Consider the following 144,179-nt stretch of genomic DNA (forward strand, 5'->3'; position numbering starts at 1 on the left):
AAAAAAGAAATAAAACAAAAGATTAAGAAAAATGTTTCAGGGGTAGCATGCAGCTCAGTAGGTGACGCATGGTGGGCTTAGTAATGTAGCAATTTAGGCAATTTTGCCTCGTTTTTTCTGGCTCACTGTGCTAGGTGATCTGGGGCAAACATTTAATTCACTCTCAACTCTCCAACATTATGTGAAAAGTGGAGGACAAAGTGTTTTATATGTTGGGGACTTGTCATATGCTGATAAATATAAAGACAATGATGGCGGTCGGTGGGATTCTTGAGGTCGACTTGTTGAACGTAGCACTGCATATCAACCATGGATATGGAACTCTGGGAATCATGAAATAGAATACATGCATGATCTGGTATGTTATCTCCTCAACTCCGCAATTTTCTTCCAATAACCTCACAACTGATATAACTATATGTTGAAATGGATTGCCAAAGATGTTGACAATGTTTCAATACTCTCATGTTCCATGCATATACGCATAACTTTTTTATTTATTATCTTCATTTGTACAATATACTTCTCTTGAGTCTTGAACTAGAAATAGCAATGTGGCCATTTTGTAAATCAGAATGCAATTGCCAGATCATGTGTGTGTGTTGGGTTTGAGCTTTATTTTGCTCTATTCCTGTTTTCAAAAGGATCATGTTGCCTTATCAATTCTTGACTATGGTTTAATTATGTTTGGTATTCCAGGGAGAAACTTCTACATTCAAGCCATATCTATACAGATATGCAACACCATACCGGGCATCGAAGAGCAGCTCCCCAATGTGGTATGCAGTCAGGCATGCATCTGCTCATATTATTGTTCTCTCTAGCTATTCCCCATTCAGTAAGTTCCCTTTATTACTTGCATGCATGATTGGACATCTCGATGTTCTTCTCTAGTGTAGAGGATTTTATTGATTGTGCCGATTCTGATGCAAGTTTTTTTTTGGTTTTGTTTTGTAAACTTGCATGTGGTATCATCAGTAAAATTCACTCCTCAATACAAGTGGCTGAAGAAGGAACTGAAGCGCGTGGACAGGGGGAGACACCTTGGCTTATTGTTCTCATGCACGTCTCCATGTGCAGTAGCAATCATGCACATTACATGGAGGGTGAGAGCATGAGGATTGCTTTCGAGGAATGGTTTGTCAAATATGATGTGGACTTGGTATTCGCGGGTCATGTCCATGCTTATGAGAGATCGGTAAATTCTTCACTTCATTCTCGAGCATTATATGAATAAATCGATGAATTTGATCTGATTTTTGTATACTTGATCTTTCATGGCCTACCCTGACCTGATGACATGTCAGCACCGAGTGTTGATTTGCAGCACCATGTATCCAATGTGGACTACAAGGTAACATTGGGGACTCGATACCCGGTGAGAGACGAATTGGCTTCCGTGTACATAACAGCGGGTGACGGGGGCGACACAGAAGGACTTGCTTTGAGGTAAGAAGAGGGACATATTGACTAGATAGGTGCTTGTGGAACTCGTGCAAGGCTTGCTCGTCTGGCCAACCTCGAAAAGTTGCTTGCAGGTTCAACGACCCGCAACCGGACTACTCCGCGTTCAGGGAGGCCAGCTATGGCCACTCGACCTTGCAACTGAAGAACAGGACACACGCCGTCTACCAATGGCATAGGAACGATGACGACAAGCATGTGCTAGCAGACAAAGTGGTATTCCACAACCAATACTGGTGAGCACGGTAGCACCCGGTGGTTTTACAGATAGTCCCACCCAAAGGAAGATGGATGATTCGTGTTTCTAACCTTGAAGATAGTCCCACGCAAACCAAATTCGAACGTCTATCCGTGTTTCTAACCGGACCGTGTCTCGCAGGGAGAGTGGCACTCGCCGCGGGAGGCTAGAGAAGAGGAGGCACCTGCGCTACGAGAGCCTATGAGTGCCTCGTCTGTCCATGCTCTAGGAGGAGCTCTTCTTGCTCAATCTCATGTCATGGAGGTATATAGAATAAGTATGTGGCATTTCACTCCTGCTCGCCTGATCCTAGTCATCTAGGCTAGATGCATGGGCAACTGTACAACAACAACAACAACAACAACAAAGCCTTTAGTCCCAAACAAGTTGGGGTAGGCTAGAGGTGAAACCCATAAGATCTCACAACCAACTCATGGCTCTGGCACATGGATAGCAAGCTTCCATGCACCCTATCCATAGCTAACTCATGGCTCTGTGGTCCATGCATGGGCAACTGTATTGTCCTAAATTGGTGCATTTAAATGAATTAAATAAATAAAAAAGTATGAAATGGGATAAGTAAATATTAAATGTCAACGACGCTTTTATATTATGGCATGGAGGGAGTCACTAGTAGAAAAATGACCTAATGTGAGACACATTAGTCCCGGTTTGATTTTGATTCGATACTAATGGTACCATTAATGCCGGTTCGAACGGCTATGCATTAATGCCGGTTCGTGTTGAACCTTTAGTACCGGTTCGTGCCACAAACCGGTACTAAAGGGGTGGTGGCAGGCTGGCATCAGGCCTGGGCCCCACGATCACCTTTAGTACCGGTTCGTGGCACAAACCGGTACTAAAGGTTAGCCCTTTAGTACCGGTTCGTGTCATGAACCGGGACTAAAGGGGTCTGACCTATAGTCCCGGTTGGAGACACAAACCGGGACTATAAGGCAATTTTCAAACTCTACCCCCCTCCCCGTGTATCGCCATTTCAGTTTTGAAAAAATCAAAAGAAAATGATAAAAACTTCAAAAAATAAAATCCTTCGAGAGGTAGTTATATTACCACATCTACTAGTTAGGAAAATTTGAAAACTTAAATTTGGACATGTTTTGCAAAAAGTGTAGGGAAAATGTAAAAACGGCTATAACTTTTGCATACGATGTCGGAAAAAAACGTATAATATATCAAAAAATTCAGCACGAAAATCCGCATCCGATTTTGACAGCCTATGGCCTGTTTGCAATTTTGTAGAATCCTCAAATTCCAAAAGGAAAAAAATGCCCAAATTTCAATTTTTTTAATTTTGGTTAAATCTGATCAAACTATGGTCAAACTACTTATTCAAGAAGTATTAATATTACTACATAATTAGTCAAGAATATTAGTGTTACTAAATAATTATTTCGATTTTTTGAATTTTGGTCAAATCTGGTCAAACTTATTCAAGAAATATTAGTGTTACTAAATAATTACTGTTTTTTAGAATAATAGTTTCAAACTCAAACGGTGAAACGTGTGACCTAATGCTCAAGCTAAACTGCTGAGGATTAATAGGATTGACATCTTACATTTGTCAGGAAAACAACAAGTGCAGACTTGAAAATAGGGGGAGTAAAACTCCAAAGTTAAGCGTGCTCAGGCTGGGGGAGTGAGAGGATGGGTGACCGGCCGGGAAGTTAGACGATTTGGAATGAGTGATCCACACTTTAAGCAGTTAAGAGGGGTGATTAGAGACTAAATCATTAAATAATTCAGAAAATCAAAAATTGAAAAAATCAATTTTTTTCAAAATTCTAAAAAAAACAAAAAAAAAAAACTTTAGTACCGGGTAACACCAACCGGTACTAAAGGTCCCCCATGCCACGACGCGAGCTCACGCCACGTGGTGGGCCTTTAGTAGCGGTTCGTGCCGAACCGGTACTAAGGGGGGGGGGGCTTTAGTGCCGGTTGCAGAACCGGCACTAAAGGGCCTTACGAACCGGTGCTATTGCCCGGTTATGCACTAGTGAGTATAATCTAGTAATTCCATGCATGTCCAATGGTGTGTGCTAGGACTGTGTTTTTCGGCAACGAATCCACTTTGAACTTGATAAATGTATATTGTTTGTGAAGTATGTGTTGCGGTGGCGATGATGGCTGGTGGATCCACACACCAGCGATAAGGCCAATCGATGGAGTACTTCGAACAAGGAAGTAGGGGTAGTTCAGAGTCACTACTCGCATGGACCTGTTGCTATGCATAGTGGTACGCTGCAAAGAGATCGCTATAATGGACAATCTTGGCTAACAGACATGAAAACCTTGAAGATAATCCCACCCATAGGTGGAGCTGAAACTAAAGTCACCCCAATGCACCACTTTAACATGACATATTTTTTTGAGCAACAATGTACTAAATAAAAATGTGATTCGTAATGTCTAGTTAAGAGAGGCATCCCACGAGGAACTTCAAAAGTTATGGAAGTGATGAATGTACTTCACAACACTACAGACCAAACAATTAGCCCTAAAATCCAGAAAAGGCTGGAGAGAGAATTATTCCAACTTATTCAAGATTTAAAAAAACTCAAGAAGATAAGATAGTTGGATGGAAAATATCACACTCATAATGTACAGACTGTCGAACATATAAAAGTTTATGCATGAATATAAAAAACATATATATATATATATGAAAATGTAGCAATAAAATACACTTGCTATATACTCCCTCCGTTCCTAAATACTTGTCTTTCTAGGCATTTCAACAAGTGACTACATACGGAGCAAAATGAGTGAATCTACACTCTAAAATATGTCTACATACATCCGTATGTAGTAGTCATTTGAAATGTCTAGAAAGACAAGTATTTAGGAACGGAGGGAGTACAAACAGACTTCAATACAAATTATGCACAAAAATAATTTTTTTAAGTTAGGAAGCCTAGAAAAATAATTTTTACACTAATTATAGAATTGCGAATCAGGGTATGCAAATTTGTGGTACCTACACACCAAAGTTTGGATTGTGGATCATGGTGGCTAATCACGTCGTCGGTCCGCGGAAGGTCTACTAAGGGTCTAGGGTAGAACGTCGCCGTGTCGGCTGGCTGCCCACCATGGTTGGCGATCGCGAGGGGGTATGGGAGGGGTGTCATATGACTAAGAGTTACATTAATATCTGCTGGAGACATGGTATCATGAAGCTCTACAAGACGAAATGCTCTCAGTAAAGATGTTGCAATTGGCTAAAAGGGCGATACAACTGCTATTTCATCCGCATGGACTTGATTACTAATAAAGGTATTCGAAAGGCCCTTGAGTCGCTCATCCAAAAAGACGGTAAGCCCTGAGCGGTGAATGTACTTGTGCCGAGGGGTGTTCCCTAGAAGCGCAAGGCCATCGGACCACCAGGTCTTCGCCATGGCTTCGAGGTAAAATTCCAACTCCGCAAAAAACCAAACCAATAAAAACAACATAAACTCACCGGATTCGAATAATCGGATCTGCAACAAGGGCACAAACCTACCTCCTACGACGCTGGCAAAATAAAACACAAAACTTTGGTGAACAGTTTCTTTTTTGCGAGACACTTTGGAAAACAGCTATGTTTGGGCCAGCCCGCTTTCTCCCGAGCAGCCGGGTAGCCCAACAGCGGAACCAACGCGGGCCGGGCAGGATGGACACGCGCAGGAGCCAGCCCGGACGTCATCCGACGGGGCCCGCGCAACAACCCTGACGCAGGAGTCCGTCCTTCGTCGGTCTGTCAGTGTCACAGCCGTCGCCTTCTCTCCTCCACCGGACTTGCTTGCCTCGCCCGGCCTCTCTCCCCTGCCACACGCTCCGACGAGGCGACGCCGCCGCCACGCCACCACCTCGTCCTCTACAACCCCCGCCGCCACCCTCTCCCCGCTCCCGCTCCAGCGCCTCCCTGCCCGCTCCCCTCCCTCCGCGACGGTAAGCGAACCCCCTGCCCCCGTCCCCTCCTCTCGCGCCGCCCGTCTCCGGTAGGTCCCGCTCGCTCGCTCGCGGCGGGGCGGGGCGGGTTGCCCGGATCACGCGTGGCGGGGCTCCGGGTTCCCCCTCTCCGTAAGTTCCGTGTCTCCGCGCGGCGTGCTGGCGTTCGATGGCTTGATTGGTAGGGTAGGCCCGCCCGCTCGATTTGATGGCTTTGGGAGAGGGTGAAGGACGGGGGCGGTTACCCGGATCAGCCGATCCGCGGAATTAGCATTAATCGATGGCGCGGCGGGGGACACGCGACATCTTGGTTTTAGCATCTCGCAGGTTGTTGACTTTGACTTGGTACTTGGCAAGCAGACAAGTGAAGTGAGCTCATTATTATGCTAGTAATTTATATTATTGGAGACGAGTGATTGTTTGTAGTGGTTTGGCAAGTGAGGAGCTGGTGTTGGTTTCGGTTTATATCGACCCGCGGGTTTGCTCTAGATCCACAAGCGCAGCTGTGATGTCAAATTGACTGAGATCTTGCAAGATGTCGTGACTGTTTTGTTATTCTTTTATGCATCTCAGCTCTCTGTCGGTCTGTCATTGTTCAGATCACGGGAATCTCATACGTGCTCTGTTTGCAGGTGAGTTTCCACGCTGAGGGCGGCATCCGCGTTGCTCTGAACAGATGAGGGGATTGGGCTTTGCGGCGTTATCGTTACATGTTCTGTTGTGCCTGGTTAATGGCGTTTCCTCTCGCCGCACGAGCTCCTATGTGCGCTCGGAGTTCCCGTCTACCGATATGCCTCTAGACAGCGAGTGGTTTGCGACTCCCAAGGGCTACAATGCTCCACAGCAGGTACGCAACTACGCTAATAGATATACCAGTTCATCATCACTAGTGCTCGGGTAATGTACTCACCGCTTGTTCTGCTTTCAGGTTCATATCACGCAAGGTGACTATGATGGAAAGGCTGTTATAATATCATGGGTCACTCCATCGGAGCCTGCGCCAAGTCAAGTGTTTTACAGTAAAGAAGAGAACCGCTATGATCAGAAGGCCGAAGGGACAATGACAAATTATACATTTTACGACTATAAATCTGGATACATACACCATTGCCTTGTTGATGGCCTTGAGGTATTTTGATGTCCTTTTTGGTTTGCTTTGTATTCTTATATGAAATTTATTTCCCTTACTGTTATGATATATGTTCTGCCAAATATGGGAGCTCAAGTTGCAACAGTTTTCTCCGCTGTACACCATTTATCTTGTTCATCAAGAGTGCACATATCCAAATTAGCCACCTTTAAGAAAAAAAAGTTTCATAAGAGATGTACTTTACCGACAACCATTAAGCAAAACAGGAGTGGCCAAAGAATGGACACCATATTTCAACAGTATTGGGTTCTTCTATTTGAACATGATGTCCTCTATAGAAATTTATTCACCACATCTTCTTGTACCTGTGGACTGTAGGCGTGCCAGCCCAGTTGAGTTATGTTTGTACCTAATCTTGTACTATTTTGGTTTGGGCAAACAATCTTGTATTAATTGTCTGATGCAAAATTCTAATTACGTTTTTGGTTTGCAGTACAACACTAAATATTATTACAAGATAGGTACCGGAGATTCAGCTCGAGAATTTTGGTTTCAAACACCTCCAGCAATTGACATAGATGCATCATACACATTTGGCATCATAGGTTTGTCTTCTGTTCTTTAATTTTTTGTCTCATAGCTGTCTTGCATTACTTTGGACCTCCACAGCATTTTCTGTAGCCAGGGTTCTAGGGCGCTTGAGCAGGGAATTCAGCTAGTTAGCTCTAAATTCATGCTTTTCACTTTACACATATGCACTACTAACATTTTAATTCAAGTAAGCATAGTCTGTGCTCACCATATATCTCTTAATGTCCAAATTCTAGAGAACTGTTGTGTCACTGTCAGGATAAAAGAAAAAAGCCACAGTAGATCAAATGATTATTAGGGATGCCAACCAATAGGTTAGATATATACCTAGTAGTTAGTGACTCAGGCAATTTTATCCTATTTTTTCTGGCTCTATTTTGCTAGGTGATCTGGGGCAAACATTCAATTCTCTATCAACTCTTCAACATTATTTGAAAAGCGGAGGAGAAAGTGTTCTATTTGTTGGGGATTTGTCATATGCTGATAGATATCAACATAATGATGGTATTCGTTGGGATTCTTGGGGTCGATTTGTTGAACGTAGCACTGCATATCAACCATGGATCTGGAATTCTGGAAATCATGAAATAGAATACAGGCCTGATCTGGTATGTTATGATGTTATCTCCTCATGTTGGCAAAATTTTGCTAGTGAAAGCTCAAAATGTATCTACAAGACAGAACTGATTGACAAAGCCGTTGGCATGTTTCATGCATCTACATTTTTTTCTTTGCAATATACCTCTATTGAATTGGGAACAGGAAACACTGTCCATTTCGTGAACCATATTGCATATTCCCAATATTTATGGAATTACCTTTTGCGAATATATGATTAGATTCAGCTGGCACACAATGTTGGTTGTAGCTGTCTTGCTACATAATTATGGCTGTGTGGGTCCACAGTATCAAGGCTATATGCTTAGAACCTTAGCCTTTTTGTTCAGAACAACATTGTGTTTCCCTTTGAACTTTTAATTAGCTGAGCTTAACAAGTCTTGAGCTTTTGCTTTATTGACGTCTCTGAAAGGACCGAGTCACACTTCTCACTTCATAACTCTGGCCCTATTCATATTTCAGGGAGAAACTTCTACATTTAAGCCATATCTGCATAGATATTCAACACCATATTTGGCATCGAAGAGCAGCTCCCCAATGTGGTATGCAGTCAGGCGTGCATCTGCTCATATTATCGTGCTCTCCAGCTATTCTCCTTTTGGTAAGTTCCTTCCTACTTGCTCTGTTTCATTTCTGCATGAAGTTTCTGATAAAGAACGAGGATGTGATGTTGGCAGTAGCGATTGGGATTTCCAAGTGCTTGGCCTTTGTCCAAAGCATGGGTCAAGCAGGGGTAAAGTCAATAATATGGTCTTGTCATGTTCTAATTTTTTTGACGGGTTATCGTGTGCTTAATGATACAACTGGTAATGTAAATACCAGTGAAGTAGTCATTTGCCTTTCGATACACTTGAAACTTTTACTGTAGCTCAATACACAGCGATAGAAGGTAGAAATCTAAAAAGCGTCTCTACTTTCAAAGTCTGAAACTGCCATTGACCATTTTATTCTCTTCATGATACAGTTCTTGTAGCAAATAAGACGTTCGTTGAAACTTGTAGTACAGTTACCAGAGTCGTGGTTCGAATGAGTCGTAGTACAGGGAATGGGGTCACACCATTACCACCTTTTCAAAACTCTGATGTAAATGTCAATCGTATATCCTAATCGGTCCGGGTTTGGCAACTTTGATTTGAGATGCTATGCTTAATGGTTAGACGCACAAGTTCTACACTGACAGCATGTTCTGACCATTATATATTATATTTTAGAAGCGTACTTTATTCGACAACTGAATGTTCCTTTCAGAGTGTATACCGTTGATGGTTTTGTCGGATATGCTATTCTGACACAAGTATGTTTTGTAAACTTGCATGTGGTGTTTATAGTAAAATACACTCCCCAATGGATGTGGCTGAAGGGCGAACTCAAGCGCGTGGACAGGGAGAAGACACCTTGGCTTATTGTTCTCATGCATGCTCCCATGTACAACAGCAATGATGCGCATTTTATGGAGGGCGAGAGTATGAGGGCTGCTTTCGAGAAGTGGTTTGTCAAGTACAAGGTGGACTTGGTATTTGCAGGTCATGTCCATGCCTATGAGAGATCGGTAAACTCTTCAGTCTGTTCTCGAGCGCACCCTCCTTTTTGAACAAATTGCCGACTTTGATCTGAATAATTTTACATTTTCATCTTTCATAGTCGAATCAGATGAAATTACGCAAGTCTATTTGTTCTATTCAAAGAGATCTGAGCTTTGATTTCTCATGATACTTCTATATGTACCACTTGCAGTACCGGATATCTAATATCAACTACAACGTAACATCGGGGAACCGATACCCCGTGCCTGACAAATCCGCTCCTGTGTACATCACGGTCGGCGATGGAGGCAACCAGGAAGGACTCGCCTGGAGGTAAGAGGACCGAACACATCACCCCAAAGCTGACGCACCTTGGTAGTATTAGACTCTGCTTACCGCACTCTTACAATGCTTTCTCATTGAATGTTCGTAGGTTCAGTGATCCGCAGCCGGACTACTCCGCGTTCAGGGAGGCGAGCTACGGCCACTCGACCCTGCAGTTGATAAACCGGACGCACGCCGTGTATCAGTGGAACCGGAACGACGACGGGAAGCACGTGCCCACGGACAACGTGGTGTTCCACAACCAGTACTGGTGAGCGCGGCAGCACTCCGACAGTTGCATAAACACGTCCACACTAGTGATGCACCCATCCTGATACACAGAGCATCGCTCTCCTGCATCCATCCACCTTGGTGTTTCTAAGCAGCTGGGCTGTGGTTTTGGCAGGGCGAGCAACACGCGGCGCAGGCGGCTGAAGAAGAAGCACCTCCGGTACGAGAGCCTCGAGGGCCTCATGTCCATGCTCTAGGAGCTCCTTGTTACCAGCACTACTACAGAACATTGGCAGCAGCACGAGAGTTTCAGAGGCCCCGGCGGAGCAGCAGCTTTGCTTCTGCTTTGCTTTGTGGCCGCTGGCAGCCCTGGCCGGCCGGCAGCTCTGCTTCTGCTTTGCTTTGTGGCCGCTGGCAGCCCTGGTCGGCCGGCAAGGCGGCACCGGCGGATCTCGTCGTGCCGCGGCCGCCGACACGGAGGCATATGGTAGAAACCTGGGCATTCATCCATTCCACACACTCTTGCAGACTCTGTGCTAGTACTGCTTTATGATGAACACGGTCCGACGCTTGTAAAATCCCGGTCAGCTAGATGGCCACCAGCTGCGTTGTTGAAGTCGATAGACGCTCAGAATAAATAAATTAAGCAAAACACTCGTAGTACAATCTAGTATAGTGATACGCCAATCCTGTGCCCAACGGCCCGACGCGACGGCGGCCAAGGCAACTTTTGTCTCTTTGCCTGGACGTCGCCGTCCGCCGACGGCAAGCAGCCGACGGCCGCGTCGGGCCATCGTCGCCCGGTTCGGTATGGAGCTGCCCTCCCGTCCTCGTGCCACCGCGTACGGCGCGTGGTTGGTAGGTAGTAGGTGGTACCACGAGTGCTTTGGGTTTTGGGTTTTCAGTGTAACGTTCTTCAGCTTCCCTGCCATGTTTAGAGCATCTAAAGCCGACCAGTCAAAAAAAAAACCCTGACCCACCTGCACGTCTCAAACCGGCCTGGGCAGACCGACACCCTTTATATTCAGCCCAAATATGGAATAGATATAGGGCGGCTCGGACGTGTCTGTCATGTCGTGCTTGCAGTCAGGCTCCACACGCAAATGCTTGGAAACTCAACGGTCCGGTGGGCGTCTTCTCTAGCGGGGGGTGTGAATGCCGCGCCGCGTCGCTACTGCTCGCTACCTGAGGGCCAGGGGCTCGGCTATTTAAGTCGGACGACATCCCCAGCCCTAGCCACATCCGCCCCCCTCCTATTTGCGCCGCCAGCCCAATCCCATCCATCCACTTCTCGCCGCTGTCCACACTCACTTCCGCTCTCCCTTTCACAGTTCGGCTCCGCCATGCCCTAGCAGAAGAATACGACCTACGCTATGCTTAAGCCCAAGCATTCAGTTGCTAAAGGAGATCTGAGCTAGGCGCGCCGCTCGGTTGGTAGTGGGCCTGCCTCCGGATTCGTCGAAGCCAGGGGAGAAGGAGGAGCCGGGGCAGGAGACGAAGCAGAGGAGGAGTAGCAGGAGCCGGTGCCAGTTACTGGCTTCGCCATGGCGGATGCCTTGGCGGAGTACGAGGTCGCCCAAGTGGAGGAAATGACGGAGCAGACTGCCATCCTGGAGTCCATCTAGGATGAAGCCTATGCCGAGGCCAACCGACAGTTCATTCGGCAAGAACGGGCGGCGATCGACGCGCTTTTCGCCGAACTGGAAGCGGAGGAGGAGCTGAAGCCGGAGCAGGAGGGGGAGTAGCGGCTGCCACCCATGTACTCGGAGCCCGGCACAGAGACCGCGGACATCTTCGACGAGGACAACGAGTAGGACAGTGTAGGGTAGTTGATCTACATCGTATGTAGATCAATCCTTTGCATGTTTTATATGATTTTAAGATCCAAACTATAAGATATGTGGATGCAGAGAACAAAATTTGAGGGCTGCCCAATCAATACCCGCTTTTGCGGGGACGCGGAGTTTCTGCACCCGAGCTTAAATGAGCCCGGGTGAACAGTAAAATCAAAACTAAATCAAAAAAATTTCAAAAAAACCAAATTTTTTGGGAGAAACATTGACAAAAATTTTAAATGCTTGCAAAAATTCATCATAAAATCACATTTCTAGAAGGCGTGGCAAAAAAAACAAAATCAGTACTCTGAAAAAGCTACTTTTAACAGCATTTTGGAGCACTGAATTTGTTTTTTTGCCACGCCTTACAGGAATGTAATTTCATGATGAATTTTTGCAAGAACTTAGAACTTTTGTCAATGTTTCTTCAAAAAAAAATTGAAATTTTTTGAATTTTTTTTGATTTTTTTTCGATTTTACTGTTCACCGAGCTCAAATGAGCTCGGGAGCAGAAAGGCACTTTCGCTTTTGCGGCCCTATTTGCTGTGTCTTGCTATAGAGGCTCTCAAGAGAAGCTCTTCTTCTAGAGCAGAATCTGTCTCACGTCATGCAAAAACTCCTCCTGCTCACTCTGTACGTATGAAAAAGGAAATGCAGGGTTTGTAGATGCTCACTCTGGCTGCTCTCGAACACGAGGAGAAAAAGGACATGCAGACATCATGAGCCACTTCAATCAAACGTGAAAAAAAATACATGATTTGTATCACCAGCAAGCCATTTCCATGGGCACGACTTACCGTTTTGAACAGGCCAAGATAAATATGAACCGCGAAGCCTCTGTACGCGTACCTCTATCGTGTGGCGGCTCTAGCGAATAAGAGCATCTCCACCTGCGCCCTCAACAAGTCCCTCAGGCAACTTTTTCGGTGCTGGCGTCAAAAAAACGTCCCAGTCGCGTTCCCAGGACGCCGAAATCCGTCGGCTCAGCCCGTTCTTGGGCTCGGCGATCGCAGGCCGAATCCGGCACACTGGGGGGCGCTCGGGGGATCCGGCGCAAGGGAAAAGCACGTCTGGCCCACACCGTCAGGCGAAAAGTCAAATCTTTTTTCCAGATTCGCCTCCCACCCCCGCGCGCTCGGCCGCCAACTGGCTGATCCTGGCACTACCCATCGCCCGCCACCGCTAGATAGCCCATCCCCGCCGGAAAAAGAGCAGAGGTTTCACCGAGGCAGCCTCTCCACCACCGGCTGGGCGATTTTTCCGGCGTTTCCGGCCGCGGAGGGGCGGTGTAGCGACGGGTACGTGCCCACGTGTCTGCAAGGTGTTCGGCGATTTGCCTGCCTGGGCAATGGACTCGGACGACGAGAAAGCGCTCGCCGCGCTGCTGGAGGAGGAAGCCGAGGCCGACGTCCAGGAAGAGGAACATCGCATGGTTCTCGCCGCCCTTGGCGACCTGCTGGCGAGCAATGAAAAGCCGCGGCGAGGTGGCTCGGCGTCGGGGCGGATGAAAGCAAAGAACCGGCATCTTCTCGAGGGCTACTGCATGCTCTACTCCGACTACTTCGCCGATGCTCCACTGCACGGCGGCAAAACATTTCGGCGCCATTATCGGATGAGCTGAAAGCTTTTCCTAGGGATTGTGAATTTCATCCGGGAGTTCGACAACTACTTCAAGTGCAAGAAGGATTGCACTGGCAAACTTGGACTCACCTCAATCCAGAAGTGCACGACAGCAATGAGGATGCTTGCACACAGAGCTCCCGATGATTTACTCGACGACTATGGGCGCATGGCCGAGTCCACCACCATTGAGTGTTTCTACAAGTTATGTCGGGTAGTGGTGGCAGTGTTTGGACCGCAATACTTGCGAACACCCAATGCGGAAGACACTGCTCGGATCCTAGCATAGAATGTAGCAAGAGAATTTCCTGGGATGCTTGGAAGCATCGACTGCATGCATTGGAAATGGAAGAACTGCCCATTTGCTTGGCAGGGGATGTATAAAGGCGCCAAAAGCGGTTGCAGTGTGATCCTTCAGGCGGTGGCAACACAGGACCTCTGGATTTGGCACTCCTTCTTTGGTATGCCGGGAACTCACAATGACATCAACGTGCTGCAGTGCTCCCCTGTCTTTGCCAAGCTTGTTGAAGGTCATTCTCCTCCAGTGAACTTCGAGGTCAATGGACGGCACTACAACAAGCGGTACTACCTAGCTGATGGCATCTATTCGAGATGGTCTACATTTGTGAAGATTATCTCAAAACGCCGTGCCAGGAGGCAAGAAGTCCCACTTTGCCAAGGTGCGGGAGGCTTGCAGGAGGATGTCGAGCGGGCATTTGGTGTGCTCCAATCTCGATTTGCTGTTGTCCGATACCCTGCTCAGACCTGGTCGAAAGATCAAATGTGGGAGATAATGACTTGTTGTGTCATCTTGCACAACATGATCATCGAGAGCGAGTAGGAAGAGCTAGTGTTTGACACTGAACCATACTACAGGCAGGGTCCTCTAGCCGAAGTTGATCACCAGCTACCGGCAATCTAGACTGCCTACCTCAGTATGCGTCAGGAGATCCGAGACCCACAAGTGCATCATCAACTGCAGCAGGATCTGGTGAAGCACCTATGGAGGATCAAGGGCGACGCCGGGCTCGAAGTGTGATGAAATATGAGTTTTTATTTGTTGAACTATATAATTTGTATTGAACTATTTGTTGTTGCACTATTTTGTTGAATTATTTGATTTTTTTATGATGAACTATGTGATAAAAAAATTATTTATGCTGAGAATTCAATGCCGAACTACGCCGAATATGGGTCGTTTCTCGCAGATATCGGGCCATTTTTCTATTTATCTGGGCCGTAAAGCGGTCGCGAATGGGCCGATATCGGCGGCTAGGGGTGACCTGGGGGCAACGGCTGGATGCCCAACCGCCCCCAGCGCCGATTCTACCGCCGGATCGTCCCCAGGCGGCGATTTTTATGTCTCCTGAGGGGGAAGGGGGAGGGAGGGGGGGGGGGCAACGGCTGGAGATGCTTTAAGACGATTAGGGTAGCTGACACCCGTCGACGTTGCCGCCGGTGTGCCTCATCCCGGGTGGCCTTAAGGCATCTCTATCTGATCTTCTAAATTTGAGAGTAAGTGGTGGATTAATCGTTAGTGAACTATTTTTATTTTTTTAAAATTTTGAACATTTTTAGCCGTTTCATAAACTTAGTGAAGTACAAAACCAATTCGAAGCAAAGAAACACAAATTCAATTCAAAGAAGTACTTATTCAGAAAAACTTAGTGTAAAACTTACTAATTTAACCAAAACTACGTGTAGAACTTACTAATTTTAATGGCTACCTTTGGCGATCTCTTTCCACTCGACTCTGTACAACCCACCAATCATGGGGTCTAGGCCTTGGCCGTCGTCTGGGTCGTCAAAGATGTTGTTGCCGCCGAAGATGCTGGTGACTTCGTTCCTGCCGCCACCGAAGATGCTGGTGACTTCATTCCTGCCACATATGTTGCCTCTGTTGCCACCTTCGTTGCCTCCGTTGCCGCCTCTGTTGCCACTTGCCGTCTTCGTCATTGTTGGACATGACGATGACCTTCGCCCCCTGCCGCTAGCTGCTTGTACAGGCGGCGCTCTGCCTCCACTTGCTCTAGGTAGAGGCGGCGAAGCTCCACCATGTACGCCTCGTCGGAGACCTTCGCCGCCAAGTGATGCCTCACCTCCCGGTACTCCCTCACCTCCCGCGCGGAGACCATCATCGGGTTGACGGGATCCAGCCGCGGCATCTCTCTGAAGTCGAAGTTTCGCTGGCTGTAAGCGCCGTGCAGACGCACATATCAGATGTCGTACTCGTGGGCGGCCTGCTCGGCGGAGTGGAAGCTCCCAAGCCACAACTTATTGTGGGTGTGCCAGTTCATAATCTCGGCCACCGACGTCCCCAAGGCATGCTGCCGCTCACCGACCGTACGACCTTTGTGGCAGTGATGGAGGGAGCTTAGGGAAGTCGGGCAGGCGGTTGTGGGAGGCAAATGGGGCAACACGACTGGAGGAAGCGTCGCAGCGGGGGGAGGTAGATGGGTCAATGCCGCGCTCGTGGTGGCGCGAATCCGCACTGCAAATGGGCGACGGGGAACGAGGGCCGCGAGATCCAGCCATATCAGCGTGGGCGGAGGTGCGTGGATCGCCGGCGAGGTGTGGGCGCCAGAGGATTGGGTTGGGGGAGGCGGAGAGGTGTGCACGTCTTTTACTCAGTGGAGGAGTACCTTTAGTAGCTCGGGGCGGCGTGGAGTAATTTTTTTTACTTCACTAACCGCTTTACGTGTTCGATAGGTCTCGGTTAGACTAATAAAATTGGAATTTTACTCCTCTAACCGTTTTTAGGGATCAGCTAGAGATGCATTAGGGCCATGGAGAGGCGCGGTGGACCCAGGTACTTGCTGGTGGGAGGGATGTTGCTCTGTTTTTAGTTATAATTTTGAGTTTGGGTAGGGTCTGTGTCCCACTCAGCAAGCCTAGGTGAAGCGGGGGCGTATCTTTGAAGATGAAATAAGATGTTTCTGACTAGCTTTCGTCCCGTTGATGCATCTAGTATCGTGGGAGGGCGCATGAATGTGTGTTTTTGATGTAATATGTCCGCGGATAAATAGGGTATGGCGTTGGACGATAAAATGCGCCCGGACAACTTTTTTTTTTGACAGAACATCTCCTCCTCTATTCAGAAGCAAGTACAGTGGTATCGTTTACAAGAAAAGAGAGCACCGCAGGAGGCGCTGAATCCATTCAGCAACTAGAAGGAGAAAACTTAACTAGTCTAGCAAGCTCATGGGCTACTTTATTACTCTCTCTATTACAATGATCATAAGTAACATGGTTGAAATCAGAGGACATGAAAAAACAATCGTCAATAATAGCAGAAGCAACCGAAGAAGAGTTGTCGTTTTTTAGGGCTTCCACTAATTCCAAGCTGTCCGAGCTTACCACAATCCTGCTACATCCGACTGTTCTCGCAAGGTTCAGCCCAAACCTGACAGCCAGAGCCTTTGCAGTGAAGGAATCAAAACAAATGCCTATTTTTTCATTCGCCGCAGCAATGAATTGTTCACTTTGATCACGAATGATTGCCCCCACGGATCCTTCAAGTAGATCTTGATCAAACCCCGCATCAACATTTAATTTCATGTATCCCTTTGGTGGCTTTTCCCAAATGCCCGGCCGGAGTTTGGCTTTTGGTGAATATGCGATGCTGAAATTTGCCGCCAGTCCTCGAACAGCTAGGGCGATCCGAGTGGGTGTTTGAATTTCTTCTCCATGGTAAACTTTACGGTGTTCAAACCATAAATACCAAGCTGCAGTGGCTACCATCTCTCTCGGTTTTAGAAATCTCAAGATATAGAATTCCGTATCTTCCATATGCAACAGCTCGTGCATCACTTCCTCTCCGGACTTGTATTTTGTGCACTTCTTCTTTACTATCTAACACAGCCCCAATTGTCTCTAAACCTGTACTGATCTTGGACAATCAAACAGTAAGTGTTGTATACTGTCAGGTCCCAGCCTGCATTCTGGGCACTGAATTTTAACCTTCATGTGCTTAGAAGCAAGGACTGCTCGACATGGGAGAGCAGCATGTAGGAGCCGCCATGTAAATATTTTAATTTTTGCTGGGCATTCTAAGCTCCAAATCAAATTCCACTTCTTATCAGGTGATGATGGACCCGCATTATTATGATTCAGAGCACCAAACTGGAAATTCCATTCAATTTGATAAGCTGATCGCACTGAGAAGATACTGTTCTTGGTAGGGCTCCATGCAATAAAATCTGACATTTCATATAAAGGTAAGGGTATAGCCAGGATCCTGTGAACGTCCACATTCCAGAATGTTTGGTTCACCAACTGTATATCCCAATCTCTAGTCACCGGATCAATGAGGTCGCAAACTCGGGATATTAAGTTACTACCCCTGATAGTTAGCACTTTTTTCGTTGGGCGATTGAGGAATCCACGAATCCTCCCATATATTCACCTTTTGACCACCTCCAATCCTCCAAATATACCCACGCCTCAATGTGTCTACCCCGGCCATAATGCTTTGCCATGTGAAAGATGATTTTGGCTTTAAAGTTGCCTCCGGTAGGTTTCCTTCTGGGTAGTACTTAGCTTTCAGAATAGTTGCACATAATGAATATGGGCTATCAATAAGACGCTAGGCTTGTTTTGCAAGAAGTGCAAGGTTGAAACAGTGGATGTCCTTAAATCCCATACCTTCATATTTCTTTGGTATGCACATCTTTCGCCACGCGAACCAATGCATCTTTCTATTCGTTGCATCATCACCCCACCAAAACCGAGACATCGCATCTGTAATTCCTTTACAATTTTTTTTAGGAATTTTGAAGACAGACATCGCGTAAGTCGGTATGGCTTGAGCTATGGATTTCAAGAGCACTTCTTTTCCTCCAGAGGAAAGGCATCTCTCCTTCCACCCCATTAATCTCTGAACCAATCTATCAATCAGGTATTGGAAATTATCACTTTTATCAACACCCAGAGTAGATGGAAGACCCAAGTATCTATCATTCAATGCCTCGGTCATAATATCTAGAATTGAGCAAACTTCGGCCTTAACCAGTGGCGGAGCTTAGTGAAGATCAAGCTAGGCCATCGCCCCCCCCCCCCCCCCCCCCCACAGGAGATTTGTTCATATTATCATGAGTAAATTGCCCATAGATTCATAGAAATCTAGCCTAAACCTGATGTTGGAGCTTAGTGAAGATCAAGCTAGGCCATCGCCCCCCTCACAGGAGATTTGTTCATATTATCATGAGTAAATTGCCCATGGATTCATAGAAATCTAGCCTAAACCTGATGTTGGTTGCCCCCCCTCCCTCCCCAACCCATTTGCCCCTCCTAAGATGTGTCCCAAGCTCCGCCACTGGCCTTAGCATTAGTCTCCGTACTTGGGTTGAAGAAAGTACTCGATTTTTGCACACTGACAAGTTGGCCTGAAGCAGAACAATAAAGATCTAGAATTGATTTTTGCGCCCGGACAAACTTGATCCAGACCTTTGCGAAAGAGTAGAGTGTGCGTGTTCGAGACGCCTAACTTTCAGCCATCCATCAGGTGGTTCGGTCCGTCTAGACATTCCTACCTGGCCTGGTCCGGTCGACACCTCAGAGGAACAGTAGCAGCAACCAACCGGCTTCTTTCCCTTATCATCAATAATATTCAATAATTTTCCTCTAAAAATCAATAATCAACAAAGACAAACTCGCCTGAAAAAGCTACAGTATAGTTCTGTAGGAAATCTAGCAGAAATCCAATACGGAGCGCTCTTGTCGGCCGGCCATTTCGTCGGACAGTGAAAGTGTGGCCTTCACAAGCGGTAAAGGGAGACAATGGAGACTGCTGAAGCGAGACAATGGAAAGTGAGACCAGCATATGCATGGCTAACCTTTCTAATCTCTTCCCACCACGGGCGGGCGGCGCGTGCGCGTGCTTGTTTGGTGCGTCGCGTGGCGTGGGTTTGCAGCGGCCAGCGACCCACCGCCGGCCGAACGGGCCATAAATGGCCGACCGATAGGCGCTACATTTGGCAGCAGGCGCACGACACGGATCACACGACCGCGGACGAGGTAGTGCAGTGGGCGCCATGGCGTCAGTGGGAGTGGGAGTGGTCGCCGACAGCGCAGCGCCACTGCTCGTCGCCGCCGTCGTCGCCGTCTTCCTGGTCGGCACGCTGGTCAGGAGGCATGGCGGGAATGCCAAGCACGGCCGCCTTCCCCCGAGCCCCGTGGAGCTGCCGCTCATCGGCCACCTCCACCTGATCCGCGAGCCCCCGCACCGCGCGTTCCACCGCATCCTCGCCCGCCACGGCCCGCTCGTCTACCTCCGCCTCGGCCCCTCCACGCACTGCGTCGTCGTCGGCTCCGCCGACGCCGCCCGTGACGTGCTCAAGTTCGAGGGCAGCATCCCGGAGCGGCCGCAGACGGCCGTCACGCGGCAGCTCGCCTACGGCTCCTCCGGCTTCGCCTTCGCGCCCTACGGCCCGCACTGGCGCTTCATGAAGCGCCTCTGCATGTCCGAGCTGCTCGGCCCGCGCACCATCGACCTGCTCCGCCCCGTCCGCGCCGCCGAGCTCGCCGGCGTCATGGGCGCGGCCGCCGCGGCGGCCGCGAGCGGCGAGGCGCTGGACGTGAGCGCGCAGCTCATCCGGCTGTCGAACAACTCCATGATGCGGATGGTCGCCAGCGCGCTGCCTGGCGACATGGCCGACCTGGCCCGCGACTGCGCCAAGCAGGTGGCCGAGCTGGTCGGCGCCTTCAACCTCGAGGACTACGTCGCGCTGTTCCGCGGCTGGGACCTGCAGGGGCTGTCCCGGCGGACCCGCGGCGTGCACGCCCGGTTCGACGCGCTGCTCGAGTCCATCATCCGGGCCAAGGAGAAGGAGTGGCGCGACGGTGCCGACGGGGGCAAGACCAAGGACCTGCTCGACATCCTCATGGACGCCGCCGCGGACCCGGCCGCCGAGGTCAAGCTCACCCGGGACAACATCAAGGCCTTCGTCCTCGTGAGTACTCCCTTGTCCTCTCCTCCCTGTTGTGCATCCATCCGAGTGAGGTGAGCTTGAACCCATTGTGTTGAATGAAACGAACAGGACATCTTCACGGCCGGGTCGGACACGACGGCGACGACCGTGGAGTGGATGCTGGCGGAGCTGCTGACGCACCCGGACTGCATGCAGAAGCTGCGGGCGGAGCTGGACGCCGTGGTGGGGAGGTCCCGGGTGGTGGGCGAGCCGGACGTGGCGCAGATGCCGTACCTGCAGGCGGTGCTCAAGGAGACGCTGCGGCTGCGCCCGCCGGCGGTGATCGCGCACCGGGAGGCGGTGGAGCCGATCCGGGTGCGCGGCTACACCATCCCGGCCGGGACGTCCGTCTTCTTCAACATCTACTCCATCGGGCGCGACGCGGCGTGGTGGGAGCACCCGCTGGAGTTCCGGCCGGAGCGGTTCATGCCGGGCGGGGCCGGCGAGGGCGTGGACCCCAAGGGGCAGCACCCGCAGCTGATGCCGTTCGGGAGCGGGCGGCGCGCGTGCCCCGGCATGGGCATGGCCCTGCTGGCCGTGCCGGCGTTCCTGGCGGCCCTGGTGCAGTGCTTCGACTGGGAGGTGCCCGCCCCGCCGCTGGACATGGAGGAGGGGGAGGGGCTCGTCATCCCGAGGAAGCAGCCGCTCCTGCTCCGGCCCACGCTGCGCCTCGGCCATCTGCCCCTGCCCTAGATGACTCCATTGATGCACCATGCATCCACCCAGCTCCTAGGGCTAGGATCTGATCAACTCGTATCGAGCATTTCATCTCGTGATCCAGTGTGTGTGCATGCTGTGCTCGCCATGGTGGAAAAACAACCGAGTTTTCTGTGCGTACTGTTTTGTATTGTACCCTGAGTTATGTGTTCTACTTGTTTCTGTTGTGCGTGCAATATGCTAGATTTTCAAAAATTTCAATCATCTCATTACGTTGCAACATTCACTAGCTAACTGGCTAGTGCCTGCAACATAACACAACGCTAAAACCTGCAAGTAACCCGTAGATCCACATTAAACCTGGAGAGGTTATCTTATCACAGACTCCCATGTTGAAATATATTGGCCACATCTCTCCATCCGGACTTTTGAAGCTACTGGCTGGCTGGAGTATGAATTCATTATGATATCCGAGTCAACAGGTCTTTAATTGAAGAACCTGCCAACACATTATTAAAATAACGGAAATGTTAACGCCATGTATATGATGTAGTTGGTTCTGGTAAGTTTCCCGGATACTTGGGAGTTGAGGCTGAAGGTGGTTACGGTTGAATAGAAACATAAGACTAGATAGAAGATTAAACAGAGAGAACTCCTAACTAATCTATGGAAAACGCTATCCCTCAGCCGGCCGACTGATGCACGCGGAGCGTCCGCCGCCTGCGTAGCCGTCAGATCGATTTTGATTAAGCGCTCACGCTGGCCACCAGTCCCATGCAGGCAGTTTTTTTTGCAACAGGCGTATTGTTTCACAAGGTTTCTGCAACAGAGGTCTTGTTTCAAAAAAAAAACGGTACGATGGTGAAGTTTTTTCAGCAACGGGATCTAGTTTTTGAGTAGAAGGAACCAGTCCACCATAAACAAGTGGTGGTTCTACATGAGCAAAGATGCCGGTGCCATTTTTACCACTATAAGATGGAGCCTTTTCACTACTAGCTTCCCCCTTGTCGGGGATAACATTCGTCACCTTGTTGGTGGGATCACCCACTTTCAACGGTGCGGTGGAAAGTTTAAGCCCCTCAAGAAATTTAGTAAACATGCGTTCAACCTCAGTCGTCATGGAGGTCTTCAATGTTTCTAAGGCCACATTGAACTCCTCACGAGAGACCAAGGTTCCCCCATCGCCCGTAGACGAGATCGGATTCACACCGGAGTGTTCCTCCACACCGTCTACGGTATCAACCATATTCTTTGGACGGTAAAGTCCTTAATAAAGAGACGAGGCTCTGATACCAATTGAAAGGATCAATATGGTTGACTAGAGGGGGGTGAATAGGCAACTACCAATTTTTACTTTTCTTTACCAAATTAAACTTTGCATCAAAGTAGGTTGTCTAGATGTGCAACTAGGTGAGCAACCTATATGATGCAATAACAACAAGCATACAAGCAAGCAAGAGAAGTAACACTAAAGAGCTTGCACAAGTAAAGGTAAGAGATAACCAAGAGTGGATCCGGTGAAGACGAGGATGTGTTACCGAAGTTCCTTCCTTTTGAGGGGAAGTACGTCTCCGTTAGAGCGGTATGGAGGCACAATGCTCCCCAAGAAGCCACTAGGGCCACCGTATTCTCCTCACGCCCTCACACAATGCGAGATGCCGTGATTCCACTATTGGTGCCCTTGAAGGCGGCAACCGAACCTTTACAAATAAGGTTGGGGCAATCTCCACAACTTAATCGGAGGCTCCCAACAAAACCACGAAGCTTCACCACAATGGAATATGGCTCCGTGGTGACCTCAACCGTCTAGGGTGCTCAAACACCCAAGAGTAACAAGATCCGCTAGGGATGAATGGGGGAATCGAAAATCCCTTGGTGGAAGTGTAGATCGGGGCCTTCTCAACCACTCCCGAGCAAATCAACAAGTTTGATTAGCTAGAGAGATAGATCAGGCGAAAATGGAGCTTGGAGTATTTAATGGAGCTTGAGCAATAAATGGAGCTTGAGGGGGGAAGAGGTAGGTCAAAGGGAAGAAGGGGACCCCTTTTTATAGTGGGGGCAACAATCCAGCCGTTGCCCCTCACCAACCAGCCCCGCACAGGGCGGTACTACCGCTAAGAGGGGGCGGTACTACCGCTAGGTCAGCGGTACTGCTGCACCAGCCAGCGGCACTACCGCGCAGAGGAGACTAGTAGGGAATAGGACCCAACGCGGTACTACCGCGGTGGTAGGGGCGGTACTAGCGCTCCTGAAACGGTACTACTGCCTCTACAACCGCAACTAGTGCCGCAAAACCCGACACGAGAAAAAGACCCCTCGAGTCGAGGCGGTAGGAGCCAGACAGCCCAGCGGTACTACGGCAGCAGGGTCACGGGCGGTACTACCGCTGTGGAGCGGAACTGCCGCTTGTGACCCTTCGGCCGTACTACCGCTGGTAGTGCGGTACTACCGCTGGGACACTGAAGAGAGAGAGAGAGAAAATCTCTCCAAAGATGCTGAGGATGAGGCGGTGGTGCCAGGCACCCCAGCAGTACTACTATTGTGGAGTCACGGGCGGTACTACCGCTGTGGAGCGGTACTGCCGCTTGTGGCTCCTCAGCGGTACTACGGCTGGGTTGCGCGGTACTACCGCTGGGACCCAGACAGGACAAAGAAAAGCGGAGAGATCTCTTCAATGGAATGGAAAAGCTCGGAGGGTGAGAAGCTGATGTGTACGTGTTGATTCCACCCATGCAATACCCCAGCGGACCCCCTCTTGATAGTACGGTGCCCTCTACGCAACTAGTCCACCGAGAGAGAAACGAAAGAGCTACACCGTCTTGAAGGACACTCCGAAGGGAAGAAAACGTATCGTGCCAGGGGTGAATCTGTGAACTATTCAAAGCACATGATTAGTCCGCAAACATGTTGTCATCAATCACCAAAACTACCTTGAGAGAGATATGCCGTAACAAACACGATGACTGTTTCAGAAACATAGCTCTAGTTGCAGAAATCGCTAGAGGAGTGCCGGTGTGAGAGCTCGTCGCCCTCGTGCTGGAGTAGAGGCAACTGCTTGGGGTGCTAGGTCGGAGGAGGCGCGGCAACTCCGGTGGCCAGCGGCGCTCCATAGCCGAGGCGCTCAGGCCATGGCGGGGCAGTCGTGTTGTCTCGGTGGACCTTTGCAAAAAGGCCCTTGTTGCAAAGCCCCTGAACGCAACAAGCTAGTTGTTGCAAAGGTCCTTGGTTGGCTGGGACGGTAGATCAGACGGCTATCTCTAGCAGCATCCGATGGCTACCAAGGCGGCTGATCTAAGCAGTTTATCACGCGGCAGACGCAGCACTGCCCCTAATTTCTCTAGTCTACAGATATGACTTGGGCTACAAGAAGGAATAAGAGGGAGAGAGAATTACAGTCACGTTACAATATGTTTAACATCCTAATCACAAATCTCGCAAAAAAAGAACATCCCAATCACAAACCATCTATTATGGAAACATAGTTGATATGAGGAAACGGTTATATCCACACCAAGAATAAGATCATCGGTCATTGTTGTGGGTATCTTCCCACAAAAAATTCTTACAAATCGTCAAATCGTTCCAATAATGGGCTAAGGTCTAACTGACCATCCATAAAACACATAGTTTGGGCATTCTGGCTTGGGTGATTGCGAGGTTTAACTTGTCTGCAACACTTGAACCTTTTTTTCGAGGAAGCAACACTTGAACCTTCCCCAAGGCCTTCTCGCCATCACCAACACCGAGCTTCTTACGGACGACTAATAGCACCTCTCCGGCACCACGAATGTAAGCTGTTGTTCGCCTATGGACAGAGTTACTTCCTCCACATCGTCCATATAGTCCCGCAAACACAGTAAGGGAGATCATGGATTTCTCGTCGCATCTAGTAATACTAAATACACATCGTCTAATGTTACGAGTATCTAGTAAACAATCTCTTCTGCCTAAAACCGACTCCATTTTTTTAAAAGATTTTGATAGCAAATTATCTGCATTGGTGGTCAGGACCATATATGTCAAACCTTTTGAAAAGAAGACTATGTATGTTTACTCTTCGGAGCGAGACAAGAAGACATTTTTGAATGATGATGTCTTGTGATTAGGAAGTGATCAGACTATCAGGTCTAAATGGGCCACTTCCAACTTTCCAAGAGTTTGGCGATACACGCTAGACCATGTAGCGTTTAAGCCTCGGGGTGATGGAAACAAAGCTAAGACCTGCAATAGTATTGAGCTACAGAGGAAATGATGCAAAGTGGTTTGGTCTAGGGCTGGACTAACGAGCTACTCGGCTTGTTAAGACTCGGCTCGTTAAGGTTCATGAACGTTAAGGCTCGGATTGTTAAGCTCGTTATTTTAAGGATAACGAGCTAAATATAAAGATTGGCTCAGTTCATTACATGTTCGTGAGATTGTTAAGCTCGTTAGAAAAATGCATTAGTAGATAAGATACATCACATGCATGTAATTACAAACATAGATAGGTCCAGCCAGTATGATTCAATAAATCAAGAATATGGGAAGACGAGAAAGATGTGAATGTGGGAAATAGCCCGTCCATAGACTTATGAGTGATCGAAGTCACCGAAAAATTCTCTTTAATGAACAAAATCATGCTACTACCGAGCTTAACGAGTAGCTCACGAAAATCGCAATCTCGATCGCTTAACTCGTTAGTGTTAACGAGCAAAAATTGCTGCTCGGCTCGGTTCATTAAGAAAACGAGCCGAGCTCAAACGAGTCGAGCAGGTGAGCGCTCATTAGACTCACCGAGCTTCAAGCTTTTTGTCCAGCCCTAGTTTGGTCCCCCAAGCAGCTCAAATCTGCAAGCAATACCTCCAAGTGTTAGCATTGGCATGGTACAGTAAAGTAGTTAGTGGCCTAGTAACGGCTGTGCAGCAGCAAGAGAATCAGATAGTTGGAGTAACGAATACACATGCCATGTAATAAAATATGCCTTGGTGGCTCAGTCCAAATCTATCTATATCCATAACTGTCTATTCTAGTTATATCAATATCTTCTAGGAGTGTATGCTATACCTGTATTGTATATATCTATATCTATATCAATACAATGGTAAGTAATCAAGCATTTTGCAATGTTACAAGTATCCTCCGCCGTCTAGAAGAAGGCCCGACAAATTGCATCTACTGCTTTGGGGACCTTTTTGGGTAACAAAGATTGATATACAATATGTGGCGAAGGAGTCAAGAACAATGGTGAGAAGGACAACGAGAGGGTCCTAGCCCTCCAACCTTTAGGAACTTATGACATTTCGAAATGATGGGTTGAAAAGCACAGGCAGACATGAGGGCAAAGAGGGGTGGGCCAAGGTATATGTCAGGGAAGGAGGAAACGGATCAATTATGATACATAACCATGCAATGACTATGTGTTCAAGATTATAACTTTTGTGTTCTGTACTCATAATCGATTAACTATAAACGAAGTATTTTACAAGAAATCTGTGATTCAAGTTAAACTTAGGAACACGTGGGCAACTTGCATTATCCAAGAGGGAGTACATTAAGAGCTGATTAATATCTGCATTAACATGCACTAACATAACACAGGAATAGATGACAGTTGGCTTTTGCTGCTTATATAATTCTATTGGGCAAACGAGCTATGAGGCACAGCAGGTCTGCAACGCAGCATCACCTGATAACTGCCAAACAAATGTTTTTATTGAAGAGATCATACACAACATGACAACAATGCACTCCATGAATGGTACGCGGGATAAACATCGGCGGCTGATCTAACCAGTTTATCACCAGGCAGACGCGTAGCACTGCCCCTAATCTATCTAGTCTACAGTCTACAGATATGACTTGGGCTACAAGAAGGAATAAGAGGGAGAGAGAATTATATGCGTGACATAGTTTGTCACGTTACAATATGTTTAACATCCCAATCACAAATCTCGCAAAAAAAAACATCCCAATCACAAACCATCTATTATGGGAACGGAGTTGATATGAGGAAACGGCTATATCCACACAAAGAATAAGATCATCGGTCATTGTTGTGGGTAACTTACCACCAAAAAATTCTTACAATCGTCGAATCCTTCCAATAATGGGCTAAGGTCTAACTGACCATCCATAAAACACATAGTTTGGGCATTCTGGCTTGGGTGATTGCGAGGTTTAACTTGTCTGCGACACTTGAACCTTTTTTTCGAGGAAGCAACACTTGAACCTTCCCCAAGGCCTTCTCGCCATCACCAACACCGAGCTTCTTACGAACGGCTAATAGCACCTCTCCGGCACCGCGGATGTAAGGTGTTGTTCGCCTGTGGGCAGAGTTACTTCCTCCATGTCGTCCATATAGTCCTGCAAACACAGTAAAGGGAGATCATGGATTTCTCGTCGCATCTAGTAGTACTAAATACACGTCCTCTAATGTTACGAGTATCTAGTAAACAATCTCTTCTGCCTAAAACCGACTCCATTTTTTTAAAAGATTTTGATAGCAAATTATCTGCATTGGTGGTCAGGACCATATATGTCAAACCTTTTGAAAAGAAGACTATGTATGTTTACTCTTCGGAGCGAGACAAGAAGACATTTTTGAATGATGATGTCTTGTGATTAGGAAGTGATCAGACTATCAGGTCTAAATGGGTCACTTCCAACTTTCCAAGAGTTTGGCGATACACGCTAGACCATGTAGCGTTTAAGCCTCGGGGTGATGGAAACAAAGTTAAGACCTGCAATAGTATTAAGCTACAGAGGAAATGATGCAAAGTGGTTTGGTCCCCCAAACAGCTCAAATCTGCAAGCAACACCTCCAAGTGTTAGCATTGGCATGGTACAGTGAAGTACTAGTTAGAGGCCTAGTAACGGCTGTGCAGCAGCAAGAGAATCAGATAGTTGGAGTAACGAATACACAGGCCATGTAAAATATGCCTTGGTGGCTCAGTCCAAATCTATCTATATCCATAACTGTCTATTCTAGCTATATCAATATCTTCTAATAGGAGTCTATGCTATACCTGTATTGTATATATATCTATATCTATATCTATACAATGGTAAGTAATCAAGCATTTTGCAATGTTACAAGTATCCTCCGTCGTCTAGAAGAAGGCCCGACAAATTGCATCTACTGCTTTGGGGACCTTTTTGGGTAACAAAGATTGACATACAATATGTGGCGAAGGAGTCAAGAACAATGGCAAGAAGGAGAAGGACAACGAGAGGGTCCTAGCCCTCCAACCTTTAGGAACTTATGACATTTCGAAATGATGGGTTGAAAAGCACAGGCAGACATGAGGGCAAAGAGGGGTGGGCCAAGGTATATGTCAGGGAAGGAGGAAACGGGTCAATTATGATACATAACCATGCAATGATTATGTGTCCAAGATTAAAACATTTGTGTTCTGTACTCATAATCGATTAACTATAAACGAAGTATTTTACATGAAATCTGTGATCGAAGTTAAACTTAGGAACACGTGGGCAACTTGCATTATCCAAGAGGGAGTACATTAAGAGGTGATTAATATCTGCATTACTATGCAGTAACATAACACAGGAATAGATGACAGTTGGCTTTTGCTGCTTATATAATTCTATTGGGCAAACGAGCTGTGAGGCACAGCAGGCCTGCAACTCAGCATCACCTGATAACTGCCAAACAAATGTTTTTAGTGAACAAATCATACACAACAATGCACTCCATGAATGGTACACAGGATAACATCAGGTCGAATTATTCAAGATATACCTAACATGATTCAAGTAAACCTAAGTAATGGAACATTAAATATCTAAGGACGTGAAAAAACAGAAATGAATATGTACAGCTGGGCCATTACATGGAGGTGACAATCAGGAGCATCCCATATTAGCCAAACCAATTTAGACCAAGTTGGTTAGAAGTCGGTGGTAGTTTTACTGGTTTCTGCCATGTTTGAGAATTTTTTCACCTTTGTTCGGACGGCCACCAACTTCCTAGTAGCAGAGCAAACAAGGTGGACCTGATCTATCAACACTTACTCTGCCCGTCATGTGATCATGTTAGAACACAGGCTACTCGAATGAACGCGTAACTAAGTGTTGCCTCCTTTCACTGAAGCTGAGATCTGCTGCTGCTTTCAGGCCAATGGAAGCTCGGCCCATTGTTATATTGTGTCAAATCGCAAGATATGGTCTCCACCTAGAAGGCAAACAAAATTTAAGAAAAATAAGCATTAGTTTATCAGAATTTACTAAGACCAGTAAGAACTTACTAAGACCAGTAAGACCAGTAAAAACGGAGGGAGCAGTAGCATAAATGATAAAATCCCGAAGAAGAATACGGTTCAGCCCAGCTTGGACGCCATGTGCGAATTTGCGACTATTTTGGAATGAGAACAAAGTTTCAATGTTCTGAACATCTCTTTAAAACAGAATATATTTTAAAATTCTGCACATTTTATAAAAATTTGAGTTCGATTTTTTATGATATTATATGAACTTTATTGAAAATTTTGAATTTACGAAAAAAGAGGAAGAAAGAAAAGTAAACTTGATAGAAAAAAACAAAAGAAATATGAATGAAAAAGTGAAAGAAACTGAAAAAGAAAAATAGAAACATAACAAAAAAAAGGATTCAGGCCTAGTTGGGCATCATGTGCGAATCTGTGACTATTTTGCGCTCGATGCGATAAATAGGGTTTTCCCACCTGTGTGGGTACAAAAATAACTAGGCTGGCTTTGCTGGGCCACACTGTAGGCGACCCATGTACGAAATTCTGTCTTTTTTTATTTTCTAGTACAGGCATGGACAAATATTTAATACCACCTCAAACAGAAAAAAATCTTTTCGATGGTGAACGGATAAAAAAATCAAAAAAACGCACCTTGATTTATTAATATTAATTAATATTAATAATTATAATTATAATTATATATATTATTATATTATTATTAGTAGTAAGAAAGTAAAAAAAGTATAGAAATGAAGTTTCGCCTTTTGATTGTAAGCAATTTTTTTAGTGGTATTTAACAAGGTTGAGGCGGGTGGACGGGACGAGTGGTATTTTCGGCCCGCTCCTGTAAACAAGGTATACATTGAACGAATCGAGTTGTATATTTCGCCCCGAATGCTTTTGGCTCGGTAAACTGAACAAGCTAAGTTGTATATTTCGGCCTGAAGTTTGACCGGTCCAGCTCGGTTGGCCCAAAAAAATCATGGTCGGCACGGCCATGACTCGTCAGCCCCCATGGCGAACCACCGTGCCCCCGAGCACCGCCGCATCACCATTGTCCTACAAGAGCGAGGAGTTGCTCCGGAATGCCGCAGCGCCGAGACATAGGGCTCAAAGATGACAAGAGGAGCGGTGGGAGAGGAACGCTGATAATGCAGACGCCTCGCTCCATAATCTGCAAAGACTAGAAGAAGACTAGAGACTTTTCTTCTCATGGACATGGACAGAGCCAGGCAACACCATTGGGCACGAACCTTCGCCGGTCGCTGGCTGCCACCGTCCGAGTGGAAGACCCGAGTCTTCGGTAGCAGCAGACTCCACCACACAAATCGGGTCTTCGGCAGCAGACTATATAGGAGTATAGCACCCGGAGATATCAAAGGCAATCGAAACCAAAACCAAAACCATGGCCATGTTCCCCTGTCTAATCCTCAGTCTGCTCCTCACTTTTGCATCGGCGCAGCTGACGACGTTGAGCGCCGGCTCGACTCTCGCCGTGGAGGACTACGAGCGCACGTTCCTCGCCTCACCAAACAGGACCTTCTCCTGCGGCTTCTACCCGGTCGGCTCGAACGCCTTCACCTTCTCCGTCTGGTTCGCCCGACAAGGCCGTGGTCTGGTCCGTGAACCGCCATTCCCCGGTGAACGGGCACGGGTCCAAGGCGCTGCTGCACGGCGATGGCTACCTCGTCCTGGCCGACGCCAACGGCTCGGCGGTGTGGGCGAGCAGCGGGGGCGCGGGCGACGACAGGTCGACGGCCGCGCTGCTGGAGACCGGAAACCTCGTCATCAGAGACTCGGGCGGCGCGGTGCTGTGGCAGAGCTTCGCCTCGCCGACCGACACCTTGCTCCCTTGGCAGCAGCTGACCAAGGACACCAGGTTGGTCTCCGGCTACCACAGCCTCTACTTCGACAACGACAATCGGCTTCGTCTCGTGTACAACGGGCCCGAGTTCTCCAGCATCTACTGGCCAAACGATGACTACACCATGTTTCAAGACGACGATGGCCCGAGCTTCAACAACAATTCCAGGCTTGCAGTCCTCGATGACAAGGGTTGGTTCTCCTCAACCGATGGCCTCACGGTACCAGAAGAAGACTGACGCTCGAGCACGACGGCAACCTCAGAATGCACAGCCTGGACGCGTCGAGTGGAAGATGGGTGGTCACATGGCAAGCCATACTGCAGATGCACTATGTGCATGGCCTATGTGGGAAGAACGGGTTCTTCGAGTACTCGCCGAGACTCCGCTGCTCGTGTCCTCCTGGATTCGAGATGGTTAATCCAAACGTGTGGAGCAAAGGCTGCAGGCCGACGTTCAGCTACAACTGTGGTCAAGACAGGTACAGCTTCATCCAGATCCCTCAAACCGATTTCTACGACTTTGATCTTGGCGTCAACGACTCCATCTCGTTTGAAGAGTGTAGAAACATCTGCTTGGGCATGTGCTCTTGCATCGCTTTCTCTTACCGGCTGATACCCTAAAGGCCTGCTGTTCAATGGCTACAAGTCGCCTGCATTCCCAGGAAGTGTCTATCTTAAAGTGCCCCTCACTGCTGACATTCAGATTCAGGTCTCTGAATCACCACAATCAGCTCTCACATGCTCCCATGTTGGTCCCAAGACTAGGCATGAACCTTCAGATCACATGGACAGATGGCTATATTTCTATTTATGTCCTGGATTGTTAGGAGCCCTGGAGCTCATTCTCATCTTGACGACATGGTGGTTCCTTTCCAGGAAGAATGGCAATGTGCAAGATTCAACACAGGGAGGTTATGCGGTGTTAAGAAATCAGTTCAGGAGATTTACTTACCAAGAGCTACAGCAAGCAACTGGAAGGTTCAGAGAAGAAGTTGGAAGAGGCGGCTCTGGGATTGTGTACAGAGGATTGCTAAAAGATAAGAGGGTCATCGCGGTGAAGAATCTCATGGATGTCACCAAACACGAAGAGGAATTCTGGGCAGAGAAGAATGTGATCGGGAGGATCAATCACATGAACCTGGTTCGCACATGGGGATTCTGCTCACAAGGCAAACACAGGCTGCTGGTATATGAATTTGTGGAGAATGAGTCACTGGACAGGCACCTGTTCAGCGCGGAAAGATTGCTCACGTGGAGCGAGCGTTTCCGTATCGCCTTGGGATCGGCGAGGGCCCTGGCTTATCTTCACCACGAGTGCCTTGAGTGGGTTCTACACTGTGACGTGAAGCCTGAGAACATACTCTTGACCCGAGATTTTGAAGCCAAGATAGCAGACTTTGGGTTAGCAAAGCTGTATAAAAGAGATGGATCCAGTTTCAACTTCTCACATATGCGAGGAACAGCCGGTTATATGGCCCCGGAATGGGCGATGAATCTGCCAATCAATGCCAAGGTCGACGTCTATAGCTTCGGAGTGGTGCTCCTAGAACTGGTGGCTGGGAGGAGGATTTCCAGCTGCACAAAGGATGACAAAGTTATCAAACTGAAACAATTTGTCCGGGGTGTGAAGGAAGCTTTAGTTACCGGGGATGCTGCGAGTATAGTGGATGCGAAGCTTCATAGGCAGTTCCACACCGATCAGGCGATAATTATGATGACGGCTGCTGTATCGTGCCTCGCAGAAGAAAGAAGCAAGAGACCAACCATGAATGAAGTTGTAAAATCTCTCTTGCATTGCGAGGGGTGAAGGCATTCGATCCGCGTAATTAACACAGTTGCAAACAGTGGGGGACCAAAAGATAGTGAGAAACTGAGAACATCGACCTGAATATATAAATGTGTTTTTGCTTCTGTGTGATCTTTCTCACATTGCTACCAGATTTCCTGACTTAAATGGCGAAACAGGATATCTTGTATATGATTGAGTCAAGAGCTGTTTGTTTATTGGCTCTGTCCACTCATTTGATACTTTGTTGTCATTCAACTACTTTGAATTTTGCTTGTTATTCTCTGGACGTACAACGCTTGATGGTAAAATTTCCCTACTAATGGGACTCGTTTAAACGGTAAACATCGATCATAATTCAGAAAATAAACACAAGATGGAGTGGCATATATACTCTCTCCGTCCCAAAACACAAGATGAACTGAGTTTCAAATTTGAACTAAAGCGTCGACATTATCTTGGGAGGCAGGGGATACCTACTAACATGTACTACTCTCTGATGGATGGCCTGGACATACAATCAGTTCGTCCTGTTGTATGATGAACTTGCTGGTGATGGTCACACATGCTAAGGGGTCACCTATGCATCAGTTGCTTCGACAGAAAAAGAAACCCAGTTCCATTCCACTGGGTCTGATGTATGGAGAGGGCCGGTGGCGAGCAAACCTGGCCAGCATGGGCCATTCCACCCAACGTGGTCAAACCTCCTTGGCACATAGCTAAAACACGAGAGATAATTGCACACTAGAAGCAATCATACACAACAATGCACTCCATGAATAGTACACAGGATAACATCAGGTCGAATTATTCAAGATATACCTAACATGATTCAAGTAAACCTAAGTAATGGAACATCAAATATCTAAGGACGCGAAAAAAACAGAAATGAATACGTACAGCTGGGCCATCACATGGAGGTGACAATCAGGGGCATCCCATATTAGCCAAACCAATTTAGACCAAGTTGGTTAGAAGTCGGTGGTAGTTTTACTGGTTTCTGCCATGTTTGAGAATTTTTTCACCGTTGTTCGGGCGGCCACCAACTTCCTAGTGGCAGAGCAAACAAGGTCGGACCTGAACTATCAACACTTACTCTGCCCGTCATGTGATCATGTTAGAACACAGGCTACTCGAATGAACGCATAACTAAGTGTTGCCTCCTTTCACTGAAGCTGAGATCTGCTGCTGCTTTCAGGCCAATGGAAGCTTGGCGCATTGTTGTATTGTGTCAAATCGAAAGATATGGTCTCCACCTAGAAGGCAAACAAATTTTAAGAAAAATAAGCATTAGTTTATCTGAATTTACTGAGACCAGTAAGAACAGACAGGGGAACTCAAAAGGGTATATTTGAGCTTACTCCGTATGGGAAGGTATCTGGTGCACCACTAGATGTTAATGGCCATCCCTCATTTACTTGATCTTCCTGAACCTAATGGGGAAAAACTTCAATGTTAATCATCAAGAACTATATGAAGAAAAAAAATACTAGTCAAATGTGTGGACCTAGTAACAATATATACATTTGCGCTTTCTGTTATGCTGTCAGTTGCGGTGACCGTTGTGCATAGGTTGTTCGCAGTGGCATTCCTCCTCTTGTTATAGGCCCTTTTAGTTTTCTTCTTCAGGGTATCAAGAACTGTTGGTGTCGTCAGTTTCTTCTTGCGAGAACGTTTTGACTGACCTTGCATGAGATCCCAGCCCTTCGTACTAAGAGAAATGGGTAATGCATCATCAGTAAAATCCTCATTCACTGGATTATATGCAAAGTTGGCAGTTGAAACTTGGCTGTCAACCCTTTGATCTCTCAGTGACTTCTCATAAGAAATCACTTTATCCCTGATCTCCCTCATGACTGACAAAGCATAATCTTTTGATTCTGAGTTCACAGAACCCAGTTCCACAACTTCTGCAAAGTATTGGTGGCCTAGTTTGTAGAGATCATCATAACCTCCCAATTCCTGACTACTTAATGAGACGTCCCGGGACATGGAAGAACAAGTTAGTTTACAATCCTTGCACCAGCGATGAATGATGTATTTTGATGGAATCATCGGTACAAGCTCCTGCCTCAGTACAGTGAGAGCATGTCTGCACAATATACCTTTAAATTGAAACAAGCGGCAGAAGCACCATATGTCATCTTCAGCATTGTCATAAGCAACTTTGTAGTCCACCTTTGTTTGATTTACATGCTCTGATACTATGTATGTAACTACTGAATCACTCCGATCAAGTATACTATAGTTGCAGTGAAATGAACGCCCTAATTCATTCAAGAAAGTTTGAAATATCTCCATTGTGTACATCTTTGCTGCTTGCTCCTCCACAGGCAATCCAGTCATCAACTGTGGCCTCATCTGAGACGAGTGCAAATCCTCATAGGTTTCCTTTTCTAACTTAGTTCTAACAGCTGCCTCATACTGCTCAACAAACATTTTCACAGATGTACCAGACGTCAACCACCCATCAAAATAGTCAGTTGCACTGTCAGTTCTGTCTGTGACGGACATTCCCGCCCAAAAAAAATCCTTCACATAAGCAGGAGCCCACTGTGCCCTGACCTCGTATAATTTGGACAGCCATTCATTTCCCTCCAACTGAAATTGATGCGTCATTTCTTGCCACTCTTTATCAAAATCAAGAGTAGTAACTGAGTCATAGGCCAATGTGCTGAAAGTAGAAATCACTTCATCCTTCTTTTCCATTCCGGCCAACTTCTCAGGAAGCTCATTTAAAATGTGCCGAAGGCAAAAGCGGTGCCGTGAATTGGGGAAAACCTTTTTAACAGCTATTGCAACATCATGACAATAGTTGGTAATTATTGAAGGTGGTGACGTGGCATTCATGCATCTTAACCATGTATCAAAAAGCCACACGTAAGCTCCAAGAGATCTACCAGCAAGCAAACCACACCCTAGTAACAGTGGTTGAGCGTGGTGGTTAGTGCCCACAAATGACACAAACTGTATCTCATACTGATCGCTGAAGTTTGTGACATTAATAGCAACCACATCACCAAAGTAATTGTAAGAACTACGTGATTTGGCATCAGCCCAGAAGACATTCCTTAGCTGTCCTTGCTCATTCATGTCTAAACTGTGAAAGAAACACGGGTTTCGGTCTTGCATGTCGTTGAAAAAACTCACTAATGCCTCTAAATCTCCTTCAGCAAGCTTCAGTTTCCTATTTCTGTCTATCTTGGTCTTGATTTCAATCTGGGCAGATGAAGGTATGCCACTATCTCCAAAACTACTAGAATGTCCAACAACTGAGCTACTCTGTGGCGCCTCAGACAAACGAGGTGGATTTAGAGAGAAAGGGATGTTCTCTAGATGCTTCTTATATTTAACCGAACCGGGATCCAGTGGATGGTTATGCTCCAACTCGAGAACAATAACTTCCCAGCGATTCTGAAAATGGGCGTCCTTGACAATGATCTTAGCCTTGCAGCCAGTCTTTGTGCCCCGCTTTCTTGCAGGCCTTGTCACACCAGATCTCAGCCTAGATTGCCCTCCTTTAGAGCATATGAAGGTAGAGCGATAGCGGAAACCATCAAAGGTGTTGTTAGACCTCCTTGTGATACCAAAACCAGAGCGGCATCCATATGCGACATAGAACTGAAAGGCGTCTTCCTCTGAGTCGAATACCATCCCCACTTTAGGTATCCATTCTGGATCCATATCAACCGGCTTAAAGACATCGCCCTCAGCAAGGCTTTTCTCCTTGTCACCGTCTTCTTGCACGTCTCCTTCATTGGATGATTCGGTGCTATAGCCTTCCTCTTCCATTGGCCCCAAATAATCTATTCGGCCTGAAAGAAGATGAGCAGTATCATAAACCGTGTATAAATACAGTTGAAAGAAGCATGCTGAGCATTTCTACAGCAGTTTTGGTTCATAAATAATTTTACAACTTTCTTCAATGATTATTACTTCAGAGTACTACTGCCGGCACTCGGTGGCGGAGCTAGGATTTGAAACGAATGTGACATGTGAACATTTCTAGTAATTACCAATATCATATATAAATAGATCAAAAAATGTAGTCTTGCAACATCGAGAAGGTTATTTGTCGAACCGTAAATAAAACTGAACATGTTATGTGTCGATGTAGTGTTGTACAAATAATAATTCCCTGGCTACCTGACTTCAGTCTCTGGATAAATTGAGATCGGGGCTGCTGCACGCCTCCAGTTTCCAGACTCTGGTGAATCCCAAGGAGGGCGAAGGCTAGAGGAGCTGCCGGGCCTGGACAAATTCAGATCTGTGCCAAAAAATCTTGTCAAATTCGATGTAAATATGTCTAAATCAGAGATCAAGTGAGCAACCATGGGGGATGGGGTACCTCTATAGGAAGGAGACGGGCACCACACCTGAGCGGATTGGGCGGCTCCGGCAGTTCGGTTAACAGGGAGGGAGGCTCCGCGTACTGCTGCGCAGTGGTACGCGCCTGCGCGGGCAGCAGCCGCCGGGCGGTGGGAGGGCAGGCAGGCAGGCAGCGGGCGTCAGGGCGGTCCGGCGGTGGCTCCGGGCGGCCGGGCGGGCTGGCTCGGCCGGCGGCGGATCAGTGCGTCTCAGCAGTCACCGTGGACTGGGTTGGCCGGACAAGCAGACGACACCAGCGTAGGCTGTTTGCTGGGCTTCTTTTCTCCCAGGCCCATCTCCTGGTAATTCTCAAAAAAAAAAAGACCAGCCCAAAATCCCAGGGTGGGCCGCGGCACTCCCTGTTTGTTGGCTTGCTGAAGAAAGAAAGCAACCAACCAACCAAATTCAGAGGAGGGGCTCGCAAGCAAGCAAGGAGGCCAAGAGAGCAAAGGAGGGGCTTATCATCAGCTATGTGGGAGCCGGGCGAGGTAGCGCTTGCTGAGACGGTCGATGGAGATGCCAACGGCGCGTGCTTCGAGCTGGGCGACATGCGCAGGCACAGGAGTCACGCAAGGCCTGATGGTGCAAACATTGATGCACTTCAGCAGTGCATGAGGATAGAGGTGTGCCAAGCTACGGGATACGCTAGGCTCCAGCTATGTCGTGGATGAATAAAGAAGGGAGCATCCAGCATCCCTTGCGCGCTATAAAAGGAGGAGGACTGAGCGGTGTGACACATACACACACACACACACAACACCAGACTCCAGAGCATGGCAGCATCCAAGCACCGAAGCCCTCACACTCCTCTGTAGTCGTAGTAGTAGCTAGCTCTAGTTGTAATAAAGCCTTTGAGGCATTGTATTAATCCGTGGTGAAGGTAGGCAAAAGGTAGTTTTCTTTTCTCTTTGTAGTCCCTTCGGGGTCTCTCGAAAGGGAAATCCGTATGTAAATTATGTTGTCAAAATGAAGTAGTTTCGTGTTTCACTTGGTCTTTCTATTATGAATTTATGAGATAAGTTCTTACGCTAGGGATCCAATAGGAGAAACCTCTGCCGGTAGTTCTCTGTTTAGCCTGTGTGGCGTCTGTTGAGAATCTTGTGGCCGTAGAGAAGTGTTCCCTTCTAGCAAAACTGTCTGGGAAGACGCCCATAAATTCGTAATATAAACATCAACTGAAAGTACTTAGCTGCTTCTGAAGCAACATAGTGGTAATACGGAGGGTACTAGGATTAACACAACCGCTGCATACCCGTAGGCTGTCTTGTTGATTTCGCCAACCCGTAAAAGAACCTGCAGAGCATCTAAATAGATTACGTTAATCTCAGATTCACTAATTAAATAATTTTTGATATTAAATAATTTTGAAATTTTTAATTACCTAAGTTTCATACTAAATATTTTTGTACTTTTGCGTATTAATAAATTTTTAAATTAAAATAAAATACATACGTACGTAAGGTAAAGGGACTACGAAAAAAAGACTATTCTCCATGCAATTAGGACCCAACGTGCAGCTCCATCGTCCCTTTTTTAATCCATCGGGGAGGTGTACGAAAGTTGGGCTGCACCTTGCCACATATGGGTTCCTCCATAATCTCAAGTTTGTTGCCGTGATGAGCATATACTTCTTGGAAAGGATCTGACTTCCTTTTATTTATCAAACCAAATTGATATATTGGCTTAATATATGGACGTGGCTCACATGGCTTCTGCGATTCTCTTATATCTCCTTGTGTATGTGCATGTACAAGATTTGTACAAGCACGTCTACACATCAATTTGTTGTCCAAATTACCATCTTGACGTGCACCCATCTTTGCGGCACGAATACCTGGACCGCATAGCAAACGTTCCTTGCCATCTCTGCCGGTGTGCAATATATCTGGACAACTTATAATTGTATCAGCATCCTCGAATAGACTCTCCTTGCTCACCTTAGTTGGTTCGAGTTTAGTAGCAGCCGCATTTGATAATATTCTAGACGTTGCAATGTCCGTATCAGTAGGCATGCAACGGATTTTGAACAAAGGGAGAGATGGCTCGTGGAGAATAAGTTAGCTGCCTCATGTGTGACCAGCCTGCCAACCAGGGACGAGCGAGCAACATAAATGAATACCGGGGGTAGGATTCAAAGTAATGGAGTTTTTTCCTCTCTTTTTTATGGATTTTTTTCACTGTCTTGCATCAGGTTTCTTCGAGTTTTATATGGTTTTCTTGGGTTCCATTTTCCTTTTGCACTTTCCCTTTTTTTTCTTTGCCTTTTTTTCTTTGTTCTTTGTTTTTTTTCTTTCTTAATTTTATTTGTATTTTTTGCAACACATGTCAAATATATTCATACACATTTTTATATCTTTTTACACATGTCAAATATTTTCATACCATTTTTTATTCTTTTGCGTACATGAGCAACATTTTTTTACACATGTCAAATATTTACATACACATTTTTTTTTATTTTTGTATACATGAGCAACATTTTTTACACATGTTTAACATTTTGCAAATACATGATTAGCATCTTTTCAAATATATGTTTTCATGTCTACATTTTTCCTTACACATTGTATATTTTTGGTATACATCAAACATATTTTTTATATACTTTTAACATTTTAAAATACGTGATCCACATTTTCTCAAATACTTGTTTAAAAAATCAAATATGCGCTAACTTTTTTCAAATATGCATTGATGTTTTTTGGTATGATACATAACCATTATTGTAAACTATGCGGACATTTTTTTACATTGGATAAATACTCTTTTAAATGCCACAAACATTTTTTTGAACCGTGTGAACATTTTTCTTAAGTAATGCTCGGTACAAGACATTTATTACATGGATATATTTTTTACATTGTACTCCTTACGTAAAGAAATATAAGAGTGTTTAGAGCATTTAGTGATCTAAACGCTCTTATATTTCTTTACTGAGGGAGTATATTATTTTCAAAAAGTACCACTTACATTTTTTTGAAAACACGTAAGAATTTTTTTAATGTCACATACATTTTTTAATGGTAAGAGCATTTCATGTTGAGCGAACATTTTTAAATGTGTGGTACACTTCTAAAAAAGTTAACTAAATTATTTTTTCCATAAATATATGTATTTAGTATTTTCAAAATATACATAAAATATAATGTGCGGTACACGTGAACAGACTTCTGAATCCAGTTGATATATTTGTGCTGAATGTGGTGCCTGAGCTGATCTTGGACCGTAAACTGTTGAAACGAGGTAATCGAGCCCATCTCAAGTGTCAATTCAACGGTTAGCACTTTCTGCAAAAGGCGAGTACCCCGGAAGGACTATGACAACCTACGACGGCGCTATCCATCGACGTAAGCATATGGTGACATGCTTTTGCACAAGACGGCGGAAACGTCAGCATGACGTCCCTTAGACCGACGACCGAGGCACCTGGGATGGGAGCAGAGGAGTGGGCGGGAGGTTCAGGCGCGCGCCGAGTGGGCGACTGAACGAATGGGCCGTGGGCGTGGAGCAACCGTTATGGCATGTGATCGAGTGGCTGGATTAAAAAGGGTGGACAGTCGTTTCTCAAAAAAGAAAAGAAAAAGGTGGACATTGAATAATAAGCTTAGTAAAGTCTAGTTGTTTCTCAAAAAAAAAGTAAGATCTTGTTATTCCCTCCGTTCACTTTTGTAAGTCGTTTCAGACAATTCAAAATAGGTTGTTTTACATATTGTCTAAGATGTCTTTAAGGTCTTATAAAAATGAACATAGGGAGTACTAAAAAAAGATGAGTAAAGTCTAATTCTGTACTAAGTGATCTCTTTGGACTCTGATCGGACCCTTCCCCAAGTTATTCTTCTTCTACACTAGTAGAAAACAGGGTTTTGGTCCAGGCGGGTCAGCCCATTAGTCCCGGTTCAGTCCAGAACCGGGACCAATGGGGGCATTGGTCCCGGTTTGTGAGCCCAGAGGGCCGGCCGGGCCACGTGGGCCATTGGTCCCGGTTCATCTGGACCTTTTGGTCCCGGTTGGTGGGATGAACCGGGACCAATGGGCCTCGCTCCTGGCCCACCACCATTGGTCCCGGTTGGTGGCTTGAACCGGGACCAAAGTCTCCCCTTTAGTCCCTGTTCATGTCACCAACCGGGACCAATGAGGTGCCTATATATACCCTCACTCGTGAGCAAAGCACCCCAGTGCTCTGTTTTTCTCTGGCCGAGGGGGAGAGGGCTTGGTGGTGCTCTAGCTCACCTTCTATGCACACAAGGTGTTCGATGGAATGCCCGAGCCACACTACTTAAGCTTTCTCCTCTCCAAGCTCCATTTTCCACAATATTTGTCTAGGTTTAGCGGTCCGTCACGCCCCGTCCCCGTCTTCACCGCCGTCGATCACCCGCGCCGAGCTCATCGCCGGCACCACCGTGGTGAGCCTCTTGTTCTTATCTTCTTTCTGAAAGAAAAAATATTCTTACTTGTATGTTTACATAGATACTTGTATTATTTTCTTACTTTTATTATTGCAACTTATATAGTGCGATGGTTTTGGTATCCGCCCCCGTTGGCCCTCGTCCTGTCTATGATTCGGATGTGGTATATATATTATCTTTATAACTATTGGTTCATTTATTGTTTATGTAAATTATGCCGACCAACGTGACATAGATTTTATTTATGTAGGATGTATGTGAATCGGAAATGCCAACCCACCCTATTGTCGAGAGGTTAAATTTAGTTGAAGAAGAAAACAATTTGTTGAAGGAAAAAATAAAAAAAATTGAGGAGGAGAAGATGATATTGGAGTTGCATGTTGCGGATGTCGTTGATGATCACAAGATCAAGATGGATGCAATGCGCTTGAAGATTAGAAAGATTAGAAAATATGCCATTCATACCGAGGCTTGGTATCATTATGCCGTTGGATCAATTGTTACCTTGGTTGCAATTATGATCGCATTTGTTTTCGCATTGAAATGTTTTACATAGTTTCAATGTATGGTTTAATTAATTAGATGCTCTGGAGAGCTATATGTTGTTAGATGAGAACTATGTATGCACTTTGGTTTTAATGTGATGATGAACTTCTATTAATTTGGACACTTAATTATATATAATGCACGCAGATGAACCGGCAATGGATGTATGGTGACAGACACACCTGCGAGTACATTAAGGGCGTGCATGAGTTTTTCGATGCGGCTGAGGCAAACAAGCAGAATGGTTTTATGTGTTGTCCATGCACTGAATGTGGGAATACGAGGTCTTACTCTAACCGGAAAATTCTTCACTCCCACCTGCTTTACAAGGGTTTCATGCCACACTATAATGTTTGGACGAGGCACGGAGAAATAGGGGTTATGATGGAAGACGGCGAAGAAGAAGAGTATGATGACAACTATGTGCCCCCTGAATACGGTGATGCTGCAACGGGGGGAGCTGGTGAAGATCAAGAGGAACCAGACGATGTGCCCAATGATGCTGCAACGGGTGAAGCTGCTGAAGATCAAGAGGAACCAGACGATGTGCCCGATGATGATGATCTCCGCCGGGTCATTGTCGATGCAAGGACGCAATGCGAAAGTCAAAAGGAGAAGCTAAAGTTCGATCGCATGTTAGAGGATCACAAAAAAGGGTTATACCCCAATTGCGAAGATGGCAACACAAAGCTCGGTACCGTACTGGAATTGCTGCAGTGGAAGGCAGAGAATGCTGTGGCTGACAAAGGATTTGAGAAGCTACTGAAAATATTGAAGAAGAAGCTTCCAAAGGATAACAAATTTCCCGACAGTACATACGCGGCAAAGAAGGTCGTATGCCCTCTAGGATTGGAGGTGGAGAAGATACATGCATGCCCTAATGACTGCATCCTCTACCGCGGTGCATACAAGGATCTGAACGCATGCCCGGTATGCGGTGCATTGCGGTATATAAGATCAGACGAGATGACCCTGGTGATGTTGACGGCGAGCCCCCCAGGAAGAGGGTTCCTGCGAAGGTGATGTGGTATGCTCCTATAATACCACGGTTGAAACGTCTGTTTAGAAACGAAGAACATGCCAAGTTGATGCGATGGCACAGTGAGAACCGAAAGAAAGATGGGAAGTTGAGAGCACCCGTTGACGGGTCGCAGTGGAGAAAAATCGAGAGAAAGTACTGGGATGAGTTTGCAAAGGACCCAAGGAATGTATGGTTTGCTTTAAGCGCGGATGGCATTAATCCTTTCGGGGAGCAGAGTAGCAATCACAGCGCCTGGCCCGTGACTCTATGTATGTATAACCTTCCTCCTTGGATGTGCATGAAGCGGAAGTTCATTATGATGCCAGTTCTCATCCAAGGCCCTAAGCAACCCGGCAACTACATTGATGTGTACCTAAGGCCATTAGTTGAAGAACTTTTACAGCTGTGGAATGGAAACAGTGTACGTACGTGGAATGAGCACAGACAGGAGGAATTTAACCTTAAGGCGTTGCTGTTCGTGACCATCAATGATTGGCCCGCTCTCAGTAACCTTTCAGGATAGACAAACAAAGGATACCACGCATGCATGCACTGTTTAGATGACACTGAAAGTATATACCTGGACAAATGCAGGAAGAATGTGTACCTGGGCCATCGTCGATTTCTTCCGACCAACCATCAATGTCGAAAGAAAGGCAAGCATTTCAAAGGCGAGGCAGATCACCGGAAGAAGCCCGCCATGCGTACCGGTGATCACGTACTTGCTATGGTCAATGATTTACACTACGTAATCTTTGGAAAGGGTCCCGGTGGACTAGCTGTTCAGAATGACGCTGAGGGACACGCACCCATGTGGAAGAAAAAATCTATATTTTGGGACCTACCCTACTGGAAAGACTTAGAGGTCTGCTCTTCAATCGACGTGATGCACGTGACGAAGAACCTTTGCGTGAACCTGCTAGGCTTCTTGGGCGTGTATGGGAAGACAAAAGATACACCTGAGACACGGGAGGACCTGCAACGTTTGCACGAAAGAGACGGCATGCCTCTGAAGCAGTATAAAGGTCCTGCCAGCTACGCTCTTACGAAAGAAGAGAAAGAAATCTTCTTTGAATGCCTGCTCAGTATGAAGGTCACGACTGACTTCTCGTCGAATATAAAGGGAATAATAAATATGCCAGAGAAAAAGTTTCAGAACCTAAAGTCTTGTGACTACCACGTGATTATGACGCAACTGCTTCCGGATGCATTGAGGGGGCTTCTACCAGAAAACATCTGATTAGCCATTGTGAAGCTATGTGCATTCCTCAATGCAATCTCTCAGAAGGTGATCGATCCAGAAATCGTACCAAGGCTAAGGAGTGATGTGGCGCAATGTCTTGTCAGTTTCGAGCTGGTGTTCCCACCATCCTTCTTCAATATCATGACGCACGTCCTAGTTCATCTAGTCGACGAGATTGTCATCCTGGGGCCCGTATTTCTACAAAATATGTTCCCCTTTGAGAGGTTCATGGGAGTCCTAAAGAAATATGTCCGTAACCGCGCGAGGCCAGAAGGAAGCATCTCCATGGGCCATCAAACAGAGGATGTTATCGGGTTTTGTGTTGACTTCATTCCTGGCCTTAAGAAGATAGGTATCCCTAAATCGCGGTATGAGGGGAGACTGACTGGAAAAGGCACTCTTGGAAGAGACTCAATAATATGCAGGGACGGATATTCTTGGTCTCAAGCACACTACACAGTTCTACAGAACTCTACCTTGGCGACCCCGTATGTCGATAAACACAAGAACAGTCTGCGCTCCAAACACCCGGAGCAGTGCGACGACTGGATTACATGTGAACACATCAGGAATTTCAGCAGTTGGTTGGAAACACGTCTCAGAGGTGACAACACTGTTTGTGATGAATTGTACTTGTTGTCCAGGGGACCATCTTTGACTGTATTGACTTACAAAGGATACGAGATAAATGGGAATACATTTTACACGATCACCCAAAATCAAAAGAGCACCAACCGAAACAGCGGTGTCCGCTTTGATGCAGCAACCGAGAGCGGAAAGGACACATATTATGGTTACATAGTGGACATATGAGAACTTGACTACGGACCTGATTTTAAGGTCCCTTTGTTTAAGTGCAAATGGGTCAATCTGTCAGGCGGCGGGGTACAGGTTATCTATGTGAAGGACATGTCTACCAAACCGAGAAAAAGAAAAGATAAGGAAGCGAATACATCATACGATGAGCCAAAGCGCCACATAGTTCTTTCAGGAAAAAGGGACATCCTGGGAGTGGACGGCAAGACAGACATGTCTGAAGATTATGAAAAGTTTCATGAAATTCCTCCCTTCAATGTCAAGGCTGACCCAAGCATCCTGATAAACAATGAAGATTATCCATGGTTACGGCGCAATAAGCAAATGACACAAGCGAAGAAAAAGTGAAGACTTTCTCCCGCAACTATTATGATGATACCATGCCAACTTTGTAACACACAAACATGCTACCATTATCCGTTTTGTACATGCACATGCTATGTGGGTGAAATTATGATACCATGCCAACTTTCAACTTTTTCAGAGTTCATTTGAAATGCTTTCATGTCTTATGGTTCAGTCCTCGTAATACCATTATTCAAATTTTAACTATTCAAATTTAAAAACTAATGGCACTAACATAAAGTTTATAATTTTTTCTAAAACTGATGGCACTAAGAGAAAGTTTATAATTTTTCTGACCTAAAAGCAAAAAAAATTAAAAAATGCAAAAAACAAAAGAAAATAAATAATGCAAAAAACAAAAAAAACTGGAAAAAGTAAAGTTAATCACAAACTTGTGATTCAAAAAAATTTCAAAGAATTCAAATTTTAACTATTCAAATTTGAAAACTAATGGCACTAACAGAAAGTTTATAATTTTTCTAAAACTAATGGCATTAACAGAAAGTTTATAATTTTGCTCCTCGCCCCTGACCCATGACCATTAGTTCCGGTTTATGCCACAAACCGGGACTAAAGGGTTGGTCCTCGTTGCGGGCAGAGTTTAGTCCCACCTCGCCAATCGAAGGAGGGTCACATCGGTTTATAAGCCCTTCCATCTCTGCCTTGTTGAGCTCCTCTCAAAGTGAAAATAGATGCCCTAATAGAGAAAAGTTTAACCTAAATTCATAGTGAATTTCTCTGAAATTCATAGAAATTTAGTATGAATTTAGGTTGAATTTTCTCTATAAGCGCATCTATTCTCATTTTTTTAGTAAGTTAATCACAAACTTGTCATTCACACAATTTTCAAAGAATTCAAATTTTAACTATTCAAATTTAAAAACTAATGGCACTAACAGAAAGTTTATAATTTTTCTAAAACTAATGGCACTAACAGAAAGTTTATAATTTTGCTAACCTAAAAGCAAACAGAATTAAAAATTAAAGCAAAAAACAAAAGAAAATAAATAATGCAAAAAACAAGACAAAAAACTGGAAAAAATAGCAAAAATAAGTATTTTGTTGTAAGTAGAAACAAAATAAAATAAATAAAGCAACAAAGAAAACAAAAAAAACAAAAAAAGTGTTTTCAAATTTGAAAACTAATGGCACTAACATAAAGTTTATAATTTTTCTAAAACTAAAAGCAAAAAGAATAAAAAAAATAAAGCAAAAAACAAAAGAAAATAAATAATGCAGAAAACAAAACAAAAAAACTGGAAAAAATAGCAACAATAAGTATTTTGTTGTAAGTAGAAACAAAATAAAATAAATAAAGCAACACAGAAAACAAAAAAACAAAAAAGTTTTTTCAAATTCGAAAATTAATGGCATTAACAAAAAGTTTATAATTTTTCTAAAACTAAAAGCATAAAGAATTAAAAAATAAAGCAAAAAACAAAAGAAAATAAAATAAATAAAGCAACAAAAAAACAAAAAATGCCACCTACTGGGCCCCCACGGCCTGAATACGACTAGAAACCCATCCAAGGGCCAGGATTCAGGTCCGCATGAGGCCCAGTAGGCCCACAGGCATAGCAGTGACAATTAGGCCCGTAAGCCTGCAATGGAGAGAAGCTCGAGAGGGGTGCGGCAGTGGGGCTTATAAACCACTGCGCACCCCTCTCAACTAGCGAGGTGGGATTAAACTTTCAACGCCGCAGCAGCACAAGGCCTTTGGTCCCGGTTGGTGCCACCAACCGGGACCAAAGGCCGCCACTTCCCGCCCTTTGGGCTGCTGAAAATTGGCATTTGGTCGGGAACGAGGGTCGTCGAGGGTCAGGGTCGCCGAGCAGTAGAGGAAACCCTAAATAGCAAGTATCGTCGGTGTGAGATACATGTGGCCGTCAGTGTCGGACACTACATCCACGTCCCACATGTATCTCACACCCACGATACTTCCTATTTAGGGTTTCCTCTACCGCTCGGTGACCCTCGTTCCCGATAAAAAAAAGAGGAAGAAGAAGAAAAAGAGGAGAAGAAAGAATAGAGGAGTTCTTACTCCTCTATTCTTTCTTCTCCTCTCTTTTTTCTTCTTCCTCTTCTTTTTTTATCCTTGAAGCGTTGTCGAGGCCACCCCAAACCCTAGAGAAGCAGCGTCGAGGCCACCCCAAACCCTAGAGAAGCAGCGTCGAGGCCACCCCAAACCCTAGAGAAGCAGCATCGAGGCCACTAATTAATATTAGTTCTACGTTTGTCACTAATATATCCATCTGTCATGTTTGAATAATAATTGCCATGTTGTCAATATTTGTAGAAACTATGGACACCGCCCGAGACGAAGTACAAGAAGAGTTGTTGGGGGACATAATCGCACGAGGAAGTGATGCCGTCGTCTCGTTGTTTCTCAACGACACCGATGGTCTGGAAGCAGCTGGCTATGATTATGATGGCTCCGGTGACCTAATGCCGGTGCAAGAAGGAGACCGTGAGGACGGCTCCGGTGACCCAATGCCGGTGCAAGAAGGAGACCGTGATGACGTCTCCGGTGACCGAACCGAGTCCGGCCAGGTATATATATTAGTTAAGCCTGTGCTGACTAGCCAATTGATGCATTCATTGTTTTGGTATGCACACATATTAATTAAGTCTTTGTTCTTTTTTCTAGCCCTCCGGATCGAGCACAACTTCGGTAAAGAGACGAGGCCCAAAGAAAAAGTTGAGCTCGGATGAAAAGTTTGAGATCATAGCAACCGCGCCCGACGGCCAACCGATTGAACCCCTCCGGACAAAGAGCGCATTTGTTGCTCAGTGCGGGGTTTTGGTTAGGGACAAGATCCCGATCAGCATCCAGCAATGGTTAAAGCCGGCTACAGAAGACCCTGAGGTGTCTTATGTCAATGATATGCAGAAAAATGATCTTTGGACTGAGCTGAAGTCAAATTTCACCCTACCGCCGGAGGATGATCCAGATAAGCCAGTTAAAGAGCAATTAATCAAGTCTTTTGCTCTTAAGAGGATGGCAGAACTATTCGGGAGGTGGAAGAAAGAGCTGAATAAGTTTGTCGAAAATAAAGAGACACCAGAATTCAAGGGCAGATATGAGAAGATCAAAGATCACTGGCCCGCATTTGTGGCCCACAAGATATCGGAAAAGAGTAAGAAGATGTCGGCGACAAACAAGCAAAATGCTGCGAAGAAGAAGCATCACCATCACACGGGGTCAGGTGGCTACCTCGTAGCCCGGCCTAAGTGGGCCAAGACTGAGAATGATCTGGTTGATAAAGGGATCGAACCAGAGACAATTAACTGGCCAGACCGTTGCCGGACTTGGTTCTTCGGGGCTGGCGAAACCTTGGACCCTATAACAGGGAAGTGCATTTGGACGAACGATCAAATGGACATACCAGTCAGGAAGCTTCAGCAGTATATCGAAGCAGCGCAGCAAGGGACGTTATTTCCAGACAGAGAGAACGACGAGCTCACAATGGCCCTCGGGAATCCTGAGCACCCTGGACGGACACGAGGCACGCCAGGCTCCATTCCGTGGAAGGTTGGGTTTTCGGACGCAGGCGGTTACAAATCCCAGGAGAGGAGGAAAAAATTGCAGCAGACCCAAATGTAGGCGCTGCAAGCAAGGGTACAAGCGATAGAGGAACGAGAAGCAAATCGCAGCAAACGTACTGCCGAAGCTTCCCCAAAACTACCCCGCCATCTCAGCGGAGAAGCAGCGTGGCTTCCACCAAGCTGCTTCAGCCGGAGCATGCCTTGACGGTTCCTGCCAGCTATCCCGTGGATGCTATCACGGAGTCTCAAAATTGCCACCTTATGACGCAATGGATGAATTTGAAGGTCAAGGCGGCTGTTGGCTCTGTTTATCCTACTGAACCCGGCGCAACTTTTCACTGCCGGCCGACTCCAGAAGGATATGCTAGGATAATGGTGGATGAAATAACGGAGGGATTTGAAGACCTCCAGCTTGACCACCCTACTGGTGAAGGGGAGACTAGGCTGGGGTCTGCTCTGAAGACTCCATGCCTATGGCGGAAGTAGCTCATCAACCTTCTGAACTGGACGCCTCCGCCTCCTCCTCCTCCGGCAAGTCAGGGCACTCCGCCTCCTCCACCGCCTCCTCCTCCGGCGAGTCAGGGCACTCCGCCTCCTCCTCCGGTAAGTGACGATCAGGGCACTCGACCGGCTCCTTCTCTGGCGCGTGGCGGCACTCCGCCTCCTTCTCCGCCTACGCCGACGCGCCCGAGCAGCCAGCCTCCTCCTTCTCCGCCTCGTCAGCAAGGGCGGAAGAGACCTGCCGCCGCTCCGGCTGCTCCGGCGCGTCGTAGTCCTTCTCCTCCGCCTCGTAAGCAAGTAAAGAAGACAACCGCTCCGTCTGCTCTGCCAGCGTCTAGCAGTACAGCCAGAGGCGGGAGGAAATACAGATTCGGTCCTTCTCTGAAGACTCCAGAGAAGTTACCATACGAGAGGACCCCGGAGGAGAACGCCGAGATCGCACGAGAAGAAGTGAGGAACTACTTTGAAGGGGTGAAAGCAAAGAAACATCCACCTCCAGAGGAGAAGGTAGATCCGGTGAAAGCGAAGCGCACTCTGGCTGCCCTGACAAAACCACCCAAGTCTCCGCCGAAAGGAAACTATGAGCGCATTATTGGAAAGGAATTTGCCGAAGCGGAGCGGTCAGGAAGTACTGTCAGTGATCAAAGGCTGAAAGAACGATGAGCTGGGAAACAAATTGCCCAGCTCGGCGAACAAGCGAAGCAATCATGCCCCCCCGCTCAAGGTGCCTAGCGACAACATCGCTAATGATCCGAGGATAGTGCCCGGTTATAGCAATCTTGGCGATTACCTGCCCGACGATGTACATTATGATTTCATGGAGGTGCAGATACAAAGATACGAGTACGGGAAGCCTCTAATCAAAGATGAAAGATCTCTATCAACGATGATGCGAAGATTGCATGATTGGTACTTGAAAATCTGCAGAGAGTCTGGGGGGAGGAGTACTTTGTATGTGAAAGTTAAAAAGGAGCATGACCTCGTTGGAATTGAACTGTTGCCTGTTCCATTTGAGGAGTTCTTTCAGTTTTTCAATCAATTGGCCCTCGATAAAACAACGGTCACCTGCTACTGTCTGTAAGTAGTACTACTTCTGTCATTAAGTCTCTCTATATAGCTCAGCTCTTTCATTGCATGTATTTATAATCATCCTCACTATATTATGCAGATTGAAGATTGCCGAATTGAAGAAAAGACAAGTCGGTGATATTGGGTTCATTAACACATATCTCATAGATGCAACTCAAGTTAAATTTCATGCCGCAGCTACCGAGGCCAACTTGCTACGATCGTTGGTAATAAATGAAAACAAAGATATAATACTCTTTCCTTACAACTTCAAGTGAGTGTTACTGTCTTGTGTGTATTCGGTTTCCCTTATATATTAGTCAAGGTTATAGTAATGTAATTGATGAGTTATGCATGCGTGTGCAGTTACCACTATATTCTCCTAGAGATTAAGCTTGAGCAGGGACTAGTAACCGTCTTAGACTCAAGACGAAAAGATCCCCAGGACTATGCGGACATGACTCAAATGCTCGAGAAGTAAGTTAAATTGATCATTATCCACCATATCAGCAACTTTGTTCATTTCCTGATATATCAAGTAATTGTTTTCTTTGTCTGACAGGGTTTGAAAAAAATTCTCCAAAAAAGCTCCAGGACTCCCGAAGAAGCTGCAATTTAGACACCCGAAAATAAGTACTATAGTAGCATGTTCTGCGCATCTCTTATTGATTCAAGCGCTAGTTTCATCAATACCATTTGGCATTCTTGCTTATCAGTTTGATTGACCTCTATTTCTTGTAAAGTGGTTGTGGCAGGAACAAGGGAATGATTTCTGTGGATACTATGTTTGCGAGTCCATCCGCCACACGACCTGTGAGCGGGGCTACACTGACGAACAATATGAAGTACGTAAATAACAACATTCACAATTTTATTTTATTACCATCATTTGTGTTGAGTTTCATTCATTCATATATATATGTATTGACCCCCTTCTTCAAATTAGATGTTTCGGAAGCGGGTGAACTCCTAGCACCAGCTCGCATGCGAGCAATTCAAGAGGAATCGGTGGCATTCTTTCTTGACCACGTGATCGCTGAAGACGGAGAATGCTATGTGAACCATGAGTCCGTATGATTATATTTTTAAGAGATAATTATTGTATATATGTAGCCGGTAGTGTCGGATAGATATACGAGAACTTGTTGTTCGACCAATCTCTCGGAGAAGGAGAGGTGGTCGATATCACTTCTCTCTGTATGCATATATGTTCATGACGATCTTCTGTTTCCTTCGTTTGCTTACTAGCTAGCTAGCGTGTCTAGTCCTCTCTATACGTATGTATAGTACGTAGCGTCGACCAAGCACGGACATAAGAGAGGACACTTCTCTCTATTAATTATAGCTAGATAACACAATATATGAAACACCTAAATTAACCACCCAAAACCCCCAACCCCTCCCCCCCTTTCAAAAAAAAAACAAAAACCCCAGCCACAGAAATGCTGACACATGGATGCCTATTGGTCCCGGTTGGTGCCACCAACCGGGACCAAAGGGTCTCCTGGTGGGCTCCGCGCACAGGCCACGTGGAGGCCCATCAGTCCCGGTTCTGGATTGAACCGGGACTAAAGGGACAGGGCATTAGTACCGACCCTTTAGTCCTGGTTTAAGAACCGGGACAAAAAACCCTTACAAACCGGGACAACAGGCCCTTTTTCTATCAGTGTACCCTGCACTATCTATCGTGATCGGCTCAGGCAGGCGTGCTTGTGTTCCTGTTGTAGTAACCCACACTGCATGGAGATGGTACGAGACAAATTCTACGTGTACGCAGAAGCCGCCCTGCATCCTGCAGCCTTTGCCGTTGGGCTCCTTAATTGCAAGCACCCACGCACGCACCAATCCTCCCCACGAAGAAGAATGTAAAAGCTCTGTACCATGCACGGCACGACAAAACCCGATCGACGACCACCCTCGATGTTCCAAACAGAGCTTGGACTTTGGCTCGTCACAGTCGTCGTCACGCGCAGTGGCGGAGCGTGAGCAAATCTCAAGAGGGGGCCGATTTCATATAAGAACACATCATATGCATAAAAAACTACTAAGTTGTAGAACATATGCAAGAAAAATTAGAGGACCATATATATATATATTGTACTTGTATACACAAATACAGCAGGTTCACAAGTAGGTTCACACATACCTGAGCATTGTTGATAGGTAAATTTTGGTGCTCCAAAAGAACAGACCACACCAAACAGTAGTGACACCAAATGACCAAAAGACAATAAACAGAACCAACTAGCACTACTGCCAACCAACTAGCACTACTGCCAACTAAAGATACGATCTTCTATTCTTCCTACTTTTGAAATCAGCAATTATATCTTCACAAGGAATTTTTGATGCAATTTCTCGTTCAATTTGTAGCAACAAACTGTATGCAAGAAAATCATATTCCATTCGATTACGTAGCCTTGACTTGATAATCTTCAAGCTCGAGAAAGCACGCTCAGCACTTGCAGTGGAAACCGGGAGAGTAACAAGCAATCGAAGCAACCTATGAAGCAAATTGTAAATTCTATCTCGTCCTGTCTCAACAAGGCATCGGCATAAAGAATTTATGGTGATGGGCTTCTTCAAGTCTCCACTGTTTTTAGCATCTGCAGCAAAATGGTTGAGCTAAATCTTCAACCCATATCTCTCTTGTTGTGTAAAATCAGCCGGATAATATTTCTCCACCATTGAACATATTTCCTTAGCGTTGAATGATGTAAATCCATTTCTTGGAATCAATGTAACACTAATGGATAAGAGATCCATCACTTTCTCATTGAACCTAAGATTCAATTCATTTAGTTGGTTGTCAATTGTTGCTCGAAATATCTCCACTCGTAGATACCTTTCTCTAGTAAAGTGATCAGGTTGACGACGAGCACGCCCACCACGCAGAATGTATAGTTCTTCCATGTCTGGAATATCTATATCATGCTCCACACAGAACTCAACAACATTTCCAATGAACAACTCCCATCCTTCATCTGATCTCATCTCTTCTAGAAGTACTTTTGTGGAATGCACTAGACGAACTGCATTTACTATGTCTTGTGCTTTCTTCTGTAAAGCCTTCCCAAGATCTTCGCTAGTTTCCAATATTTCTTTCATCATGCATAGGATAAATACAAGCTCAAAAGAGGTCAGGTAAGTGAAAGAAGTATCACCATCAGCCCGGTTTGCTCCAGCTGATGAATCTGCGGCTAGATTTTCTAGACAACTCTCACTGGATTGAACATATGCATAAGGCTAGAAATCGAACCTAAGTGGGAACCCCATCTAGTCTCTCTTGGTCGCTTCAATGAGCGTATTTGATTGGCTCCTTTGCCTGTTTCAATTTGATCGATAGCAAGCAAGCGTGCAATCTCAACCACCTGGGCGTCATGCAACTCATCATGTCGCTTTGAAGAGGAGTCAACTGTGTTTATAACAAAGTGAAGTTTCTGAAAAAATTGGGTGATTGGAACCACATCTCTTGCTGCACCAACAAGGGAGAGTTGCAACCGATGAGCATAGCAATGAACATAATATGCATAGGGACAATCTTTAATGAATAGAGCTTGCAATCCATTCAACTCTCCCCTCATGTTGCTTGCCCCATCGTACCCCTGGCCTCGAAGATTTTGTACATCAAATCCATGCTTGGATAATACTTTACACAACTCCATCTTTAGTGTCAGTGCTTTTGTGTTGGCTACATGTATGAGATGAAAGAATCTTTCTTGGGAATAACCATCTTTATCAACAAATCTGAAAACTAGTGCCATTTGCTCTCTTTTGGACACATCACATGTTTCATCCACAAGAATAGAGTACTTTGAGTCCCCAATTTCTGCTCGAATATGCTCCCTGACTTTCATAGCATAAATGCTCAAGATCTCATTTTGAATTTCGTGTGATGTGTATTTGCAAACTTGTGGAGCATTGCCAAGAACTACAGCTTGAACATCAGGGCAGAATTCTGCAAGAAGCTTCAACATCTCAAGAAAGTTACCTCTGTTTCTTGACTCCGGCCTCTCATCATGGCCTCTTAAAGCACAAGACTGAAATGTGAGCCACTTTACAACCGCAATCGTAGTTCTCAGCCTTAAACGATCCTTTTCTTTATCCCCCATGGTCTTCACATCAAAGATATTTGCCAAATGGTTTGACTGATCCAATAAAGCATGGCCACCTCTCACTGCATTGTTATGTTGTGAGCAAGGACTTGATCCGATGTGAACTAAAAGTGCACACTTCTGTCCATCATGAACTTTCTTCCAATTATTAAAACCTTGTGTTGTGAAGACATCAAACCCACCTCTTTTCTTTCTATTTTTGCTAAAGAGAAAGCAATACAGACAATATGCACAATGAGAGGTCAATGAATACTCCAGCCATGATGGAAAATCACGAAAATAGCTGTACTGAAAACGTCTTTTGTGTCCTTGTTTTCCAATAGCTTTATATTTCTTTCGTTTAGGTTGATTGGGACCCAGCCTCAAGTAAGCTCTTCGTACTTCATCTCTTTGGTTTGGGGGGTACTGCCAAATTTGTGGACGTAGTGCAGGATCTCGCTCCAACAACTCAATGCCTCGAAAAGTGACATGTTCGTTTGCTCTTTGTTCTACATCCGGCACATCATCATCTTGCATCTGATTTTCCTGCACATTATCATCTTCCATTTGGCCTTCTTGTGCATCTTCAGCATGTCTTCCATCCATATATGGCACCAATGCTAGAGCATCTGGAGCTAATCCCTCATCCCCTTTTCTTTTAAAAAAAGACTGCATCTTCTGTTGTTTCACCATTGCTACCTAAACAAATATTTACACAACATCAAATTTTCTATCAAATAATCAATTGGGTAGATATCAAAGTTACCAAAACATCTCAACTCGTCGGAATTAACAGAAGCAGTGAGTAGCAGCAGTTGATTTGCATCCAATTAATCAACATGAGCCCTAAATCAGTAACTGTACCTAGCAATAGCAAGAAGCGGATGAGCTGGCGCTGTGAACTAGACGAGCAGAGGAGGAGGAGCCACTGTGCACCTAGGCGAACTGAGTGTGGGTCGGTGGGCGTGTGGCCGCTGGCCACTGGGCGCGCCTCTCGCGGATGCGGCCACTTGAGCAGCCGACTAGGAAGGGGAACGCCACCGACTACCGTCGTCAGTTGCCGCCGCCGACAGCCGTCGTCAGTTGCCGCCGCCGACCGCCGTCGTCAAGGAATTAGGTCGCAGACGCGGCGATGCCGAACGCGGAGGCAGGGAGGCAGCAGGGTGGGGATTGGGGATTTGGGGAACAACTCGTTGACTCACAACCAGGTGTTGGTGTCTCGATCTGTGCTGTCGAGCGGTGCTGCAAATGGGCTGCGGCTTGTGGACAGTGGACATATCTCCTGATGGGCTGGCCCAGATCGCAAGCATACCTAGTAAAAAAAATTCACTTCGGAAAGGGGGGGTTGTAGCCCAGTTTCATCTCCACTACGCTCCGCCAGTGGTCACGCGGCCGCATGCACGACGGCGATCGACGCTGCGCGCCGCCGGACCCGAACGTACGTGCTCTGGCGGGCGATGATAAGGAGCTGACGGCGACGCCGCCGAAGACGATGCCGTGGCGTTTGGTCGACATCTCCCTCAGATAATTAGTCGTAACAGGTGGTGCCCTGCCCTGCCTGCCGTGCCGTCGTTTTCCGGCTGCCATCCGAAACAGTTTGGTAGTAGTACGAGTGCAGTGGAATTCGTAGGTGGCGTTGCCTAGGCCTCCACGTCACGTCACGCGTGGCAGGAGCGCGTACGTGGTGGGCCGCATTTTCGTCTGATGATCCACGCCGCTAGGATCCCAGTTCGTCGCCGGACACGGATATGATCCCCCCACGAACGCAGCGGCCACATGCATGCACGTCTAGGCCGGAGCTCGATCGACCGGCATAATCACAAGATGTACATGCATGATTATGCTACCTGACCAGCTGGTGGTGCATAATCAAAGGGTCAAAGCCCTGCAGGTACTACTCCAGCTAGGATAGGATATGATCCGTTCCGTTCCATCCCAGCAAGCCAATGATTGGCTCGCGGGAAAAAAATGAGAGAAAAAGAAGCCGAGGAAAACCGCGGCCGCCGGCGCTTGGCGCGCACGACGGGACGAGACGAGGTGTATAGGCAGTAAGCCTATAGTACTATAGTATAGACGTCATCCTGTGGTGTGGGCGTGTGGGCGCCGTAGACAAACAAACGGCAAGTGGAAGCCGATGGGGATGGGGATATGATATCGGTCTAGCGAGCGAGAAGGACGACCGGCACGGCACGGAAGGGAAGCTAGGGGAGGGAACCTGGTGCTGGTGGTGGTTGGCTTGCATTGGTTGCCCGCCCAGGCCGCTCCGTCCGTTGGCGCCACCGTCTCTCCCCTTTTTTTTCTTGGAAAAAATTTTAGGTCTGTCTAGGATACATCTAGATGTGACATAATTATGTCAAATCTAACCTTGCGTCCATGTGGTTTATTTATTTTTTGTCTCAGGTTATTTTTTTGTTTTTTTGTTGCTGTGTTATTTATGAAAGTTTAGATGTGACATATTTAGAAAACATCTAGATGTGAATTAGATAAAATGAAAAACTTTTAAACCACAGGCCGATCTCCGCCGTTATTTATTTCTTCTAACTCACCGGGGCCCATATATCTGATAACGAATGACACAATATATACAGCTCCGCGCCGATGTCTTCCCTTCTGTTCTGAATTCACTTTTGTCGTCGGTTCAAATGAACGAAAGGAACATCAAGATTGATACTCACATTACATTACAAATTCTTCATTCATTCATAAATTTGGCAAACTACTTGTGTGGATATACTCATATACGTACATGCGTACATACGTTTGTGCGGCGACGGCCGTGCTCCATCGTCGTGCACTCACACTACATGCACACACGCCGTGCTCCTGAGGATGGCACAAAGACTATTAGTTAATAAATAAATAAATAAATGGCCTTTGGAGCCACGAAAGATCGAGCCTAGCCGAACCTCCCAATCAATCGAGGTCTTCCACTTTGCAGTTTTATATACTCCCTCCATCTCTAGTGACACGGAGCTCCTGGAAAAAGCCTAGCTAGTTGACCCCATCGCATCGCTTTGTGTAGAAGAAAAGTATCGATCGGGTCTACCCGTGACCTGGACACATGGTTAGGAGCACGGCAGGGTCTGGCCTGGAATTGGAAATGTTTCCAAATCTGCACACACACCACCTGCATGTAATAGTGTAATAATTAATTCGTTGGTGAAATGGTTTTATGTCAGGTGAGATCGTACGCATATATTCGAGCTTGCCTTCGTGACACAGGGTGCCACACGAGTTGTAGGCAAATAAATGAAACATGGTCAAAACATGGCTATATTTATAACATAACACATCGTCAACAACATATCAAATGATCTCTCTTTTCTCTCTCCGCCTTTTCCTTCACGGTAGGGAACGTCTAATGTGACAAAACCTTCCTTCGCTGGTCGCCGTTGTTGTAGTGAGAAAAGGGAGTCGAGAAAAGCTTAAAATGGGCTAACCCCTCGAACACTCCCCTCCTCCTCTCCTCTGAGTCGCGACGAAACTGATGCATACTTTGGGCTTGAAAATTCCTTTTCTTACAGTTTTCATGAATAATTGCGTGTAACCAGGGAACCAACTTATGTTGTCAACATGGGAGATGCTACTATTTTTGTGGGAAATCCTCAATGTATGAACATCGAAAATAGAGTAGTACGATTCTTTTCCGTCAACAGAAACCTAAGGCAAGAAACAATTAAATTTCCTTGTGAAGAGAGCGCAAATAGTATCAACATCAGCATCATCCACTCACACCGTTGCTGTCCGCGTCCATCCCTCATTGTGGAATCTTTGAATCCATAGCTGATCCCCATCGTTATTTCTTTCTTGCATAGTGCTTTCACGTTCCTTTTGCTTTCAAGTGGGATGCAGGTGGGACAGGCTAGCGGATAATACCCTAGTACAAACACAATACTAATTTTAGGCAAACGGTAAGTTAAATTTAACTAATTAACGAGTTTCACGGAACGAAGCGAGTTGTCGCTTGCACCCTTACCTTCGACCTTACCGAGGACCGTACACTGCTCACCCCGAATGGAGGAGTGCGGCATGAACATGACATTGCCCATGTATGTTGAAGCTCTCTAGTCTACTGAAATACATGAATTTGTACGATGATAGTCGCAATCTGTTATTATGCATCCGCGCTACATATGGTGTCAATTTACGCGTCCTACCTCAATTATTTTAGCCATGGCCTTTGGAGCCATGAAAGATTGAAGTAAGCTGCACCTCCCAATCAAGGTCTTCCACTTTGCACTTTTATACAGTGCCATCTCTCATAATTCATGCCACGGTGGGATGACATGGCAACCTAGAAAAAGCCTACTCCATCGCCTGAAGAATAGTCTCTGGCCTGGTCTACTACGGGCTAATTGCAGAATTTCCATTCGTCCTTTCTTACCCGTGACCTGGACGCATGGTGAGGGGTACGGCAGGTCTTGCCTGGACTGGAAATGTTTCCAAATCTGCCCGCGCACACACCTGTAGGACGGGAGTGGATTCCAAGAACATGCCATGTGATTTATTAGCCGGTGAAATGTCGTGATATCAGGTGAGATCGTACACAAATAATGCAACTTGCCATCTCCGTGACAAGAGAGCACCACGCGAGCTGGTGGTAAATTTAATCATGGTCAAACCGTAATAGTATAATATGCACTACATTACCAAGAACATTGGTAACACCGTATAGAAGAGATCAAACGGGGCCTCCCTCTTTCTCTCTCCCCCGAATGACTTTTCCTGCAAGGCAGGGAACATCTCTGGCTACAAGCCTCCCTTCAGTGGCCGGCGTTGTCGCGGTGTTAAAATGGAGTCGATGAAGCTTTCAATGGGCTAACTGATGCGAATGCTTTTCATCTCTGTTTTTTTTCCGCAAAGAAATTTGATGCAAGCTTCGAATTTGAAAATCCCATTCTTTATTTTTATTTTTCACAAGTAATGCCCGCCTAACAAGCAAACGGGCTGACGCAATCAACAGGGGGAATGCCACTATTTTATAAGAAATCCAAAATGTGTCAACATCGACATCATAGCGGCGCCTTTCCTTCGCGTCGACAGAAACCTACGGCTAGATAACAATTAGTTCTTCTTGTGACGGAAGCACAATGATATCTCTACAATAATACCGTGACATCGGCATTTTTCTGGTCGGTTAAGAACACGAAAGGAACACGGTTTTTTCTTCGAAGAAAAAAAACAAAAATTAATACGCGAGCACAACACCGTTCTAATCCTCCAACATGCACGAGGGAAAGGGGCAGGCAGCCCACACGAGTTCGGGCGACCATGTCCTCGCTGTCAGATCGACAACGGGCGGTCGGGACCGCCCATGATCCCTAGCCCACCTCCCTACCTTTCCTTTCCTGTGTGCATGAGGGGGTGGAGTAGGAGTAAATTGGTTTGGCGACGGGGAAGGGGCAGCCCATAGGATAGGGCTGCCAGATCCCCGACGTCAGATCAGAAACGGACGGCCCGGATCGCCTGCTCACCTCCCTACCTTTCCTGTGTGTAGGAGGCTAGGAGTAAATTGGTTTCAAAGTCACCACCACTCCCTCTCCCGCTCGCGCACAACCCATTCGCCACCTACTTCCGACATGAGCTCTCCTCCTCGCCTTGCAGCCGTCCGCGTCTGAGAGGGTAGGTGCGACGTACAGAGGCTTGGCAGTGGACCACCCTATTTACCTGTATGCCATTAGATAACACACACCATACAAACACTTCGATCTTCTAGGATACATTTCTATTCCAAATGGCATTCCACAATCTTCGATCTCCATTCACCTCACCACTAGACTGACCAATATCCTCCTTCCCATCCTTTAGGTTTAAATCAAGGTTGTAGGCACTTTTTACAGAAAAATACCACTCTTCTCGAAGTGCCATGCCATAAAATGTCCCTTTTCAAAAGAAGGAATGTGAAACTTTAGGATCTCCTCAACATCATGGAGAAAAATAAATGCCTAATTGAAATTCTTGTGCCAACTCCCTTTGAAGAATAAATCTGGCACCCGTTTTAGTCTATATATATTTTTCTTAGGACTGTCTATCCATCCGATACTGGATTTTTTTGGCATCAGTCACTTTTACTCCCAGTCATTGGATCAGGAATGAACGGCTAGATCTCCTTCTTCCTCCTCCAACCGTTCCCTGTTCATTTTCTTCGTCGTGCAGCTGCCCCAAGAACCAACCCTAAATGTCAGCTTCCACCCCCGCGGTAGGAGGGCGGTGCCGCGCGCTGCCCCACCCTTCCCTTGACCCCCATCACTGTGCTGGCTGTCGTCATCGGTCATCCCTCCATGCCCCCTACCCCTAGTTAAGTTTATGACTACCATCTATCGCCGACTCCTGCTTGTACACCGCTTGGCCTCGCCGTGGCCGGCGCTCCTCACGTCGTCCCTGCCTTCGGCTTCGCGCTTCACAGAAAAGTGACGGACGCGACAAAAAAAAAATCAGGTGCATGATGTTTACCGGACATGATTTTTCTTAGCACTAACCCGAAGACCAGAACTCCTACGAAGAGCATAACTTCATTTTTTTTAGCAACTCCAGACCATGCATTAATCAGTGGCCACTAAAGATCGAACCAAACAGCACCTCCCAAAGTCCCAATCAAAGTATTCCACTTTGCACTTTTATACTGCCCCAGGCCACGGTGGTATGACATGGCCGGGATCCTAGAAAAGCCTAGCCCCATAACTTTGAAGATGGTATCTGGTCTACCAATTAGACCGTAGCATTCCCTCTTTGTGTTTTCTAACCCGTGGTTAAGGGTACGGCGGGGACCTGGCCCGGCAGGGATCTTGGCTGGGACTGGAAATGTTCCCAAATCTGCACACACACGCACCAGCTAGACAGGAGTAGATTCCAAGAACATGTAACGTGATTAATTAGTTGGTGAAATGTTTTTATATCAGGTGAGGGCGTACATACATAATCCAACTTGCCACCATCTTAGTGACAAGAGTGTCAGACAAGTCGGAGGTAAATTAATCATGGCAAAAAAATAACAGTTGTATTTATAACAGCAGCAACTGTTATCAAAATGGCCACTCTCTTTCTCTCTGCCTTCTCCTGCAAGGCAGGGAGCATCTGTGGTTACAAACCTCCTCCATTGGCGGCCATTATCGTCCATTATGAGAAAAAAAAGAACTCGAGAAACATGAAATAATGTTCCACTTAATTTTAGGGGTTTCAGAAAAATCTTTTCTAATTTTATTTTTTGCAAATAATGTTCGGCTAACGAAAAATAAAATCAAACGATGCAGCGAGCAAGGAGAATGCTACGTAGCACTATTTGCAAGGCATCCGAAATGTATCAGCCCGTCGACATCGTAGCGGTGCCTTTCCTTCGCCGTCGACAGAAGCCTACGGCCAGAAACCAATTGATTCCACTTGTGACGGAATCACAAGGACACCTCTGCAATAATACCCCGACGGCGACGTTTTCCTGGTCGGTTAAGAACGCGAAAGGAACACGGTTTTTTTCCTCAAAGAATAAAATGAAAAAAAAAATTAAGAAGTGAGAGTAACACCGTTTAAATCCTCGGGTAGGGGCCAGGCAGCCCACGGGTTCGGGCGGCCAGATCCCGGCCGTCGGATGGGGAACGGACGGTGCGGATCGCCCCCGATCCCCAGCCCACCTCCCTACCTTTCCTGTGTGCAGGTGGGGGTGGAGTAGGAGTAAATTGGGTTCGGCGTCGCCACCTCCCACCTCCTCTTCCTCGCCACCACTCCCTCCCCCCCGCCCCCAACCCATTCGCCGCCTCCCGATTCCTCCCCCGCCGGCCGCCGGGCGAGCGAGCGCCTCCGGCGACTGCGACTCCGACGCGGACCCTCGACGCCGCCCTGCAGCCGGCGAGGGCGCGCGGGCGGGCGGGCGCGATGTACGGGAACGACAACTGGATCAACAGCTACCTGGACGCCATCCTCGACGCGGGGAAGGGCGCGGGCTCGGGGAGCGGCGGCGGCGGCGGCGGGGGCGCGGGCGGGGACCGGCCCTCGCTCCTCCTCCGCGAGCGCGGCCACTTCTCCCCGGCGCGCTACTTCGTCGAGGAGGTCATCACCGGCTACGACGAGACCGACCTCTACAAGACGTGGTCCCGCGTACGTGATCGATGCGCCGCCCCGCGGCCCTATTCCAGCGGGCCTCGTTTCGGTGGGTGGGTGGATGGATTCGCGGCCGTTTCCTGATCGATTGTGCGGTGGGTTGATGCAGGCGAACGCGATGCGGAGCCCGCAGGAGAGGAACACGCGGCTGGAGAACATGACCTGGAGGATCTGGAACCTCGCCAGGAAGAAGAAGGAGGTGCGCCTTTTTCGCTCTTGGTGGTTCGTTTCTTCCTTGGTGCCTTGCCTGCTAGCTCTGCACTTTTCTGACGCCTGCCGGGGCGTTGGCAATAATTCACTAATTATGCGTGCGTTCCAACGGGGATACAGTGAAGTGGAGCCGTGGGTTAGAGATTAGCATGTTTTTTCCCCCTCGTATAAGAAGGAAACACTAAAAGCTGGATTGATTGATGATCTTGATTGACACCAGGCTCTGTTCGACTTGGACAGAATGCGAACACGCATCGATCTGTTGCCCTTCTCGATGATCTCAACTATTCAGAAGCACCACTTGAATGTGGTAGCAGTCCTACAATCTTAGGTAGATTCTTGCCTCATCTGATTATGTCATAACGCGCTTGTCGAATTGTGTGCGCTGTGGGGTTAAGTTTTATGTTCCCCTGCCGCTGTCACACTTGGTCTCTGGCTCTTCATCTCTTTCCATGGTTACTTTGTCAGTTTACCAAATGCTGCTCGATAAAGTGGTGCCATCTGAAAGAAGCTAGTGTGGACATCATATATGCTGGGAGCACTACAAATAATCGGTATCTACTGGTTGCACAGACACTGGAGTTGAGCATGTTGCACTGCAGATATTTGTACTGAGCAATCGTTCAAATGCAGTCCATTTTTGTCTCCGGCTGTAACAGATCAAATATATGCCCAATGCAGCAAGAGAGATGGTTGAAGACTAGCATTACTGTATTATAGATTCAGTTGGATAGATCGAACAACATGTGTGTTTGACGGAAAACATAAATGGTGCTGAACTGCTGATGTTGGAAGAATTTACTTTTCCTTTGGCAAAAAATTCAACAATCATGTGTCTTAAGTTGTTAATAGAATGTGGCCTAGGAGGTGTTCTGCAGTGCATCCACGAAGGGATCATTTTCAATAGGTAACGATATGTAGAGAAGTACACTGAACTTCTGGGTTTGGGAGTATTGTCAGATCCATTTAGGTTGTTTCAGCCTTCCAGACACTGAAATATCAGTAGCCTTGCATGCTTGTCAAAGATAATTTCGCCATAGGTCCTCAAAGGATTTCTTTGCTTTGCACAGGAATCCTGCATCTTGAAATTTCTTTTCAAGCCCCATATTCGAATACATCCACATTCAATTCTAGTCCATTAACCATTCACTCTCTGATATAGCTGATGAAATGTTTTGTCTTATGCGTGTGAGAAAAAATAAATCAAAACCATACATACTTAAAGGCATTCATAGACTGGTAGTAGTACCAAACTCACATATCTTGATTGAAACGTCGGCATTCTAGAACCCTTCAGAGTTCAGAATACACCTCCCCTCTTCCTGATAAGGAAGCAGATTCGTGGAGCTCTGCATTGATGCCTGCAAATCAATCATCCAGTCTTTCCTGATTTTCCTCTCAAGCTCTGTTAGCGATTTCCAGTTGCCTCCTCTTAAGCTTGTCAGTGATCAACACACTCAAATGATAGTATTGTTATTAGAGGAACCACTCAAATAAAATGAGGTGGACTAATAAATAAGGATATCTATGCCGAGGCAAGGCAACTGCTGGATACAACTGATTTATGGAAAAACTGGATGTATGCAAACCTGTCTATAAAATCTGCAGGAAAAAGGTGACTGAGGGATCCTCCTGTTGTCAGTCACTCTTTCGTACATAGTTAGTACACTGTCCATACACCAAGCTGTTTAGAATGGGCTTTCTCTTCATTCAAAAGAAACTTAGTCACACCATAAAAGTACGTTCTTTCTTGCATTGAGCATTCTATGTCGTTTTCCTCCTAATCGGTCCACGCCGATCATATTTTTTTTTGACTTTTCACAGTTCAATTTTAGTGTCAGAATTTCACTCTTGTTCAATAATTACATTCTTACACACATTTGTGCTTTATAATTCCATATTCCGCATCCCTTCTTGCCACCTAATTGTTCTGGTACTCAGGTTGAGGATGCCAAACGGTTAAAGCGTCGCTTAGAGACAGAGAAGCCACGGACTGATGCTACTGCAGAAATGTCTGAAGATCTCTTTGAAGGAGAAAAAGGCGAGGATGCTGGTGATGCATCTGTTGCCTATGGTGACAGCTCAGCTGGGAACACACCTAGGATCAGTGCCGTTGACAAGCTATACATAGTATTGATCAGGTACGGAATAGCTCTTTAACGTCATATTGTATTTTGTAGGCAAATTGTGCAATTGTAAGGAAACTACATGTTAATCACCAGTTCATCTCCAAGAGATTAATTAGTTCATTATGCACTGAACTATTATTCACATGAGGTGCAAATAACCTCACAGTTAGTGGGGAAGATCTTTATTCTGCTACCTGTATGCTGTATATGATTGTGCACCAAGGCTTCTGCAACACCATTCTTTAGAAAATAGATGATGAATTATGATCTAAAAACACCACCATTCACGTATTTAGCCTACTTACTGGTAATCAAACCTTTTAGACTCAGAACCGGTGGGATCACCTCTTGCAGTCTTGCTTTTATTCCCTACTTTGTTATATATATGATGCAATTTGCAGGTGCTGGAATTTTGTGTTAAAATGAAGCATCCGTTTAATTCCTTTGTGATGTATTATACTGCAGCCTTCATGGCCTGGTTCGTGGTGAGAACTTGGAGCTTGGCCGGGATTCAGATACTAGTGGGCAGGTATTGTTGCTGAATATACTTGTGTAATTAAGTACAAGTATTCTCCAGCATGAATAACTGTAAATTTATCCTTTAGTTAATTGGGGGTACTATTAATTCTATTTGATCATCTAAATATGCCAGCAACAGAACTGATCATATAATGATATAATTCCACTTGCTACATTGTGTTGGTTAATAGGTCAAATATGTTGTGGAACTTGCTAAAGCATTGAGTTCATGCCCTGGAGTATACCGGGTTGATCTGTTGACGAGGCAAATATTAGCACCTAATTATGATCGTGGATATGGTGAACCGTCAGAGACACTGGTACCAACAAGCTTCAAGAATCTTAAACAGGAAAGAGGAGAGAACAGTGGTGCATATATCACCCGAATACCATTTGGACCGAAAGACAAGTATCTAGCTAAAGAACATCTATGGCCTTATGTGCAAGAATTTGTTGATGGTGCACTCAGTCATATAGTGCACATGTCAAAGATCATAGGTGAAGAAATCGGCTGTGGACATCCAATGTGGCCTGCTGTGATTCATGGTCATTATGCGAGTGCAGGAGTTGCTGCTGCTCTGATATCTGGAGCACTTAACGTTCACATGGTATTTACTGGGCATTTTCTTGGGAAAGACAAGTTGGAAGGGCTTCTCAAGCAAGGGAGACAGACAAGGGAAGAAATAAATATGACATACAAAATAATGCGCCGAATTGAAGCAGAAGAATTATCTCTTGATGCATCTGAAATAGTAATTGCAAGTACTAGACAAGAGATAGAAGAGCAATGGAATTTGTATGATGGTTTTGAGGTCATGCTTGCAAGGAAGCTTCGTGCGAGAGTCAAGCGTGGTGCTAATTGCTATGGACGTTACATGCCTCGTATGGTTGTGAGTATACTGTACACATCCTAACTCTGATTCTTATTTCTGCTACCATAATAATTACTGTTAGTTGTGGTGGAATTATTGTTCGAGAAATTGTGGCGAATTACATTTTATAGTTGGGCAGTTAGCAACTTAGCATCAGCCGTCGTTGCTGTCCATATTTGCTCTAGCATTTTCATATTCTTAATTCTCTATTCCTTGCTCTGCAGATAATTCCTCCAGGTGTTGAATTTGGCCATATGATTCATGAATTTGATATGGAAGGCGAGGAAGATAGCCATTCCCCAGCCTCTGAAGATCCGCCTATTTGGTCTGAGGTGCCTATGTTCTCCTGAGATTTGTCGATGCAATATTCACTTACTAGTTACATACACTTTTTAATTAACACTTGCTAATTCAGTTATTCGTTTATGCCTGTTTATCCTGTGTTTTGTTTATGCACTGATAATTTGTATACGATGACAGATAATGCGGTTCTTCACAAATCCTAGGAAACCTTTGATTCTGGCTGTTGCTCGTCCATACCCTGAAAAGAATATTACAACACTTGTGAAAGCTTTTGGTGAATGCAGACCATTGAGGGAGCTTGCTAACCTAGTAAGCTAAAAAAAACTTGATTATGATGTTCTGTATATATGGTATTTCAATATCATAAGTGTAATTAATTGAGTTCAATAGCTGTTAATTATGTGAAATGCTTTTAGCACTATTTTGTACTAACCTTTGATGTTGTGTTCCAGACACTGATTATGGGTAACCGTGAAGCTATTTCCAAAATGAGTAATATGAGTGCAGCTGTTTTGACATCAGTACTTACATTGATTGATGAATATGATTTGTATGGTCAAGTGGCATACCCAAAGCATCACAAACACTCAGAAGTTCTTGATATTTATCGTTTAGCAGCGAGAACGAAGGTATGGTGTTTCTGAGCTTAGCAAACAGTTGGTGCCATTCTTTCCCTCGTTTTAAATATCCAGCTTCTGAAGTGTTCATGTTTAATTCTCCATCTATTTTGATCTGTTTCTGGTAAGAAAAATCCTCATGGTTAAGTAAATTAAATTATTCAAATGGCTGAAGGTCTTAATATCTGATCCTCTGAAGTTACTTACAGCAATAACTTTTTATGTTAGGTAGATTTATTACCAGTTATGCTTTAGTACTTATATCATTTACTTTTGTGTTGATGTTGATCGTCCATTGAACATATGCAGGGTGCTTTTGTAAATGTAGCTTACTTTGAACAATTCGGTGTTACCTTGATAGAGGTAATAATCAGTGAAATTTAAATTCAGTTTTGTACTCCTTCCGTCTGGAAATACTTGTCATCAAAATGGATAAAAAGGAATGTATCTAGACTTATTTTAGTTCTAGATACATCTCTTTCTATCCATTTTGATGACAAGTATTTCTGGATGGAGGGAGTAGTTGCTACCATTTATGCATTCTAATTATCTCCAATATGTTCTTTTTAAGAGCAGGCTGCCATGCATGGTTTACCTGTAATTGCAACAAAAAATGGAGCTCCTGTTGAAATTCACCAGGTTCTTGCATCACATTAACTTGATTTTACATGGAAAATCATATCAATTCGTGGCTGTAATGAAGATTCACATGCTCATTTCTGGTGATCTTTGATGCAGGTGTTGGACAACGGCCTGCTTGTTGATCCCCACGATCAGCATGCAATTGCAGATGCACTCTATAAGCTTCTTTCTGACAAGCAACTCTGGTCAAGATGTAGAGAAAATGGGCTGAAAAATATACACCGGTTTTCTTGGCCTGAACATTGCAAGAATTACTTGTCGAGGATATTAACTCTTAGCCCAAGATGCCCTGCTTTTCCGGGCAATGAAGACCAGATTAAGGCACCTATCAAGGAAAGGAAGTGTATCATCGTTATTGCCGTAGACTCTGCCAGCAAGAAAGATCTGGTCTGTATCATAAAAAATTCTATTGAGGCTACACGTAAAGAAACGTTGTCAGGTTCAACAGGTTTTGTGTTGTCGACTTCCCTGACAATGTCAGAGATACATTCCCTATTAATATCTGCAGGCATGGCTCCTACAGATTTTGATGCTTTCATATGCAATAGTGGGAGTGATTTATTTTACCCTTCGCGGGCTGGTGATTCACCAAGCACTTCCCGCGTGACATTTGCATTAGACCGTACTTACCAGTCTCATATCGAGTATCGTTGGGGAGGAGAAGGTTTAAGGAAGTACCTAGTGAAGTGGGCTTCCTCGATAGTAGAAAGAAGGGGAAGAACTGAAAAACAGGTTATTTTTGAAGATGCAGAGCACTCCTCAACATGCTGCTTTGCATTTAGAGTGGTCAATCCAAATTATGTAAGTCTTTCATTTCAAAAATCTTCTGGCAGTTGGTTGGCATTTTGCTTGTATATGCATTCCATGGTCTGTTCAAGTCCATTGTTTTATTGGCAGTCCTTTATGCAAGCTTTCTAATTATCATTGACATATTGTTTTGCAGTTACCTCCTTTGAAGGAGCTGCAAAAGTTGATGAGAATCCAGTCACTGCGTTGCCATGCTCTTTATAACCACAGTGCTACCAGGCTATCTGTAATTCCAATTCATGCATCACGGTCCCAGGCTCTAAGGTTCGATTTCCTTACTTCATGCGTTTACCATATCGTGAACTTCTTGTGTACACTATTTGCAGTATTGTTGGGTGGAAAAAGGTTTAAAAAAAATCGTGGCTTAAAATGTGGATCTGGCCTTATCGATTCCTTGTGTGCCGATAATCATCTGTATTTTGATATTTTCCATAGAAGATTAGACATATCTGTCGAGGGAAAACACCACTCCTTTCCTTTGTTTGAGAATTCCTGCTAGAGCAGAGTCACAAACTCCTAAATGATGTGCAAGTGTAACTCCAGTGCAATAGACTCCGATGAATATTTCAGTCGGGTTTACCGTTAGCCTGTATATATTGTGAAGAACAAGGAATGCACATTATATGCTGTTTAGGCCAAATATTTGCTGCTTTCTAAAGGAAATCAGAGGCTAGTCGAATTACCTTTTTCGTGTTTAATTCCCATATGCACCTACCTAGTAAGTAACAAAAATTCCTGTTCTTGTAGGTACTTGTCTGTTCGTTGGGGCATAGAGTTGCGAAACGTCGTGATTCTTGTTGGTGAAAGCGGCGACTCAGATTACGAAGAGCTGTTTGGAGGCCTTCACAAGACGATTGTCCTGAAGGGCGAGTTCAACACACCCGCAAACAGGATCCACACGGTCAGGCGGTACCCGCTACAAGACGTCATCGCGCTCGATTGCTCAAACATCATCGGGGTCGAGGGCTGCAGTGCCGACGACCTGACGCCTACTCTGAAGACGCTCGGCATACCGACAAAGTGACAGATAGACATATAATTTTTGCCTTTTTTCTTTATACGATGAGAGGACCGAACAATATACGAATATAGCAAATATATACTGTCGTTTCCATGCTCGATGGAAATACCGATTTTGCCTGCAAGACGTGTGGTGTTGTGTGCGCTTTGTCACCTGAGCTGTGAATAACAACATTCCGATCATGTTTCCGTCGAGCCCGGCCCTGTCATGCGAGAATTCTGGAATGAACAACAAATCCAGAACAGGAGGAAGAAATCTGTTGAGCGCTTGAAATGTTGTTAACAGAACATTATAAGGAATTCTGTGATGAACAACGACTCCAGACGAGGAAGAAATCTGTTTGAGCGCTTTAACTGTTGTTAACAGGACATTTTAAGGAAGAATTTTTACAGCTCTGAAGTCTTCCCGAATACCACTGCTCAAAAGCGAACCAACCTTGCAGATTCAACCCGCTTGTGCTCACAGACCAAAGGTGGGATACTATGTGTGATTTACTGTCACTGAAAAGTGGGACACACAATCACTCCCTGCTCTGTTTTTCTTGTTCTTTTTACCTGTATACTCCTTTGTGGTTAAGATATTTCATTCTGCATCTAAAACCTGTGTTGTACTCCCTCCGTTCCTAAATGTAGTAACTACCAAAACTTACTGCATTTAGGAACGGAGGGAGTACTGCTGTGTTGGGTTTGCTTCTGATCTGCAAGAAAGCAGTGTTTAATCAGCTCGTCCTTTGCCCAAACACCTTGTCTCGTTGCCACTTATAGCACTGCCGATCGATGCTGGTAAGCTGGTTATGACTACTCCTAGTGAATAATTGTGTTGTGGCTGCTGTATCTTTATGTAACGTAATGCAAGGCGACAGCTCTGGCTTCCCAATCTTACAAGTGCCAGCATGACAATAAATCCCCATTGTCCTGCATGGCTTGCGCTCAAAGCGAAGGATGGATATGTAGATGACACTGAACACCAGTGCACTGCACTGTATCTGTATGTGTAGCTTGCACCCAAAGCATGTGCAACATACTCTGGTTTGGTGCAGTAGCTGCACCAGTCACATACACACACCATGCCGACCCTCTTGCCTCTTTTCATCAGCGAGTTTTTTGTCAAATAAAAAACAGAGCCTGCTCTGGCCGGGGAAATTTGGTCTTGGTCTCTCTCTTTTTTTTTTCTTTTTTTTTGAAATCCTTGGACTTGGTCTTGGTCATGTTGCTTGTTCATCTACGTAGGTGAAAAGAGAGGTAGTACGTTTATACGGTCGATGCCAACTCCACCGCGCGACCCCAAACGGACGTCCGTTTTGTCCGAATTCTGTCTGTTTGGGTAGCGATTTGGGGTCGTGTCCGGGCGTGTCCTGGGATGCGGTGGCCGTACGTCCAGCGCGCGGACGTATCCTTTTGCCCTATCCTGTCCGTCAGGGCCAAAAATACCCAAATTTTCATCAAAAGTTTACAACCCAAATATTTGTCTAAAAATTAAAATAATTTTACAACCCAATTAAAATTGTCTTTAATAAAATATTTTTACAACCAAATCGAAATCGTCTTGACTAAACATAAAATGGACCAATACATCTATTGGCTGTCAATGTGATCGCACACGTGCTCAACCAAGTCATTTTGAAGATTCAAATGAGTGTGCCAATCACGCATCTCACGGTGGAATTGAGCAAACTGTTCAAATGTGGCCGGGTCTTGGTGCAGGGGCTCAATATTTTCACCTTGATAGTCAAATCCTTGATCACACAAGCAGTCATCACCTCCCAAAGCTTCCTTTCATCCCATGACAGTGCAGGGTTTCGAACGATACCTCACCGGGATTGAAGCACACCAAAAGCACATTCCACATCCTTTCTAACACTCTCTTGCATTTGGGCAAATCTCTTTCTCTTCTCACCTTGGGGTTTCGAGATTGTCTTCACAAAAGTTGACCACTGAGGATATATACCATCTGCTAGATAGTATCCCTTGTTGTAATGGTGGCCGTTGATCTCAAAGTTGACAGGTGGGGAGTGGCCTTCTGCAAGCCTCGCGAAAACTGGAGAACGCTGCAGCATGTTGATATCATTGTGAGAACCTGCCATGCCGAAGAAAGAATGCCATATCCAAAGATCCTGTGATGCCACCGCTTCTAATATGACAGTGCACGCCTTGACATACCCTTTGTAGTGGCCCTGCCAAGCAAATGGACAGTTCTTCCACTCCCAGTGCATACAATCTATGCTGCCAAGCATGCCTGGAAAGCCTCTAGCTGCGTTGGTCGCTAACAATCTCTCTGTATCAGCGGTAGTTGGCTGCCTCAAGTACTCTGGGCCAAACACCTCGATCACAGCCTGGCAAAACTTGTACATTGACATCAGACATGTTGTCTCACTCGTACGCACATACTCATCCACCAGATCGCCTGAAATTCCATATGCAAGCATGCGGATGGCCACGATGCATTTCTGGTAAGAGGAGAATCCAAGCTTGCCAAGGGCATCCGTCTTGCACTCGAAGTATGGGTCATGAGCAACCACTCTCTCTCGGATACGATTGAACACATGCCTTGCCATTCGAAAACGGCGACGGAATTTATCCGGCTTGAAGAGCGGGGTGTTGGCAAAGTAATCGTTATAGAGCAGGCGGTGCCCTCTCTCCCTGTTGCGGTTCAGGTTGGGAGTACGGCCAGGGAGTGACCCCCTGTACCGAGGAAGCTGCCGTTGAATGTGGTCGTGAACGACCAGTGCAGCCACCACAATATCTTCATCATCCGACGACGAATTGTCCGATGAACAAAGAAAGTGATGGAAGAAAAACTCGTCTCCACTGTCCATACCTTTGTGGGCAAAATGCCGAACACCTTGCGGGCGTGGTGGCGAAGAGGCCGCGATGATCACCTCGACGCAGCAGGGGTGGTTGCCGGCCGGCTACTGGCCGCTGTGGAGCTCTCGTCGGGAGCTGCCGAGGACGCCGTGCTGTGTCGCTGGCGGTCCTGTCCCCTCTGTGGCCGGCAAAGACGTCGACGGCCAAACCTTCGATCGACGGCCAAAACTACGGCCACAACACGGGCGTGGTGGCGGCCATGTCAAGAAGTGGTTTGGTAGGGACGGCCGGAGGCTGCGCGGTGAGGAGGCGGCCGGAGAATAGCGGCGGCGCCGGCGGCGGGGTGGGGCGAGAGAGAGAGGGTGGAAGCGTTGGGAGCGGAGGGACTGCTAGTGTCCCCGACAGGCGGGCCACGGGGGGACAAGGGCGTGCGTCCAAGCCGTCCGCGCGCGTCCGTTTCACCCCAAACCGAACGCAAGTTTGGGCCGGGGATGGGTCAAAAACGGACGAAATCCGGATATTTATCTGTTTAAGGCCGTGCGTTGGGCTACGCTATTCGTGTGTTTTACCTTAAATGGACGGGAGCGGACATGATAGGGTCGCGCGATGGAGTTGGCCTAACCGCCGGGGGGATTTGCAGTTGGAGTGATTGGTGATCGGTTTGTGGTTGGCCATCTGCATCTGCATCTGTATCCCAGGGATTGCGGCACGCCTGCCCGCGTCTCCTGAAACTCAACGTTGCACACGCCAAGCAAAGGGATATGCGCTGGTCAACGTCGTGCCATCCTCTCCGAGAATTTATGTGTGCGGGTGTGTGTGAAAGGGCGCGTCTGCGTGTGTCCGAGTAATGAGGCCTGCACTGCGTCCCACACGTGTCGTGGCTTCGGTGTCACCTAATTACGCAGACGACGGACACGAGTGAGGTGAGGTGAGCCCTGTCTTGCCCTGGAAAACGGAGAGATGGCGTACGTATCCGTTGCATTCCTGGCCCAGGAAGAAATGATTATTATGGCTTGGAAGCAACCACACACATTGTCGTCGCTCCCTGTCGACAAAATCCATCACAGGCTCCGTTCAAGCAACCGTCGAGGCATGGGGCAAAAGGGGTCGAGAATTGGAGATTGTGTTTTCCATCATGAAGAAAACAACCTGTTTTCATCGCAGAATGTTTCAAATTCGAGGCTTCTTTCCGGCTTAGTCAGTTGGGCAACTCTAACGCTGATCATCCAAACGGACATCGTGTCCATGGACAGCGATAGGAGTGGAGGTCATTCAACCAAATGCACCAATAATTTGCCTTGGCTCGGCCTCCTTCGCTCAATCAAGCCCTTGTTGTGTCGGAACGGTTGAATTAACACCTTTATCTTCATTGACCATGGTGATCTTGATGGAATTGGGAATCAAGGAGAGTGACATGTGATGCACATTGAACTTCATCCAACAATGCGTATCTATAAAGTGCTTCTTCTCTGTCTTTTGGTATTACATGCGTGCAGGCTAGCACATGAAGACAATGAATGGTTAACGAGTTTTAACATTGAGCAAATCAATAAAATGACAACACATAAAGCAACAAGTCACAAAACTTGTGAGCTCGTTGAGTAACGTGTCACTTGGCACCGGTTTTGCACTTGTTTGTAAAAGCCACAATATTTGTTGACAACCTCTTGAATGTTATACCATCGATAGTTGAGCGACTTTGGATTGCGATCATGGAACTTCCATGCAGTAGGGAGCATAACATTTTTACTCATGAAACCAATCATGCACACTTTGCTAAAATGTCCCGCCCTTTTTGCTCCATGCCATGAAATAGACCGATACTAGTTGCCAACCACACCTCACACAACAATTCATCCTTCTTTAGGGAGAAATTTAGTTCTCTATTCTTCTTTGGGCTGGCACCCGACAACCAGTGCTTGTCCAACTACATGTCTGTTGGGTGTTCGACTGCAACTATTCCTTTGACCGGGAGGTCTGCCCTTGTCAGTCTTCGTAGCCGCCTTTTGTCATGGATAATGTTCAGCATCGCCTCGTCGTCTACCGCCGCCCCGCTTGGATGAGGCATTCCGGCAAACAATGACCTGGCACCGACGGACAATAGCTCCACAACCAGCATCTGCGACCGAACCAACGCCGACAACTATGATTCCGTGAAAATGTAGTGGTGTTGAGATCGGCGGTGAACGGGACACGATGGACGGAGATTAAGTAGGATGTGGACTGCTGCTACGATTGCCCGGGCAACACCAGCGTGCAGGCGCGCTTTGTCGAAGGGGGCCCGCCCTGACCAGCCGTCTTTGCATCGCCCGCCTTCTTATTTGCCTTGTAGCGGCGAGCATTGCGTTCCACGGACACGACCTTGCGGGCGGCCACCACCCTTGGGTCCTTCGGCTGCAGACGACCGAACGGCGGGCCGGTCTTCCACGCGGAATAGTGACAGGAATTTCCAAATGCACGGGCTCCCACTTAGTTTTGGGCGGGCTGGGCATGTCAGAGTCTGACGTGACAGGCGTCTGGACTCCCCTAAACCTCCCCGTTGGTGCCAGTTCGTGGGATATCGAACATCTAGACAAGTCTGAAGAATTTTAGTGACCAACATTGAATGACAAAATCAAGACATTTAGACACGATTTGGTGATCTGCTTTGGAGTTGCCCTTGGTACTGAAAAGAAGTGCCCTACATACCTTAAGGGATCCTTAAACTACATGAGTCTGTCCCAACAACATGGTCCTGACTTTTTTTTATCCAACACGGCCCTGTATTCGTTTGTGGACGTCTTTTCCCCCCTCAAACCGGGGGGTGGGGAGGGGGGGGGGGCTTTATGGGTGTCTGCACCGTTGTCAGGCACGCGCCTGACAACCCACCCAAAACCCTCTTCCTAGCCCGCACCCTTTTTTGCCTGAAGCGTTCTGCGTCACATTCATGCTGGCCAATAGTGGCCGCGACCTCTCACTAGGGCTGGCATTTTAGCGGTGCACCAGTCGAGAGCGTTGGCTGCTGCACGCGTCTTTGCTCTGCATTAAAACGCCGTCCGTCCGCCCACCCGCCTTTATTAAACCAACACGTGTGCCAATGAATCTACTCTGGTGCTGACACGTTCATCCGCCTGCCAGTCAGCATTAAACACTATACCCCGCCTCTTGTCTCCTAGCATCTGCCGCTATTTAAACGTGGGTAGGCGTCGGACAGTAGCCGCACTATACCTTCGCTCTCATCTCCTCTTTGTAGCACCCACACCATGTCCTCGAGCTCCAAAGCCCCGTGAAAGGTCTATCCGGCAAGCAGAAGAAGGAACACTCCGGCATTGTAGCCAGCTGGGTGGCTTGACGAGCCAGTCGGATGCAAACAGGCTTGTTGGCAAGCTCTCTGGAGCCGGAACCGGCGGCACCGCCAGGCCGTCCTCACCCGTTCCAGGCTGACCAATGCCATAGCCCGCCAAATCCGCCGCGAGCGATGGCGGCAACGACGACTGTCTTCCCTTGCCAAAAACCAACCGATGATCCGGTCTTCGTGGAGGCGAAGGCTATTCTTTCCCTCCCACCGAAGCATTTAGCTCCGAGGCGCACGGTGGTCTGGTGAGCTTGTTGCTGGACATAGAAAAGACGTGTCGTGGAAAATGGGATCCGCCGTGACTGGCGGTAGACTGGGTTAGAATTGTATAGCCTGGTCTGTTATAATTTATTTGAAATATGTTCAAAATGTAAATATTTTTATTTGGTTTATATGAAAATCATCCGGTTTACACGAATTTTCTCAGGCCTATCGAAATTGGTTTTGAAATGTATACAACTATGGTTGAATGGCGGGCTCCCGCATTAGTACCCGTAACTGTCCCATCGGTCCGTCCGTTTTGGGAATCAGCGTTGGAGATGGCCGAAACAAGTGCTCTCCTAGAGGCGGTCGTTCGTTGGTTGGAGCTTCTCCTAGAGGCGGTGCGTTTCACTCTCATTTGAACACAAAGTGCATGTGTACACACACGGTGAGCACGCACGCACGCACGTACGGCCTAAACATAAACAGAAGGGAGAAGCCAGCGAGCCTGCTTTGACCGGCCGATCACCTGGGTCGGCTCCGGAACGAGACCATCATGGATTTTATTTATCACATCAATCGGACACGCCGCGCCGATCATCAATTCCGTTCGGTCACAGCGACACGAGACGGTCGCCGGTGGAGCGAGTCGTGTTCCTCTTTTTATGTTAGAAACAAATATTTTGATAATGCAACTTGATGTATTGATCGGTGCATAGCGCACGTATATATGGAGTACAAGGTGGACCACAACCTCAACTATACAATGACTAGGAGGTGGGCCGGACTATACAATATACATGCACAAACCATATATTCAACACCCCCCGCAGTCGAAGCGTCGCCGGAGACGCAAAGACTGGACCTGAACTCCTCAAAAACAGAAGTAGGCAGTCCTTTTGTCATAACATCGGCAAACTGTTGCGCCGTCGGGACATGGAGGACCCGGATGCGCCCAAGGGCCACCTGCTCACGAACAAAGTGTATGTCGAGCTCAATGTGCTTCGTTCGTCGATGATGAACCGGGTTGGCGGAGAGGTACATGGCGGAGACGTTGTCGCAGTAGACGAGTGTGGCCTTGTGAACATCACAAAGCAACTCCTGGAGCAGCTGACGAAGCCAAGAGCATTCGGCAACGGCGTTAACCACTGCCCGATACTCTGCCTCGGCACTCGAGCGAGAGACTGTGGGCTGTCGCTTGGAAGACCAAGAGATCAGAGACGGCCCAAGGTAGACACAGTACCCCGAAGTGGACCGTGTGTCCGGGCAGCCAGCCCAGTCCGCATCAGAGTAGACGACGAGGTCGGTAGAGGCGGAGGCCGTCAGTGTAAGTCCCATGGACGTAGTGCCGCGTATGTAACGGAGGATACGCTTCACCAAGGTCCAGTGAGAGTCACGCGGAGCATGCATGTGAAGACAGACCTGCTGAACAGCATACTGCAAGTCGGGGCGCGTCAGAGTGAGGTACTGCAAGGCACCCACAATGGAGCGATAGAAGGCCCCGTCGGATGCGAGAGAGCCCTCCAGAGCTGAAACCTTGGCCTTGGTGTCAACAGGCGTGGGAGCAGGCTTGCAGTTAAGCATGCCGGCACGATCGAGAAGCTCATGGGCGTAACGCTGCTGGTGCAGAAAGAACCCATCTGGCCGTCGAACCACCTCAATGCCGAGGAAGTAGTGGAGGGGCCCCAAGTCCTTCAGGGCAAACTCATCGCGAAGACGAGCAGTAAGCCGCTGGAGAAGCGCGACAGTGGAAGCCGTCAGGATGATGTCGTCGACGTAGAGCAACAAGTAGGCCGTGTCAACCCCGTGATGGTACACGAAAAAGGACGCGTCGGAGCGGGTCGATGTAAATCCGAGCGTCTGCAGGAAGGCAGCGATGCGCTGGTACCAGGCCCGAGGTGCCTGCTTCAACCCGTAAAGAGAACGGGAGAGCAAGCACACATGATCCGGATGTGTGGCGTCGACGAAGCCGGTGGGCTGCTCACAGAACACCTGCTTGGCGAGGTGGCCGTGCAAGAAGGCGTTGGAGACGTCCAACTGATGCACGGGCCAAGCTCGGGAGACGGCCAGCTGAAGCACGGTGCGGATCATGCCCGATTTAACAACCGGAGCAAAAGTGTCGGTGAAGTCCACGCCCGCACGTTGCCGAAAGCCTCGAACCACCCAGCGAGCTTTGTAGCGCTCGAGAGTCCCATCGGGACGAGTCTTATGCCGAAAGACCCACTTGCCCGTGATGATGTTGGCACGAGGTGGCCGAGGGACAAGCTGCCAGGTGCGGTTCCGTTGGAGCGCATCGAACTCTTCCTGCATCGCAACGAGCCAATGAGGGTCCCGAAGGGTGGCTCGAGCTGACGATGGGAGAGGGGACGGCTCGGAGACGGAAGCGGCGAGAATATACTCATCGCGGGTGTACCGCATACTCGGGCGGAAGGTATCGGCCCGAGAGCGAGTCATCGGGCGGGGCAGCGAGTCCGGGGCGACGGGCGAGGACGAAGAAGAGCCCGCCGCCACTGAGGCCGCGGGTGAGGCCGCCGCGGGCGAGGCCGCCGGCGAGGGCGCGGGGAAGGCCGCCGGCGAGAGCACGGGGGGCGCCGAGGAGGCCCAAGCCGATGGTGGCGCAAGGGGCGTCGCAGGCGCCGAGAGGGGTGCAGCCCCTAAGGAAGCCGGCCGGGGAGGAACTCGACCCGGGGCACGGGGGGCACCCTCAAAGCCAGGGGGCGGCCCGAGAGAGGCGCCCGAGCAGCCGTCACCAGGAGCGGGCAAGGCCGCAACATCCGAAGGTACCTGCTGAAACGGAAAAACCATCTCATTAAAGTAAACGTGTCGGGAAGTGATGACCCGATGTGAGATATGATCATAACAGTGGTAGCCTTTGGTGCTGGGGGGATAGCCAAGAAAAATACAGGCCATGGACCGTGGTGCGAGCTTATGAGAAGTAGTGGAAGCGATGCTAGGGTAGCACAAGCAACCGAAAATGCGAAGCTCGGTGTAGGAAGGTGGCGTGCCGAATAAAAGATGATGAGGAGCAAAATTCCCGCGAGTGCGACAGGGACGGATGTTGAGGAGTAGTGATGCGGTGGCGAGCGCGTCAGGCCAGAAACGTGGTGGCACGTTGGCGTGAAAGAGGAGGGTGCGAACACAGTCATTAAGAGCAAAGCACGCGCTCAGCGCGGCCATTTTGTTGCTAAGTGTACGGGCAAGTGAGACGAAAAATCGTGCCGTGTGTGGCGAGAAGGTTGCGGATTGCAAGATTATCGAACTCCTTCTCGTTGTCTGTTTGCAACGCATGAATGGGGCGACCAAACTGCGTGGAGACATAGGAGTAGAATGCGGTGAGAGTGGCAACAGAATCCGACTTTCGTCGCAACGGGAAGGTCCAGACATAGTGCGAAAAATCATCAAGGATAACAAGATAATAGAGATAGCCCGTGTTACTTGCAACAAGAGAGGTCCAAACATCACTATGAATTAACTCAAATGGGTATGAAGCAATATGCGAGGAAGTGCTAAAGGGTAAACGAGTATGTTTGCCGAGACGACAAGCATGACAAGTGTGATCGTCGATCTTATTACACGTGAATGCAAAACTGCGAAGAATATGACGAAGGGTGGCAGGGTTGGGATGACCAAGACGAGCATGCCAAAGGTCCACTCCAGCGGAAAGCGCCATGGGTGCAGCGATGGAGGATGTGGAGGAGTGGACCGGGTAGAGATCGTCGGGGCTGTCACATCGGTGGAGCACCATCCGGGTACGAGCATCCTTAACAGAAAAGTCAAATATGTCAAATTCAACGGTGACAGGATTTTCACGTGTAAGAGAACGAACAGAAATAAGATTTTTAATGATATCAGGTGAAACGAGTACGTTAGAAAGATGTAATGAAGCGGAGTTAGAAGAAAAAGCAGCATGGCCGACATGAGTGATGGGCATGGAAGAACCGTCGCCCACGGTAATGCGAGCAGCAGTGTGAACAGGGTGAGCGGTAAGAAGGTTACCGGGGTTGGCGGCCATGTGAGCTGTGGCTCCGGTGTCCATGTACCAATCGCCACCGCCGGTGTACTGCTGTGGCGTGGGGACGGTGTGGAGGGCCGCTAGCAGCACGGGGTCCCATGGTGTCGGCGGGAGGGCCGGGGCCGACGGCAGAGGCTGTGGCGGCGGCGCCACGAGCCCACCGGCCGGAGGCAGCCCATAGGCCGTCGAGGGGCCGTAGAGCGGCGCCGGCGGATATGCCTGAGGGGCCGCGTACAGAGCCTGATGAGGGGCCGGGCGGGCGCCAAAAACACCGGGGACGGGGGCGCGCGGTATGGGCATGGAGTATGCGTGAACAACCCCCGTCCAGGGGTTCTGGCCGGCCTGCCAGGGCTCCGGCGGGAGCGGGTGCTGCGGCTGGAGCGGCGCCCCGCCATGGGCAGCTGGCGGCTGCTGCTGCTGCTTGCGGCCACCTCGGCCGCGACGCCCGCCCCGACGCTGCTGCTGCTCGGTGGGGGACGACAGAGGGGCCTGCGGCGGCGCGGGATATGGGAACCCGGGAGGCGGCTGCACGTGGAGGGGCCGCTGGGCGGGCCGCGGCGGGGGAGCCGGAGCGGTGGGCGGCGCACCACCGCGGGTTCCGGCGGTGAGAGCCGTATGGGTGGCCCGGGCGCGCGACATCCGCATCCTCTTCTCCTCTAGATTCAGGTACGCGACGATCTTGGGGAAGGTCGGGTTGGTGATGAGAGGGATGTTGGAGGCGGCATTCCCGAAGTCTTCGTTCAGGCCGACGATGAGAGTGCTGAGGAGGAGCTCGTCGGAGACCTTCTCGCCGAGGTCACGGAGCTCATCGACAAGCTTCTTGGGGCGCATGCAATAGTCGTCGACCGACGAGTCAAGCTGCTGGCACCCAAAAAACTCGCCTTGCAAGAAAACCTTGCGTTGGAGCGCGTTGTCGGTGAAGAGGCCGTTGAGCTTAGTCCAAACGACGTGAGCGTCATCATCGACGAAGACCATCATGTGGAAGAGGTCCTTCGAGATGGTGGTGTAGAACCAGCGGATAAGAGTGGCGTCGATGGACGTCCACTCCTCATCGTCCTTCATGAAGCGGGAGTCCATGGAGCCATCGATGTGATCCCGGAGATTGTACTCACGGAACACAAGGGAGAAGTACGTCTTCCAGACATAGTAGGTGGAGGTGAGTTGATCGAGGACGACAGAAACCCGAGCGAGGATATTGAGATCACGGATGACGACGGGATCAGGGCCGTCGAAGGGATTGGTGCGGCGGCTGCGGGTGGTACCGGTGGAACCGGGGGAGGCCATGGCCGAGAGGGGAGGGCGGCGGCGCATGGTGAAGTGGCGCGGCGGGAGGGATGGCGGCGCGACGCGGGTGACGGCGCTGCGGGTGGCGGGCGGAAGCGCGAGGCAGCGGCGGCGCGGCGGCGGCGGCACGAAGTGGCGGCGGCGGCGGCGATGGGATCGTGGCGGCGGCGGCGGCAGGAGTTAGGGTTAGGATCGTAGGTATGATACCATGTTGGAAACGAATATTTTGGCAATGCAACTCGATGTATTAATCGGTGCATAGCGCACGTATATACGGAGTACAAGATGGGCCACAACCTCAACTATACAATGACTAAGAGATGAGCAGGACTATACAATATACATGCACAAACTATATATTCAACATCTTACATTCAATTGAACGAAATAAGTGGATGAGGGGACTGTGGCGGGGGGAGTTTTCAGTTAGCTGGAGTTGGTTGGGAGCCGCCCCAGTCCCCAGCTACTGCTAATCACTTACTAATCAGGTGAGGTCCAACCCAAACCCATATTACTCACCCGAGCCCCGCAAGTTTTCTTTTCCTTCAATTCAATTCAATGTATGGTTGCCTGCACTGCACGCCACACACACATACTACGCACACACGCAGAGAGAGAAAACACCCTGCAGGCAGAGGCAGAGGCAGCAGCTTATCGCTGTGGCGAGAGGCCGGGAGTATAGAGCGAGAGAGAGAGCGGTGCGTCGGCTGGCCAATTAATTCTGGCAGGTGGTAGGGATGATGGGTGGCCAGAAATCGCCAACTACTCAGCTTAAACGGGTCAAAACCTCGAACGCCAGGACCCGGACCGGACCAACCCGCCCAGCCACCCTACCCTACCGCCTCCACCCGTTGCTATCTCTCTCTGTGTGTATTCATTTTCCTGGCGAATTACGACTCGTTTATGGCCACTCCAACGCGCGGAACAGAAGAGATCGCAAGCTAGCTGCCTAGAGTAGGAGGGGTCCCGTGCCAAATGTGTACGAGTACAGTATAGTACGTACACATTAATAAGTTGACACGGCACAGGGCTAGCTAACCGAGTTTTCCCATATGAAAGAGACAGGTTCAAATCCTGCCTTTTCTTCTCCCATCACGCGGCCGACGGTGGTCATTAAGGCCGTTTCCGTGCAGATTAACGGGGCGCACAAGAAGCTCAACATCCAGGCACGCACACCCCCACCGGGTTTGATTAGCGGTGCCGGTGAACTGGCCCTAATCACACAAGGACTTGAGGTGCTTATAGGGGTATAATGTGCACATATCCGTTCATATAGGCGTTAGTATTATGCTTCTCAACGAAAAAAAGGTTGTGATGATCCGAAACAACATAGTATCACCCCCTCCCATGAAAAAGTCACTCGGTCCATTAACAAAAATGCAGCATCACAAGCACCTCAGGAAAACAGTAAAATAAGAAATTGCATCTGCTTCATTGGGGACTCGGTTGCCTTCTACACTGAGAATGAGGATGGCTAACCGACACTGCACTTCCGGAGTCGCCTGGCTTCGTTGCCCGCGGAAGGGAATTCATCGACGCTATGAACCGGTGCCTCATAGGAGAAACCATCACCAAACGAAGAAGGATCCGATTGCAAACCACATGCCGACCGAAGCGACCAACACCGGCTTAGCTCCCGTACGTCCCCACCATCACTTGCCGGTGTCGTCATAACAGTCATCATTGAAGCAGGGCCCAAGTCGAAGAACAAAAACCCTAGATGTTGCCACCGTCGCCACCTAACCGGCAACACCTGTCGGCCAAAGGACCACAAGAAGATAACCCGCTTGTCAACCTCTCAGCACCGAGCCTCCCCGGGATGGAGCTGGGATCGAGGGTAATTTCTAAACACCAACACATTCGTCCAAACACCATAAAAGGAGAGACGAACCTAACCCTAAACTACTAACCACACATGGGACAAGGTTCAACGCCCCCCCCCCCCCCCCCCCCCCCCCCCCTACGCCACAGTCGATGGAGGTGAGCGAAACCCTAGTCCGCCCGGTGGTGATGTTAAAAAAACACAACATTGACAATCACAATTTCAAAAGTTTGAGCTTAACTTTTACGGATGGCTCACGTATCAAAAAGAATACAAGAAATAATGAGATGTGCATGGTCATATACCGGCAAAGCTAGAGAGTAGGCCGTAATTTTAAGGATCAGTATCATTTCTTTCTTTGGCCCACAAACCCACGGTAATAGCAACCCAGTAGCCTACCCATGCATGAGAGCATCAACTAAATCGCTCGACCACCACTCAACCAGACTCCCAATCACCATCGTGACTAGGAAAATATCAAGTGCTACCAAGACTTAGGTGCTACCATGATACGGACTTCTGGGCCGTCGGATTATCAGATCGGATGGCTCTCAATAACTATGTAACAGTTGCAAAAAAGCCTTCGAGGGCATAGATCCATCAGATCCAACAACTCTCATATGTCGTTCGATCTAAAAATCCGATGGCCTAGATGCCCGTATCACGATAGCATCTAAGCCTCGGTAGCACGAGATACTCTCCTGTCGTGACTACCCCCTCTCCCGCGTGCTCGCTTCGCCATTGTTCCTCTCATCGGCACCGCTGAAGGGCTCAACGAGTACACGTCGTCGAAAAGTTACCTCCCCCCCCTGTGCCCGCTTCACCATTGCTCCCCTCGTCAATGCTGCTCAACTGCTCAACGAGTGCACGTCATCGAAAAGTTACCCCCGGCCCCCTCCACCGCCGTCGCTTGTAGCGAGGCTTGATTGACCCATTTATGTCATACTTGTGCGAAATATTGCATGACAGTTGGACATAAAAATCTTTTTGAGCGTGCACACCATCCACTTCATTCCTGAGTCTGCTGCCACCGGTGGCCCACATGCAGGTGGCTAGTTTCCCACGGCTACCATTACACGCAGGTTTCTTTTTTCTTGATAAAACACTAGGTAGCCAGTATTGAATGCCGGCATTTTTCATTCGTTTTCGTCCTCCCTTTTTCCCACCCAACGGTAGCGATGTGGTTGCCCCTCCCCCCGTCCTGCTCCACCTGCATTTGTCCTCATCAACTTCACTGCGCATCAAGGCAGAGTCTTTCCAATGAGTCTTTCCAATTGTCTATTTTCTTCCCGGAGCTTTGTAGCAATGAAGGTGTACCAACCCGAGAAATGTGCGCCTGCACCACATCCCCGGAGCAACATATGCGTCCCCATTTCAATCAACCAATATCGTATAAAATGAGCATGAAAACAACTGAAGTCGCATACATACGCCGTATCCTGGACTCCACCCCCGGCCGTATCCTGTAGTAGATTTCTTGCCCGGCTTGTTCAGGACAAGCGGACCTGCCTGCGGCGCGTGTGAGCGAGCGAGCGTCCTTTTTAACCCCGGCAACAGCCTCGCCCCTTTATCACACACACGCAGCCTCTCTGCTCCCTCCACCCCCCTCTCTCCCCGTGAGAGCTCTAGTGAGAGAGAGAAGAAAGGGGCCGGCGGCCATGGACCAGGAGAGCAGCATGGGCGCCGGGCAGCTGCAGGAGGAGGAGGCGCCGGCGGCCATGGCGAAGTCGGCGAAGAGGAGGGGCAAGCAGCAGAGGAGGGAGGGGGGAGGGGGAGGGAGGAAGAGGCGGCAGCAGCAGCAGCAGCAGGAGTACCGGCTGGTGAGCTACGAGGAGCTGCCGGAGTACATGAAGGAGAACGAGTTCATCCTCAACCACTACCGCTCCGAGTGGCCGCTGCTGCACGCCTTCCTCAGCGTCTTCTCCTGGCACAACGAGACCATCAACATCTGGACGCACCTGCTGGGGTTCTTCCTGTTCTTGGGCCTCACCCTCTGGCACCTCGCCCAGTACTTCCCCCAGGTCGCCCACCTCATCGGCCACCTCTCCTGGTAATTCCATTTATTATTCACCTTCAGAGTTCAGAAATATCCTTCAGAGTTCATACTATACTATCTTCTTCACTGAAATTGAGTAGCTAATTTGTGTAATTCTTTTCACTGCAGGCCCATCTCCAAGGTCGCAGAGAATGTCTCCAGCAACATAGGCGACGTCCTCTCCGTGAGTAGTACTACCAGCACCTTCATGCCATTTTTCTTTCCTGAAATACCTTTTCACTTTCCTGTGATAATAATCAATAGCAACGAAATAGTTATAATAGAGCCCGTGCAGTAGTAAAAACTGGCATGTAGGTTATTTTTTATGAGATTTTGCAGTGAAAAATTGGCACTGTGTATGTCCTACACCCATAAGTGTCCTCAACTAATATGAGGCGAGGATGAAATGATCTGTCAGACGTGAATTCCTGCTGTCTGGCAGGCAGGCACATCCACATGTCTTGGAGATTCAATTCAATTGATCACCTTCTCAGTAGCTAGGAGTAGTACTAGTAGCCACTGTTGCCTTGGCTGTCCGGTATCTACGGGTAGATGATTCAGACTTAATTTCGATGCTGAGTGGGGCATGAGGTTCAGGTTGCCTTTACTTGGCCAACCATGCTACCTACCTAACCCGCAACTTTTACAGTGCTATGACAAAAAATATACACATGTTCCTTTCAACCACGACAAACTTCATTTTATCGTCATTCTCCAGCCTCTGCATCGAGCGATGCACACACGTAATCGGATAATTAAGCAGCCACGGAAGCAATCAGACGTGCTTTCTGTTGAGTGATGTGATCAGGTTAATCGTCCTACGTATCCCCGGCGCCGCCTGCGTGATCCGGGAGTTTATCCCGTGTGACACTTCCCCTTTCTGTTTTGAGGTGATGCACCGTCCGTTTTTCACATGCCACCCGCTCACAAGTCTCACGGCTGGTTCTGCCTCTGCTTGCACTGCCGGCTGGTACACTCAACTGGCCGGGCACGCATAGTTGCACACGCATGTGCATGCAATCCATGGTGAAAAACCTCCATTAACCACCTGCATGGTCACATGCATGGCATGCATGGCCATGATCACAGCGGTGGTTGAAACTGTAGCGTCACCTTTGTTTCCTCCGGCAATCATTTGATGCCTCCGTTTCATCCTCTAATCATGCATGGTGAATTGGTGATGGTGGTAACTGAGATTTGACTGACATGTGTTGACGGTGGATTTTCATTTCGTTTCAGGGCGCGGCGTCGTTCATGCAGGCGAGCCCGGGGCTGGCGATGGCGGCGGCGGCGGGGGTGGGGCCGACGACGCGGTGGCCCTTCTTCGTGTTCCTGGCGGGCGCCATGTTCTGCCTGATGAGCAGCTGCGCGTGCCACCTGCTGTCGTGCCACTCGCACCGCCTCAACCTCTTCCTCATCCGCCTCGACTACACCGGCATCGCCGTCATGATCGTCGTCTCCTTCTTCCCGCCCATCTACTACATCTTCCAGTGCGAGCCGCGCTGGCAGGTCGCCTACCTCTCCGCCATCTCGCTCGCCGGCGCCGCCACCGTCTACGCGCTCATGTCGCCCCGCCTCAGCGACGCCAAGTACCGCGCCCACCGCGCGCTGCTCTTCGTCGGGATGGGCCTGTCGGGCGTCGTGCCGGCCGTGCACGCCGCCGCGGTCAACTGGCACGAGCCGCGCCGGAACGTCACGCTGGCGTACGAGGGCGCCATGGCCGCCTCGTACCTCGTCGGCACCGCCTTCTACCTCACCCGCGTGCCCGAGCGGTGGAGGCCCGGGATGTTCGACCTGTGCGGGCAGAGCCATCAGATATTTCACCTGCTTGTCATCGCCGGCGCGCTCGCGCACTACGGCGCCGCCATCGTCTTCCTCAGGGTCCGCGACGAGATGGGCTGCCCAGCCAACTGATGCGCATGCCATCGATCGTTCACAGTACCGTCAAATTCTTAGTAGTTAAATGGAGACACTCTGCGTGGTCTCTGCATCCATCCGGAGATGGACACAGCCCAATTATTACCATCGAAATGGCGTTTTCCCGTGAATGCAGATGATACAGCAGATTTGAGACCAGCAATTAAGAAAGGCGTTTTGCTTGCGAGATTGGTTAATTTGTTTGTAGCAGTTAGTTATTTGTTTACAGTTTACTGTGGTGAGTGGATTGATGCATGGATGATACAGCAATTGTTAATTACAGCTCTGAACCTGTACATAGAGATGCTCATGGCTGCTTGTTTCTTTGTATAAGATGTAAAACAAGAAGAAAAAATTGTGCAGGGCAAGAGTTACTCGTCCTTGTCAAGGCTTTTGTTTTGTTGCGACGTCTCAACGGCCACCATGCCATTACTTCCACTTGTTTTCGGCCATACAAGTGTTAGGTTGATCTCTATCCCGTTCGAACCTAACGGATCGAACGGGCCCTTGACTCGTGCCCTGATTGGGGGCGCCCAACCAAACCATGGTTGGTGGGCCCCTATGACCCGCACTATATAAACAGAGGTGAGGGACGAGACACGACTTACGAGGTTAATCGCTGCCACAATTCCTACCGACACTCCTTTCCGATCTATGGTTAGCGCGGCGCTCACGGGAAGCACACCACCACCGTCATCTCTGTCCACATCGCCGCCGTCATCACACCACCATGGCCGGCGCTGGATTGAGCTCATCTGCACCTAAAGAAGGTAGGTTCACCGGATCTACTAGCCTACTCCGATCTAAGGCCTATCAATGGTTTCAGAGCCAGATCGGGCTAGTTGATTTCGGTACAAAGAAGAAGAGAAAAAAAGGAAAAGAAAAAGAGATCCCTTCCCCAAGAACCCTAATCAGAGGGCAAAGGAAAGTTCACCGGCAGAGGGCCTCGGGTCTCGCCGGCAAAGTGCGCCGCCACTTCGGCCGCGCCGTTCCTCTCGATCCCCACACGCATCGGCAAGCCGAGGTGCGGGGAAGAAGAACACAACCTCCCAACGGGGCAAAGGGCATCGCGAACAAACCGCTCGACGGCGGCGCGCTCACCGCAAGGTGGACGCGCAGCCGGCGAGGGGGATGGTCACCCAGCATAGGAAGCCCGCTGGATCTCTCTCTCTCTCTCTGTTGTTGTAAGCAGTGGCAGAGAAGAAGAGAAGAAAAGAAAGGGGGAGATGAAACAGAGGGTCGCGCGCGCGGTGCGGTGGCTTCAGGTCGCCGTCGCCGGCGGCCAGACCTAGCTCGCCGGTGGCCTCGGGCCTCGGGCGAGGATCCAGATCGGAGGACGGGCTTCTCTCTCTCTGCCACATGATCAGCAAAGAGAAAAAAGGGGGAGGGAGAAAAGCTCGCGAGAGCGGTGGCTATCAGCCCCGTCTCCGGTGGCCGGCGGCCGGCCTGGTACCGCGGCGCGGTGGCCGTCTCCGGCGACCGGGCGTGGTGGCCCGACGACCTGGACAAGGGTCGTCGCCGCTGCGAGCAAAAGGATGAGCGACACGTGGGAGGAAAGAATGGCTAGGGTTCGATCGAGGGGAGCTGGATTGGGCGTTTTGTTCGGCCGATCTAGGCGCTGGACCGTCAGGTGAAATCCGACGGCCAGACCGCAAACCCTAGCCAGCCACTGGGCCACTGGGCTTAAAAGGAGCCAAGGCCGCCGCAGCGGGTGCATCCCACACGCTGGGCTGAGGTCGGCTGCCGCAGCGCGCAGGCCGTGGGCCGCGTCGCTCGGGCCACAGGCGCACGTCGCGCAGTAGTAGGCTGTAGGGTTTCTCTACTATTTTTTTTCACAGCAGAGTTTTGATGAACTTTGACCAGCTTTTGGGCAGATCTTATATATAGTTTCTATGCAAATTTTTCCAACGAAAATTTTGTTTAGAAAATAGAAAAGTTTTCGAATATGAAAATAGAAAATTTTCCGAAAAGAAATGTTCATGAATTTTTATAAAGAGAATAAGAAAGTTCATGATTTTTTATTCGGTCAAAGAAAAGTTTCTGTAAATAATAACAGGTTCATGAATTTTTATTCATGTTTTCCCGCTGCGTAAATAATTAATGCTCTTTTACACAGAAAATAAAAGTTTATATAGTATTATGTTTTTAAGAGCATGTTAAAGTGATTATTAGAATGAATATGATTATGTTATGTTTATGACCAACGTTATTAATAACATGATCATGTTTTATTATTGAAATTTAAAGGTGCATTTTTTTCTAATTTTTGCCCAACGGTAATATAGATTTAATTGCATAGACAATTATATGTTTAATTTGACCAACGTTAGATTAATGCATATGATTGTTATATTGATGTCACTTAAATTGTGATTTCAGGAGGCTTTCACTTGATGAGTTGCCTAAAAGAAGTTCCGATACTCAGAGGTGACAATCACACTGAGTGGAGGAAGAAAGTTGAACTAGCATTTGTCTGTGCTGATCTGGACTGGGTTCTGGATGAACCACAGCCGGTCAGACCTACAGAGCCAGTAAGAGAGACCACTGATGATGATGCTGCATGGGCTAAAAAGAGGGGGGATTATGCTCCTTTGGAGATGTCCTACATCATAGACAACCAAAAGTGGGTCAATGCAAACAAAAAGTGGATGGCCTTCATAAAGAATACAATTGAGAGCACCATTGTGGGCTCCATTGCAGAGTGCACTTCCGCAGGGGAGGTGCTCACAAAAATAAAGAGCCACTTCACTGGCTCTTCAAAGATATATGCCACCCAGGTGTTAAAACAACTGGTGACAGAACAATACAAAGGTGGTGGAATAAGAGAGCACATCCTCAGGGTGAGCAATATGGCAGCAAAGCTAAAGCCCATGGATGAGGATCTGGAGATCAAACCAAAGCTCCTGGTCCACCTGGTCATGACTTCACCGCCAAAGGAGTTTGAAACTTTTGTTGTGAACTACAATATGTCACCTGGAACATGGGACATTGAAAAGACAATTGCAATGTGTGTCCAAGAAGAGGACAGACTAAAAGCCTCACATGGTGGTACACTCAACTATGTGAAGGATCACAAGAAAAACAACTACAATCAAAACAACAAAAGTTCTCCTTCAAAGCCACAAGGAAAAGCTCCCTATCAGCATTAGCGTCAGCAACAGTCTTTCCCAGTGGACAAAGACACTTGTCTCCACTGTAAGCAGACCGGGCATTACAAGAAAGACTGCCCTATTTGGCTGAAGTCCTTAATGGCAAAGCAAGGTAACAACATTGTTTCCTTAGTTAATGAATCCTTGTACACAAAGTTTTCAAAATCTACTTGGTGGATTGACTCAGGGGCAACTGTTCATGTTGCAAATTGTTTACAGGGATTCCATTCGACCCGGACTACGCTAAGAAGAGAAGGAGGCATTGAAGTAGCCAATGGAATAAAAGCGGAAGTTGAAGCTGTCGCCGACATCTCCTTGGAGTTAGCTGATGGATTCAAGCTTCTACTTAGAGATGTTCTTTATGTTCCTTCATGTAATAGAAACTTAATTAGCGTTTCATGTTTGGACAAAGAAAATTATGAGTGTTATTTTGGACATGGCAAGTGTGCCATATGATATAATAATGCTTATGTGGGTAATGCTTTACTACATGATGAGCTTTATTTGTTATCACTTCGTGAAAAAGTGCATTCTGTATGCAATGTGAATGAACATGTTTCCGCGTCGAATAAAGAACAAAAGAAAAGAAAGAGAACATTCGACTCATCGAAATTATGGCACTGTCGCTTGGGCCATATTTCGAAGGGGAGAATAGAAAGATTAGTCAAAAGTGAAATTCTTCCACAGTTAGAATTCTCAGACTTAGAACAATGTGTAGATTGCATTAAAGGAAAGTATATAAAACAAATCAAAAAATGTGCAATCCATAGCACAAGCACACTAGAAATCATCCACACTGACATTTGTGGACCATTTCCGGTGAAAAGTGTGGATGGATATGACTCGTTCATAACATTCACAGATGATTACTCTCGCTATGGTTATATTTATCCAATCAAAGAAAGATCTGAAGCGTTGGATAAATTTAAAATATTCAAAGCTGAAGTTGAAAATCAGCATGATAAAAGAATAAAGATAGTAAGGTCCGGCCGTGGGGGAGAGTACTACGGTCGGCACACTCCATATGGCACAGTCCCTGGACCTTTTGCAAAGTTCTTATAGGAGACTGGCATAGTTGCCCAGTATTCAATGCCGGGTGAAACTCAGCAAAATGGAGTAGCTGAAAGGTGCAACCGTACACTTATGTATATGGTGCGCAACATGATGAGTTATTCCAACTTGTTATTGGGATTATGGATGAAGGCACTTAAAACCGCCATTCACATTCTCAATAGAGTACCAAGCAAGTCGGTGCTCAAAACACCGTACGAGCTATGGACAGGAAGGGTGCCCTCCCTACATCACTTCAGGGTGTGGGGGTGCCCTGCTGAGGCCAAAATGTTTAATCCAAACATTGCAAAGTTAGATCCCAAAACAGTAAGTTGCCACTTCATTGGCTATCCAGACAGATCAAAAGGTTTTCGTTTCTACTGCCCACACAGATATACAAAATTTGTAGAAACGAGACATGCAGTCTTCTTTGAGGACGAAATGATGAGGGGGAGCTTGGTAGCTCAGAAAATTGATCTTGAGGAGAAGAGGGTGCATGCACCTAATCCAATGATTCAGGAGCCATTTTTCTCACTACCAGTTGCATCTCCACACATGACAACTATGGGGGTAGACCCGGAACCTGTCCGTTAGGAGCCGACTGAACCCGTTGTTGAGCATGAAAGGGAGGTGCAACAGCAAATTTTAGAAGAAGTGCCAGAAGTTGAGGCACAGAATGTGCCAGAAACTGAGGCCCTTAGAAGGTCTACAAGACCAAGAAAGTCAGCTATTTCTACCGACTTTAAAGTTTATAACACATAAATGGTTCATATGGAAAAAGATCCCACCTCATATGAAGAAGCCATGAGAAGCTCACATTCATCGAAGTGGATGAAGGCAATAGAAGACGAGATGAAATCGATGAGTTCCAAAGATGTTTGGGACTTAGAGGAAATTCCTAAAGGAGCCAAAACAGTAGGTTGTAAATGGGTCTACAAAATTAAGTACGACTCTAAAGGGAATATAGAAAAGTATAAAGCACGACTCGTGGCAAAAGGATTTACACAAAGAGAAGGGATAGATTACAATGAGACATTTTCTACAGTCTCATGTAAGGATTCCTTCAGAATCATAATGACATTAGTTGCTCATTTTGATTTAGAGTTACATCAAATGAATTTTAAGACGACATTTCTGAATGGTGATTTAAAAGAAAATGTCTACATGAAACAGCCTAAGGGTTTTATCATGGAAGGCAAGGAAAATATGGGATGCCGCCTGAAGAAATCCATTTATGAATTAAGACAAGCCTCTCGGCAGTGGTATCTAAAGTTTAATCAAACGATTAAAAGTTTTGGATTTAAAGAAAATATTGAGGACAATTGCATTTATGCAAAGTTTAAAAATGGGAAATATATTTTCCTAATCTTGTATGTGGATGATATCCTGCTTGCTAGTAGTGATGTTAGTCTACTACAAGAAACAATGAAATACTTATCCTCAAATTTTGACATAACATATCTTGGTGAAGCATCATATGTTTTGGGCATAGAAATTCACCGAGATAGGAACAATGGAGTCTTAGGACCATCGCAGAAAGCATATTTAGAAAAGGTTCTTAAAAAGTATAATATGCATGCGAGTAAAGCCACATCCTGCTCCTATAGTCAAGGGCGATAGTTTTGGGAAATTCCAATGTCCCAAGAATCAGTACGAAATCGATCAAATGAAAGCAGTACCATATGCTTCGGCAGTTGGCAGCTTACAGTATGCACAAGTGTGCACTCGCCCTGACTTCGCTTTTATCACCGGAGTACTCGGTAGATATCAAGAGAATCCAGGCATGGAGCACTGGAAGATGGTAAAGAAAGCATTGCGTTATGCGCAAGGCACGAAGGACTACATGCTAATATACAGAAGAAGTGATTCCCTAGAGATAAAAGGGTATTCAAACGTAGATTTTGCGGGGGACAGAGATGATAGAAAATCCACGTCAGGATACGTCTTCACTCTCGCAGGGGGAGCTATTTCGTGGAAAAGCTCCAAACAGTCGATAGTTGCATCATCCACGATGTATGCAGAATTCATAGCATGCTTCGAAGCCACGGGGCAGGCGATATGGCTAAAGAAATTTGTACCCGACTTCAAAGTGGTAGATTGTATTCACAAACCACTAAAAATGTACTGCGACAACCAACCCGCAGTATTTTACGCTCACAACAACAAGTCGAGTAATGTTGCCAAAAAAATAGAGATAAGGTATTATATTGTGAAAGATAAAATCCAGAATCAAACTATAAGTCTCGAGCATATAAGGACAAAGGATATGCTTGCGGATCCGCTAACGGAAGGCTTACCATCCAATGTGTTCAAGGAACACTTAGCCCGCATGGGTTTAAGGGAAAGGCTTATGATTTCTGGATAGGCCCAAAAGAAACAGAATTTGCTTCTGAACATAACGTATGTTGTAGCTGTATAATTCTAACGGCAATTAAGCCGTGACGATGAAACATGCTCTATGTACCAATATGTGATGAAACAAATAAACTAGAAAGTATAAAGTTAAAAGTAAAGTTGAGATCAAGGGGGAGAATGTTAGGTTGATCTCTATCCCGTTCGAACCCAACGGGTCGAACGGGCCCTTGACTCGCGCCTTGATCGGGGGCGCCCAACCAAACCATGGTTGGTGGGCCCCTGTGACCCGTGCTATATAAACAGAGGTGGGGGCCGGGGCACGACTTATGAGGTTAATCGCTGCCACAATCCCCACCGACACTCCCTTCCGATCTAGGGTTAGCGCGGCGCTCACGGGAAGCACACCATCGCCGCCATCTCTGTCCACATCGCCGCCGTCACCACACCACCATGGCCGGCGTTGGATCGAGCTCATCCGCATCTAAAGAAGGTAGGTTCACCGAATCTACTAGCCTACTCCGATCTAAGGCCTATCAATAGGCACACCACATCATGCTAGTGATGATCTGAATCAATTCAATTTTGTTTCTTAAGACTATCTGCCTAGAAACGAAAATGCAGCTGAACTTCATAAGTTTTGGAATACACAACGTTTTAGTTACAGGCATGAGACTCGATTCTTGACATTATCTTTTGTTAGTAACCATGCATCTGAAATAGTATCGACTTTTATTATTTCTTATGTTCATTGTACTGTCATGATTGAAGATGAATAGATTGAAAATTTTCTTGCAAAAAAAGAAAAGAAAAGAAATAGCATCGACTAATATAAATCTATCACAACATGTTACAATTAAGAGAACACTTATGACAACATAGTTGGCCTCCTCACTAGTTGGTAGTAAATGGGTTAGTATTGAACTCCAATCAATACAACATTCCATATAATCTAGATATGCCATAGACAAACCCTATTACGGAAGGAGGTTGCGATGGTGCCGGTATACGATGGGGGCTGAGGTGCGCAAAAAGGTATAGGAGAGACGGAAGAGCACTAGGAATCAAGATCAAGAAGCGGGACGACTATGCGAGATGGCCCGGGGATGGCACCGACATGCGGCAGGGTTTGAAACCCTAGTAAAAGCGGACTTTCTTTGATTGAGCGAAAGCACATGGCTCGTTCAAACTTTGATGTTGGAACACGTGGTGTGCCATTGTGTAAAATTACATAAAAAATAAGTTGCATACATAAACTGAGCGTAGCTCAGATGGTTATGTTCCTTGTTGTGGAACAAGCCCATCAGGGATAGGGTGTGGGTGCTTGCCTTCATAAGGATGCGTGTATGTGAGCATTTTCATTCGTACCGCATTCGAAAATAATACTCCCTCTGTCCTAAAATAAGTGTCTCAACTTTAGTACAACTACAAAGTCGAGACATTTATTTTGGGTGGAGAGAGTAATAGGTTGCATACACTTGACTTAATTAGAAACATGTCACGTAGATAATCATGTTAATTTGGACGATGTCACTACAATCTTTACAACACTAACTCTCTAAGTAGGTAATCTCTATATGGTGTTATTACTGTTTCTGCAAGCCGCACCTGCAGCGCCCCCACCCACTTCTACGACTGGACGACCCATGTATCTGCCTTTTCCTGCTTAGCTAAAAAAAGGTGCGCCCACGACAACTCGAACTCACCATCTGCTCCTACGCGAAGTACCGCAACTACTAAGCCATAGAATGACTATTGATTTATAACTTCTTTCCTTGTCTTTATTTCCCTCTTCAGTCGCGGGAACTCCTCCGGTTTTGGGAGAAGTTTCCCAAACCGGTTTTTTCGGTTCGCTGGTCAGTTTCTGGTGCGGTTTTATTTGACTTTTCTTTTTCTTTGTTTCTTTTGTTCTTTTTTCGCTTTTTCTAACTCGTGTTTTTTTTTCAAAATCATGGATTTTTTCTTTTTGGCATTTTAAAAGAACGATGAACTATTTTGCAAATACGATGAACTCTTTTTCAAATTTGATGAGCTTTTTTCAAAATTGATCATTTTTTTCAAAATCAACGAACTTTTTTCATAATCGATAATTTTTTTTCAAAATGGACGAACCTTTTTCCAAATTCGATGAACTTTTTTGAAAATTGATGCTTTTTTCAAATTCATTGAACTTTTTTCATATTCGATAAACTTTTTCAAAATTGATGATTTTTTTTTCATAATCAATAAACATTTTTCAGGGTTAATGAACTTTTTCTCACATTCGATGAACTATTTTTAAATTCAATGAACTTATTTCAAAATTGTTGATTTTTTTTCAACTTCAATGAACTATATTTCTAATTTTTAAAAAATTGATGAACTATTTTTCGAAATCGATAAACTTTTTCCAAATTTGATGGTCTATATTTCTAGTTTAAGAAAAATAAATGAACTTTTTTTAAAATTTTATGAACTAATTTTCAAAATCTTTGTGCTTTTTTTATATTCGACAAACCCTTTTCAAATTGAATGAACTTTTTTTCAAATTAGTTGAATTTTTAATATTCCATGAGCATTTTTGAATTCACAATTTTTATCTATTTTTTGCCGATTCTTTTCCTTTTCCATTTTTCAAGTCAACAAGTTGACCAGTCAACTGGTCTACCGCGACCGATCAAACTACGCTCGAAGCAACCAGGGAGTGGACCAATGAAGCGACCGCTCAGCTTACATGGGCCGGCCCAAGAGCCGGCGGCTGTGAGCGCCAGCTACCTGTTCGGGCGCTTAAGGCGCCGGACTGGAGCTCCCCACTATGTCGACTTAACGGTGGTAATATCAACGCAAAAAGAAAACTTAAAGGTGGTAATAAAATACCGGGGCATTTTCGGTTCATTCTGCTTAGTGTATGCTCTTGGATTCAAAGAGGAGGGGAGAGCATTGGTTGGCATATCGGGAGAGTTGTTCTGATACAAGAGCCCAACTGTAGCTCCGCCACTGACACTAAGTAGGCAATTCCTATTTGGCGCCTACTGTTTCTGCAAACCGGCGCCTGCAGCACGTCCCCTCTGCTACGGCTGGGCCGGCCCATGTATCTGCTTAGCTCAAAAAAGGTGCGCCCGCGATATCTTGAACTCACGATCTGCTCCTTCTACGCCAAGGATCGCAACCATTAAGCCATAGAATGAGTAGTGATTTATAACTTCTTTCCATGTCTTTATTTCCCGAATTGTTTTTTTTTCGGTTCGCTTGTCATTTTCCGGTGCGGTTTTATTTTTATTTTTCTTTCCTTTTTTTCTTTTGTTGTTTTTTCAGTTTTTTAATTCATGCTTTTTTCAAGATCAAGGATTTTTCTTTCTTTTTGGTGTTTAAAAAATAGATGAACTTTTTTTCCAAATACGATGAACTCTCTTTTCAATTCAATCTTTTTAATCAAATTTGATGAACTTTTTTAAAAATTGACGATTTTTTCAAATTCAATGAACTTTTTTGATAATCGATAAACTTTTTTCAAAATTGATGAATATTTTTTAAAATTTGATGAACTTTTGTCAAAATCGATGAACTTTTTTCATAATCGATAAACTGTTTTTGAAATTGATGAACTATTATTCATATTCAATTAACTTTTTTCAAATTCAATGAACTTTTTTCGAAATTGATGCTTTTTTTTCAAATTTGATGAAATATATTTCAAATTTAAGAAAAATTGACGAACTTTTTTTTTCAAATTCGATGAACTATTTTTGAAAATCAATGAACACTTTTAAAATTCGATGAACTTTTTTCAATTTATATGAACTTTTTTTTCGAATTAGTAGAATTTTTAAAATTCCGTGAGAATTTTTGAATTCATGATTTTTTGCTAATTTTTTCCCTTTTACATTTTTGAAGTTAATAGTTGACCAGTCAACTGGTCAACCGTGACCGGTCAAACTACGCTCAAAGCGACCAGGTTGTGGACTGGTGAAGCGATCGCTCGTCTTACATGGGCCGGCCCAAGAGCAGGCGGCTGTGAGCGCCACCTACCTGTTCGGGCGCGTAAGGCGCCGAACTAGAGGTCCCGATTAAGTCGACTTAAAGGCGGTAATATCAATGCAAAATGAAAACTTAAAGGCAGTAATAAAATATGGGGGTATTTTCGGTTCGTTCTGCTTATCGCATGTTCGTGGATTCAAAGAGGAGGAGAGAGGATTGGTTGGAAAATCGAAAGAGTTGTTCTGATTCAGGAGCTGCACAAAAACATTGGCAGAAAACTGTGAAAAGCTAGTGTGCCTCAAAATATTAAGATTTTTGTGTGGAGATTGGCAAAGAATTCTATCTCGACGGGAGAATTACTAAGGCCGCGACATATTGCAAATGATGACACTTGTTTTCTGTGCTACTTGGTAGGCGATTCATGGCGTCATGCCTTTATTAACCGTCGGTTGTCTAAGTGTCTTTGGGCTTTGATGGATGAGGATTTAGTGGAGCACATGTTAGCGAGCAATCATGGAGATGCAAAACTATGTTTGTCGGTCATGCAGGATTCCGTTAGTGATCAAGAGTTTACTAGGATCCTAGTTACTCTATGAGCAATTTGGTGGGCAAGAAGAAAAGCTACTCATTGCTTGGCTACTGTCAATCATGTGAAGAGTGATTTTATGGGTATGTCAGCGACTATTATAGAAGACATGAAGAGGAGGATGTTGCAGTTCCAAGACCCTTTAGTTATTCATGAAGCAAGAGAAGCAAATGACCTTGCTAGGGCTTCGGTTTCTTTGGCCACTGGTCGTTACCTCTGGTTACCCACCACTCCTGATGTTTTATTTGTACCGGATGTTATTGTCGTTTAAACAAAGTGTGATGGTGACCCCTCAAAAAAAAACCTTAAAGGCGGGGTAATACAACAATGCCAACGTGTTTCTGGCTAAACCAAAACTCCTACTTCATTACTTCAAAAACTATTCTAGAAAAAAAACCCTACTCCATATTAAGAGCAAGACCAACCAACGCATCCATGGTGGATCCGTCCTCTGCCTTCTTCTCACGTTGTTTTCTCATGTATCGCTCAACGTTGCATCCGGTAAAAGCAAGCCCGAAGGCTGTTATCATGTGTTGGTACTTGAAGTCGGCTCGCATGAACACCCTTACACCGTCGTCCAACGACAGCTCGCTCGCACCCCTCGCCGCGTCCACTTCTGGCCCGAGACCTGCCGATTGGATTGGTGGCCGACGACCCTGCAATGTTTCAAGGAAATCAGAGAGGGTTTCTTTTTATTTCCTCCGCAGAAAGGAAAAAAGAAGAAGAAAAGAGCTCCGGTCGGTTGAAGATCATGGCATGGGATGAGACGCGAACCTGAGGAACGTGGCTGGTGGAGAAGAGACGAGGACAAGGAGCTAGCGGTGGCGCCGGGCGGCGGGCGAGGATCCCGCGGTGCAGGAGACGCCGGAGCACGGACGCCAACATGTTGTTTGGCGCGTGATCTCCTGAACTTCTTGTTCCGTAGGCGTGATCTTCCTTCTTGCCCTGAGGGCGAAATACGCTGCTCGAGAAATTAGATATACGTCTTATACTACAGACCGAGGGAGTATAATAATATTTCTATCCGCGTCGATGGACTCTCGGACTCAAACCTACGTGCCGACTAGGTATCCAGGTACACCACCTCATGAGCTAGCTACTTCGTCGATGGACTCTCAGACTCGTACCTACGTGCCGACAAGGCAGTACATTTGCGATTCCAACTGAATCTAAACTATTCTACCAGAACTAAAATTTCACATCTAAACATTGAGTGAAGGTATAGGGTTCCTTTGCCTCCCGCCGGGCGCCGCCGCCAGTTCGCCTCGTCTCCGGAGGCCTTAGAGCCATGTCGGCGTGCCGGCGGGAAGGCTCCGTTTTTATAAGTGCTTTTGAGTTTAATTAAGGTTTGTGTTCCGTTTAAAAAGACGAGACGACGGCGGCTACTTGAAGATGGAATAAGATTCTTCCTGCCTAGCCCCCGTCATGGTGGCGTATCTAGCACCGTCGGTGGGCATGTCGAGGTCTGTCTCCGGCGGATCTGTCTTTGATGGATTTGCTCGGATCTAATCGTAGTTCGTCTACGTTTGCGTTTCTTCCGGTTGGATCTTTGCGATCTAAGCTACTCTTCATGGCAGCGGTTACTGTTCTGCTGCGCTGGTCATATGGGGCCTTAGCCCGACGACATTCTAACTGTCTACTACAAGAAGTTTTGCCCGGCTCTAGCGAGGGAGGGGCTATGACGGCGACATGCCTTCGGGTCACATTAGTGCTTGCACTCGTCGCTAGGTGGTCTACGGATCTGGATGTAATTTTTATTATTTCTGGTGTTCGTTGTACTGGCATGATTGAAGATAAATAGATTGAAAGTTTTCTCGCGCAAAAAAAACAAAACACTTAGTACAGGTACATTTACCCTTTTAGATGGATCTAGAAGCATGGCACGCTAAACACTAAGTTCATTTCGACGGATCCAAGAAATAAGAAAACACAGAGGAAGGGTTTGGAGGGATGAAATATGATCGTTAGGAAGGGTTTGGAGGGATGAAATATGGTCGTTGGCACCGCGTTCTACCTCACCCGCGTGCCGGAGAGGTGGAGGCACGGGATGTTCGTCCTGTGTGAGCAGAGCCACCAGATCTTCCAGCTGCTTGTCATTGCCGGCGCGCTCACCCACTATGGCACCGCCATCGTGTTCCTCAGGGTCCGCGACGAAATTGGCTGCCCGGCCAACTGATGCGCATGCCATCGATCATTCACGATACCATAAAATTCTTAGTAGTTAATGCAGACAATCTGCTTGGTCTCTGCATCCATCCGGGAGATGGGCACAACCCAATTTTTTTTAAAGAAGGATGCACCCCGGCCTCTGTATCTAGACAATGCACGCGGTTATTTTATTAATTATTTATAAAATCTTTACAAGGTAATACATCAGTAAGCCTGAAGTCATCGTCTTGGCAACACTTGTCGCTACTCCTATCTCCATGATGAAGGGGTGCCGAATGTCCGAGCCTAATACTAAACAGACATCGCACCAACACATAACATCTAATGCTGGATGCCCCATCCAAGCCACAATACTTGGACTGGGTTACACACCGGTCCGGCGCACTTTTAGTGGGCACCACATGCACACGCTGTAAGGGCCGTCACCTCCTTTATCTATCGATCCATCCTTAGATCAGATACCGACGCATCGACCTTGCCAGGCCTATTTGCCATCGACGCCACCACGATGCCAGACATCGTCGTCCTCCTGAGCGAGTCCATCACCACCCATTAGACGCCGAGTCTTCACTGTGCCACGCCGCCGAGATCCGCCGCCATCGATGTGTAGGATGAAGCACCGCTCCATCACCTACCGACACCCAACCACCAAGCCGTCCACATGTACATCCAGCCGATGAATGTCTCCAAAGATGAAGCCCCCACGGGGGTAGCAACGAAGACGTCGCCATCATACGATCTAGGAGGCCCCTCAACGCCTCCAACGAGGGCTACGACACCCACGGGCGCCGCCGTCAATGGTAGCCTCATTTAGATCTGAGGTTTCCCATGAAAAAATGGAGTGAGGGATGCCCCACCATCGCCTCCAACGAGAAAAACGACACCCACGGGCGCCGCCGATGATGGTGGCATCCTCACCCACTCCAGCAGCTAGGCCACCATCTCCTCCTCCAGTTGATCCGCTGCCGGGATGCCACCGCGAGGCAACACCCACAGACCAGATCCCTTTGGACCGACGATGAAGACAACCAAAGGTAGAGGAGGTCACAATCGCTGCGTAACCGGCGCCATGGCCACACACAAGTCGTCGCGAGCCGCCCACTCGTGATCCACTACCACAGCTGTTGGGAAACATTGCATGGAAAACAAAAAAAATTCTAGGCACACGCAATGATATATCCATGGAGATGCATAGCAACGAGGGGGAGAGTGTGTCTATGTACCCTCGTAGACCGTAAGCGGAAGCGTTTCACAACGGGGTTGATGTAGTCAAACTTTCTTCGCGCTCCACTGGTCGAGTACCGAATGTATGGCACCTCCGAGTTCTGCACACATTCAGCTCGGTGACGTCCCTCGCCTTCTTGATCCAGCAAGGTGTCAAGGTAGTAGATGAGTTCCATCAGCACGACGGCGTGGTGACGGTGATGGTGAAGTAATCCTCGCAGGGCTTTGCCTAAGCACCGCGAGAATATGACCGGAGGTGTAAACTGTGGAGGAGGGCGCCGCACACGGCTAACGATTGATGTTGTGTCTCTTAGGCGCCCCTCCCACATATATATAGGTGTGTGGGGGGGGGGGGGGGGGGGGGGGGAGCAGCCAGGGGGAGCCCCAAGTAGGATCCGAATCCTACTTGGGGTTTCCCCAAGTGGCGCCCTCCTTTCCTTATTTCACCAGAGAAGAAAGGGAAGGGGGAAGAGAGAAAGGAAGGGGGGGGGGCGAACCGCCTTTTTCCTTCTCCCAATTCGGCCTCCTGCCATAGGGGGCGCGCGCCACCCCTTGTGGGCTGGTGTGCTCCCCTCTCTTGGCCCATATGGCCCATATATCCCCCCCGGGGTTCCGGTAACCCCTCCGGTACTCCGATAAATACCCGATACACTCCGGAACACTTACGGTGTCCGAATACTATCATCCTATATATCAATCTTTACCTCTCGACCATTTCAAGACTCCTCGTCATGTTCGTGATCTCATCCGGGACTCCGAAAAACATTCGGTCACCAAATCACATAACTCATATAATACTATACCGTCATCAAACTTTAAGCGTGCAGACCCTACGGTTCGAGAACTATGTAGACATGACCGAGACACCTCTCTGGTCAATAACCAATAGCGGAACATGGATGCTCATATTGGCTCCTACATATTCTACGAAGATCTTTATCGGTCGAACCGTCATGACAACATATGTTATTCCCTTTGTCCATCGGTATGTTACTTGCCCGAGATTCGATTGTCGGTATCTTCATACCTAGTTCAATCTCATTACCGGCAAGTCACTTTACTTGTTCCATAATACATCATCCTACAACTAACTCATTAGTCACTTTGCTTGCAAGGCTTCTTATGATGTGTATTACCGAGAGGGCCCAGAGATATCTCTCCGATATTCGGAGTGACAAATCCTAATCTCGATCTATGCCAAATCAACAAACACCTTCGGAGATACTTGTAGAGCATCTTTATAATCACCCAGTTACGTTGTGACGTTTGATAGCACACAAGGCATTCCGCCGGTATCCGGGAGTTGCATAATCTCATAGTCGAAGGAATATGTATTTGACATGAAGAAAGCAATAGCAATAATACTGAACGATCAATATTCCAAGCTAATGGATGGGTCTTGTCCATCATGAATGATGTGATCTCGTTATCAAATGACAACTCATGTCCATGGTTAGGAATCGTTAACCATCTTTGATAAACGAGCTAGTCAAGTAGAGGCTCACTAGGGACACATTGTTTGTTTATGTATTCACACATGTATTTAGGTTTTCGATCAATACAATTCTAGGATGAACAATAAAAATTTATCACGTATAAGGAAATATAAAATAACAACTTTATTATTGCCTCTAGGGTATATTTCTTCCAGTCTCCCATTTGCACGACAGCCAATAATATAGATTACATTGTAATGATTCTAACACCCATGGAGACTTGGTGCCGATCATGTTTTGCTCGTGGGAGAGACTTAGTTAACGGGTCTGCTACGTTCAGATCCGTATGTATTTTGCAAATCTCTATGTCTCCCTCCTTGACTTGATCACAGATGGAGTTGAAGCGTCTCTTGATGTGTTTGGTTATTTTGTGAAATCTGGATTCCTTCGCTAAGGAAATTGCTCCAGTATTGTCACAAAAGATTTTCATTGGACCCGATGCACTAGGTATTTGTTGGAAATATGCCCTAGAGGCAATAATAAAGTGGTTATTATTATATTTCCTTGTTCATGATAATCATTTATTATCCATGCTACAATTGTATTGACCGGAAACTCAAATACATGTGTGGGTACATAGACAACAACATGTCCCTAGGGAGCCTCTACCGGACTAGCTTGTTGATCAAAGATGGCTATGGTTTCCTAGTCATAGACATGAGTTGTCATTTGATAACGGGATCACATCATTAGGAGAATGATGTGATGGACAAGGCCCAAACTATGAACGTAGCATATGATCATATCAAGTTTATTGCTATCATTTTTCTGCATGTCAAGTATATGTTCCTATGACCATGAGATCATGCAACTCACTGACACCGAAGGAGTGCCTTGTGTGTACCAAACATCACAAAGTAACTAGGTGACTATAAAGGTGCTCTACAGGTATCTCCGAGGGTGTCTGTTGAGTTGGAATGGATCAAGACTGGGATTTGTCACTCCGTATGACGGAGAGGTATCTCAGGGCCCATTCGGTAATACAACATCACAATAAGCTTGCAAGCAATGTGACCAATGAGTTAGTCACGGGATCTTATATTACTGAACGAGTAAAGAGACTTGCCGGTAACGAGATTGAACTAGGTATGGAGATACCGACGATCGAATCTCGGGAAAGTAACATACCGATAGACAAAGGGAACTACATACGGGATTAGCTGTCCTTGACATCGAGGTTCGACCGATAAGATCTTCGTAGAATATGTGGGAACCAATATGGGCATCCAGGTCCCGCTATTGGTTATTGACCGTAGAGGTGTCTCAGTCATATCTGCATAGTTCTCGAACCCGCAGGTCTACACACTTAACGTTTGGTGACGATATAAGTATAGTTGAGTCATTATTGTTGGGTTTCATAGTAATTTCAAAATTTTCCTACGCACACGCAAGATCATGTGATGCATAGCAACGAGAGGGGAGAGTGTTGTCTATGTACCCACGCAGAACGACTGCGGAAGCGTTGACACAACGTAGAGGAAGTAGTCGTACGTCTTCACGATCCAACCGATCAAGCACCGAAACTACGGCACCTCCGAGTTCGAGCACACGTACAGCTCGATGACGATCCCCGGACTCCGATCCAGCAAAGTGTCGGGGAAGAGTTCCGTCAGCACGACGGCGTGGTGACGATCTTGATGTACTACAGCAGCAGGGCTTCGCCTAAACTCCGCTACAGTATTATCGAGGACTATGGTGGCTGGGGGCACCGCACACGGCTAAGGAATAGATCACGTGGATCAACTTGTGTTTCTTGATCTCTCTTTTGTGCTAGCCCTGCCCCTCTATTTATATCTTGAGCCCTGGGGTCGAAACTTGGAGTTAAAGCCTTCACAAAGTCGGTTTCACTCGATAGGCAAGAGTCCTTCTCGGACTCCAGGGCCAGACGCCAGGGATCCCGGCGTCTGGGCCCAGACGCGAGGGACTCTGGCGTCTGGCCCCTGGACTCCGCAAAACTTCCTTTTGCGCTTTCCAAAAACCTTGTGGGCTTTCCCCTTTGGCCCAAATAAAGTGTTCTCGTACCCAAACATTTCGGGAAACATCCGGAACCCCTTCCGGTGATTTCCGGAACCCTTCCGGTGACCAAACACTATTATCACATATATATATCAAACTTTATCTCCGGACCATTCTGGAGTTCCTCGTCATGTCCGTGATCTCATCTCGGACTCCGAACAACATTCGGTACATCAAAATGCATAAAACTCATAACAACTGTCATCGTAACTTTAAGCATGCGGACCCTACGGGTTCGAGAACAATGTAGACATGACCGAGACACCTCTATGGTCAATAACCAATAGCGGGACCTGGATGCCCATATTGGCTCCTACATATTCTACGAAGATCTTTATCGGTCAGACCGCATAACAACATACGTTGTTCCCTTTGTCATCGGTATGTTACTTACCCGAGATTCGATCGTCGGTATTCCAATACCTAGTTCAATCTCGTTACCGGCAAGTCTCTTTACTCGTTCTGTAATACATCATCCCGCAACTAACTCATTTAGTTGCAATGCTTGCAAGGCTTAAGTGATGTGCATTACCGAGAGGGCCCAGAGATACCCCTCCGACAATCGGAGTGACAAATCCTAATCTCGAAATACGCCAACCCAACATCTACCTTTGGAGACACATATAATGCTCCTTTATAATCACCCAGTTACGTTGTGACGTTTGGTAGCACCCAAAGTGTTCCTCCGGCAAACGGGAGTTGCATAATCTCATAGTCATAGGAACATGTATAAGTCATGAAGAAAGCAATAGCAACATACTAAACGATCGGGTGCTAAGCTAATGGAATGGGTCATGTCAATCAGATCATTCAACTAATGATGTGACCTCGTTAATCAAATAACAACACTTTGTTCATGGTTAGGAAACATAACCATCTTTGATTAACGAGCTAGTCAAGTAGAGGCATACTAGTGACACTAAGTTTGTCTATGTATTCACACATGTATTATGTTTCCGGTTAATACAATTCTAGAATGAATAATAAACATTTATCATGATTATAAGGAAATAAATAATAACTTTATTATTGCCTCTAGGGCATATTTCCTTCAATTATGGTGGTTACCGAAGGTTGTTCGGAGTCCCAGATGAGATCTGGATGTGATGAAGATCTCCGGAATGGTCTGGAGGTGAAGGTTGATATATTGGACGAAGGGCATTGGAGTCTGGAATTGTTCTGGGGGTACCGGGTGATGACCAATGTCACCGAAAGGGGTTTCGGGGGCCCCTGGTAAGTGTTGGGGGGATCCATGGGACAAGGGGAGGGGGCAAACCAGCCCACTAAGGGTCTGAGCGCCCCCTCACCCCCATCTCACGTAACTAGGAGGGTTGGGGGGCGCCCCCCCTGTGGCTTCCCACCTCCCGGCTTGGGGGGCAAGTCACCCTAGGGGAGACCCCATCTGCCTCCCCCCCTAGGGGAAACCCTAGGGGCGCCGCCCCCTCCTCCCTTCCCCTATATATAGAGAGGTAGAGAGAGGGCAGCCGCACCCCAAGAGCACATCTCCACGCCACGGCGCTACTTCTCCTCTCCCTCGCATCCCTCTTCCTCTCCGTAGTGCTTAGCGAAGCTCTGCTGAGATACCGCCACCACGCCATCGTGCTGCCGGAGGACTCGAGCTACTACTGACCATCGCTCGCTGGGTCGAGGAGGTGAAGGTGTCATCAAGCCTTACATGTGTTGAACGCGGAGGTGCCGTCCGTTCGGCACTTGGATTGGGAGTTCGCGAGACGAATCGTGATTGGATAGCGAAGGCGTTCGACTACATCAACCGCATTTCTTAACGCTTCCGCTTAGCGATCTACAAGGGTATGTAGATCCAATCTCTCCTCTCATAGATGGTCATCTCCTAGATTGTATATTGGTGAGCGTAGAATTTTTTTGTTTCCCATGCAACATTCCCCAACAGTATTACACCTAGATCGGATATGAACTCCTTCATTTGCTGCTTCCGAAGTAGCTATGTACTCCGCTTCGTACGTAGATCCCGCCACGACGCTCTGCTTGGAACTGCACCAACTGACAGCTCCACCATTCAAAATAAATACGTATCTGGTTTGTGACTTAGAGTCATCCGAATCAGTGCCAAAGCTAGCATCAACGTAACCATTTACGACGAGCTCTTTGTCACCTCCATAAACGAGAAACATATCCTTGGTCCTTTCCAGGTACTTTAGGATGTTCTTGACCGATGTCTAGTGATCCACTCCTGGATTACTTTGGTACCTCCCTGCCATACTTATGGCAAGGCACACATCAGGTCTCGTACACAACATAGCATACATGATAGAACCTATGGCTGAGGCATAGGGAATGACTTTCATTTTCTCTCTATCTTCTGCAGTGGTCGGGCATTGAGTCTGACTCAATTTCACACCTTGCAACACAGGAAATAACCCTTTCTTTGACCGATCCATTTTGAACTTCTTCAAAACTTTTTCAAGGTATGTGCTTTGTGAAAGTCCTATTAAGCGTCTTGATATATCTCTATAGATCTTGATGCCCAATATATAAGCAGCTTCACCGAGGTCTTTCATTGAAAAACTTGTGGCACCTCGGCTTAGATAAACCGGAACGCCCTGCTACCTCTTGAGCACTGCGTTGGTTTTCCCTTGAAGAGTAAAGGGTGATGCAGTAAAGTAGCGTAAGTATTTCCCTCAGTTTTTGAGAACTAGGGTATCAATCCAGTAGGAGATCACACTCGAGTCCCACACACCTACACAAACAAATAAGAACCTCGCAACCACCGCGATAAAGGGGTTGTCAATCCCTTCACGGTCACTTACGAGAGTGAGATCTGATAGATATGATAAGATAATATTTTTGGTATTTTTATGATAAAGACAAATAAAGATGCAAAGTAAAATAAGCAGCAATAGAAATAGCTAAGTGTTGGAAGATTAATATGATGGAAGATAGGCCCGGGGGCCATAGGTTTCACTAGTGGCTTCTCTCAAGAGCATAAGTATTACGGTGGGTAAACGAATTACTGTCGAGCAATTGATAGAATTGAGCATAGTTATGAGAATATCTAGGTATGATCATGTATATAGGCATCACGTCTAAGACAAGTAGACTGAAACGATTCTGCATCTACTACTATTACTCCACACATCGACCGTTATCCAGCATGCATCTAGAGTATTAAGTTCATAAGAACAGAGTAATGCTTTAAGTAAGATGACAAGATGTAGAGGGATAAACTCATGCAATATGATATAAACTCAAAAGATTCAAGATAAAAGTTTAATATTGACATAAAAGTAATAATACTTCAGTCATACTAACTAAGCAATTATGTCTTCTCAAAATAACATGGCCAAATAAATTTCATCCCTACAAAATCATATAGTTTGGTCATGCTCCATTTTCGTCACACAAGAATGCTCTCATCATGCACAACCCCGATGACAAGCCAAGTAATTGTTTCTTACTTTAGTAATCTCAAACTTTTTTTCAACTTTCACGCAATACATGAGCATGAGCCATGGATATAGAACTATGGGTGGAATAGAATATAATGATGGGGGTTATGTGGAGAAGACAAAAGAAAAGGAGAAAGTCTCACATCAACGCTGCTAATCAACGGGCTATGGAGATGCCCATCAATTGATGTTAATGTGAGGAGTAGGGATTGCCATGCAATGGATGCACTAGAGATATAAATGTATGAAAGCGCAACAAAAGAAACTAAGTGGGTGTGCATCCAATTTGCTTGCTCACGAAGACCTAGGGCATTTGAGGAAGCCCATTGTTGGAATATACAAGCCAAGTTCTATAACGAAAAATTCCCACTAGTATATGAAAGTGACAAAACAAGAGACTATCTATCATAAAAATCATGGTGCTACTTTGAATCACAAGTATGAAAAAAAGATAGTAGCATTGCCCTTTTTTGGGCCTTTTTTCTTTTGGCCTTTCTCTTTTTTTGGGACAATGCTCTATGAATGATGATCATGACACTTCTATTCGTTTACAACTCAATGATTACAACTCGATACTAGAACAAGGTATGATTTTATATGAATGCATCCGGCGGTGTACCGGGATGGGCAATGAATCAAGAGTGACATGTATGAAATAATATGCATGGTGGCTTTGCCACAAATACGATGTCAACTACATGATCATGCAAGGCAATATGACAATGATGAACGTGTCATGATAAACGGAACGGTGGAAAGTTGCATGGCAATATATCTCGGAATGGCTATGGAAATGCCATAATAGGTAGGTATGGTGGCTGTTTTGAGGAAGATATAAGGAGGCTTATGTGTGATAGAGCATATTGTATCACGGGGTTTGGCTGCACCGGAGAAGTTTGCACCAACTCTCAAGGTGAGAAAGGGCAATGCACGGTACCTAAGAGGCTAGCAATAATGGAAGGTTAAGAGTGCATATAATCCATGGACTCAACATTAGTCATAAAGAACTCGCATACTTATTGCAAAAATCTACAAGTCATCAAAAACCAAGCACTACGCGCATGGTCCTAGGGGGATAGATTGGTAGAAAAAGCCCACCGCCCCCCCCCGCCCGCCACTCATAAGGAGGACAATCAAAGAACACCTCATGTTTCAAATTTGTTACACAACGTTTACCATATGTGCATGCTACAGGACTTGCAAACTTCAACACAAGTATTTCTCAAACTCACAACTACTCAACAAGCACAACTTTAGTATCACTACCTCCATATCTCAAAACAATTATCAAGCATCAAACTTCTCTTAGTATTCAACACTCATAGGAAAGTTTTTACTAATCTTGAATACCTAGCATATTAGGACTCATTTCACAATTAAAGCAAATTACCATGCTGTTTTGTAGGACTCTCAAAATAATATAAGTGAATCATGAGAGAACAATAATTTCTATAAAACAAATCCACCACCGTGCTCTAAAAGATGTAAGTGAAGTACTAGAGCAAAAACTATATAGCTCAAAAGATATAAGTGAAGCACATAGAGTATTCTAATAAATTCGAAATCATGTGTGTCTCTCTCAAAAGGTGTGTACAGCAAGGATGACTGTGGTAAACTAAAAAGCAAAGAATCAAATCATACAAGACGCTCCAAGCAAAACACATATCATGTGGTGAATAAAAATATAGCTCCAAGTAAAGTTACCGATGGACGAAGACGAAAGAGGGGATGCCTTCCGGGGCATCCCCAAGCTTTGGCTTTTTGGTGTCCTCAGATTATCTTGGGGTGCCATGGGAATCCCCAATATTAGGCTCTTTCCACTCCTTGTTCCATAATCCATCAAATCCTTACCCAAAACTTGAAAACTTCACAACACAAAACTTAACAGAAAATCTCGTGAGCTCCGTTAGCGAAAGAAAACAAAACACCACCTCAAGGTACTGTAATGAACTCATTATTGATTTATATTGGTGTTAAACCTACTGTATTCCAAATTCTCTATGGTTTATACACTCTTTTACTAGCCATAGATTCATGAAAATAAGCAAACAACACACGAAAAACAGAACAGTCTGTAGTAATCTGTAGCTAACGCAAACTTCTGGAACCCCAAAAATTCTAAAATAAATTTCTGGACGTGATGAATTTATCTATTAATCATCTGCAAAAATAATTAACTAAATATCACTCTCCAAATAAAAATGGAAGCAATTCTCGTGAGCGCTAAAGTTTCTGTTTTTACAGCAAGATCAAAAGGACTTTCCCCAAGTCTTCCCAACGGTTCTACTTGGCACAAACACTAATTAAACACAAAAACACAACCAAAACAGAGGCTAGATAAATTATTTATTACTAAATAGGAGTAAAAAGCAAGGAATAAAAATAAAATTGGGTTGCCTCCCAACAAGCGCTATCGTTTAACGCCCCTAGCTAGGCATGAAAGCAATGATAGATCTAGGTATTGCCATCTTTGGTTTTAGGGAAGAAAAGAGAAAACTTATTATCTATGGCATTAATATTTCTATTTTTATAAAGCACATGGCTGTTAATGGTAGAATAAAGATTAAGCATTTTACGGAAATTTGCATCTAAGCTAGCTTTCATCTCTTTGATAGATTCGTTTTGGTAGGAGAGCAAAAGAGATGTAGATTCAACCTTCTCATTCATGGGGTGCCCAAATATGGTTTTCATCTTTTCATAAGTATCTACGACATCCCCTTCAAGAAAACCTTCTTCAATTATAGAATCTAAGACATGCTTAAATGAAGAAGGTAGGGCAACATAAAAGCTCTTTAAGTAAATTTCAATTTGGTATTGGGGCGCATAGCTGGCCCGGATCCTTAATAGTCTATCCCAAGCATCTTTCAAAGATTCATCGAGTAAATAATGAAAAATTCTGGAATCATCTTCATCAAAATTATAAAGATTCTCATTGATAACTCCGGTAGGTCTTTTCATAGCATCATTATTTATGAGTTTAGAGAGAATAAAAGGATTGTCCAAAGTACTAAAACTCGGGAGAGAACCCTCAACCCTTTTTGATTCCGACATGGCGAAAGAAAGCTGAGCAAAAAAGAGAGGTCGAATAAAATGGCAAGGGTGAAGTGGGAGAGAGGAAAACGAGAGGCAAATGGCAAATAATGTAATGCGAGGGATAAGAGTTTGTGATGGGTACTTGGTATGTCTTGACTTGTGCGTAGACTCCCCGGCAACGGCGCCAGAAATGGCTCGTTTTCGGGTGTCAAATCTTGACTTGACTTGGCGCGAATCTCCCTGGCAACGGCGCCAGAAATCCTTCTTGCTACCTCTTGAGCACTGCGTTGGTTTTCCCTTGAAGTGGAAAGGGTGATGCAGTAAAGTAGCGTAAGTATTTCCCTCAGTTTTTGAGAACCAAGGTATCAATCCAGTAGGAGATCACGCTCGAGTCCCACGCACCTACACAAACAAATAAGAACCTCGCAACCAACGTGATAAAGGGGTTGTCAATCCCTTCACGGTCACTTACGAGAGTGAGATCTGATAGATATGATAAGATAATATTTTTGGTATTTTTATGATAAAGAGAAATAAAGATGCAAAGTAAAATAAACGGCAATAGAAATAGCTAAGTGTTGGAAGATTAATATGATGGAAGATAGACCCCGGGGCCATAGGTTTCATTAGTGGCTTCTCTCAAGAGCATAAGTATCACGATGGGTAAACGAATTACTGTCGAGCAATTGATAGAATTGAGCATAGTTATGAGAATAACTAGGTATGATCATGTATATAGGCATCACGTCTGAGACAAGTAGACCGAAATGATTCTGCATCTACTACTATTACTCCACACATCGACCGCTATCCAGCATGCATCTAGAGTATTAAGTTCATAAGAACAGAGTAATGCTTTAAGTAAGATGACATGATGTAGAGGGATAAACTCATGCAATATGATATAAACCCCATCTTTTTATCCTCGATCGCAACAATACAATATGTGCCTTGCTGCCCCTACTGTCACTGGGAAAGGACACCGTAATATTGAACCCAAAGCTAAGCACTTCTCCCATTGCAAGAAAGATCAATCTAGTAGGCCAAACCAAACAAGATAATTCGAAGAGACTTGCAAAGATAACCAATCATACATAAAAGAATTCCGAGGAGATTCAAATATTATTCATAGATAAACTTGATTATAAACCCACAATTCATCGGATCTCGACAAACACACTGCAAAAGAAGATTACATCGAATAGATCTCCAAGAAGATAGAGGAGAACTTTGTATTGAGATCCAAAAGAGAGAAGAAGCCATCTAGCTAATAACTATGGACCCGAAGGTCTGAAGTAAACTACTCACACATCATCGGAGAGGCAATGGTGTTCATGTAGAAGCCCTCCGTGATCAATGCCCCCCCGGCGAAGCGCCGGAAAAGGCCCCAAGATGGGATCTCACGGGTACAGACGGTTGTAGCGGCGGAAATAGGGTTTTGGCTCCGTATCTGATGTTCCAGGGTATATGGGTATATATAGGAGGAAAAAGTACGTCGGTGGAGCAACGAGGGGCCCACGAGGGTGGATGGCGCGCCTGGGGGAGGTGGGCGTGCCCCCTGCCTCGTGCCTTCCTCGTTGATTGCTTTACGTAGACTCCAAGTCCTCTGGATCACGTTTGTTCTGAAAATCACGTCCCGGAAGGTTTCATTCCGTTTGGACACCGTTTGATATCCTTTTCCATCGAAACACTGAAATAGGAAAAAACAGCAATTTGGGCTGTGCCTCCGATTAATAGGTTAGTCCCAAAAATAATATAAAAGTGTATAATAAAGCCCAATAAACATCTAAAACAGAATATAACATGAGTCCTAAAAATAATATAAAAGTGTATAATAAAGCCCAATAAACATCTAAAACAGAATAAAACATAGCAGGAACAATAAAAAATTATAGATACGTTGGAGACGTATCAAGCATCCCTAAGCTTAATTCCTCCTCGTCCTCGAGCAGGTAAATGATAAAAACAGAATTTTTGATGTGGAATGCTAGTTGGCATAATTTTCAATGTAACCCTCTTAATTGTGGTATGAATATTCAGATCCAAAAGATTCAAGATAAAAGTTTAATATTGACATAAAAGTAATAAGACTTAGATCATACTAACTAAGCAATTATGTCTTCTCAAAATAAGATGGCCAAAGAAAGTTCATCCCTACAAAATCGTATAGTTTGGTCATGCTCCATTTTCGTCACACAAGAATGCTCTCATCATGCACAACCCCCAACCCTTTTTGATTCCGACATGGCTAAAGAAAGCTGAGCAGAAAAGAGAGCGCGAATAAAACGGCAAGAGTGAAGTGGGGGAGAGGAAAACGAGAGGCAAATGGCAAATAATGTCTTGACTTGTGCGTAGACTCCCCGGAAACGGCGCCAGAAGTGGCTCGTTGTCGGGAGTCAAATCTTGAATTGACTTGGCACGAATCTCCCCGGCAACGGCGCCAGAAATCCTTCTTGCTACCTCTTGAGAACTGCGTTGGTTTTCCCTTGAAGAGGAAAGGGTGATGCAGTAAAGTAGCGTAAGTATTTCCCTCAGTTTTTGAGAACCAAGGTATCAATCCAATAGGAGATCACGCTCAAGTCCCACGCACCTACACAAACAAATAAGAACCTCGCAACCAACATGATAAAGGGGTTGTCAATCCCTTCATGGTCACTTACGAGAGTGAGATCTGATAGATATGATAAGATAATATTTTTGGTATTTTTATGATAAAGAGAAATAAAGATGCAAAGTAAAATAAACGTCAATAGAAATAGCTAAGTGTTGGAAGATTAATATGATGGAAGATAGACCCTGGGGCCATAGGTTTCACTAGTGGCTTCTCTCAAGAGCATAAGTATTACAGTGGGTAAACGAATTACTGTCGAGCAATTGATAGAATTGAGCGTAGTTATGAGAATATCTAGGTATGATCATGTATATAGGCATCACGTCTGAGACAAGTAGACCGAAACGATTCTGCATCTACTACTATTACTCCACACATCGACCGCTATCCAGCATGCATCTAGAGTATTAAGTTCATAAGAACAGAGTAATGCTTTAAGTAAGATGACATGATGTAGAGGGATAAACTCATGCAATATGATATAAACCCCATCTTTTTATCCTCGATGGCAACAATACAATACATGCCTTGCTGCCCCTACTGTCACTGGGAAAGGACACCGTAAGATTGAACCCAAAGCTAAGCACTTCTCCCATTGCAAGAAAGATCAATCTAGTAGGCCAAACCAAACTGATAATTCGAAGAGACTTGCAAAGATAACCAATCATACATAAAATAATTCCGAGGAGATTCAAATATTGTTCATAAATAAACTTGATCATAAACCCACAATTCATCGGATCTCGACAAACACACTGCAAAAGAAGATTACATCGAATAGATCTCCAAGAAGATAGAGGAGAACTTTGTATTGAGATCCAAAGAGATAGAAGAGGCCATCTAGCTAATAACTATGGACCCGAAGGTTTGAAGTAAACTACTCACACATCATCGGAGAGGCAATGGTGTTCATGTAGAAGCCCTCCGTGATCAATGCCCCTTCCGGCGGAGCGCCGGAAAAGGCCCCAAGATGGGATCTCATGGGTACAGAAGGTTGCGGCGGTGGAAATAGGGTTTTGGCTCCGTATCAGATGTTTCCAGGGTATATGGGTATATATAGGAGGAAGAAGTACGTCGGTGGAGCAACGAGGGGCCCACGAGGGTGGAGGGCGCGCCTGGGGGAGGTGGGCGCGCCCCTGCCTCATGCCTTCCTCGTTGATTGCTTTACGTAGACTCCAAGTCCTCTGGATCACGTTTGTTCCGATAATCACGTTCCCGGAGGTTTCATTCCATTTGGACTCCGTTTGATATCCTTTTCCTTCGAAACACCGAAATAGGCAAAAAACAGCAATTTGGGCTGGGCCTCCGGTTAATAGGTTAGTCCCAAAAATAATATAAAAGTGTATAATAAAGCCCAATAAACATCTAAAACAGAATATAACATGAGTCCCAAAAATAATATAAAAGTGTATAATAAAGCCCAATAAACATCTAAAACAGAATATAACATAGCATGGAACAATAAAAAATTATAGATACGTTGGAGACGTATCAAGCATCCCCAAGCTTAATTCCTACTCGTCCTCGAGTAGGTAAATGATAAAAACAGAATTTTGATGTGGAATGCTAGTTGGCATAATTTTCAATGTAACCCTCTTAATTATGGTATGAATATTCAGATCCGAAAGATTCAAGATAAAAGTTTAATATTGACATAAAAGTAATAATACTTCAATCATACTAAATAAGCAATTATGTCTTCTCAAAATAACATGGCCAAAGAAATTTCATCCCTACAAAATCATATAGTTTGGTCATGCTCCATTTTCGTCACACAAGAATGCTCTCATCATGCACAACCCCGATGACAAGCCAAGTAATTGTTTCATACTTTAGTAATCTCAAACTTTTTTTCAACTTTCACACAATACATGAGCATGAGCCATGGATATAGAACTATGGGTGGAATAGAATATAATGATGGGGTTATGTGGAGAAGACAAAAGAAAAGGGCTATGGAGATGCCCATCAATTGATGTTGATGTGAGGAGTAGGGATTGCCATGTAACGGATGCACTAGAGCTATAAATGTATGAAAGCGCAACAAAAGAAACTAAGTGGGTGTGCATCCAACTTGCTTGCTCACGAAGACCTAGGGTATTTGAGGAAGCCCATTGTTGGAATATACAAGCCAAGTTCTATAACGAAAAATTCCCACTAGTATATGAAAGTGACAAAACAAGAGACTATCTATCATAAAAATCATGGTGCTACTTTGAAGCACAAGTATGAAAAAAAGATAGTAGCATTGCCCCTTTTTTCTTTTTTGGGCCTTTTTTTCTTTTGGCCTTTCTCTTTTTTGGGACAATGCTCTATGAATGATGATCATCACACTTCTATTCATTTACAACTCAATGATTACAACTCGATACTAGAACAAGGTATGACTCTATATGAATGCCTCCGGAGGTGTACCGGGATGGGCAATGAATCAAGAGTGACATGTATGAAATAATATGCATGGTAGCTTTGCCACAAATACGATGTCAACAACATGATCATGCAAGGCAATATGACAATGATGAACGTGTCATGATAAACGGAACGGTGGAAAGTTGCATGGCAATATATCTCGGAATGGCTATGGAAATGCCATAATAGGTAGGTATGGTGGCTGTTTTGAGGAAGATATAAGGAGGCTTATGTGTGATAGAGCATATCGTATCACGGGGTTTGGATGCACCGGAGAAGTTTGCACCAACTCTCAAGGTGAGAAAGGGCAATGCACGGTACCTAAGAGGCTAGCAATAATGGAAGGTTAAGAGTGCATATAATCCATGGACTCAACATTAGTCATAAAGAACTCACATACTTATTGCAAAAATCTACAAGTCATCAAAAACCAAGCACTACGCGCATGCTCCTAGGGGGATAGATTGGTAGGAAAAGACCATCGCTCATCCCCGACCGCCACTCATAAGGAGGACAATCAAAGAACACCTCATGTTTCAAATTTGTTACACAACGTTTACCATACGTGCATGCTACAGGACTTGCAAACTTCAACACAAGTATTTCTCAAATTCACAACTACTCAACAAGCACAACTTTAATATCACTACCTCCATATCTCAAAACAATTATCAAGCATCAAACTTCTCTTAGTATTCAACACACTCATAGGAAAGTTTTTAATCCACCACCGTGCTCTAAAAGATGTAAGTGAAGTACTAGAGCAAAAACTATATAGCTCAAAAGATATAAGTGAAGCACATAGAGTATTCTAATAAATTCCAAATCATGTGTGTCTCTCTCAAAAGGTGTGTACAACAAGGATGATTGTGGTAAACTAAAAAGCAAAGGCTCAAATCATACAAGACGCTCCAAGCAAAACACATATCATGTGGTGAATAAAAATATAGCTCCAAGTAAAGTTACCGATGGACGAAGACGAAAGAGGGGATGCCTTCCGGGGAATCCCCAAGATTAGGCTTTTTGGTGTCCTCAGATTATCTTGGGGTGCCATGGGAATCCCCAAGATTAGGCTCCTGGCACTCCTTGTTCCATAATCCATCAAATCTTTACCCAAAACTTGAAAAGTTCATAACACAAAACTTAACAGAAAATCTCGTGAGCTCCGTTAGCGAAAGAAAACAAAACACCACCTCAAGGTACTGTAATGAACTCATTCTTGATTTATATTGGTGTTAAACCTACTGTATTCCAACTTATTTATGGTTTATATGCTCTTTTACTAGCCATAGATTCATGAAAATAAGCAAACAACACACGAAAAACAGAATCTGTCAAAAACAGAACAGTCTGTAGTAATCTGTAGCTAACGCAAAATTATGGAACGCCAGAAATTCTAAAATAAATTTCTGGACGTGAGGAATTTATATATTAATCATCTGCAAAAATAATTAACTAAATATCACTCTCCAAATAAAAATGGAAGCAATTCTCGTGAGCACTAAAGTTTGTGTTTTTTTACAGCAAGATCAAACAGACTTTCCCCAAGTCTTCCCAACGGTTCTACTTGGCACAAACACTAATTAAACACAAAAAACACAACCAAAACAGAGGCTAGATAAATTATTTATTATTAAACAGGTGCAAAAAGCAAGGAATAAAAATAAAATTGGGTTGCCTCCCAACAAGCGCTATCGAGGCTAAAAGAGGACATCTCTCTTCTAACTCATAGGGTTGGAGAAAAACACACCTCATTTCTCACTTCCTTTATAGCTACTCTTTGATATTCTCCTCCCCCCACCCCCAAAGGGGCTGGCATGTACAAAATCATATGTAAATTCACTCATTCATTAATTTAATTACACAGTAGGAGACTCTCCTACTGTTTCAGGTGTAAAAAAAAGCGCTATCGTTTAACGCCCCTAGCTAGGAATAAAAGCAAGGATAGATCTAGGTATTGCCATCTTTGGTTTTAGGGAAGAAAAGAGCAAACTTATTATCTATGGCATTAATCTTTCTATTTTTATAAAGCACATGGCTGTTAATGGTAGAAGAAAGATTAAGCATTTTACGAAAATTTGTATCTAAGCTAGCTTTCATCTCTTTGATAGATTCGTTTTGGTAGGAGAGCAAAAGAGATGTAGATTCAACCTTCTCATTCATGGGGTGCCCAAATATGGTTTTCATCTTTTCATAAGTATCTACGACACCCCCTTCAAGAAAACCTTCTTCAAATATAGAATCTAAGACATGCTTAGATGAAGAAGGTAGGGCAACATAAAAGCTCTTTAAGTAAATTTCAATTTGGTATTGGGGCACATAGCTGGTTCTGATCCTTAATAGTCTATCCCAAGCATCATTCAAAGATTCATCGAGTAAATAATGAAAAATTCCGGAATCATCTTCATCAAAATTATAAAGATTCTCATTGATAACTCCGGTGGGTCTTTTCATAGCATCATTATTTATGAGTTTAGAGAGAATAGAAGGATTGTCCAAAGTACTAAAACTCAGGAGAGAACCCCCAACCCTTTTTGATTCCGACATGGCGAAAGAAAGCTGAGCGGAAAAGAGAGGGCGAATAAAACGACAAGGGTGAAGTGGGGGAGAGGAAAACGAGAGGCAAATGGCAAATAATGTAATGCGAGGGATAAGAGTTTGTGATGGGTACTTGGTATGTCTTGACTTGTGTGTAGACTCCCCGACAAAGGCGCCAGAAATGGCTCGTTGTCGGGAGTCAAATCTTGACTTGACTTGGCGCGAATCTCCCCGGCAACGGCGCCAGAAATCCTTCTTGATACCTCTTGAGCACCGTGCTGTTTTCCATTGAAGAGTAAAGGGTGATGCAGTAAATTAGCGTAAGTATTTCCCTTAGTTTTTGAGAACCAAGGTATCAATCCAGGAGGAGATCACGCTCGAGTCCCACGCACCTACACAAACAAATAAGAACCTCGCAACCAACGCGATAAAGGGGTTGTCGGGGGTGTTCGGATAGCCGGACTATAGCTTCAGCGGGACTCCTTGACTATGGAGATACAAGTTTGAAGACTTCGTCCCGTGTCCGGAAGGGACTTTCCTTGGCGTGGAAGGCAATCTTGGCGATACGGATATGTAGATCTCCTACCATTGTAACCGACTTTGTGTAACCCTAACCCTCTCCGGTGTCTATATAAACCGGAGGGTTTTAGTCCGTAGGACAACATACGAACAACAATCATACCATAGGCTAGCTTCCAGGGTTTAGCCTCTCCGATCTCGTGGTAGATCTACTCTTGTACTACCCATATCATCAATATTAATCAAGCAGGACGTAGGGTTTTACCTCCATCAAGAGGGCCCGAACCTGGGTAAAACTTCGTGTCCCTTGCCTCCTGTTACCATCCGGCCTAGACGCACAGTTCAGGACCCCCTACCCGAGATCTGCCGGTTTTGACACCGACATTGGTGCTCTCATTGAGAGTTCCTCTGTGTCGTCGCTGTTAGGCTTGATGGCTCCTACGATCATCAATAGCGATGCAGTCCAGGGTGAGACCTTCCTCCCCGGATAGATCTTTATCTTCGGCGGCTTCACACTGCGGGCCAATTCACCTGGCCATCTGGAGCAGATCGAAAGCTATGCCCCTGGCCGTCAGGTCAGATTTGGAAGTTTAAACTACACGGCTGACATCCGCGGGGACTTGATCCTCGACGGATTCGAGCCACTGCCGAGCGCGCCGCACTGTCACGACGAGCATGATCTAGCTCTGCCGCCGAACAGTGCCCTGGAGGCCGCACCCGCATCGGCTTCGACCCTTAATTTGGAGCCAACTACGCCGATCGAGGATGGGTGGTTGGACGCCGCCTCGGAGGCTGCGATCCCAACGGCGATCGAGCCGAACACCAGCCCTGCACTCCGCGAGACTCGTGACTCCAAGGAGCCGGACTCCTCTTCGGACTCCGAACCCTCCGCGCCCCTGCCGATCGAATCCAATTGGGTGCCGATCATGGAGTTTACTGCCGCGGACATCTTTCAGCACTCGCTTTTCAGCGATATTCTGAAAACACTAAAGTCCCTCTCTTTATCAGGAGAGCCCTGGCCGGACTACGGTCAGCAAGGTTGGGATACGGATGATGAAGAAATTCAAAGCCCACCCACCACCCACTTTGTAGCCACTGTCGACGATTTAACCGACATGCTCGACTTCGACTTCGAAGACATCGACGGTATGGACGCCGATGCAGGAGACGATGAAGAACCAGCGCCTATTGGGCCCTGGAAAGCCACCTCGTCATACGACATATACATGGTGGACACCCCAAAAGAAGGAGATGGCGATGGAACAGCGGAGGATGACCCCTCCAAGAAACAGCCTAAGCGTCAGCGTCAGCGGCGCCGCTCAAAATCCCGCCAAAGAAAACACGGCGATTTCTGCACGGGAGATAATAATACTCCGGAGAGTGCCGAAGAAAACCCCCTCCAGCAAGATTCATCACAGGAGGATAGAGAAGCCAGCCCTCATGAGAGAGCGGCAGACAGAGAGGTCGAGGACGATAATTATACGCCTCCCTCCGAAGACGAGGCAAGCCTCGACGACGACGAATTCGTCGTGCCAGAGGATCCCGTCGAGCAAGAGCGTTTTCAACGCAGGCTTATGGCCACGGCAAGAAGCCTCAAGAAAAAATAGCAACAACTTAGAGCTGATCAAGATTTGCTAGTCGGCAGATGGACTGAAGTCCTTGCGGCCGAAGAGCATAAACTCGAACGCCCCTCCAAGAGCTACCCAAAGCGCAGGTTGCTACCCCAATTAGAGGAGGAAGCACTTAAACCTACATCACCAGCACTTGATACGGCCGACCGGCCACCTCGTGGCCGCGACAGAGAGGCCTCTCGGCCCTCCACTCAAGCCGCACCCCGTACCAAGGCATGGGAAAATGTGCCTGAGCTGCGAGATATGTTGGAGGACAAGGCAAGGCAAACAAGATCGATCTACGGATCGCGTGGGCGCCCCACTACTCGAGACGGTAACTATCACGCCGGATACAAATCCGGCAGGGCCGAACACAGTAGACAAAGCTCATTGGAGCTACGTGGTGATATAGCCCAGTACAGAGGCGCCGCACACCCACTATGCTTCACAGACGAAGTAATGGACCATCAAATCCCTGAGGGTTTCAAACCCGTAAACATCGAATCATATGATGGCACAACAGATCCTGCGGTATGGATCGAGGATTATCTCCTTCATATCCACATGGCCCGCGGCGATGATCTCCACGCCATCAAATACCTCCCACTCAAGCTTAAATGACCAGCTCGGCATTGGCTTAACAGCTTGCCAGCAGAATCAATCGGTTGTTGGGAGGATCTGGAAGCCGCATTCCTCGACAATTTCCAGGGCACTTATGTGCGACCACCAGACGCCGATGACCTAAGCCACGTAATTCAGCAGCCAGAGGAATCAGCCAGGCAATTCTGGACACGGTTCCTAACAAAGAAAAATCAAATAGTCGACTGTCCGGACGCAGAGGCCCTAGCAGCCTTCAAACACAATATCCGTGACGAGTGGCTTGCCCGGCACCTTGGACAGGAAAAGCCAAAATCTATGGCAGCACTCACGACACTCATGACCCGCTTTTGCGCGGGAGAAGACAGCTGGCTTGCTCGTAGCAACAATATGACCAAGAACCCTGGTAATTCGGATACCAGGGACAGTAGTGGCAGGTCACATCGCAACAAGCAGAAGCGCCGCATTAATGGCGACAATGCTGAGGATACGACAGTTAATGCCGGATTCAGAGGCTATAAATCCGGTCAGCGGAAAAAGTCATTCAAAAGAAATCCTAGGGGCCCATCCAGTTTAGACCGAATACTCGACCGCTTGTGCCAGATACACGGCACCCTCGAAAAGCCGGCCAATCACACCAACAGGAATTGTTGGGTGTTCAAGCAGGCAGGCAAGTTAAATGCCGAAAATACTAACAAGGGGCTGCATAGCGACGACGACGAAGAGCCCCGGCCGCCGAACAATAGTGGACAGAAGGGTTTTCCCCCACAAGTGCGGACGGTGAACATGATATAAGCAACCCACATCCCCAAGAGGGAGCGGAAGCGCGCGTTAAGGGACGTATACGCGGTAGAGCCAGTTGCCCCAAAGTTCAACCCATGGTCCTCCTGCCCGATCACCTTTGATCAAAGGGACCATCCCACTAGCACCCGTTATAGCGGATTCGCCGCATTGGTTCTAGACCCAATTATTGACGGATTTCATCTCACTAGAGTCCTTATGGACGGCGGCAGCAGCCTGAACCTGCTTTACCAGGATACAGTGCGGAAATAGGGCATAGATCCCTCGAGGATTAAGCCCACCAAAATGACCTTTAAAGGCGTAATACCATGTGTAGAGGCCAACTGTACAGGCTCAATCACACTTGAAGTGGTCTTTGGATCTTCGGATAATTTCCGAAGCGAGGAGTTAATCTTCGACATAGTCCCATTCCGCAGTGGCTATTACGCACTGCTCGGGCGAACCGCATTCGCCAAGTTCAATACGGTACCGCACTACGCATACCTTAAGCTCAAGATGCCAGGCCCTCGAGGAGTAATTACGGTCAATGGAAACACCGAACGCTCCCTCCGAACGGAGGAGCACACGGCGGCCCTTGCAGCGGAAGTACAAAGCAGCCTCTCCAGACAGTTCTCCAGTCCGGCCATTAAACGTTCGGACACCGTCAAGCGCGCCAGGAGTAACCTACAGCAAGACCGCCTGGCACATTCCGAGCAGGCGTAGCAATGCGGCCCCAACCCCAGCCCTCGCAAAAAGGCAACACCAGTGCTTCGCGTACATAACTACGCTCTAGAAATACCATGGGTGCAGGGGGAGGGGCACCAACACGGGACGCCCTAAACACGGCTTAAACCGCACCAGGGGCTGCCGATTTTTTAATTTTCTCTTACTTTCAGGACTCCATTATTCGGAAGGCCTGTTCAGCAGTTCAATTGCCGCACAAACGATGCAAGAACCAGGGAAGCAGACAAGCCATGCCGCATTACGGAACTCCCAGGTGGTCTCTATCACGAGCAGTATACCTGTTTCGCATACCATTTCGCAGCCTGCCCCTGGAACAGACATGTTAAATAGTCCAACCTTTTGCTTATCGCATTATTTGTATCGTTCTGCTTTGATCGCAGCCCTTTTTAATAAACAATGCATAGCTTTTGTCTATTTTTTCATTACCTTTTTTTACAAATGTATGTTCCTTAACGACATGTTGCACCCGTACACTTTGGTATGGCCAAAATACGCTAGGGGCTTTAGTACCCCTCAATATGGTGTGAGAAGTCCGAACACTTTAACAAGTGCGGCACCCCAAACTTATAGCATTATATGCATCGGCTCCGAATCATGCATCGGCTCCGAATCATGTCTTGGGTCAATAGTTGGGTTTGCCCGGCTCCTATGTTTTGGTGCCTTACGTTCCGCTATATCGGCTAAGGTAGCACTAGGAGAACTACTACGATTGTGCCCCAGTTGAGCTGGGTCGAGCACCTCGGTAGAGAAAGCTAAAACTGACTGTCATGATGAAGCGAGAGCTGGTCGCTGTTCGAGAGGTTTTTCGAGTCCCTAAAGACTTATGCCGCTTAGTGCGAGGAGTCGGCTCTGTCCAGCCAAGGCGTGGATAGCGCCCCGAACTCGGTCCTCCGAATACCAGGGGCTTAGCCGAAATTTAAAATTATAGAATTCTATGGCTAAGTGAGAGTGTTCACGCATTATAGTCCGATTGCCTCGTTCGTTGTGCTGAGCGCCTCCCTCGAAGGACCCAAACATGGGAAAAAGAGCGCTCAGGTTTATCCCCGAACACCCCAGCACTAGCGGCACGGGGGCAGAAGCCGACGACTCGCCATCTCTCAGAATTGATAAACAGCCGCACAGAAGGTAATATTTTAAATTCAAACAGCATTGCTTAGCGCATATGAACAACTTTTCAGCGCACAGGATAAAACGAGCGAGTTTTACTCAAAAATTACATCCCTGGAACATTCATCCGCCATAAGGCAGGCACCCTTCAGAACATCCTTATAATAATTCTTGGGCTTGCGATGCTCCTTCCCCGGTGGTGGCCCGTCCTTCACAAGCTTCTCAGCATCCAGCTTGCCCCAGTGCACCTTAGCACGGGCAAGGGCCCTACGGGCGCCTTCAATGCAGACGGAGCGCTTGATGACTTTGAGCCTTGGACAGGCCCCCATCAGCCGCCGCACCAGCCTGAAATAGTTCCCAAGCAGAGCCTCTCCAGGCCACAGCCGAACTATGAGGCCCTTCATGGCCTGTTCGGCCGCCTTGTGGAGCTCGACCAGTTGCTTCAGCTGGTCGCTCAGGGGCACGGGGTGTCCGGCCTCAGCATCCTGAGACCAGAACACCTTCTCTGTCGAGATGCCTTCCTCGGCTCGATAGAATGCGGCGGCATCGGACACGCTACGGGGAAGATCTACGAATGCTCCTAGAGGGCTCCGGATTCGGGTAAGTATCAAGTAACTTACGTTTACGTGTTTGCTTTGCATAAAGAATGCCTTACCCGCCGCTATCTTTTTCACCTCATCCAACTCCTGGAGGGTCTTCTGGGATTCGGCCTTGGCAGACTTGGCATTTTCAATAGCCACCGCGAGCTCGGACGCTCGTGTCTTTAAGTCAAGCTCCAAACTCTCATGTTTTTCCATGAGAGCCTGGAGCTCCTGCCACACCTTGCCAACCTCGGCCTCATACTTCTCCCGCTCGGTGCGCTCCGTGGCCGCCCTCTTCTCGACCTCGAGCAGCGCTTGCTTAAGGGTCGCCACCTCAGACGTGGCCCCTACAATAGCCACGATAATCCTGTCATTTTTTGCAATTGCACCTTTTTTATATATATTTAAACAAGGTATTTCTTACCTTCCTTGTCCTCGAGCTGCTTCTTGGCACGCCCGAGCTCTTGCTCGGACTGCTCGAGGTTCTGCTTTAGCGTGTCCACTTCCACAGTCAGTGCGGCGGACGCCAGCAGAGAAGCTTGCATACGCATATTGACTCCTTTTTGTTAGACTCCTGCGAATTTTATTTGATCCTCTATTCGGCTTTTCTTCTCGAACGCCAAATAGAGCATCAGGGGCTACTATCTATGCGGTAATATTATTTACACATTCTTTACTTACCTCAAAGCCTGTTAAAAGGCTAGTACAAGCTTCAGTCAGTCCGCTCTTGGCGGACTGAACCTTCTGGACCACCACACTCATAATGGTGCGGTGCTCCTCGTCGATGGAGGCGCCTTTGAGCGCCTCCAACAGACTGTCCGGCGCCTCCGGTTGGACGGGGGTCACCGGCATGGAGGGCTTGGTCCTCTTGGAAGGAGGTCGCCCGCTGGACTGTGGAACCTTTGAAGGTTTCGGAGCGGTGTCCGGCCTAGAGCCGGACTTGGAGCCCTGGGGGTTTTATCCCCTTTACTCCTGGAGTCCGGGAGGTCGCCTTGCGGCGCCTCCAGGACCACCTCCTCCCGGCTTGGAACCTGTTGGGACAACACTTCGGCGTCGTCCGTAGGGCGGGGGGAGGAAGCCGTCGGAAGCGAATTCACATCCGACGAGTCCAGTGAACTGCTCGACGACGCGTCGAGCCGGTCTTTGGGTGGGCTGCATAATCATATTCGACATAAGGGAAAGCTGTGCAATAAAGGAATACTATGAATTACTCTGGTATCCGGATACTTATGATTTCGCCAGGGGCTTGGCCCTGAGCGGCCACTCCTCTTCGCCGTCGTCGGCGTTGGTGGAGTAGTTCGGAGGAAGGGTTTTCCCCTTCTTGGACCCTTTGGCCTCCCCAGTTGGGGCGACCTTCCTTTTCTTCCCTTCCCCCTCTAGAGGGGGAGAGGTCTCTTCTTCCTCCTCCTCGTCTTCGTGGGAGGAGTGCGTCTTGGAGTCGTCGGATGATGAATCTGACACCTCCGGGCGCCGGGCACTCTTTCGAGTCCCCGTGGCCTTCTTCTGGGCCTTCTTCTCTGGCACCACATAGGGTGCCGGGACCAGCAGCTTCGCCAAACGAGCGTCCGCTGGGCCTTCGGGCAAAGGAGCCGGACAGTTGATCTGTTCGGACGTCTCCTGCCAATCCTGTCAAAGGTAAGAGAGCTTAGATCCCGCATGGAGTCAAACTATGAAAAACGGATACCCTGTCAAAGGTAAAAACAGCTTACCGCATGAGCGTGACGCTGTGTACTGAATCCGCGATCCTCGGTAGCGGATGCGGGGGCCTCGACGCCCTTGAAAAGCACCTTCCAGGCATCTTCGTACATCGTGTTGAAGAGCCTGCTCAGAGTTTGGTGCCGCGCCGGGTCGAACTCCCACAGGTTGAAAGCCCGTTGTTGACACGGGAGGATCCGGCGGATGAGCATAACCAAGACTACGTTGACAAGTTTGAGCTTCTTGTCCACCAGGGTTTGGACGCATGTTTGGAGTCCGGTCAGCTCTCCTTTTTTACCCCACGACAGGCCCGTCTCCTTCCAGGAGGTAAGCCGCGTAGGTGGTCCGGATCGGAACTCTGGGGCTGCGACCCATTCAGGGTCACGCGGCTCAGTGATGTAAAACCACCCCGATTGCCACCCCTTCAGGGTCTCCGCAAAGGAGCCCTCGAGCCATAAGACGTTGGGCATCTTGCCCACCATGGCGCCTCCGCACTCCACCTGGTTGCCGCGCACCACCTTCGGCTTGACATTGAAAGTCTTGAGCCATAGGCCGAAATGGGGGCGGATGCGGAGGAAAGCCTCGCACACGACGATAAACGCCGAGATGTTGAGGACAAAGTTCATAGATAAGTATCCGGCCTAGGGGTGGGGATGAGCTGCCCCTCTTTAGGAAGCCGGTGAGCAATGTCGTTAGACAAGTATCCGGCCTTCCTTAGTCTTTTGATGTGTCCCTCCGTAACGGAGGAGACCATCCACTTGCCTCCCGCTCCGGACATGGCTAGAGAAGGTTGAGGTGGGGAGTGCGGACTTGGGCGCTGGAGCTCGAGTGCGCGAAAATGGATAGGCAAAGGAGGAAGAAGGCGTAGGTGAAAAGGTGGATCCTTATCCCCTTATATGGGTGGACGCAACTAAGTGTCCCCACCAGCCTGGTAAAACTCGCTTATCCCCAAGCACCGTAATCAATGGCACAGTTGGGTTACCCACGCCCGTATTGATGAGAATCCCGGAATAAGGGGACATGATCTCTGCTTCGACGAGACGTGCCAAGGAAACCGCCTCGCATGACACGCTGAGGTGGGATAGTAAAACGATTGGAATAAAGGCTTGGCCGTGGTGCGTCACACTACGGAATACGTCAGCAGATTAGATTTGTGTAAATATTATTCTCTCTATGGCAATATGTGGAAACTTATTTTGCAGAGTCGGGCACTATCTTTGTGTTCAAAATCTTCTATGAAGTACTTGGAGGAGGAACCCTCCTTGCAATGCCGAAGACAATTTGCACGCCGGACTCGTCGTCATTGAAGCCTGGTTCAGGGGCTACTGAGGGAGTCCTGGATTAGGGGGTGTCCGGATGGCCGGACTATACCTTCAGGCGGACTCCTGGACTATGAAGATATAAGATTGAAGACTTCGTCCTGTGTCCGGAAGGGACTTTCCTTGGCGTGGAAGGCAAGCTTGGCGATACGGATATGCAGATCTCCTACCATTGTAACCGACTTTGTGTAACCCTAACCCTCTCCAATGTCTATATAAACCGGAGGGTTTTAGTCCGTAGGACAACATATAGAACAACAATCATACCATAGGCTAGCTTCTAGGGTTTAGCCTCTCCGATCTCGTGGTAGATCTACTCTTGTACTACCCATATCATCAATATTAATCAAGCAGGACGTAGGGTTTTACCTCCATCAACAGGGCCCGAACCTGGGTAAAACTTTGTGTCCCTTGCCTCCTGTTACCATCCGGCCTAGACGCACAGTTCGGGACCCCCTACCCGAGATCCGCCGGTTTTGACACCAACAATAATATTTTTGGTATTTTTATGATAAATAGAAATAAAGATGCAAAGTAAAATAAGCGGCAATAGAAATAGCTAAGTGTTGGAAGATTAATATGATGGAAGATAGACCTGAGGGCCATAGGTTTCACTAGTGGCTTCTCTCAAGAGCATAAGTATTACGGTGGGTAAACGAATTACTGTCGAGCAATTGATAGAATTGAGCATAGTTATGAGAATATCTAGGTATGATCATGTATATAGGCATCACGTCTGAGACAAGTAGACCGAAACGATTCTGCATCTACTACTATTACTCCACACATTGACCGCTATCCAGCATGCATCTAGAGTATTAAGTTCATAAGAACAGAGTAATGCTTTAAGTAAGATGACATGATGTAGAGGGATAAACTCATGCAATATGATATAAACCCCATATTTTTATCCTCAATGGCAACAATACAATACGTGCCTTGCTGCCCCTACTGTCACTGGGAAAGGACACCGTAAGATTGAGCCCAAAGCTAAGCACTTCTCCCATTGCAAGAAAGATCAATCTAGTAGGCCAAACCAAACTGATAATTCAAAGAGACTTGCAAAGATAACCAATCATACATAAAAGAATTCAGAGGAGATTCCAATATTGTTCATAGATAAACTTGATCATAAACCCACAATTTATCGGATCTCGACAAACACACCGCAAAAGAAGATTACATCGAATAGATCTCCAAGAAGATAGAGGAGAACTTTGTATTGAGATCCAAAGAGAGAGAAGAAGCCATCTAGCTAATAACTATGGACCCGAAGGTCTGAAGTAAACTACTCACACATCATCGGAGAGGCAATGGTGTTCATGTAGAAGCCCTCCGTGATCAATGCCCTCTCCGGCGGAGCGCCGGAAAAGGCCCCAAGATGGGATCTCACGGGTACAGAAGGTTGCGCGGCGGTGGAAATAGGGTTTTGGCTCCGTATCTGATGTTTCCAGGGTATATGGGTATATATAGGAGGAAGAAGTACGTCGGTGGAGCAACGAGGGGCCCACAAGGGTGGAGGGTGCGCCTGGGGGAGGTGGGCGTGCCCCCTGCCTCGTGCCTTCCTCGTTGATTGCTTTACGTAGACTCCAAGTCCTCTAGATCACGTTTGTTCCAAAAATCACGTTCCCGAAGGTTTCATTCCGTTTGGACTCCGTTTGATATCATTTTCCTTCGAAACACTAAAATAGGCAAAAAACAACAGTTTGGGCCGGGCCTCCGGTTAATAGGTTAGTCCCAAAAATAATATAAATGTGTATAATAAAGCCCAATAAACATCTAAAACAGAATATAACATGAGTCCCAAAAATAATATAAAGGTGTATAATAAAGCCCAATAGACATCTAAAACAGAATATATCATAGCATGGAACAATTAAAAATTATAGATACATTGGAGACGTATCACGCCCCGTATTCTAGCCCAGAGATCGAGGAGAAGTCTCTGGAATACGGCACTGCTTGACATAGAACAAATCAGCTCTTTTTTCAAGAATAATAATACAAGGATCTGATGTTACAAAGAAGCACATCAGCACGGCGACACTACGCTTGCGATACTACACTTGCTCTATGCTAGCAGCGAAACAACTTGTAGCAGCATAATGCTTCTAGCAGCGGAATAACGACGAAGGTGGTGAACTCCACTCCGCAGGGACTCTAGCTGGGAGACGATCTAGCGCGCACGCACGGCAACCTCGATAAGCAAGCAAGCAAGCAATCATGGCATCACCTGCAATCTGGCATGATTTGCCAGGTCAGTACATTGAATGTACTTGCAAACTCATAACAACCATAAACATCAATGCAAGACAATAACATAGCATTAACTGGTTAATTAATTAACAACTACCATGATGAAACAACTACTAAGCATGGTATGAAACTGATACAATACTGATAAATTTCCATCTCAGATCTGCATAACCATATCTCTCTTGGCTAACCGGCCAAGCAGTATACCATCTTGATCACCTCGTGATCAAAACCAAACGGTGATCATTCCGGCGATCACAACCATGATCAACACTTGGTCTCAAATGGTGATCTTTCCGGCGATCACTACCATGACCAACACTTGGTCTCAAACGTCATCATCAACATCCTGCCAATCTGTACTGCTCAAAATAACAACATATAGATCACCTATAAGTCATTCCGTCACGTGAGTGTTGATCGAACGGTGTGACCTAGTATGAACTTGTGCCCATGACCGAGGACGTGGCTATCGATAGATTAAACACACACACTCTCCAGAGGTAGTGCACTTTACCCACACCATGGAACCCATGGCCTCGCACTCCCATTCGGGTGGACCAAGGACGTTCCGACAAAACCGATCTACTGCCATGAAACTCTCCCGGCCACTCCGACTCACTCCCCACGGGGCTAGTCCTAGGTGGCCCCGTGTCTACCAAAGACACCAACAGCCACCGTCGTGGCCAAAACAATAAACCGTCCCAAACGGGGACATGTGCACATAACAACAACAACGAGCACACAAGGCTTATGTCCGCCTACCTGATCAGGGTAGCGCGCGCCCATAACCTTCCCTCGTTGGAGGCACCGGCGAGAGACACGACAATAGCATCGCATTAGGGCCTTCCCATAAAGGCAAATGTGGTTGCACTGGAGAAAGCCCGGTTCGGTGGCACCTAACCAACTTAATGACGGAATTTATCCCCAAAAATATAACTGTAATGACTGATACTCCGATATCATCTATCAAGCTATAATCCAAGTCATAGCATACCCAACAAATAATCCAAGCATCATAACATCATACCAAGATACTCCGAGGATATTGCAACACTACTATCAGGATGAATCCAAGAACGATAAGACTACTACTCAAATATCAAGAACTAACTATCCAACTATGATCCACATGCAAGCATCATCTCCAACATCATACTCCAAAACATAATATCATCTAGCATCATGGTGGAAATAACACTAGCCACTAATAATACAATGGTAATATGATATCCAAAGTAATACTCCAAAATAATACCAGATACTCTCATGAAAATAATCATAATGTCCACTAAGAATCCAAAGGCACATGTCATCCACATAATCATCAAAACATAAGTCCTAGAACTCTAGGCAATATCATGGCAACATCTAGATCAAAACCATACTCTGAGAAATGCCATGAACAAATCATACATAGCTAATGCAATATTTTAAACAAGTTCAAATAAATAAACCATGTCACTGCATTGCAACCATGCAAATGGAGGGTGTGGCTTGCCTGGGGTGGAAGAAAGCACCGGGAGAAAGTGCGAGAAACTCGCGGAAAGAATCACCGGAAAACGTTCTCTCTCGGAGGGGGCTGAATAAGGGCAGGGGCAAAATGGTCATTTTCAGAATGTCAAAACATGTTGAAAGTGTGACCAACAGAACGGGCTCGACGAGATGAAGAAGTGGGCTTTGGATTCACCTCATTTGGAGTTGGGAGTAAAAAGATATGAAGTGTTTTCTGCCAGGGACCTTTCTGCAATAAAATCATCACAAACAGGCCGCTGAGTGAGAAAACAGAAAGCGTCTAAGGAGAGAATACGTTTTCAAATAGGAAAACACACTTACGGCTGGAGCAGAAGAGGAATACGCTTTCTGAAGGCGAAAACGTACTGCTGGGAAGTACGCTTCCACTAATCCAGCGTGTCAGTGGGGCCCGTGGCGCTGTGCAGCTAACGAGTGGGGCCCTCCTTATCCATCTCTTTCTCTCTCTCTCTCTTCTCGCCTGGCTTCTTCCTCGCGCCCGACACAGAACAAAGGAGAGGCGGGGCTGGCTCGGCCGGCGTCTGGCCTGACCGGCTCCGGCCATCTCCGGCCGTGGGGATGATGCCGACGAGCGAGGCTTAGCCCACCGCGTCCATCCAGAGAGAAATCAGGCGCCGGGGAGGGACAGAACGGCGACATCGCGCAACAACAACAAGCAGGGGAGGCGGCGACCGATCTTGGGGACGATGGCCACAGCTACTCTGGCGACTAGTCGAGGGGAGGGGGAGGCTTGGTGGGTATAGGTGAGGCCTCTGGTGGTGGTGGATGGAAGAGAGGGGCTCAGCTTCAGGCTAATTTAGCCGAGGCGCTCCGGCGACCGTGGCGGCCAATAGAGACGGGGAGGAGCTCCGGGGCTCGGGCGAGGGGCTAGAGGAGTGAGGCGAAGAGCTTGGGGCGATCGGGGGGCCTCAGGGCTGCTTAAATAGCCAAGGGGAGGGGGAGCCGCGCTGTCGTCGCCGCAGACGCGTGGCCGGCGCCGCAGACACGTGCCCACGTGCATGAGCTCGGAGGCAGACGACGAGGGAGGCACAAGGGACAACTCACGGGGAGGAGGAGGCCGAAGGAGCGCAGGGAGGAAGAGACGAGGAGGAAGACGACGGTCGGCGCATTGTGCTCCCGTGTGCGTTCGGCGGCGAGCGTCGGTGAGGAAACGGACGGAGGGGGAGAGGGGTCCAGCGAAACGACGATGATGAGAGGAAGACAATGGACACGGTCACATGCGCAAAGGCGACGAGAGGAGGAGCTGCCGAAGCACAAATGGCCACTGCACACAGAGCGCGTGCACAGTGATGCCATTAACGCGGTCACCGCGTGCACTGGCATGAAGCGAGGGAGATGGGCTGGAAATTGTTGTCTACGGGTAAGTTCTTCCAGGGTATGTCTCAATTACGGTGGTAGCTCGGTGAAAACTGCTATGGTTAAATGGTAGTCACCCTCTGAAGTTTACTGCAGTAAACTTGGATGTGCATTGGTGATCAAAAGGAAGGTGATTGGGGGCAAAGGAGTTGTCTACGAGGTTTAGGGTAAGAAGGACTTTCACCCTGGTAACTTTGAGAAGATTAGGACCAAGATGCACCATAGTTGCTTCACAAGTGCATATTTAGTCCAGAATCAAGATCGGAAGGTGCACTCACATGAAGTGTCAAATTGAGCTCAAATTTGGCAAGGCTTAGTGATTTGGTCATAGTAAGAAGCTGTAAAAATCTCATACCAATTGGATTCACCAAAATGGTACTTCGTTCATAGCTATCTTCACTGACCAGAATCTTGCAATAATTCTAGAGAAAAATTGGCTAGGTGAACTGGTGCCAAATTTGGTGGAGGAAAGTTATTTGGATAGGAGAACAGTATGGTAATTTACCAGTATTTTTGAAGCTATATAAAATGCACTTGCTTCACAACCTGAAAATTTTACCAGAAGCAAAGATTTGGTCCTGTGCTCACATAGATGATTGGATGGGGCTGAAACTTGTAGTAGTGAGATAATATGAGCACAAGAAGAAGTGTGCAAAATTTAAACTCATTTGGATAAACCTAGCTAGCACTTCCTTCATAAAGGCTTCCCTCATACAAGAACTTTCAAAAATCACTGAGGAAATTTGGCTAGGCAAATAAAGTTGAATTTTTGCAAAGGTCAATTATTTGGATGATATATCATGCCCAAAAAGTTTGGGGGCAAATGGGCAAGGATAAATAGCACTTGCTTCACAATGTGCCATTTATGTCAGAATAGGAAATGAATTTATTGAGCATGATGGGAAATATGGCCAATGAAATATTTTGCCATATTTGAGGAAGATATGACCCGTAAAATTTATAAGACTTATTTGGGGATTTTTGGATGGACAGAAATATGGGTTGCTTCACAACCTAGGGCAGACAGGGTTATTCCTTTAATAGGAAAAAGGAATATTCCTGAGAAAAATGAATTAGGGTTTGGTCAAGCAGTGAAGTGACATGATCTTGGAAAGGTTTTTAGGGTCATGAGTCACTTGGGAGAGGAGATGAATATGATTTCCCAAGTGACAAGGCAACATAACCACTCCAAAAAAATAAAAACAGAGCAAAAACCAAATAAATCAAAAGAAAAAGAAAGGACCAAAATCCAGGCTGTTAGAACTCTTACCCCCTTAAAGAAATCTCGTCCTCGAGATTTAGTTGCTCAGGGAACAAGTTTGTCTTGAGGACACCATTTCTCACCCGGGTATCCTTTTTCCTTTATTTATTGTTCCCCCAAGAATTTTATATGATTTGATTACCTTTGCTCGGGGGTGGTTTGCTTCACCTTTCCCCAAATTCTGACGGATTTTTGTCTCATACACCAAATCCTTTTGCTAACGTTGATTCTTTCATATCTGCAGTGGTACCTGCTACTTCTTGAGCATTGCGTTGGTTTTCCCTTGAAGAGGAAAGGGTGATGCAGTAAAGTAGCGTAAGTATTTCCCTCAGTTTTTGAGAACCAAAGTATCAATCCAGTAGGAGATCACGCTCGAGTCCCACGCACCTACACAAACAAATAAGAACCTCGCAACCAACGCGATAAAGGGGTTGTCAATCCCTTCACGGTCACTTACGAGAGTGAGATCTGATAGATATGATAAGATAATATTTTTCGTATTTTTATGATAAAGAGAAATAAAGATGCAAAGTAAAATAAACGGCAATAGAAATAGCTAAGTGTTGGAAGATTAATATGATGGAATATAGACCCGGGGGCCATAGGTTTCACTAGTAGCTTCTCTCAAGAGCATAAGTATCACGATGGGTAAACGAATTACTGTCGAGCAATTGATAGAATTGAGCATAGTTATGAGAATAACTAGGTATGATCATGTATATAGGCATCACGTCTGAGACAAGTAGACCGAAATGATTCTGCATCTACTACTATTACTCCACACATCGACCGCTATCCAGCATGCATCTAGAGTATTAAGTTCATAAGAACAGAGTAATGCTTTAAGTAAGATGACATGATGTAGAGGGATAAACTCATGCAATATGATATAAACCCCATCTTTTTATCCTCGATCGCAACAATACAATATGTGCCTTGCTGCCCCTACTGTCACTGGGAAAGGACACCGTAATATTGAACCCAAAGCTAAGCACTTCTCCCATTGCAAGAAAGATCAATCTAGTAGGCCAAACCAAACAAGATAATTCGAAGAGACTTGCAAAGATAACCAATCATACATAAAAGAATTCCGAGGAGATTCAAATATTATTCATAGATAAACTTGATTATAAACCCACAATTCATCGGATCTCGACAAACACACTGCAAAAGAAGATTACATCGAATAGATCTCCAAGAGAATCGAGGAGAACTTTGTATTGAGAACCAAAGAGAGAGAAGAAGCCATCTAGCTAATAACTATGGACCCGTAGGTCTGAAGTAAACTACTCACACATCACCGGAGAGGCCATGGAGTTGATGTTGAGGCCCTCCGTGATCAATGCCCCCTCCAGCGGAGCTCAGGAAAAGGCCCCAAGATGGGATCTCTTGGGTACATAAGGTTGCAGCGGTGGAATTAGGTTTTCGTGGTGCTCCTGGATGTTTGTGGGGTACATGGACTTATATAGGAGGAATAAGTAGGTCGGTGGAGCAACGAGGGGCCCATGAGGGTGGAGGGCGCGCCCAGGGGGGTAGGCGCTCCTCTGCCTCGTGGCCTCCTCGATTGTTTCTTGACGCCCACTCGAAGTCTCCTGGATCACGTTTGCTGAGAAAATCACGTTCCCGAAGGTTTCATTCTGTTTGGGCTCCGTTTGATATTCCTTTTCTGCGAAACACTGAAATAGGCAAAAAACAGCAATTTGGGCTAGGCCTCTGGTTAATAGGTTAGTCCCAAAAATAATATAAAAGTGTATAATAAAGCCCATTAACATCCAAAATAGATAATATAATAGCAAGGAGCAATAAAAAATTATAGATACGTTGGAGACGTATCAAGCATCCCCAAGCTTAATTCCTGCTCGTACTCGAGTAGATAAATGATAAAAAGAATTTTTGATGTGGAATGCTACTTAGCATAATTTTCAATGTAATTCTCTTATTTGTGGCATGAATATTCAGATCTGAAAGATTCAAGATAAAAGTTTAATATTGACATGGAAATAATAATACTTAAAGCATACTAACTAAGCAATTATGTCTTCTCAATATAACATGGTCAAAGAAAGTTATCCCTACAAAATCATATAGGCTGGCTATGCTCTATCTTCATCACACAAAATATTTAAATCATGCACAACCCCGATGACAAGCCAAGCAATTGTTTCATACTTTTGGTGTTGTCAAACTTTTTCAATCTTCACGCAATACATGAGCGTAAGCCATGGACATACCACTATATGTGGAATAGAATGGTGGTTGTGGAGAAGACAAAAAAAAGGAGAAGATAGTCTCACATCAACTAGGCGTATCAACGGGCTATGGAGATGCCCATCAATAGATATCGATGTGAGTGAGTAGGGATTGCCATGCAACAGATGCACTGGAGCTATAAGTATATGAAAGCTCCACAAAAGAAACTAAGTGGGTGTGCATCCAACTCTCTTGCTCATGAAGACCTAGGGCATTTTGAGGAAGCCCATCATTGGAATATACAAGCCAAGTTCTATAATGAAAAATTCCCACAAGTATATGAAAGTGATATCATAGGAGACTCTCTATCATGAAGATCATGGTGCTACTTTGAAGCACAAGTGTGGAAAAAGGATAGTAGCATTATCCCTTCTCTCTTTTTCTCTCATTTTTTATTCGGGCCTTCTTTTTTTGGCCTCTTTTTTTTCCTTTTTTTCGTCCGGAGTCTCATCCCGACTTGTGGGCGAATCATAGTCTCCATCATCCTTTCCTCACTTGGGAGAATGCTCTAATAATGATGATCATCACACTTTATTTACTTACAACTCAAGAATTACAACTCAATACTTAGAATAAAGTATGACTCTATGTGAATGCCTCCGGCGGTGTACCGGGATGTGCAATGAATCAAGAGTGACATGTATGAAAATTATGAACGGTGGCTTTGCCACAAATACGATTTCAACTACATGATCAAGCAAGCAATACGACAATGATGAAGCGTGTCATAATAATGGAACGGTGGAAAGTTGCATGGCAATATATCTCGGGATGGCTATGGAAATTCCATAATAGGTAGGTATGGTGGCTGTTTTGAGGAAGGTATATGGTGGGTTTAAGGTACCGGCGAAAGTTGCGCGATACTAGATAGGCTAGCAATGGTGGAAGGGTGAGAGTGCATATAATCCATGGACTCAACATTAGTCATAAAGAACTCACATACTTATTGCAAAAATCTATTAGTTTTCAAAAAAAAGTATTACGCGCATGCTCCTAGGGTGATAGATTGGTAGGAAAAGACCATCGCTCGTCCCCGACCGCCACTCATAAGGAAGACAATAAATAAATAAATCATGCTCCGACTTCATCACATAACGGTTCACCGTACGTGCATGCTACAGGAATCACAAACTTCAACACAAGTATTTCTCAAATTCACAACAACTCAACTAGCATGACTCTAATATCACCATCTCCATATCTCAAAACAATTATCAAGTATCAAACTTCTCATAGTATTCAATGCACTTCTATGAAACACTACTGGAATCTGGCAATTTGCCGTCTGCCGGCTGACGGCAAAGAGCCTCTTTGCCGTCCGCTTACACAAAGCGGACGGCAAAGGAAGTGCGGATGGCAAAAATTCTATTTGCCACCCGCTACTTCTTTGCCGTCAGCCAGCTGACGGCAAAGAGCTAGAAGGCAGACGGCAAAGGGCCAGGTGGGCCCCACAGGACAAGGCGTGGCTAGGTTAGGTTCTTTGCCGTCCACCGGAGGATGGCAAAGGGGAGACGTGGGCCAGCCCTAAACGGTCGCCCTCTTTGCCGTCTGCTAGCAGACGACAGAGAAGGCCCACTTAACAGGCCAAGCTGTCTCCCATCTCGCTCTCTTTCTCCGTCTCCCTCCCGCACGCCCGCCTCTCCCCCCCGCCGCTCTGCCACCGCCGCCGCCCGCCAGCCCCGCCCTCGGACCTAGCCCCCGCCGCCATCCAGCCCTCCCCCCGCCCCCGCACCCCGTCGCCCCGCCGCCCCACCGCGCCCCGTCGCCCCACCGCACCTTGTCGCCGGAGAGGCCTGCGCCGGGCTGCCCCGGTGCCGGACCCCTCCCCGCGGCCCTGCGCCGCCCCGCCCCGCTGCCGCCCTCCTCCCCGCGGCCCCTGCGCCGCCCCGCCCCACCGGGCGACCTCGCCCTCAACCAGGGATCCCCTGCAGGTTTGTTCTTCCCCCCTTTTTTTAGTTTTGTTTTTTTAGTTTCTGTTTTAGTTTTAGTTTTAGTTTAGTTTTATTTTCAGTTTAGTTTTATTTTATTTTATTTTATTTTAGTTTAGATTAGTTTTAGTTTTAGTTTAGAAGAAGAAGAGGAGTAGAAGGAGGAGGAGGGAGGAAGAGGAGGAGGGAGAAGAAGAAGAAGAAGAAGAAGAAGAAGAAGAAGAAGAAGAAAAAGAAAAAGAAAAAGAAGAGAAGAAGGAAAGTAAAACCTCCCCCGCCCCTGTTTTAGATATTAGATATAGTTTTAGATAATAAATAGTTTTAGATAGTTTACATATTAGAAAAGAAGAAGGAAAAAAAGGAAAAAGAAAAAAAGGAAAAGAAGAAAAAATAAGAACAAGAATAAGAAAAATAAGAAGAGGAGGAGGAGAAGAAGGAAGAAGAAGAAGAAGAAGAAGAAGAAGAAGAAGATGATGATGATGAAGAAGAAAAGGAAGAGAAGAAGGAAAGTAAAACCTCCCCCGCCCCTGTTTTAGATATTAGATATAGTTTTAGATAATAAATAGTTTTAGATAGTTTACATATTAGAGAAGAAGAAGGAAAAAAGGAAAAGAAGGAAAAAGGAAAAGAAGAAAAAATAAGAACAAGAATAAGAAAAAGAAGAAGAGGAGGAGGAGAAGAAAAAGGAAGAAGAAGAAGGAGAAAAGAGGAGAGGGGGAGAAGAAGAAGAGGGAAAGGGAAAGGAAGAAGAAGAAGAGGGAAAGGGAAAGGAGGAAGAAGAAGTTAAACTAGTTATTATATGAAATTCAATTAAAGTAAACATTTTTGATGACTAGTGCTACTAATAAATTCAACTAGAGCCATCATATGTCCACAAGTGCATTGTTTTTTGAATGAGAAATGATAACTTGGTGTAGTTGATTATCTTCTGCTCACAATTTCTTATGTTATAATGTTGTATGATAATGTTGTAAGGGTACTAATTGGTCTCTTCTGCTGCTTATCAGAGTTGGGGGAAGCCACCACCACAGACTCCGCTTTGCCACACCGGAGTACGAGTTGGATGCTTTCGAGTTCTTCAGTATCATACTTGGAACTTCAGTATCATCCACGAGGCATGTATATAAAAGGAGAGATCTCCCCTTCACCCATCTCATTATGATAACTCTGTTGTTTGCTACATCACTCATTGTCACAAACCGCAGAGGCTGCCTGAAACTTTTATGAACATGCTGGGTGAAGATCCGTCAAATAATGTGAAGCCGCGACAGGTCGGCAGCGGGTTTCGCAGGCTGTGGGATGTGGAGTTGGTGATCAAGGAGGGCACATGTACTTGTGTCGTGGCCGAGAGAAGTTCTACCGTGCCTACGACCAGCGGCAGGGGTACTTCCTTCTCTTCAGGTATGACGACGACGCCACCATGCTCATCATGAAGGTGTTCAATGCGACTATGTGTCGCATGCGCTACACTGATGACGATGATGCCAGTACATTCTGCCTCTTCTTATTCCTCTACATTTGGCTTTGTCTCGCATCGATTGTTAACGGTCATTGTTGCATTTGGACAGGCAATGGGAGCAGCAGCAGCGACACTGGCTACAGCCAAAGCAGCAGTGATTCTGGCTGTAGCAAAAGCAGCAGTGATTCTGGGTGCAGCAAAGACAACAAGGAGGATGATCCGGACTGGAGTGGGGACGAAGAGGAGTAGAGTGGGCATCAGGCTGAGGATGACCTAGCGATGGTGGTGGCTGACCAAGGGCAAGAGATGGTGGTGGCTGACCATGGGCAAGAGATGGTGGTTGCTGAGGATGACCTAGCGATGCTCGTGCCTGTCCTGCCTGAAGATGGCCTCGCGATGGTGGTGGTGCCTGACAATGACCTCGCGCCAGTGGTGGCACCGGCGATCCCACAGCTAGGCGACATGACCACGCCAATTGTGGTAGAAGACTACATCCCACTGCCTCCACCGCCTCGCCGCTCTTGGCGCATCAGGCTGAGGAAGGAGAAGGAGAAGAACAATGAGAACTGAATTATGTCAGGTATGTTTGATCTCCAAAATGATCTATATATACTTAGCTTTGTTTCCTCCGAAATGACATAAGTTAGCTCTAAGTTAGCTCTAATATGCTTAGTTACCTATGTTAGCTCCAATATGCTTAGTTACCTATGTTAGCTGTAATATGCTAAGTTATCTCTACTATGCTTACTTTCCTAATGGTTAGCTCCAAAATTACTTATGTTAGCACAAAATGACCAAGTTTACATAATAAGCTTATAGTCTTCTTCTTCTTCTTCTTCTTCTTCTTCTTCTTCTTCTTCTTCTTCTTCTCCAAAATGACATAAGTTAGCTCTAAGTTAGCTCTAATATTCTTAGTTTCCTATAGGGTTAACTACAAAATTACTTATGTTAGCACGAAATGACGAAGTTTACATAATAAGCTTATAGTCTTCTTCTTCTTCTTCTTCTTCTTCTTCTTCTTCTTCTTCTTCTTCTTCTTCTTCTTCTTCTTCTTCTTCTTCTTCTTCTTCTTCTTCTTCTTCTTCTTCTTCTTCTTTCTTCTCCTCCTCCTCCTCCTCTTATTCTTCTCCTCCTCCTCTTATTCTTCTTCTTCTTCTTCTTCTTCTTCTTCTTCTTCTTCTTCTTCTTCTTCTTCTTCTTCTTCTTCTTCTTCTTCTTCTTCATTTTCTTCTAGGTTAGCTCCATTTTACTTAAGTATGCTTACTTCTTATAGTATTCTTCTTTTTCTTCTTCATTTTATTCTTCTTCTTCTAACATCTTGTTTATCATTTTGCAGATTGGATTTAATTCATGGAAGCTTGCATGGATGGAGTGCTTCTTTTCCATTTGTGCTTTTATTTTGTATCAATGAACTTGCATGGTTGGAACTTGTTATATGGATGGATGGATAACGGTGTTGGATGAACAATGTGAAACTTTTTAATATGTAAGGATGGAACTATATATGTGTTGATTATGTATGTATATATGATGAAACTAGTGTGTTGGATATGCTTGTTGTGTATATATGTATATCTGTGTATATCTATGAATTACTGTCAAATAGAATGAATTAAATTAAAAACAGGGCTGTACAGGCTCTTTGCCGCCAGCTAGCTGACGACAAACATGCCACGTGGCAGCTACCTGTGATTCCTGGGACTGGCATGTTTGAGCACTTTGCCGTCTCCCAGTGGACCACAAGGACCTTAGCCTCTTTGCTATCTGCTGGCTGACGGCAAAGCACACCGTTAACCCGTAACGGCTCTCACCCCACCTCTCTGCCGTCCACGATCTTTGTCGTCTGCTGGCCACCAACGGCGGACGACACAATCCTTTGCGGTCAGTTTCCGGGAAGCGGACGACAAAGAAGGCCTTTGCTAGCACGTGTTCGTCTGGAAAATTTGCCGTCTGCTGGTGGACGGCAAAGAGGGTTGCCATCCGTGATCTATGCCTTTGCCGTCCGCCATGGCGGACGACAAAGAAGCTGATTCCAGTAGTGAAAGTTTTTATATTATTCCTAAAAGCAAATTTCCATGTTGTTCTAAAGGACTCTCAAAATAATATAAGTGAAGCATGAGAGATCAATTATTTCTATAAAATAAAACCACCGCCGTGCTCTAAAAAATATAAGTGAAGCACTAGAGCAAAAATTATATAGCTCAAAAAATATAAGTAAAGCACATAGAGTATTCTAATAAATTCCGAATCATGTGTGTCTCTCTCAAAAGGTGTGCACAGTAAGGATGATTGTGGTAAACTAAAAAGCAAAGACTCAAATCATACAAGATGCTCCAAGCAAAACACATATCATGTGGTTCTGGATCTTTTTATCCAAATTATCAATCAACTCTACAGTGACAACTTTATTCTCAATAATTTCAAGCCTTTGCATCACATGTTCCAAAGTTAACATAGTTCCATTAACCAAAAGAGGTGGTGAGCCAAACAAATCTATCATAGCATTATAAGAATCAAAAGTATGGCTACCCAATAAATTCCCTCCGATAATGGTATCAAGAATATATCTGTACCAAGGAGTAGCGCCTACATAAAAATTGCGGAGAAGAACGGAAGTAGATTGCTTCCTGGTAGATCTATTTTGAGCATTGCAAATTCTATACCAAGCGTCTTTTAGATTTTCTCCCTCCCTTTGCTTAAAATTAAGAACTTCATTCTCGGGAGACAACGGAGAAGATAGAGGACTAGCCATAACGACAAGGCAAGCAAGAAAGCGACGAATGGAAAAGAGAGGGCGAATAAAACGACAAGGGTGAAGTGGAGGAGAGGAAAACGAGAGGCAAATGGCAAATAATGTAATGCGAGGGATAAGAGTTTGTGATGGGTACTTGGTATGTCGTGACTTGTGCGTAGACTCCCCGGCAATGGCGCCAGAAATGGCTCATTGTCGGGAGTCAAATATTGACTTGACTTGGCGCGAATCTCCCCGGCAACGGCGCCAGAAATCCTTCTTGCTACCTCTTGAGCACTGCGTTGGTTTTCCCTTGAAGAGGAAAGTGTGATGCAGTAAAGTAGCGTAAGTATTTCCCTCAGTTTTTGAGAACCAAGGTATCAATCCAGTAGGAGATCACGCTCGAGTCCCACGCACCTACACAAACAAATAGGAACCTCGCAACCAACGCGATAAAGGGGTAGTCAATCCCTTCACGGTCACTTATGAGAGTGAGATCTGATAGATATGATAAGATAATATTTTTCGTATTTTTATGATAAAGAGAAATAAAGATGCAAAGTAAAATAAATGGAAATAGAAATAGCTAAGTGTTGGAAGATTAATATGATGGAAGATAGACCTGGGGGCCATAGGTTTCACTAGTGCCTTCTCTCAAGAGCATAAGTATTATGGTGGGTAAACGAATTACTGTCGAGCAATTGATAGAATTGAGCATAGTTATGAGAATATCTAGGTGTGATCATGTATATAGGCATCACGTCCGAGACAAGTAGACCGAAACGATTCTACATCTACTACTATTACTCCACACATCAACTGCTATCCAGCATGCATCTAGAGTATTAAGTTCATAAGAACAGAGTAATGCTTTAAGCAAGATGACATGATGTAGATGGATAA

General features: G+C 46.3%; 5 protein-coding genes and 2 pseudogenes across 7 annotated transcripts; 6 read left to right on the forward strand and 1 right to left on the reverse strand.

Annotated features, from left to right (window-relative positions):
* LOC125524388 overlaps positions 1-1,907 on the forward strand; it is a 3,326-nt pseudogene extending 1,419 nt beyond the window's left edge.
* Positions 1,908-5,443: 3,536 nt separating this feature from the next.
* LOC125519671 (phosphoenolpyruvate phosphatase-like) lies at positions 5,444-10,676 on the forward strand. Its single transcript, XM_048684402.1, has 10 exons — positions 5,444-5,647; positions 6,280-6,494; positions 6,576-6,776; positions 7,231-7,342; positions 7,713-7,936; positions 8,409-8,547; positions 9,275-9,495; positions 9,681-9,802; positions 9,903-10,064; positions 10,200-10,676. Exons 2-10 carry the CDS (start codon positions 6,324-6,326, stop codon positions 10,279-10,281), a joined length of 1,434 nt encoding a protein of 477 aa, XP_048540359.1. The 5' UTR covers positions 5,444-5,647; positions 6,280-6,323; the 3' UTR covers positions 10,282-10,676.
* Positions 10,677-19,437: 8,761 nt separating this feature from the next.
* On the forward strand, positions 19,438-21,326 carry LOC125524944 (cytochrome P450 93G2-like). Its single transcript, XM_048689972.1, has 2 exons — positions 19,438-20,429; positions 20,517-21,326. Exons 1-2 carry the CDS (start codon positions 19,512-19,514, stop codon positions 21,138-21,140), a joined length of 1,542 nt encoding a protein of 513 aa, XP_048545929.1. The 5' UTR covers positions 19,438-19,511; the 3' UTR covers positions 21,141-21,326.
* Positions 21,327-28,657: 7,331 nt separating this feature from the next.
* On the reverse strand, positions 28,658-37,581 carry LOC125525139 (protein FAR1-RELATED SEQUENCE 6-like). 3 transcript variants are annotated; one of them, XR_007291163.1, is made up of 6 exons: positions 37,307-37,581; positions 37,105-37,225; positions 34,483-36,773; positions 34,320-34,391; positions 33,859-34,214; positions 28,658-29,274 (listed from the first exon to the last, which is right to left on the reverse strand). XR_007291163.1 is itself a non-coding variant. In XM_048690159.1 (5 exons), the coding sequence occupies exons 3-5, from the start codon at positions 36,748-36,750 to the stop codon at positions 34,125-34,127; spliced, it is 2,430 nt and encodes an 809-aa protein (XP_048546116.1). In that variant the 5' UTR covers positions 36,751-36,773; positions 37,105-37,225; positions 37,335-37,581; the 3' UTR covers positions 33,713-34,124. The 3 variants fall into 3 exon arrangements, 2 of the variants coding, with proteins under 2 accessions (XP_048546116.1, XP_048546115.1); XM_048690159.1 differs by lacking the exon at positions 28,658-29,274 and having other exon boundaries at positions 33,713-34,214; positions 37,335-37,581; XM_048690158.1 differs by lacking the exon at positions 28,658-29,274 and having other exon boundaries at positions 33,713-34,214.
* LOC125525140 lies at positions 29,295-33,567 on the forward strand (annotated as a pseudogene).
* A 24,985-nt stretch (positions 37,582-62,566) lies between the features above and the next one.
* LOC125523678 (probable sucrose-phosphate synthase 3) lies at positions 62,567-70,317 on the forward strand. The gene is made up of 13 exons (XM_048688738.1): positions 62,567-63,000; positions 63,113-63,202; positions 65,155-65,354; positions 65,808-65,871; positions 66,053-66,751; positions 66,958-67,065; positions 67,214-67,345; positions 67,489-67,665; positions 67,963-68,016; positions 68,230-68,292; positions 68,392-69,096; positions 69,239-69,366; positions 69,850-70,317. The coding sequence occupies exons 1-13, from the start codon at positions 62,779-62,781 to the stop codon at positions 70,124-70,126; spliced, it is 2,919 nt and encodes a 972-aa protein (XP_048544695.1). The 5' UTR covers positions 62,567-62,778; the 3' UTR covers positions 70,127-70,317.
* Positions 70,318-85,036: 14,719 nt separating this feature from the next.
* Positions 85,037-87,920, forward strand: LOC125519846 (heptahelical transmembrane protein ADIPOR1). Its single transcript, XM_048684622.1, has 3 exons — positions 85,037-85,630; positions 85,745-85,799; positions 86,855-87,920. The coding sequence occupies exons 1-3, from the start codon at positions 85,239-85,241 to the stop codon at positions 87,527-87,529; spliced, it is 1,122 nt and encodes a 373-aa protein (XP_048540579.1). The 5' UTR covers positions 85,037-85,238; the 3' UTR covers positions 87,530-87,920.
* Positions 87,921-144,179: the final 56,259 nt, after the last annotated feature.

The sequence above is a fragment of the Triticum urartu genome, chromosome 7 (assembly GCF_003073215.2).
Source record: "Triticum urartu cultivar G1812 chromosome 7, Tu2.1, whole genome shotgun sequence".
NCBI lineage: Eukaryota > Viridiplantae > Streptophyta > Magnoliopsida > Poales > Poaceae > Triticum > Triticum urartu.

Excerpts from the sequence above, each read along its gene's own strand:
- LOC125519671 (XM_048684402.1), top strand. The coding sequence starts at position 6,324 with ATGAGGGGATTGGGCTTTGCGGCGTTATCGTTACATGTTCTGTTGTGC. Across the intron at positions 8,548-9,274 it reads CTCCAGCTATTCTCCTTTTG|TAAAATACACTCCCCAATGG; the intron begins GTAAGTTCCTTC and ends TGGTGTTTATAG. Across the intron at positions 10,065-10,199 it reads GTGTTCCACAACCAGTACTG|GGCGAGCAACACGCGGCGCA; the intron begins GTGAGCGCGGCA and ends TGGTTTTGGCAG.
- LOC125524944 (XM_048689972.1), top strand. The coding sequence starts at position 19,512 with ATGGCGTCAGTGGGAGTGGGAGTGGTCGCCGACAGCGCAGCGCCACTG. Across the intron at positions 20,430-20,516 it reads ACATCAAGGCCTTCGTCCTC|GACATCTTCACGGCCGGGTC; the intron begins GTGAGTACTCCC and ends TGAAACGAACAG.
- LOC125525139 (XM_048690159.1), bottom strand. The coding sequence starts at position 36,750 with ATGGAAGAGGAAGGCTATAGCACCGAATCATCCAATGAAGGAGACGTG. Across the intron at positions 34,392-34,482 it reads GCATAACAGAAAGCGCAAAT|GTTCAGGAAGATCAAGTAAA; the intron begins GTATATATTGTT and ends TTTCCCCATTAG. Across the intron at positions 34,215-34,319 it reads CAGATACCTTCCCATACGGA|GTGGAGACCATATCTTTCGA; the intron begins GTAAGCTCAAAT and ends TTTGCCTTCTAG.
- LOC125523678 (XM_048688738.1), top strand. The coding sequence starts at position 62,779 with ATGTACGGGAACGACAACTGGATCAACAGCTACCTGGACGCCATCCTC. Across the intron at positions 66,752-66,957 it reads GTTACATGCCTCGTATGGTT|ATAATTCCTCCAGGTGTTGA; the intron begins GTGAGTATACTG and ends CTTGCTCTGCAG. Across the intron at positions 68,293-68,391 it reads CTCCTGTTGAAATTCACCAG|GTGTTGGACAACGGCCTGCT; the intron begins GTTCTTGCATCA and ends TCTTTGATGCAG.
- LOC125519846 (XM_048684622.1), top strand. The coding sequence starts at position 85,239 with ATGGACCAGGAGAGCAGCATGGGCGCCGGGCAGCTGCAGGAGGAGGAG. Across the intron at positions 85,631-85,744 it reads CTCATCGGCCACCTCTCCTG|GCCCATCTCCAAGGTCGCAG; the intron begins GTAATTCCATTT and ends TTTTCACTGCAG. Across the intron at positions 85,800-86,854 it reads ACATAGGCGACGTCCTCTCC|GGCGCGGCGTCGTTCATGCA; the intron begins GTGAGTAGTACT and ends ATTTCGTTTCAG.